Consider the following 144,179-nt stretch of genomic DNA (forward strand, 5'->3'; position numbering starts at 1 on the left):
GGGGCTGAGGGGCCTTCTCACCTAGGATCCCGTCGGATAACGGTACCAGCGCGAATTTTTATAAGCCATCATTATTTCTGTGGTTCCCCTGGTCATATGGACCGTGACAGAAATGTGTTACATAATCCTGGAAGTGTGGCTGAAGCTAGCGCTGGGCTGGGAAGTGAAGCCGAAGAGGCCGCCACCGCTGTTCCGATGTTGTTTGGACTTTGGCCCTGCCCACTGGGGCTGTGGGCTTCGGTGTTTGGCCTGAAGTAGTTGCATCTCTAACCCAGTCCGCTGTGCCCTTGAACGCGCTGCAGGGTGCCCTGCCCTGCCCTGGCCTTCCCTGGACCCTGCCCCAGGGCTCGTATGTTTTGGGGACTAAGTCTCCCCAAAGGGTTGTGGATGGTCACCTACCTGCCCTCGGGGTTGGGAGGGGGGAGGTTGGGCTAAATAGAGAAACGATGAAAGCAGCCCCCCTTCTTTAGGCTAGATGCTGCTTAGATTATTGGGGCGCCTGGGTGGCGCAGTCGTTAAGTATCTGCCTTGGGCTCAGGGCGTCATCCCAGCGTTCTGGGATCGAGCCCCACATCAGGCTCCTCCGCTAGGAGCCTGCTTCTTCCTCTCCCACTCCCCCTGCTTGTGTTCCTTCTCTCACTGGCTGTCTCTGTCAAATAAATTTAAAAAATCTTAAAAAAAAAAAAAAAGATTATTATGTCGTAGATTCTGGCCTGGAAGCAGCCACCCTGGGCAGTCATTGATTATCTCCTAAGGAAGAGGGACTAAATTGTGTCATCATTGTATCGCTGGCAGGTAGGGTGCGAAGCTTCATCAACACCCCTCAGGGGACACCCCCGGCATAAATCCACTGGGTCTTTCTGAAAGCAAGCAGACTGCTGGGCCTTCCTGAACCTTGGGTGAATCTGGTGTCTGAACAAGTCTCTGTCCTCGCTTCATGCTTTCTTATTTTAATGGCTATTCCTATTATTCTCACCTCCTGTGATTACTTAGCCACCAGATACACTCAAGAGTTGAGGCATTCAAAATAATATTTCTAAATATAAAAGTGGGGGTTCCTAGAAAATCCTTAGTCAATTTCCAAAGCCATCCGTTTCGGTTGTGACTTGTCTCTTTCTCCCCTGAGGGCTTCTTCTTCCTGATCATTTGTGTGAACTCCACTCTGAACCGTCTAGTTTAATACCTTCAAACTGTGTATGTACCAAGAAATAAATTCATAGTCTCTATTCTATATATATTCATCCTACATATATGTTCTATATATAATTGGCTATGTAAACAGAGGACTCAAATGTCCCAACCTTAAACCTAGAGCCTTTCCCCGTCTTTGTTTATGTATGTGTTCTAGCCCACCAGCCACCATGTCTATCATCAGATTCCTAGAGCCTTGCATAACAGGTGCACAACGGACATTTGTCAACTAAGCAAGTGAATAAAAGTAGAGACTCACACCTCTGTACCACTGGCTCCTCCTGCCAGGCTTAACCCACTGTCTTGCACATAACAGGTGCTCAAAAAATTTAATGATGGTGATGACAGGCCTCTTAACACACATTCACAGTCTGAAAGAGGCTCTATACATGACCATCAGATTTATCTTCTCTGGGTCTACTGAATTTCACAAAATGATAGGAAAGAAACAGATTAAAATGAGCTATTAGAATAGCTCTGGTGGGAAAGGAGTGTGAAGGGCAAGAGGAAATGCAGGGCAGTCACATTCAGAGACCCTAGGATGGTGTATTTTAGAATGAGTTCCCCTAGAACCCCATATATTTAAATTTTAAAATAAAATTATTGTATGTTCCCAAATAGTGAATATATCTGCATTATATAACATACATTATATAAAACATATCTAGGGGTGCCTGGTGGCTCAGTCGGTTAAGCGTCTGCCTTTGGCTCAGGTCATGATCCCAGGGTCCTGGGATCGAGTCCCACATGGGGCTCCCTGCTCAGTGAGGAGTCTGGTTCTCCTTCTCCTTCTCCCTCTGCCCTTCCCCCCCCAAATCCCTACCCTGTGCTCTCTCTCTCTCAAAGAAATAATATCTTCAAAAAATCTACATTATATAAATATATCTATAATATATAAAATGTAATGTATATAAAATACATTATATAAAAGTAATTTTGATCTATAATCTCACTACTGCGTTGGCCACTGTTAAGATTTTGCTTATCCTATGTCACCCATTCTAGGGCACAGCTTTTCATTTGCTAACATCGCTATGGTGACTCATAGTTGCTGCCCCCCCACCGAGGTTGAGTTCTCACAGAGGAGATTTGTGTTTGCTTTTGTCAGCCATCCGGAGGCACCACCAACCCGAGACTCCTTTGAGTTAAATTCTCTGCATGAGGTTCTTTGGACCACGCTAGTAGTGGGAATTCAAAATGCAAGCTAGCACAAACACTGGCTTATAGTTCAAATTCTTGGGCGAGATGTTTTCCTTCCCTCCAGCCAATGACGGAGTGGAGATGAACAAGTTTGCCTGCCCAGCGCTCTCTGTGTGGGGGGTTTATTTGCCACAGCTGCATATGGACTACCATGCCAGACTCCTCATCTGGGGCATTTTAAAATTCTTAGAGCATGTAAAAATAATGCTATATCTTAAAATAAATGATATAATTAAAAGTTTTCTCTGTTTATGCTGAAATCATACCATATATCAGTTTTGTATTCTTTTTTTCCATAGCATCACACTGTGAACGTTTACCCATCCTATTAGGAACTTCTTATATGCATCATTTTAATGGTTGTCATCGTATGTATGTTTGAAAATTTCTTAACCACTCTCTCCTTGTTGGACGATCAAGACCTTCCTCTTTTTGTTATGCCTAAAGTGTTGGCCAAATTTCACTCTGAACTAACACTACCTATTATATGCCAAACCCTACACACAGTACTGGGGCAGCTATGAAGAAGGCAGACATCCCTTCTTACCAGGCTTAGAGCCTAGCAGGGAAGGCAGCTATCAGGCAAGGAATGAAATCTAGAAGGAGGGGTGACAGACAGGGCAAGTGTAATCAGCTATTCGGGTTTTTGATTTATGACAGAGTGCCAGAGGGGGCAATACTGGGTTGAAATATATTCGGTTTTTAAGGTTTTTGATAATCTTGCCAAATTGTTGATTCACTGGTGTATAAGGGCATCAATTTCGTATCACTCTTGTCCCAGTTAGATATTGCTGTTTAAAATATTTTTTGCCAATTTGTCAGATGAACACGGCATTTTGTTTTTAAGTTAACATTTTGTGACTGAATCTAATCATGGTTTCAAAATCTATGTTGGTGATTTGTGGTTGGTCTGTCTGCCCATGATGCCTTCTGCTTGCTTATCTGCTGGGGTCTTCATGCTCTTGTTATCAGTTTACATGAGTTCTTTATACAGTAAGAATGTTAATCTTTTGTCTGGAATAATTTTTGTTAATCCTATTTCCGATTTATCGTATGGTTTCAATGCTGCTTAATTGCTTTATGAAATTTAGAAGTTCCAAATCTTATGTTGTCAAACTTATCAATTCTTTTTGTGATTTCTTACGCTGATTTGACATTTAGAAATTTGGTCCCCACCCAGAAGTTGGATCAACATTCATTTTTATTCTTTTAGTTATTTACACATTGGTTTTCCACATTTGTCTCTTAATCTAATCAATGTTTATATTGCTAATGTGATGATGAAGTGAGACTCTAAAATTTTTATTGAATTTGTTAACCAATAATTGCTATACCACTATTGAGTAAGTCTTTCAATTCCTATGATTTATAATTCCCCTTTAAATGACAATATTGAATTCCCGATCTTTACTAATTTATGTATTCTTCACCATTGATGCGTCCGTTCTTAGAAGTTTTGTAAGTTTTTATTTCTAGAAGAGGTAATCTCCTTTTACTCTTAAAAATCTTCAACTATTTCTTTGACAATAATTTTTCCATGTGAAAATTATTTAAAATTATTTTATCCAGTTTCAAAAAAAAAAAAAAAAAAAAACCTCTGAGCTTTTTCATTCAAACTGCATGAGAACTACATATTTACTGGAGAAGAACCAACATTTATATGTAACTAAGCCATTTTATTCTCTTTGAGGACTAGTCTTCCAACCAGCTAAGGAACAGATTACACTGCCTCCATGATTAAGCCACACAGTTGACCAAGGCAAATATGAGTGGTCCAGACATAAGACCAGACTGTCGAACAAGCTGAGGCACAGCAGGGGTGAAAGTAAGAATGTGAATAAAGGGGATAAAAAAATAATCTTCCTAATGGTCTAAGGAATATCTCTACCCTTAACTGTCTCGTGAACTGAAGTCCCACATATCCTGAGGACCGAAAGCTCCGGGCATCCAGAGACATTCTGGGAAATCTGATTTGTTTCCGACTCCTGCCTTCCTAACATCTATTGTATACATTAGACCATATTAGCTGTAACATGGGCCCACCTGTGCTATTTCCTTCCACTCCTCCCAGATCATCTGTGCTGCGGAACTTGTTAGTTTGACCCAAGCTGAAAGCAGGGTAAATCATGCACCATAGAGGCTGAGCTCAGTTTGAGGCAGAAATGCTTAGGGATTAATAAAATAAATACATAGTCAGAATTACTAAGTTATTTAAAATCAGGACACCTGAGTGGCTCAGTTGGTTGAGCCTCTGACTCTTGGTTTCGGCTGGGGTCATGATCTCAGGGTCATGAGATCAAGCCTCAGGCCCGACTCCATGCTGGGTATGGAACCTGCTCTCCTTCTGCCCCTCCTCCCACTCTCTCTCTCTTATAAATAAATAAATAAATAAATAAATAAATAAATAAATAAATAAATAAATCTTTAAAAAATTAAATTAGGGTGCCTGGGTGGCTCAGTTGGTTAAGTGTCTGCCTTTGGCTCAAGTGTCGGCCTTTGGCTCAGGTCATGATCCCAGGATCCTGGGATCAGCCCCACATCAGGCTCTCTGCTCAGCAGAAGGTCCGCTTCTCCCTCTCTTTGCCGCTCCCCCTGCTTGTGCTCTCTCTCACTGTCAAATAAATATATAAAATCTGTAAAATAAATAAATAAATAAATAAATAAATAAATAAATAAATAAAACTAACACATTCCTCCCTTTTAGGCCTCTGGAATGTATCGGAGTTGAAAACTTACAATTTGAAACCTATAAGGTATTGATTGCGTGGAGGCGCCCATCATGAGGGTACCCAGAATGCAGAGCGGGCGCCTTCACTCCCAGCACTTCCTGCGCGCCGCACCCTGTTCCTGGGAATGGAAATGGTGCAGCACGCCAGAGTTCAGCCCCTGTCCTCACGGAAGTTAGATTGTACTGAGGGTGGGATGGGGAGACACAATGTTTAAAATGAACCATTAAAAAAATATAAAAATAAAATGTGCCATGAAATGTGTACATGTGATGTGATGATAAGTGCTGTGAAGAGACGTCAAACAGGCTGAGAGGTCAGCGAAAGGGTGACGGGCCCTCTGGGGGTTGTCGAGGAAGCCTCTCTGATAAATGACATTGAGCAGGTGCCCGGAGGAAGCGAGAGGCTGAGTGAGACAGGTCAGGGAAGATTTTGGCGCCTGGACGAACAGTGAGGACACCGGAGCCAGCCAGGGTGTGGGGTGGGTCTTCTGGCCCCGTGGGCCTCGCAACAGGGGCTGGCTGCATATTCTGAGTGAAACGGGAGGCCCTGGACAAGGCGTGTGCAGGACCCTTTCAGAAGGCCCCCGTGGCTACTATGTGCAGAACGGACTGTGGGGAGGCCAGCAGGAAAGCCAGGGATGCCGTTAGGAGGAGGTCAGGGGAACTGAAAGGATTTCTCCTCGACTGCATACAGGGTGGCCGAGAGAGCAGTCAGTGATGACTTACAGATGTTTGGCATGTTTCCCTTTACAGAGAAAGGAGACAACTGTGGGAGGAGAAGCTTTGGTAGGAGCGGTCGGGAGCTTGGGTTGGGCCCTGTTAAGATCGAGATGACTGTTGAACATCCAGAGGGAGGCTGCATCAGGCAGCGGCAGACCTGAAGTTCAGGAGTGAGGTCTGGGATGCAGATGTCCACTCAGCGGTCCCCGGGTTACAGAGGGTTTCCAGCTGCAGGCTGCATGCTAGTCCAAGAAGTGAGTGTGCACAGGGAAAAGCTGGGGAGACTGAGCCCAGGGACCTCCAGACTTTAGAGATCGGGAGATGCAGAGGAGTGAGCAGACTGATTCAAGCAGTTTATGGGCCAGTTTAAAATAATAATAATTATTATTATACATAGATATAATTTTCATTTAAATTTTTAGATATTATTCTAGCATTTTAATAAGTAGATCTCCATGGCAAAGATTAAATAATCAAGTTACACACAGGACATACAGTGAGCAGCAATTTCCTTCTCCTCTAACCCTCTCCCCAGACCCTGCTCCCTCCTCAGGGACAGCTTCTTTTGACAGTTTCTGTCTTTAGAGTTTCTGGTGGTTACCCTCTCTGGAAGAGCTGTAATTCCTTCTTATCACACTTCTACCAAATCATTAGGTGTTTGCTTTGTTTTAGGAAGGTAAAACTTCAGCATGGGGATCTTATACTTGGATCGGAAGCATGAAGAAATGGCTGGCGATGTTTGACGAAGTTACCAGTGACTTCTTGAGCCCCAGCCCTGGGAGCAGAGAGGCAGCGAGTCAAGATTGAGGCACAACAGATCCAGCTCTTTGCAATTCCTACGAATCTCTTCCCATGAGGGCAATGAGTGTGTGTGTGTGTGTGTGTGTGTGTGAGAGAGAGAGAGAGAGAGAGAGAGAAACAGAGGGACACAGAGATCTCATCTCTGTGGCTGGGGATGGCCTTGGACCAGGTTGCACAGGCAACCCATTTGCTCTAATTTTGGAGAATTTGGGAATGGCCAAGTGCCACATAAATTTTCCCAACTGTGGGTAATAGGGAACAGATCAGCCGACTAATGAGTCTAGACCATAGTTTCAAACTATCCGCTCCTTAAAATATGGGCAGTACATCAATGGTCTCTAAATTATTGGGATGTCACATTAGCAGTCTGTTCTTGTGCTAAGAAGAATACCACATCTCGTGAGTGGACAAGCAGTGTGTCTCTATTGTAACAGCCATTTTGACAGACATCTTCTAGTCTTCCAAATGGGACATCTTGGCAAGAGCAGAAGCAGTTTGTTAGAATCTGATTTATTCATCAGGTAGACTTATAGATGAGAATAGATGACTCTGAGGATTTTTACTAATGACACTAAAGTCTTCATGAGTAAAAGGACATGCTATCAGTGATTTGCTTTAGAAAAAACCTCCAGTACCCATCCCCCGCAACAAAATTGCAGATATAAACAAGATTTTACAGCTGTCCATAATTTTTGAAGCTACATTACTGATACATGGAGACTCATTATACTGTATTTTCTCTACTTTTGGTATGTTTGAATATTTCCACAGGAAAAAGCAAAACAGGAAGAAAAGAATTAATGAGGCTTTAAAATGACCTGCAGGTTTTATCTTATGCAGCCCATAATCTTTCCTTGGAATTCCGTTCTTCTGTCAATGCTACTCAGTAGCTACAGCTGTGTAAGCGCTTGGGAAAGAGAAACGTGGTGGCCAAATACAAAGTCTTGTTAATGATTTATATGATTATCACTGGGTTCACAGCGAGCAACAGGTGTCTGCTTCTGTGCGCTCTGTCTTAGGGGTGGATGGAGGAGGTCAAGAGAAGGTCCCCTTCAAGGCTCCTGGGCTGTTAGGGAGTCAGGAGCACCTGAGACGCTGTGCTGCCAAGGGGGCCACACCTGTCCTGGCTGCTGGTGGATTTGTCCTGGGAGCTGGCAAATGTCTGTTGCTGATGAACACAGTCTGCTTTTCTCTAAGTTCCTGCAAACTTCCCTCTGCGGGGAGAAAGCAACACTTCCCATTGTGATGAGACACAGAGCGAGATAAGGACAAGGAAGAATATGGGGCTGGGGTGGGCAGGGACCCCAGAGATACTGTCTAGTCCTCTGGTTTCCTCAGTGAGCTGGAGAGGATTCCTCGCTGAGTCCGCAAGCCCCACAGGCACTAGTCTGAGAATGCTGACAGCTGCACTGTTGCCTCCCAAGGGCACATTCTGGTGACCAAGGCCAACGTTTCCTTCCACCACCCTGGAGTTCCCTCAGGGTTGTCTCTTGTCTTCAGAGTCCAGGCCCAACAGTCCGAGGCCCAGAATGTTGCTTGCAGCCTTAGCCCTCTTCAAGTCTTTGCTTCCTGTCCTGGAGCCTGTCAGCTTCCCAGAAAGCCTCAGAGGAAAAATGTCCCTTTTTTGCTTGGGAAACCAGACCTCCCAATGGGTCCCAGTGGGGCAGTCTCATCAAATATACCATAACCCAACACCAGTATTTTTCGGAGTCTGGAATGGCTCAGTCTTCACTCAGTCTTCAATAACTAATGTGCTAGAGCTTCGCTTTGGCTTGTTATTTTTTTTTTCTTTTACAATTCTCCTTCCTTCCCGAGGGAGCAATGAGGCCAGCGTGTCCTTACTTGGAGCCACAGACTCTCAAAAAAATAGCTCATTTTCCATGGCCTTAGCTTCACTTTTGCAAAGGAACAATCTACCCCAAAGGTGAATACAAGTTTCTACCTCTTCTAAACTGATTTGAATGGAAAGACTTTCTTGTTTCTGTTCTTCCCACTGGTGTTTCAAAGGCCTCAGCACCAAGGTTGGGTCAGAATGCGGCTCTGAGTCTAGCTTTCTCGTCACTCAGCAGTGGGCGAGAGCTTCCCCCAAGCACAGGGCTTAGGGATCTCAGCCCTGAGATGCAAAGCTGGCTTCCTCCTTCTACATCTTACTCCTTGGGAACATTGCTTTTCTCCAGTGCAGCAACCCCTGAAACAATAAGAAAAATAGTCAAACTTTTAAAAAGTCAAACACTGAGTATTTGAAACAAAACCTAGATATGTTAATTTTACTTTCCCAGGTCCATTCACAAATGACGTAGGGAACACTCACTACGTGTCAGGTACTAAGGGGAAAAAATCCCCCTTTTCCGTTCATTGTCACAAATTATCTGCATTCCCCTTTGACCCCTCATCTCATGATGTGACACTGTTTGTCTGGATGGATGCCTAGGGTATTAACACGCACTAAGCAAAGAGGGAATTCTTCAAAATGTGCAGAAAACCGAGAACAAAGAACAAGAGTGAGGCATGACACTCCAAATAGGGAGGCTGTGGGCCAGAGGCAAAAGGCATGCTTCCGGGGATCCCCTTAGGCCATCAATGTCAGCAACCACCCAATTCCCACCATTCTATTTTCCAAACTGGGAGTATCTTCTTTGTACTTGTTATTCTGCCTTTCTTATTCTGAAGCCTTAGTACTATCATCCTTTGAGTGACGATACGTGAAAGGTGCAAGTTTCTAACAGAATCACTGCTGGTGACTTGGGACCCAAACCATCACAACGGCACAGCTGCCTCCCTAGGTAAACAGTGTGGTCATAAATGAGGGTGATTGAGAATTCTAGCAAGGCCTTGAGAAGAAAGGGGAGAGTGGAGGGGGGGCAATAGTAAAAAACCACTTAGTCTTGGTTAACACCCATGAACCAGACCCTGTGCCCGGCCTGCAGGCTCATGATACCCTCAGAGTGTTTTGGGTGAGTCCCACCCTGCTTGAGAGCAGAGTCAGCCTTCAACAAGTTGGAGAGGCAAGACTGTCTAGCCACGCCCTGAGACGGGGACACTGGTCAACATCCAGGCTATAGCAAAGGAATATCACATGGCCTGCCGTGATAGTTGTGAACAAGGAACTCACTCCCAACTCCAGAATCTCAGTTCATAGCAATTTCTTTACTTGTAACCTGAGTCCTCCTTTCCCTGGTGATGACTGTCTTGTCTCTGGCCCCCATGGGATGGGGAGGCCCTGACAGAGGTGGGCAGAGAGCTTCTGCCTGCTATGGGCAACAGGATTTCCCCATGGAATGATTTGGGAAGGTCAGCATGGGAGGGATGGGTTAGGGAAGGCAAGGGAAGGATCTGGTGGTGTGCATACCTGTACAAAGCTGGACCGTGAAAAGCCTTTTAGGTGAAGAAATGCTTTCACATCCTCCCAGTTAGTTTTCATTTGGATCAGCGTCCTCATGAGTTCAGGTCAGAGATGGGAAAGATTGAGAGAGGAGAAAGGCATGGAGGGATTAATGAAGAGAGGAAATGGAAGACGGGTGATGGGCAACGAGTAACCAAAGACCTTAAGAGAAATTAACTTCGTTTCAGCCAAGATCAAAATATCCTCAGCACCTCTCTCTTCAGCCCACGTTCATCATGTAAATAATTCCATATGTCCAGTACCTCTGGTGTCTCTCCTGAAGGTACAGGAGGGCTCATGTATTTCATTATTGTTTTCTATGGACAGACTTTCACATGGTTTCTCCTATAAAGTGACATTGGTGGCTCTTTTTTTCTTCAAAGAGTTTTTTACTCTTCTCAAGGGGTCCACCAAGAAAGAAATTAAATAACGTATGTGGAACAGTAAAAAAAGAAAAAAAACTTTTTTTAACAAAATAAGGCATTTGGGGGCAAAGTAATTGCCGTTTTCAAGTGATACATCCCTACTTCTATGTGTCGTTGATCTTTCTAGGCTTTCTTTTGCCAGTTTAGGAATTTGTCCTAGTCCCTAAAAGTTTTAACTGCTGATACCTGGGGGTGGGTGGAGGGCATGAGATGCCTGAATTCGGGCAGGTGTGCCTGGCAGGAATCTGAGGTGTCTCTCAGCTAAGGAGACGAACTCCAGCCAAGATAAGTCAGTGGCTGTTTAAGGATGATTATGATGTCCTGGTGATGCTGAGTTCTAATTAACTGCTGTTAGCTGCCGGGTGGGTGAGGGAGACAGGAGAGTGTGATATTTCTAAATGGTAGGTGGAAAAGGGTGAAAATGATTTCTTTCCGATAATGAGCTTGTTCCCGAATTGGCTAATGGGTATTTTTAAAGCCATGCTAAATTAAAGGAATCCAAATATCTTACCAGTATCTTGTAACACATGGGTTCAGGGAGACTATGTAGGATATCTAGAAGAGTAAGATACATGAATTGGATTTAATTGCTCCAAGAGTCACTGGAGCTTTCTTTAATCAGACTGGAAATAAGGATAAGCTGCAGTCTCACAGATATGTGGTACTTAAGGGAGCAAACTAATGCCGTGCCTCTGTGTAGCTGTGAGTGGGCAGAGGGAAAGGAAACTGGGGGATTTGTCAACTCACAGTCTTTTCTCCTCCTTACTTCTGCAGCTCCTTAGTGTTCCCTTCTGATCATCCTTGCCTGTGCGGTAAAGCTCTCTGGCTGACATGGATGACAGCAGTATTAACAAAGAACTAAAGCAGAAGTTAAACTTTTCCTACTGTGAAGAAGAGAGTGAGAGTGAAGGGCAGGAGGCATGGGAGACCAGGGATGCCCACAGCCAAATCCCAGACAGGGCTGAAGGTCAGGAGTCAGAGGCAAAGTTCACACCTCCCGGGCCTCCCCTTAGTAGCGTCCATGAAGTCGGCACATTTCAGGAAAAAACCAAGAAGAGTCCAGAACAGGTTTTGATGACTCCAGTGTCAGGTTTTCGCAACTATCCAGAGACACCAGCCCAGCCAGACAGCAGGAGCAAGTTGCTGGATTGTGAGAGTCCCTTCACTCCCAAGGTAAGTAAGTTGTGGGGCAAGGGGACCCAGGTCGCCAAGATCTGTGTTCCTTCAGCTCAGCGGATGGAGAGCAGGACGCGGTTGTGTATGTGTATCTGACCGATTTGCCTCACAGGCTGTGGATCTCCTCAATTACATATTTTTTGGTGAAAATGAAGAAGAGTTTACAGTTACCAGAAAACAGAACTAAATGCCTTGCTAGCTGTCTTCTCAAAACCATTGATGTCAGCAACTATTCGGTGTAGGCCACAAATAAATCTTGGTGGGGAAAAGAAATTCCTAAAGAATAATAAAACTAGAAAGAATATTGAGATCTAGAGCCTTTTCATTCTGCATGTGGAAAAATCCAGGTTTCAAGAAGTAAACTGGCTTTCAGCTCAGCTGATGGAAGAGGCAAGGCTAGAACGCTGATCTTCTGGTCTTCGTCAACCCTGTTCTTTCCATTACATCAACTGGCTCTATGTTTATGTAATTAGTTACTAATATTTCCTCCTATAAAAATGTTCACATTCACTGCTTGAACATATTCACATATCTCTGCTGCTACTCTCCCCTGAAGGAAGTCCTCCCCATTCCTCAGTCTAGTGAGGGGAGGCTCTTCTATTATATGTGAGCAAAGAGTTGACTTGTTGAGATTTCTTTATAAGCTGGGGATGACAAATAGGCAAAGGTCCCAAGTAGTTCACTTAGTCCTTTATTCTTGCTGTATTATTCTCCTATTATATCTACACATGAGTAAAGCCAGGGAAGGGCAGGGTTACTTCTGAGAGCCTAGTGCCATGGGATGTGAGCCTCAGGACTGGTATGAGCTCCGCTTTCTGCTGGCTCAGCTTGAGGGACTTAAGGCCATCATAATGACATCTGTGCTTCTGACATCAGACACAGTCACTGTCAGCAGGCTTCTTTGGTTCCTGCCGAGTATGCACACCACGTCCACCAGGAAGTACTAAGTTTCTTGTCTGTATCGTAGACAAACTATGTTACTATGCTTATGTGTCCACCTGTGGGTTTTCCAATGGTCCCAACACCAACCAATCAATCATCCCTTTATTTTTTGAGCACCCAGTATGGGCAAGGAGCACAAGACACAGTCTCTACCCTCAAAGTGCTTACAATCTGCAGAGAGACAGAGAGGCGATGCACCTCCAGACACTGTGATAGATGCTTTGAGAGTGGTTTTGATGTATGTAAATTAGTGGGAGAGTGGGCTGAAGGACTGTGGCTCTGAGCAAGAGCAGGCTGGCAAAGAAGCATGAGGCGGTACGTCAATTTCATTCATTCATTTAAAACGGAGCACCTTGATATCAGGCCTTCCGCTGGCAAATCATTCACTGTGTCACAAGTGCTCATAAGATGAATCAAGATAAACAACAGAGACTATAGAGTTCAGATCAGGTATGCCGGGGGAGTGGTACTGCACAGTGAGAAAGAATTAGGAATTAAGTCTCAAGATCAGGGATGCCTTTCCAAAGAAAGTCCAGTCTGAGAGCGCTCTTTAAGGATGAGCTAGACTGAGCTAGGTAAAGAAGGGAATGAAAACTTGAGGCCAAGGGAAAAGCAGCTACCAGGCTAGGAGGGGAAAGATCACGTCACGCCTACACATTGCATGTTGCTGGTGACAGGGACCTGTAAGCGAGAGGATGCAGGCAGCGAGGTCAGAGTAGGTAGGCAGGAGCTAGATCAAGATTTTATTCTGAAAGCTTTGAGGCCTTCATTAAATGGTTTTGATCAGAGGGCTTTTGGAAAAATTGGCCTTCATGTGCAGGCTGCATGGAGCAGGAGAGACCCCGGAGTACTTACAGCAGATCTGTTGACAAAGGAGGCCCTACGTCAGTGGTGCATAGTGATAAACTGAGAGATGTTTGGGATTTGCTAAGTGACTTTGATGCAGGATCCTTGAGCCCAACGGTCAAGAAAGAATTCTGGAGACGTTTTACGGTGCAAAAAGGTATTTTTATTCTAGCACGGGACAGGACCCGTGGGCAGAAAGAGCTGCATTGTGATTGTGAGGAGTGACTGATTATATAAGGTTTTCTAGCCTGTGGAGGTGATGGTGACTTTAGGGCTGCAGGGAATTGAGTCTATATGTTCCTGGAGGTCTATTATTAAGATTGTGCTTTTCTTGTAAATCATTAAGACGGTTATGAAGTATAGCGGAGTTTCGTGTCCTACATGACTCTGATCTTTATCAATTGACCATTTGTTTTTCCCCCGCCTTTGTTCTTAGGCAGTTACTAGTGCCTGAGGAATGTTTTCTATATATATCCCACCTTAAGGGGAGGGGGCTTTGGCAGGGTGTCAGCTCATGTGTTGTGTTCATCTTGCTCTTTGTTCTCTCATCAACTTGACGGAGAGGTTGAGGGAAAAGGAGGGATTCTAGGGTCCTGCGAGGCTTCTGCCTTGACTGAGTAGATGGTCACTTGAATCAAGATAGGTGATGCTAGAAGCATTGACAGGTTTGGAGAAAGCAGAGGTGTTCTGTAAATCATTGGATAAATGGGTCTGGAATGCAGGAAAACAAACTAAATTGGAGATCTATATTTGGATATCATTAGCATTTTGGAAGTTGTTGAAGCCTTGGGTGCGGATGAGCTCAAGTAGCCTGAGTGCCAAAGTAAGAAGAGAAGTGGTCCAAATTAGGAATCCTGGAAGTGCCAAGATTGGAGGGGCAGGAAAAGAACAGAGCTTGGGAGGGAAACTGGAAATGCAACTGAAAAAGTGCACGCTTTATGAGGAATATAGTTTGGATTAGAAGAGAGAGAGCAGGCAATGATCAGTGGTGATGTTATGCTAAAGACAAGGATGCAGAGGAATGGAGGATTGACAGCTCAGCCTTGCCCAAGGGAAAGGACTAGAAATCCTGTGAAGTGACTTCAGGTCATCATAAAGACTTCCTAGCACGACCAGCTAGAATAGAAGAGCTTCCCGAGGTGGTAGTGGGTCCCTGTGCTAAAATGCATTGAGCACTAGTTGACGCTCACTTGGTAGGAATGTTGTAGAAAGGATTCAAGCATCATGGGACGAATTGTACCAACTGGGCCTTTAAAGTCTTTGCAAGTCCTGAGACACTGATGTTGTGTCTTGAAGGTGGGAGGTTGCCTTCTCCTCTTGTCATCTTCAGAAACAAAGGAGCTATTCCTGAATTTTCCCTTCCCTTGATCATCTGTAACAGAGCTGTTGCTTATGGAATTAGCTACACTCCCTGAAACATATATATACTCTCAACCTGGACATCTTTCCAGAAATTTTTAATCTGCTTTACTTTTAAGCTGAACTTCATTTTCATAAGCCTTGTTCCAAACTAAGTTCTTTTGGATTTCCAAAAGGATTACTCACAATTCTACGGTTCTGGCAATATAATGCAAATTAAATACAATTAATATATTTCCCTGTATCATAAGTGGAGCTCACAAAATCTATTGGGCTTTGTATTTCCAGAGTAGGAATTCTGATCTTGTCTGCCCTGAGGTGAATACTTTCCCTTCTTTTTACCTGAATAATTTTTAGGCCCTTTTTGTTGTCCTTGAAATGTGGCAACCAGAGTGTGTCTCATTGCAGGTGTGGATGCTCCACTGTTTCATATGTGATAAACACATTTTACTTTCCATATAATCAGCCTCAGCACAAAAAACTGCTTCTCAGGGAATGATTTATTATAATTCTAAGTTCACTTCCTGCATAGACAACTGAGAAATATTATATAGTATAGTTGTACTTTGAGCAAATACTCAGCAGTGTAATACACTTACAGGAAAATTGTGAGTTTATCATTGTTGGCTTTGTCTGACAATAGCCCCAGGATTGTTCATCCTGTCAGCTCGAAGACATGTAAAATCCTTGTAAAAACTTGGCTCCAGCAACGACCTTTTTCTTCACTTAAAAAAAGGTTAGAATACTGGGTGTATGCTATAGTTTCCTTCATTTCTGCTTTTATCATTTAGGGTTTATAATTTCAATATTCATTCTTTGTATCTTCACATTCTTGAATTACATTTTTATATAGTGAATCATGTTATAGTCTCGCTTCTGCTTCTACATTGAAAAGCCATGGACAGATACTCTCAACAGAGGCATTCTTTTAGAAAGAGCCTCACAGTACAATAATTATTCTATGAGGTTATATCACGGCCTCCGTGTCTACTGCTGGACACTTGGAGACCAATAACACAGCTCTCTGGCCCCCAACTTAGGTCATAATGGCATTCTGCTGTCTCATCAGAATTCTTTGTCTTGTATCTATCCCCTCTGTCCTTTGGTTTAGTTCTGGTTAGGTCGTAGGTGTATGTTCTCTTCCTGTACCCCACTTAGCGTGGTAAGTCCTGTACATTTTCCTGCTTACTGGTATGCTGGTTATGGCCACTACAAAGCCCTGAATCTTAAGGGCTCAGAGGATTATTTTTCAAATTCTTCCCCCCCCTTTATGGAACTCTTCTCATTTGGTGCTATATTTTAAGTGGAACTGGAAACTTCTCTTAATGTTTAGATAAATAGTCTTTCCTGTACAAAGTGATTATTTCTGAAAGATCAATGAACTGTTGACTAATGGATTATGCATCCCTTAAGAGTTGGAATTCACCTCTGTATGCCTTAGCATCTAGCCCAGCATCTGCTACTTAGTAGGAACCAAACCAACATCTGGATGAATAATTGAGGGGGAGTTAAAGTTTACACTGAGAACATAAGGACCAGGTCTTCTAGAGCTTTTTTTTTTTTTTTTTTTTTTTTTGGTCTAAGCTGGAGTATAGTTTTTAAAAAGCTAGAAGTGTAGTAAGAGTTGGTGTTTTTCATAGCTGGCCATCAGAATTGCCCAGGGGGAGGCGGTACAGCTTAACAAAAGTACAGATTCCTGTGTTGATCCTCTAATCAGAATATCCAGAGGAAGACTAGGAATCTGTATTTTTCGTAAGAGGGCCAGTTATAATGCAACTTGTTTGCACTGAACCAGATAACCTCTAATTCCTTTTCAGCAATAACATTCTTTGGTTCAAATATTAACTAGCTGATATGGCACTTTTTCTTTTTTCGTACTAACCCCATTCTGTTTTCTGTTTTTGTCATCCTTATTCAGGGTCTGCTAAGCCAGTCGGTGATTTCTTCAACAGAGAAGATCCCTTCCAGAGGCTCTAAACATTTGAGGTTCACGCCTGTTCCCTTCGTGGATGAGATGACCTCATCGGCTCTGGTCAATATTAATCCCTTTACCCCAGAGTCCTATAGAAAACAATTCCTCAAATCCAATGGCAAGAGGAAAACCCGAGGAGATTTGTAAGTGTTCTGTTGCCTCTAACTTTTGAGAACTGATCTTAGTATGGTCAAGTAGAAGGGAGAGTGTGAAATTAAGATTAGGAACAAGAACTCTATTTGAATGCAACTGATACCTGTTCACACATCCACTCCTTCCTAAATGTTAATGTTAGTCTGCTTTGTCATGGAAGTTCTAGTGCCTCCCCATTCTGAAATGTACTGTATGGAGTCTTCTCCCTAAAAGAATAGGGCAGAGTAAGCAATAGACACCTGACTGCCATTAGCAAGTTGAATGAGCTATGGAATTGCATTCAAGTCGTCTCCTCTGGATAACAGAAGGCTAGCCACTGGGGCAGGTGTAGCTCACACTTCAAGGAGTGTACTGCTGTTTCCAGTCTAGCTTGTGCGACCAAGAGCTATAGAGCAAGAATTTGAACCTCTCTGCAGGCGATGGCAGATTGGCTAAAGAGAAAAAGATAGTGTTGCTTTTGGAGGTGCTAAGAACAGAAAGCCAAACTGCACAACTTCACAAGGCCTCAATGGTAGAAACCGTCCAAATGAGGCCTGTGCATATTACTTAGGGACATTTATTTACTATGTCTCTTCAGTGCTGCTTTTTTTTTTTTTTACACAAAGGAAGTGCCTTTAAAATGGGCCAGTCATTTGTGCTCCTTTGTACTCAGCAAAATAAATGCACAGCTAACAATCTGAAGTATGCAGAGCATTTAATGTGTCAGGTTGAGTTGCTTGGTTTGGAATCAATGACTCTGTATTTATCAGCTTTGTGCCTGGAATAGGTTTTCTCAATACTATCTCCTGGATCTTAAGTAAACAAAACTTCAGTACAAGTATACAGGTCCACTTTTATTACCAAGAATTCTATTGGCTTTAGCTCTTGAGGATTCTTTGCAAACCATCAGAATTGATTCACCTCTCACTGAAGCTAGCCAGAAGAGACCGTTAATTTTAATTTCCTGCAATGGAAGTGATGACACTTGTACAGCTCTTGGTGCTTCTGAGTGAGCATTTTTCTCCCTTACTTACTGTGCTGTTATTTTTTTGGTGTTGTTATTTTATAAAGTATTAGAATGTCATATTAAACTTCAGTCACAAATGTCCAGCATCAGTTTGTCTCCATGACTGTAAAGTCGTCTTCTATTTGCACTTTCTATCCTGTGCTTCTCCAGAAGAAAAATCTGTAGGTAGCTGCTCTAGAGATTGAAATCTGGCTTAGAAATCCAGAATGCAGCATGTTTGTCAGAGCTTATTGGGAAGGAACTGAAAATACCTCAGCCAGTGTTATAGCTTATTCTGCTGTATTGATGGTCTGCCTGTGAACCTAGGGCAAAGTGGGGGAGGCGGGTGTTGGAGGGGAAGGTTGCAGCGAGGCTGGGAAGAGTGCTCAGTTTCCTGTGTTCTGTGCGCTCTCACCTCCACAGTTCAGCGTTGCTCTGTTTGGCCTAGAACCCCACTCCTGCCCCTTAGCTGATTCTTACTCGTTCTTTAAACTTAGCTTGCCTATCCTGTTTTGGGAAAAACTTTTACTCTTGACATCATGATTTGGGTGCTGCCTATGGTGTCCCTTGATATCTTGTTCTTATTCTTGTTTCTTACATTGAAATTTTCTATTTATCCTTGTCCCCAAATATAAACTGAAGGGGGGGGGGAAGGAATTGTCTTATTTACTCTTACAATCCCAGAACTTAATAGAGTATCAAGCTCAATGGTGCCAATCATACATTGATATCACGTCGTCGTCTTCTTTTTTTTTTTTTCCCCTAAGTGAGGAAGCTGGTCCAGGGGAAGGCAATGTGGAACAAGGGCTGCCTGCCAAGGTGAGCACAGTTCTTTGTTCCAGCTGCCATAACTTAGTCACTTCGTCCTATTGCCAATCTCTCTCTCTCTCCTTCTCCTCGTCTCTCTCCTTACCACCCCCCAACCTCACTTTGCAGATTTACAAACGTGCATTGTAGCTGAATTGGTCTGGACTCTCAACAGGGTCTATATTCTTAGCTAATTATTACTTTATCAGACAGTGCCTGATCAGTATATGGCTGAATGATTACCTTGCAGTGTTTTTAAATTAATGGCTACTGCATCTATCTTGGATTTATGGAAAAATTCTATATTCATGGGGTAGAGAAGTGAAAGGAAAATTCAAGATACTTAAGGTTCCTAAATGGAAAAGCTGAAGAGAGAAAAATGGCATAAAGCCAAAGTTTAAATGTAAAATTTTAGCTCTTAAATGTGTCAGTTATCCATTGATTTTTAAGTAATGTTCACAATCTTTGATGTAGCCTCCTTCATTTGATAACCTAGCCTAAGAAAATAATACTGTAAATATTATCACCAGATGTTTATTGCAGACCTAACTGTAATGGAAAAAAAAAAGTACTAAATGTCCAATAATAAAAGAACAGCCAAATAAATTATAATTTACAGTGGGATATTAATTGCCATTAAGTTGATAATACCATGAAAACATGCTTATGCTCAGTATTCAGTTTACAAAAGTGGAGGGGGAGGGCTTGAGGTTGGGGAATGATGTGAATGGTAAGCTGGCTTATTTGGTGTCCGAGATGAGGATGGGAAGGTAGTGGCTGAGCAACTGGTAGAAGGCCTTGAGGTCTCTGACCAGAAGTTTGGATTCCTTATGGGAGACAATTAGGTGTGTCTGATTCTATGGTATCATTTTGTAAAAACAATTTTCACTATTGGGAGAGATGGAGAGAGGGGTCGTAGCTATGGCAGCTCCAGACACGAGGGAAACAGAACTTGAGATTGGCGAAGGGCAATGAAAATTCTAGATCTTGCAAACGAAGACTGATTGGTATTAGATGTTGAAATGAAGAGCTAGTAAGAGTCAAGATTGTTTAAACTCGAAGTTAGATGAAAAATTCTTGCTAACAGGGACACTGGGAAAGGATGACTTCATGGAGATAAATTGGTTTGGATTGAGATTCATATAAATTTGTGGAGATTTTTATCATCTTAGCTACCATTTACTGAGAATTTCCTCTGTGCTTGGCACTGAGCTAAGTTACACACACACACACACACACACACACGTTTTCTCATGTAATATTTAAAAGAACCCCTAGGAGTAGTTGCTAGGATGCTCACTTTACTTTAGATGAGAAAACTAATAAAGGAGTTCAGTGATTTTTGCCTAGGGTTACCAGCTAGCTGAAAAATGAGAACTGTTGCTCATCAGCCAGTAGGTGGAAGGGTTGCTATACCTGAGTGCACGAGCTGAAATAATCAATTTGACAGTTTTATTCTCCAGACTAAGATTTTTGAGGAAGCAAATTGAACACAAATAAGTTTACTCAATTTGAGATGGAAACATTAGCAGCCAGAGTGTGAGGCAGGTAGACAAGAGTCAAAGGGAGGTGTCTTTTTTTTTTTTCTTAATATTCTACCTGGATCCCAGCCATTCCTTCAGCTGAGGACAGTAGCTGTTGCTGTGAGCAGGTGCATCCCCTCTAAAAACAGATTGAGAAGAACATCCTAGACAGAAGAAAGAACATAGAAAAAGACTATACGAAAAAATGTCAGTACAGAGTTGTACAGATGGCTATGAAGAGTACAAAGAAGGTAGTCAGCAATTGGGGAGGTTCTTGCGACCGTGAATACTGACACAGACAGAATCCAATAGATTTGCCTCAAAAATCTTTTGGAAAACTGTGAAAAATTTTGGAATATGCCTTAAATTTATTGCTCACAATATGTTAGAAAGAATTATTTTAATATTTTAATAAAATATTTCAGAGATGTGTTCTACAAGAAACCAACATGGCTTCCCGCTATGAAAAAGAATTCTTGGAGGTAGAAAAAATTGGAGTTGGGGAATTTGGGACAGTCTACAAGTGTATTAAGAGGCTGGATGGATGTGTTTATGCAATAAAACGTTCCACAAAACCTTTTGCAGGGTTATCAAATGAGTAAGTACCTTTGAAATGTACTAGAAGTACAAACTTGGATTTGGAAAGTTGTTTCTGGTCAAAACATTTTAAGTAATAGTACAGATATCATTAAAAACATACCCATTGCTATCCCCTGCATTGTATGTGGTCTCACATTCATAACCTTTCTGAATTTTCCAAATCAGAGATAAGTTATTTCCTAAAATATACCATGGTCATTTGGAAGCAATCATGTTGTGGTTTTTTTTTTTTTTTTCATGGTTCTTGAGGCTTTTCCTATTGGTCTTACTGCTTTTGTTTAAATCAATAAATTTATGGAATGATCTTCTGCCTGTTAGTTCATTAGAAATATTACCAAGTAGGAAGTTACTGTTAACTCGCTGGTTATCTCCGCTTTGTATTAATAATGAATTCAATAATGAATTCAATGTTTTGAAGACTATAAGCGAGGAAAAAGCAACAAAAATTTAACTTTCATTCCCAGAATTAATTGTTCAGACGTTCTTCCTTTCACAAAGAAAATGGTTATTTTTAGATTCAGCCAATGCTTTTTGTGAACTGTGGGGATGTAACACTTTGCTGAATCTGAAATTATTGATCTTAGAATTCTTCATTTTTATACTGAAATTCATTGAGTACTACATTTTACTTTCTTGTGTGTTGGATTTCTTGTTCCATAATGAATATCTCTCCCCAAGACCGTCCCTGTGACTATATAATATTGGCTGAGTGTAATATTGACTCAAGTGACTATCTAGCCTTCACAGAGAAGATAGAAGATCCATCACAATATCCAACCACCGAGTCCACGGTGGTCTTCTTACTAAGCCCATCAAAATTGTTGTTTTTAAAATTGTGATACGGTGAAATTAAAACTCAAACCATGTCTGCCATTGAGATAGTAACAACCTAACACTCCTTTTTACATATACCATGTTCCATTAAAAAAAAAAAAACACTTGGGATACCTGGGTGGCACAGCGGTTAAGCGTCTGCCTTCGGCTCAGGGCGTGATCCTGGCGTTATGGGATTGAGCCCCACATCAGGCTCTTCCGCTATGAGCCTGCTTCTTCCTCTCCCACTCCCCCTACTTGTGTTCCCTCTCTCCCTGGCTGTCTCTATCTCTGTTGAATAAATAAATAAAATCTTAAAAAAAAAACACACCAAACTACGGGTTTTGGTACCAGGATGACCAAGGTTCTGGTCTTAGGTCTACTATCACCCGCTTGACGTTGGGTCAGTCACAGCTTTTCTAAAGCCTTCATCCTTGCCACTCTATCTTTCTGAGTCATTATGAAAATTAAGTGTAATAAAATAGTAAGCAAGCAGTGAGTACCCAGTAAATGTTCTGCCGCTGTTAATAATGCTTCATATCTTGTCTTTTAAAAAACATTTGTATGTATATTATCTTGACTATTTTTCTTGCTGCTTTTCTGTGTTTTAGGAATTTGGCTTTGCATGAGGTTTATGCTCACGCAGTGCTTGGGCATCACCCCCATGTGGTACGTTACTACTCTGCGTGGGCAGAAGATGACCACATGATCATTCAGAATGAATACTGCAATGGTAAGTATGCGGACTAGTATCTACGGTGAGGGGTGAACGTTTAAGTCTCCAGGGGGAATAAGAACCGAAACTTTGCCTCCCCCTTGTAGTTTATGCCAGGCATAGCAGAGTCATACCTAAAAAGTCTGTACTACAGTTTTGCTTGGAAGCAGAGAGCTGGGGACACAGAGCTGTGTTGAAGAGGAATTTCCATTTTATGCTATGTCGTATTTCTTTCGGAGCTGATGTGTGGCTGACACACAGAAGCTATCAATCCCTTCACACTTTACTCAATACTTAGAAAACTTTTGCCCTAGTGGTTTGAATGGTAAATCCTCCTCTTATATTTGCTAGGTATGCTAAAAGATGCAACCCATAGTCCCTACCATGTTCAGAGAGGGAATGGTAAACTTATACAGCCAACTTTTGATTAATTTTCAAGTGGATTCCTGAATTGGGGGATAGTTCATGCATCTTGATGCTTCTTGCCTTTGAGCTTTAGTGTTCTCACGAGAGTACGGGCATGAGCTTTAGTGTTCTCACGAGAGTACGGGCATGAGCTTTAGTGTTCTCACGAGAGTACCCACGAGAGTGGGTGCTGGGAATGAAACACAATGGCTTCAGGTATATTCTTATAGGTCCTTCAGGAATACACATACACAAGAAACTGGCAGAACTTTTTTCTGGGCTACTTGAATCAAAAAAGTAATCTTTTGGTTTAAGATATTTTAATCTGTGATTAAGGGGTTGACATAACAGTACAGTTACACGTGGTTATTCTCCAAAATATTTTTCTTCGAAATGTTCACTGGTAAAATAGAGAAGTGTTACCAAATTATACAGAAGTTTGCTGGCATTTTAGGGGTAGCAATCCATATTCTGGTCATGGTAATATCGGATAATGGCATCCCTCCCAAACCTGCTTCCCCCCGCTCCAAACAACATGTACACCCACCCTCAAGTTTCTTTAATAGTACAGTCTATGAGTAATTTTAGCAACCGCTGGGTAGCCCTGAGTCTGTATGTGCAGCCTGACTTTTGAGGAGCGTGATCAGTGGTAAACTTCATCATTATATATACAAGTAGGGTAAGTAGATAACATTATGAAATGCTAGAAACATAGAAAATATTACACACATGCTGCAAAATAATGATTTTGTGTTTCATGAGGGCCTGATTTCCTTGTAGTCTTAACTGTGAACTTTGTTGATTTTTATTCTCTAGCAAGTTTACCTAAATTCCTTTTTCTAATAGTCTCTATAGGATAAACAATGGACCCTTTCCTTGTGATTGAGAGGTTGAGACTTTTAAAAAAGATTTTATTTATTTATTTATTTACTTGGGGGGTCATAAGCGGCGGAGGGGGCAGAGGGAGAGGGAGAAGCAGACTCCCCACTGAGCAGGGAGCCCCACATGGGGCTTGATCCCTCAGCCAAAGGCAGACATTTAACTGACTGAGCCACCCAGGTGCCCCATGAGAGGTTGAGACTTTTCTTAATCTTCTTTTCCTAATTTCTTCTTCTTATAACCTGAAATTTCCTATTCTTCTTCCCCCTCACCCCCAAGATTGGTTTTATTTTCATGACTTTCAGTTACTAACAAAGAACAAAAATTAACCAAGAAAGCCAAACAAAGAAAAACCAATTTAACCTGATTTGGGGCATTGTAAAGATTTCAAATTTTCAAAAAGAATAAGGTGGAGTGATTGTTCCCATTACGATCATCGTCTAATTCTCTTCCACATTTGAATACCTTCTACAGGTGTGACACTATATTAAGTTCTAGGGTGAAATATACCATAGAGTGAGCTAAGGTAAGTCCTTCAAGGAGCTTTACTCCTTTTGCTCTGTTAGAATGAATATACAAGAGACAATTTGCTGCAAAGCCAGGTGGTATAACTATGGATAAAAAAGCATTCATGGGGCACCTGGGTGGCACAGCGGTTAAGCGTCTGCCTTCGGCTCAGGGCGTGATCCCGGCGTTACGGGATTGAGCCCCACGTCAGGCTCCTCTGCTATGAGCCTGCTTCTTCCTCTCCCACTCCCCCTGCTTCTGTTCCCTCTCTCTCTGGCTGTCTCTATCTCTGTCGAATAAATTTAAAAAAAAAATTTAAAAAAGCATTCAGAGAAGGGGTGCCTGGGTGGCTCAGTCAGTTGGGCATCTGACTCTTGATTTCAGCTCAGGTCATGATCTCGGGATCCTGGGATCAAGCCCTGTGCTGGGCTCTGTGCTCAGGATGGAGTCGGCTTGAGATTCTCTCGCCCTTTCCCTCTGCCTGTCTCCCTGCTCCCATGTGCATGTGCATGTGCTCTCTCTCTCAATAAATAAATAACATCTTTAAAAAAAAACAGAGAAGATGGATGTGAGCAAGGGGCAGTGTGGTAGAATGGGCCTGGGCTTTTAACTCAGGTGGACCTGGGTGTGGCACACTAGTTGTATGATCTCAGGCATATCAATCCCACTGAGTAAAGAGATGGTAATATTTACTTAAGGGAGTAGTTTGAGAAATAGCAGCAATCTATTTCAAAGGCCAGCACAGTGTCAATACCTGATAGATATGAACTCAGTAATCGTTGTTATTAGATCAAACCAAGAAAATCTCATAAAGGAGGTAAGCCTTGAAAAAGACCCTGCAAAAAGATTACCAGAGTTTAAGGAAGTAGAGGGAAGACTTCCATTAGAGGAACAGCGTGCAGACAATACGCATGGTATTGGGAATGGGTCTGACCCAGCAGACAGTAAGAAGACTGACAGGACTGAGGTGATCTCTATAATAGGAAATAAGATCAGCCAGGTAAAGTGTGGGAAGACTAGAGAGGGCTTTCGGATGTTTCCAGGCAGTCAATTTTGGAGTAGATGGCATAGATTATGAGGAATCATTGTCTATTTACCATGGTGGTCCATTAACTTCACTGCATACTTGCCCATTAAAATGTAATTCTGATTTATCAAAATGTCATTCACATACATTGCTTTCAAATGTGAACTGATCATTGAAAATAAAGCATGCCCAGATACTTGTCTTGTTTGTAATTATGGATAATCCATGTTGAGACTTCGCCCTGTGACTCTAAATACAGGAGAGTTAAGTCCAAATATTTGTAACATAGAAGAGTAGCCAGTGCCTGATTCCTTCCAATCCTTCACCCCTCAATCCTTGCTCCCCTAGGATGGTGGTTCTTGCGTTTGTTCTAGTGATGTGACATCCAGAAGCCTGCGTTCTCGGTGGAACACCATGAGCACTGGTTATGTTTTTCCACCAAACAAGGAATAACTTTACCAGCAGAAAAATATGCTTGTGTTGTAGATAGATAGCAACCTAAAATCAAGATTTGGAGAATACCAGTGTATGAACAAATATCCTGTTGAATTGTTGTTCTGCTGTTAACATTTCATTGTTGGAAGGCATTTGCTATTTATTTTAGTATCTGTCAGGCCTCATAAGCAGATGGAAAAACATAGATATGTCTTTCTTAAGTTTCTTTATTTTTTCCCATGCCAAGTAGGGAAAGCAATTTATTTTATCTAAGGGAAAGAATTCAGCAGCCATCTCATAAAGATGGTTTGAGAAGAGTTGTTCTCGAGCTGGTTGTTTCCTCCTAGGGAAAAATGCTGGCAATTATGGTACCATCTCCAGGTGGTACGTTGGGGTATGGAGTTAAAGCTCCAGTGTAGCTGAGATTAGTAGGGATTAAGTTTATAGTTCATTCAGTATTGCTCTGTCTATGAACACCTACTTCCTTAATACTATTTAGCAAAGAACAGTTAATAACGCTTTCTGATAAGAGGAAGACAATCAGCTTTAGCTGTGGCAAAATAAAGATCTTCTAACACCTTTGCATAAATGCTTTTCAGTAACTTTTACTGTTGTTAATTATTACTTGGCTAACTTTAAAATTACCTACAGAGCTTCTAAGTAATAAAAGTGCTGCTAGCACTGGTCTAGATACCCTTAATAAATACCTGTAGCTCTTCAGGGAATTGGCAATATATCTCTGCTTATAATCTAAAAGACCATCTTAAAGGGTTCCTACATACCCCCAGGATGCTTCTCTCTTTCCATACCTTTTATAGGGTTCCTGTCCCAGTCTTTCCTTTCCCTCTGTTGCCAGAATGGACATTCAGTTCAGAATACATAGATTATGTGCAAGACCTTGAGAATGTGAAAGGAGTAAGACGGGGCTCTGTCTTGAAGGAGCACCTAGCCTAGTAGGGAGAGGAGTTACAGTGGACATGGGAGCCCTGGATGCAGGCTTTCTTCTCCTCGCCACACCTCATGGCTTCATCTGCAAACTTAGACTCAAGGAGACTTTGTTTCAACACACTCTTCCTTTCTATCTAATGTCCTCTCCCCTACAGAATTGTAAAGAAGATTCCCAGAAAAAGACACACCCTTTGCTTTAGGCCTCTTTGTGTTTCTGAAAAGGGCTGAAACTCTTCTCCTTTCTGAATTATTTTAACATGACAGGTCAATCTTTATACTGAATTTTACATAGGATACTCTAAAAAATGGATCTCCTAAAAAATACCATTACCATCTCAGATCCTGTTGTTCTGGACACATACTTGAAGGCTGGGGCCCTAACTGCCCCGGAGACCCAGGACTCTCTAATTTGACTGAAGAGGCTGCCAGTGAATGCAAATTAATGAAATAAAGGGTTCAGAAGCATTCTAATACCTTAGGACAGGGGCAAACAAGATCAGGTGGTCAGATGAATCCAGGCCTTATTTTTTTTTTACTGATAACAATGATAAATCAAGAGTCTATCTATAGTTGATGTGCAAATACTATGGCTCGAATAGGATTTATATTGAAGTTTTATCTTTACCTTGGGTCAGCAATCATTAAATATTCTTATTTTGTGATATATTTTTAATGGAATTAAGCTTAGAATCAATTATGTTGAAGTTACTAGCAGCCTGTAATTACTAGCTTGATACTGAATTAATCATCAATGCTAATAGTAGCTATTTATCTAGGCCTGATTGGGCTTCTGGTTAATAATTAGAAAACACTTTTAAAATGTGATTTGGGGCATACTCAAGGCAATAGAACCACATATTGGATACCTGGGGTATGGCATTTTATTTTCTTCTTTAAAAGTCCTGTAACTCTTCTCCAACGTGTCTGTGGTATAGACAGGGAGCAGATATTATGATTTACACTGAAACTGGATAATTTGGATAAGTTGGACTGAACTCATTCACAAGAAATTTCGTGACTGTTTACTATGCTTTTACGTATTAAGACACATACTTTTCTCCATTCTGCGGGGCTGCTCTGTTGTTCCTTCCTAGGTGGGAGCTTGCAGACTGCTATATCTGAAAACACAAAGTCTGGCAATCATTTCCAGGAGCCGAAACTCAAGGACATCCTTCTGCAGATTTCCCTTGGGCTTAAGTACATCCACAGCTCCGGCATGGTGCACCTGGACATCAAACCTAGTCAGTATGGCCCCCCTCTGCCCCTCCAGCCAGATCCTCACTGTGTTCGAGTTGGTGTCTGCATGTCTACTAAGTGTTGAAGATGCTGTTTGCTGGCAACATCTCTTTCTGTCATTTGTCTCCCTAAAAAATTTAAACTGCTTTATCCATTCCCCTCCGCCCCGGGACTAGGGGACAGAGAGAGAAAAGGCTCCTTCCAGATAGCGAAGCCAAAGCATGAAAATAGGTCTCTAACTTACTGCATAGCTAAGTGACAGCGTTTTGGCTACATCCTGAATGTATTGACAACTAGTGCTGTATATATTCATTCTAATTCAGCACTGACTAAAGTGAACAGAAATGGTTTTGGCACTCAATAATGTGAAACTCAAGGAAACACTGTTACCATTTTTGGGGGGGGGCTTATTTCTTTGTTTTAAGGCTATTAGCCTCTTCAGAGGATGAGGTGTGTCTGAGATCAGTTTGTTAAAATAGGTATTTTGAGCTGTTCAGTAATGTGAGAGATTCCACAGAAGAAAATAAACCTTGATGGTCTTGTTACGTGGACACAGAAGAGGAGGAGAGGAGGGTGGCTGAAATGTCAGACACAGAAAAGAATCTTTGGAGTGAAAAAGCTAAGGAATCATTACTTTGTCAATTCAGTATTTTTTTGTTTGTTTTAGGTAACATCTTCATTTGTCATAAGATGCAAAGTGACTCTCCTGTAGTCCCAGAAGAGATTGAAAATGAAGCTGATTGGTTTCTCTCTGCCAACGTGATGTATAAAATTGGTGAGTTTGCCTTAAGACCTGACCTGTATATTATCTTATAAAATTTATAGTGATGACCCCCTTCATCCCAGTTTTAAAGACATGCTTTTAAAGGGCTCTATTTTTTCCTCTTTCTTTTTTTAGGTGACTTGGGTCATGTGACATCAATAAGCAAACCAAAAGTGGAGGAGGGAGATAGTCGCTTCCTGGCTAATGAGATTTTACAAGAGGTAAAGATTAGGGAAACAGAAGTTATTTTATAATTCAATGAACCTTTTGACTCTCAAATGAAGGTTCACAGTGCAAGAGATGAAAAGTATATATCTATAATTTTTAAAAAAGATTTTATTTTAGAAAGCACTAGTGTGTGAGCAAGGGGAAAGGCAGAGGGTGAGGGAGAAAGAATGTCAAGCAGACTTTGTGCTGAGTGCAGAGCCCAATGCAGGGCTTGATCTCATGACCCTGAGATTATGACCTGAGCGGAAATCAAGAGTTGGATGCTTAACTAGCCACCCAGGTGCCCCGAAAAGTCTATATTTACAATTTAAATTGATACTATCTCTTTTCCTATTCAGAATTGAGACCAAAAATAAGAGAGAAACTTAAAAAAAAAAAAAAGCATGAGGAAAGCTGGCTCGATCATGGATTAATCAATATTTTTACTGTTCTTTATAAAGGTCCTTTACTGTTTCTAGTATTTCTTAGAATTCCTAAATTCACTGATTCCCTAGCAGAAAGGAAGCCTTTATTGGTTCAGTCCATCTTTATCATGCTATCATCCTTTTGATAGCACCACCAGCTCTGATGAAATGACCTTCAGTTATTGCCCACCTGTTAGGATGTCTGTCGAGTCAGGGCTAGGAAGGATTTAACTCCCTCTAGGAAGATAATATCTGCGACCAGCCGGTCTATGCTTGAAGCCTCTTTGAGCCTGATAGAACAAAATGGCACTAAGATTCTGCCTTAAAAGCTTCAGGACACAGCAGTGTGAATCATTGGATTTGTGCCGTAACCTCTATCTTCTCTAGAAGTAAATTACTAGCCATGGCAGATACGACCTTGCCCATTGTGTCTGTGTAAGCTCATATGCATTCAAATGAACCTCTCTTACCAGTTGCCTTTACGCTAGACTCACTTCACTTGGCAAACTAACTGGCCTTCATATCTTCTGTTTTGAAGGATTATCAGCACCTTCCCAAAGCAGACATATTTGCCTTGGGATTAACAATTGCAGTGGCTGCAGGAGCAGAGTCATTACCCACCAATGGTGCCGCATGGCATCATATTCGTGAGGGGAAACTTCCAGACATTCCTCAGAAGCTCTCAGAAGAATTTTACAATCTACTCAAGGTGGTATCTCTTATGAGATGAAGAGAAGATAGAAATGTCTATTTTTTTAAAAATATAATGGCAAGGAGGTGGGGAAAGGGAAAAGGAGATGTTGGTAGTGTCACTGACAGAGGAAAAAGGAATCATGCCCCCGAAGTCCAGAAAAGCCACAGAACAGATTGAAAGCTTCTCAAGGAAACTTAGAGGATATTATAAAACCTTTTATGTTCTAGTTTGAAATCCTGTTACATTTTGTTCTCTGTCCTTCCCAACAACCCTGTTAAGGGGGAAGTTCAGGAAACCAAGGCTCAGAGCAGTTCCTGGACTTGTATTCTCACCTTTGATAAATGATTAACTCTAAAATCAAACCTGGTCTTTTTGCTCTTGTTTCAAGGTTTTAACTATTGTCATTGGTAAGGGTGATACCATGAAAAAAAATTGAATTCTGAGTGTATAGAAGAAAGCGTAAGCTACTTTATTGACAAATAACTGGCAGTATCACCAATCATCTGCACTATTGGAAAAACGCATAACGTCAGTTCAGGAATCTACGTGTTACTTGTACTCAGTGATATCTGAGTATGTGTAGGGACACGGAAAGGAAGATCCTCTGTTGAAACAGAGGTACGAGAAAATGACATTGTTGAGAAGCTTAGAATCATACTAAGAATATAAAATGTGTACATAAGACTTAATGGTTTAAGGAACAGGATTTGTTAGGATCCCTACAATAGCCTTAGAAACATCTACTCTTGGGGATTAAATTTGAGTTTCATAGTTTACCTGAAAACTTCAAATTTAGTTACCAACTTTTCCTTCTTCTGTGCTTCTGCTTTCCTGAAAGAACAAGGTTAACCCTTGCTCACAGTGGACTTTCGTGCATAGCCTCATCACTTATTTCTATATGTAAATTTCTCTTAGATTTAGTTGATACATACTGAGTACTTCAGTGTGGCCAATGCACTAGTTATACATATATGTTAATTCATTTAATTCCCCCGATGCTCCAAAAGGTGAGTATTGTTACCCCAAGTATCCGGAAAAGGAAAGTGAGTTTCAGCATAGTTAAGTCACTTTCTCAAGCTACTTAGTGAATGGCGGAGCTGGCTCTGAACATTGGTCTCCAAATGGAAGGTTCAAGTGTTTTCTCCATTATACAACATTGCTAACTGCTGTAAATAATTAGCTATTTTCTCCTGTATTTAAGTTGTTTTATGTTAAGGCACTCTCTACCTGAAGAGGAGTGCTGTGGGAATATTGTCATGGTGGGTATCTTTAGTTTTCAGTGAAAAGAAGCATGTTGTAGTAGAACACAAACAGAACTAGGAGATGAATGATGTGGGTTTTAGTCTTGGTCCTGTTGATAACTTGGACAAGTCACTTTTGATCTCAGGACCTCAGTTTCTTCCCACTTGAAATTAAGGCATTAGACTAGTTATTCGCCCAACTAGCTCTAAAATATGATCAAGACAAGTCAAAGGTATGGATGACGGATGCCACTGTGTAGGGATGATGCTCCTGTCCCTGGTGGGGCTAAGTTTTCATATATTTCTTCTCCTACAAAGTTAAAAGCAGAGTCTCACAAAACTCACCAGTGGTAACTGGGTTGGAGTTGGTTTGGGTGGGGAGATCTTCCTAGCAGTGAAGTTTGTTTCCTTCGTTTTGGTCCAACATCAACAGAACATGATCCACCCTGACCCAAGGGAGAGACCTTCTGCAGCAGCTCTGGCCAGAAGTCGAGTTCTCCGGCCTTCCCTTGGGAAAGCAGAAGAGCTCCAGCAGCAGCTTAACTTGGAAAAGTTCAAGACAGCCACACTGGAAAGGTAGTTTTTTTGTTTTTTTTTCTTTTTGAGTAAGCCCTAGGCCCAATGTAGGGCTTGAACTCAAAACCCTAAGATCAAGAGTCACTTATTTAACCCATCCCCCCACCCACCTCCCTTCTGGCAACCATCAGGTTGTTCTTTATAGTTAAGAGTCTATTTCTTGATTTGTTTTGTTTTTTCTCTTTTCTTATTTGTTTTGGTTCTTAAATTCCACATATGAGTGAAATCATGTGGTATTTGTCTTTGTCTGACTATACCCTCTAGTTCCATCCATATCCTGGCAAATGGCAAGATTTCATTCTTTTTTATAGACGAATAATATTCCATTAAATATATATACCACATATTCTTTATCCATTCATGTATTAATGGACTCTTGGGCTGTTTCCATAATTTGGTTGTTGCAGATAATGCTGCTATAAACATTGGGGTGCATGTATTCCTTTGAATTAGTGTTCCTGTATTCTTTGGGTAAATACCCGGTAGTACAATTGCTGGATTATAAGGTAGTTCTATTTTTAACTTTTTGAGGAAACTCCATACTGTTTCCCACAGTGGCTGTACCAGTTTGCATTCCCACCAACAGTGCAAGAGGGTTCCTTTTTCTCCACATCCTCACCAACACCTGTTGGTTCTTGTGTTGTTGATTTTCACCATTCTGTTAGGTGTGAGATGATGTCTCATTGTAGTTTTAATTTCCCTGATAAGTGATGATGACCAAGTATTCATGTGTCTGTTGGCAATCTGGATGTTGTCTTTGGAAAAATGTTTGTTCATGTCTTCTGTCCATTTTTAATTGGATTATTTATTTTTTGGGTGTTGAGTTGTATTAATTCTTTATGAATTTTGGAAACAAACCCTTTATTAGAGATATCATTTGTCCAATATCTTCACCCATTCCACAGGCTGCCTTTTAGTTTTATTGATGGTTTCCTGCACTGTGCAGAGGCTTTTCATCTGGATGAAGTCCCAACAGTTTATTTTTGCTTTTGTTTCCCTCGCACCAGGAGATATATCTACTAAGAAGTTGCTATGGATAACGTCGAAGAAGTTACTACCTGTGTTCTCTTCTAGGATTTTTATGGTTACAGGTCTTACACTTAGGTCTTTAATCCATTTTGAGTTTATTTTTATCTATGGTGTAAGAAAGTGGTCCAGTTTCATTCTTTTAAATATTCTGTCCATTTTTCCAACACTATTTGTTGAAGAGACAGTCTTTTCTCCATGGATATTCTTCCCTGCTTTGTTGAAGATTAATTCACCATATAATTGTGGGTCTATTTCTAGATTTTTCTATTCTGCTCCATTGATCTATGTATCTATTTTTTGTGCCAGTACCATACTGTTTTGATTACTACAGCTTTACAATATAACTTGAAGTCTGGAATTGTGATGCCTCCAGCTTTGCTTTTGTTTTCCAAGATTGCTTTGGCTATTTGGGGTCTTTTGTGGTTCCCTATGTATCTTAGGATTCTTTGTACTAGTTCTGTGAAAAATGCTGTTGGTATTTTGATAGGGATTGCATTAAATGTAGATTTCTTTGGGTAGTACAGACACTTTAACAATATTTGTTCTTCCAATCCATGAGTGTAGAATGTCTTTCCATTTCTTTGTGTCGTCTTCAATTTCTGTCATCAGTGTTTTACAGTTTTCAGAGTACAGGTCTTTCACTTTTTTGGTTAGGTTTATTCCCAGGTATCTTATTGTTTTTGGTGCAATTGTAAATGGGACCGATTCCTTTATTTCTATTTCTGCTGCTTCATTATTGGTATATAGAAATGCAACAGACTTCTGTAGATTGATTTCGTATCCTGCAGCTTTACTGAATTCGTTTATCAGTTCTAGCAGTTTTTTGGTAGAGTGTTTAGGGTTTTCTAAATATAGTATCAAGTCATCTGCAAATAGTGAAAGTTTTACTTCCTCCTTACTGATTTAGATTCCTTTTATTTCTTTTTGTTGTCTGCTTGCTGTGGCTAGGACTTCCACCACTATGCTAAGTACAAGTGGTAAGAGTGGACATCCTTGTTTTGTTCCTGATCTTTGGGGAAAAGCTCTATTTTTCCCCATTAAGGATGATGATAGCTGTGGGTTTTCATAGATGGCCTTTATTATGTTGAGATATGTTTCCTTTAAACTTACTTTGTTGAGGGTTTTTTTTTTTATCATGAATGGATGATTTACTTTGCCAAAAGCTTTTTCTGCGTCTATTGAAATGATCATATGTTTTTTATCCTTTCTCTTTTTGATGTGATGTATCACATTGATTGATTTATGAATACTAAACCACCCTTGCAGCCCAGGAATAAATCCCACTTGTGGGAGTGATTGTGGTGAATGACTTTTAAATGTTTTGTTGAATTCAGTTTACTAGTATTTTATTGAGAATTTCTGCATCTATGTTCATCAGAGGTATTGGCCTGTAGTCCTTTTTTAGTGGTGTCTTTATCTGGTTTTTATTTAAAAAAATTTTAAACATCATTTATGCCCCAATCAGTAGGATTTAGGAAACCTCATCTGCCATGTGTTATGGCATGTGTATGCCAGCCAATTTTAAAGAAAATCACAGTAGTTAATTTTCTATTCTGTATGTAGCTCAGGGTTGTTTCTATAAATATTGAAATAAAAAGAAAAATCTATGTTAGTTTAGATCATAAATATCATCTTTAATTTAGGATCAAGTAATATATTTTTTTCCCTTTAACTGCCAGGGAACTGAGAGAAGCTCAGCAGGCTTGGTTCTCCCAGGAAGAGCGTGGTGATGCTGGGGTCTCTGGGACCCCCACAGGATCAAGAAGCACCAAACGCCTGGTGGGAGGAAAAAGTGCAAAGTCTTCAAGCTTCACCTGGGGGAAGTCTTCCCCATAAGAGTTCACTTCACACCAACTCCCCTTTTGCCTTATAGGTTCCAGAAATAGATATTGACGGTGTCAGCCTTCCTCTTGTAAAGGAGGGGATTAACCAACTGGAATGCCCAAAGAATTAAAAAAACCACTCCTAATCTAGCATTGACAGCCAAGATCATCAAGCTATTAAGGCCTTGTATTAGCAATGGTCCCAGGTATAATCATTGGCAGTCATTTCTCTTCTCTGTTGTTATATTCCTAAGGCTACCTATCAACGGGTTTTTTACTTCTCACACTCATTGATGCACAATGGGAAAGCACGCATCTCTGAACTGAAAGAAGAGAAAGCAGCAGCCCTAGGCATAGCCTATGGACTATGAGACTGCTGTAGCTGATTGCCTACCAAGGAATAGGGAGTCTCCCTGCACATAGAAAAGAATATAATTTTGTTTTGAGTTGATGTAACTGTGCATGTATTTCAATAATGCTTCTCGGGGTGAATGATGGTATTCCTAAAAGAATTCTCAGCCACTCCAAGCAAATGGCTTTCCTACTGTATTCTTTGAGTGAAGACAATCCCTTTCTCTGATACTGTATTTATTAAATGAGTTTAACATTATGTGAGGTGGGTAGAAATAGCCTATATATAACTTGTAATTTCTGAACTGGCTATTAACATATGGAACAAAACATTGGGTATGGGGTTCAAGGAAAATTTAAGGTCGTTCTTCAGTATATTTGCCCTGACCCTCTTGTAATTGTTATGACTGGTTTTGATTTTCTGGGTTTCACCAATTTCTCCTTGATTTTTATCAGAATTTGGCTTTGTTTTCTGTGATTTTATCATATTTTAATCCAAATTATTTTCTCTGTATATATTTTAAGGGAATAGAACATTTGTAAATAAAGGTTTTTATCTTGTTCAAAGCCAAATATGGGTAAAATACTCTTCTTTGTAATACATAATTAACAAAGAGTGAGAAATTTCTGTTGGAAACCATTTCATGAGTAGATAGGTAAGAAAATTTGGTAGGTAGGTAGTAACAGGTCTTCGCTGTAAGGCCCAGCTTTGTGGGCCTAAAATCTAATAATGGCCAGGCTCTAATATAGAAAATAATCTCAGTCATAAAGGCATTTGATAACTTCTAGTGTGTCATGTTAATGAAGGTAGCCTGTTAATGGTTTGTAGGCCTATTTGCTGCCTTATAGTCTTCTTTACCCTCCATTAAAAAAAGCAAATTAGTAAGTGTTTTTAAATTGAATAAACCATCATACCATTGTTTGTTCTGTCTTGGAGGAGCAATCCTTCCCATGCAGTTAAGTGGGGTAAAGTCCTCTGCATTGTCCATTGCCATTTTTAAAAATCTAGTCTTCACTCAAGGTTTTAAAATGGAGTCAATTTATCTCTTGCCTCCCCAACCCCAGCCATTTCCCTTGCAGTAGAGTGTGAAGTCAACCACAATTTGTGATTTAGAAGTAGGTATATTATTAAGCATATGCAATGTATAGCCCAGAATGCTTTGATTATACTTGTCTTCTCAGGCATTGACAACTAGTACTATTAAGGTCTACGACCTCTTCTCTACCTTGCTCTTCAGAGCCTGTGTCAGCATCTGAGTGCCAGACTACTGCCTTCTCTCCCTGTCTCTCTGGTGCGGGGCAGGGGACAGGGGAGGCTCCACAGTAGCACAAAGTTACTAAACCAGTAGGTAGCTGCATAGACACTGTTGAGTGTGAGAGGGACTGGGTCTTCACTGGGCTGGGGATTTAATCCCTTCCAGTTCAGTTGGAAGTTGAAGTTGACCCCTTGCTTCAGTAAGAAGCTCCACCCTCAGTCTGAAGTTCCATTTCTGCACAGAGATCACAAGATAACCAGGAACTAGTTATCAAATGCCAAACTATCAAATATTAACATCATTGGACTGACAATATTAAACAAGGTGAATTTAGATATTTTAAGATATAAATATGTTGCTTTTCTATAGATATATCTCAAACACACACAGACCTTAAGTTCCAAGAGACAATCTTGAGACTTAAAGGAATGCTATTGTACTTTACTAAGCTCCAACATATGTATCGGTTTATAGGTGCCATTATCTAAAGCTGTGTAAAGATGAACATCAAAAGATAAATGTCAACATTTCAGCCTGAACGGTTAAGCTTTTTTTTTTTTTTTTAAATCTCTGTATGGACCATAATTTCAATCCTGAATTACATAAAAATTGTCAGGTTGATTTTTTTAAAAAAATTAAACACAAAAAGTAGCCATAATAACTAATAACTATGAAGTGCTGCTAAAATTGCTTTTGAGCTACTTTAAAATAGATGCTGTAATCCATTTAGATAGTAAGTGCTATAATTTTCCAACTCTTATTATGAGGCTTGAGAAAAACTGATTTAGAAGCAAAGTGAGAATCTGACTGAGTTTTCCAAAAAGTGTTTTTCTACCGCAACAAAATTGTCCAAAGCCCCCTTTGATAAAGCATTGCCAGCCCTGGTCTCTATCACTTGATGCCTATAACTGAGACTTTTTCTAATTTAAAGGGGAAAAAAAGGCAAGGCCGAAGATAACTTCGTGGCCCCGGGCATCTATGATAGACACTTATCTTTCTCAGCCAGCTTTGCAAAGGATGAAAGCCCCTAATTATTCCACTACTGCCGGGAGTAATGGTAGCTGATTAAAGTCACACTGCTTTCTGTCACTACTTCTCAGCATCGAGAAGGCCCTTTCTGGGTCCATGGATGAACTACAGACAGTCTACATTTATGCAAATTGGAGATTCTTGAAAGAGAGAGACCTCTCTATTACAAAAATACATTTCAGCCACTCTTCCAGGTCCCTGATTCTTTTGTTGTTTGTTTTCAGACTTCTAATTTCAGGCATATTTGAGTATCCTTCTGGGTTCTTCCTATTTTTTCTTTCTATTTCTTTGTTCTAGCCTGTGACCTGAAGCCTTCTAAAGTCTCTCCTTGCTTTAAAGCATAATTTTTGATTGTATATTCACAAGGTCCCTGTCCTCTAAGAGTTCACAGTCAATGGAGAAGAGGAGGCAGCTTCATGGTCACCTAAATTAAAATACAAGATAAACTGAGTGCGTAAAGAAAGTGAGATGGGAGAACAAAGTAAGGACTTTGAGTAGAAAATTGTTAAAGTATGGAGAAGGGCATTTCAGATGCTGAGCAATGAAAGCAATGCCAGTGCTGGAGCATTTGTTGTGGGGAAGGAGGATCTAGGTGATAAGAAAATGCTTTAACTCAGTTCTTCCATGACATTATACATTTATATATTTTGTACTTTTTAATGTGGGTTTTTTTGTTTTTTTTTTTTTTTTTTGTCAAGAAGAAAAAGGAAAGCAGCGCTTGCAACTTGTTTCAACAGTCCAAGGAGCATGTGTATTGGTAATTCCTGTCTGAGAATTGAGATTAGCTTAAAGTGGTATTTATTTAGATTAAGATGTTATTCATAAAGTTAGGAGTTTGCCCAAGGCTGTCTGTTTTCAACTGGTGTGCTTTCTGCCTTTTTTATTTTAAACAACCCTTTCCACACTCCTCACTCAGAAGTATGTGCAAATAGAAAGAGGGAGAGGTCAGTGGCATAATGAAATAAATTTTAGGGCTGAATGGATATGGACAAATGGATGTAGGTGACTGGGGAGAAGTTTTAAAGATGATTCCAAAGTTCAAGTCCGGAATAATGTTGGTACCATTAACATAAACAAATAGCTTAAAAGGGGGAAATTGGTTTTCGAGGAAAGGATGAATTTTGCTTTTCATTTGACTCAACAGCTCAAGTAGAAGGAAGTTCTTTTTAAAAAAAAGAGAGGGGAGGGGAGCAGAGGGAGAACCAGGGGGGGAGAGAATCGCAGATTGCAGGCTGATCACGGAGCCGGAGGTGTGGCTGGATCTCAGGACCCTAAGATTATGTATGACCTGAGCCTAAATCAAAAGTTACGACGCCTAACTGCTTAACCGACTGAGCCGGTAGAAGTGAGACTTTTAAACAGGAAATCATTGGAGGGCGCTGACAGTAGTAACACAGCTGGCCAGGGTATGGGATAGTTAATACCTGTGCAAGGCCTGCAGGCAGTATGACATGCTGTTTCAGGAGCTAAATATTGAAGGTAGAGGTAAAATGGGAGATAAGTGTATCAACTAAGCCAGACTTTTAAGAGCACGTTAAGGTGTGCTTTGGAAACCATGTTAAGTAGTTCGTATTTTCTCCTTTAAGGGCAAAAATGGTCCAATGAAGGCCTTTAAGTAGGGTCCCAAGAAGGCGATTTGCTTGTTAGAATGATCTGGAGGGTACCCTCCTTTTCTAGAAGTTGGACAGCACAAGGACCAGCAGAAGAGAGGCCTGGGGAGGCCACCTCTGGCCTGTATCCTGCAATCTGCGGGACCCCAATACCCTCTTGCTAAGCAGGGTATTGCTAAGCAAGATTAGGGTGAATGAGGCAAAATTTAAGGGGTGCCAAGAAACACAGCAATGAAAGATCAAGGACACTTTAATGCAATATTTTAAAAATATTAAAATTAATGAAAAGATCCACAATGAACAAAATATCAGAATTTTAAATAAAACAAGATCAGTAAGCTGAAGTTAATTAAAACTATTTAAGATTGCAACTTGGTTAAGAAAAATTGTCAGACATGGTAATTCCCGCAATTGGAAATAAGATAAGCAAAGAAGTAGATTTTTGATTAATTTACTTCTATTAAAGCCTGGAAAGTAAAACTACAGTGACTTCTGTTTTTGGTGTAAATAAAATATTTAAACTTAACGTTGTGAGTTTTAAAACACCTTCTCTCCAGATTTTCGATATTCAAGTACTTTAATGTTCTGGATTTTTTTTTTGGTGTATGTAAAAACGTCCATGTTTTTCTTGTGCCTCAGGATTCAATATGGCTCAGAACTTAGTTAAAATTTTTGGTTTTTTGGTTCACAGATTTTTTGAATATATTCTTAAAATATTATCCTCATTCTTCTTAAACTATTATTTTGATCGCCAAAATTTTTGGCACTCCCTGAATTTTTCGCTCTCAGCCCTACTTCTTTTTCTGGTTTCCTTCCTGCTTTAGCACGCCTGGACCTTTCCAGCCTTTGCCTAAGGCCGAACTAGCCTTCGTTTCGTCCACCTCGCCCCCTCCTGGTCCAGGCTGGCAAGCTTCTCAAATAATTTCATTTCATTAGAAACTTAAAATGAGCTCGACTCACCACTCGGCGGCGTTGCCGTACCCGCTCCCGTCCGGCAAAAAGCTCCCGGAACTACCACATCAAGGGTGCTTGCTTCCCGGGTGCTGCGGGAGCATTTCTACGACGCACGCTGCACACTTTCCGTTTTCTTATTCCTCTCGCGAGGCTTGCGTCCGCTCTGTGTCCGGAAGTGCTCGTGCAGCTAAAAGCTGAACGCGCTAGAGCGCCGGTGAGGGACGGTGGGAGCCGCGAGTTCTTCGCTAGGTGTGCGTGCAGCTCTATGTGGCTCGGAAGGTGGTGCTGTGTCTATGTCTTGGCCGTTCTCTTCTCACCCGTGCGGAGGACTTCAGGGTTTTCTGCCACTTCCCAGTCCCTTTACGTTGCTGTTTAGGAGCTCCACTATTTGAGAAAGGGCGCCAGTCTATCCCGGCGCTGAGGCCGGGGGGTCCAGGGATCTCCACGGTCTTTGCTAACGGGTTGGAAGTAATTTTTGCAGCCATAAGTTTCAGATTTAAGTCCCTTGGTGATACTGTAATGCTTACTGAATCCTCACTATGTGTTAGGAATGACTTAGCCGTATTGGATGTGGCAGTGAATGAATCAAACGGAAACCCCAGCTCTAGGGGGGCTTGCATTTTAATGAAATTCGAGAAGACTGTGGAGTGCAAATGGGTATAAATCAGAAAGTATTTTTTGTATGTGTTAGAGGAAGAGGAAGCCAAAGGGGATAAAAAAGACAATAAAACTTTTTTTGAGGGCGGGAGTCCTCGTAAAATGTGCAGGGATGTTGATGTTTATGGTCGCAATGTGGACTGCATAAAAATTATGAATGCAGTTAGGAATTTAGGATTAGTGAATTTGGGCTCTTGCTCTAAGATATAATATTTATTTCTCTCTCTCGTGTTTTTTTTTTTTTTTTCAGGGGGAAGACCAAAGACTAGATTGTAAGAAAAGCAAATAGAAGCCATGTTTCGAAGACCTATTTTACAGGTAATCACTTTTCCATATTAGTGTTGAGATGCGTTATTATCAACCACAGTGATCAGATTTCTTCAGGCTTTTGACTGCAGAGGCAAAAGACCTTTGAGCCCACCTACTTTATATGTTCTCATTTGATAGAATTTGGGACAGATTTTACGTGTGTAAATGATGCTCAGTGAAACAAAAATTTTCTAGCTTACGTATATAATGGGAGTCATAATTTTTTAAAACATGTTACTTGCATTTAGATCAGTTAGCATTTAATGTCTTTAATGATCTCAAGACTTTGAGAATCATTTCTGTGGCGCACGTGGTTCCTTTTTTGACCATCTCCCTCCTCTGTTGTCAACCTTCCACCCCTCATCTCCCTGTACTAAAGAGTGCAGCTGAAGTCATCATGTCACCACAAATGTACTACGTCCTGAATTCCTTCTCACTCCCACCAGTCTGACTCCTTATTTCTCTAGACACTCTAGCCAGCCCATACCAGCATAGACTACCCATTTTCCTCACTTACATTTTGGTTTGTGGATTCTTCTTTATAACGCCTCTCTCATTCCCCATCCTGTTAAGACTGATGAAGAATCACTTCCTCTCTGAAACCTGTTCTCATCTCCCCCAGTCAGCTGTAGAATTGAGCCTGTATTCTTGGATCCCCACTTTAACCTGTACATAGTTTTAGCATTTTTTAGTGTATGTGTGTTGAAATGTGGAACACAGAGGAGTTACTGCTGTCTTAATACTACAGTGTTAGGATATATAAAAGAGTTAAAAGTTTAATTTTAAAAATTATCCCAGTTAAAATCTTTCCCTATTTCTGCTTTTCTAGTAGGTCTTAATTTTTGTGTTTCCCAAGTGAGACCTATTATTCTGAGACTTGCGAGCCCTGGCTCACCCGAGTACTTCCAATTAGCACATTTCTAGAAACATGATACTAGTACTAGTTTGTTTGAGTCTTTACTATGTTGTAACTCCATCTTTATTTCTTAAGCACCCCATATCCCAAAACATAGTGAAAAGATTCCGTAGTCAGCACTACCCCAGGAACCGGGTGTTCATTTGGTTGCTGGACATCTGCTTTTTATATTAACAGTGCTACCACTTGACACATGCTTTCTGATATAATGGGTAGCTTTCTCAACCCTGAAACCAGCGACGTGCCCAGGGTGTGTGCTCCTCTCATGGCAGGAGTCCTTGAACAGAATGTCTTCAAAGGAGGCAGCAAAGGGCAGTGGGAAAAGTGTCAGGCTTGGTGTCAGACGGCCCTGGGTTCTAGGCACAACTTGCCGGTTATTTTCTTTTCTTGTTTTTTTTAAAGAGTTTATTTATTTGTCAGAGAGAGAAACAGCAAATGCAAGCACAAGCAGGGGGAGCAGCAGGCTCCCTGCTGAGCAAGGAGCCTGATGCGGGACTCGATCCCAAAACCCCGGGATCGTGACCTGAGCCAAAGGCAGATGCTTAACTGACTGAGCCACCCAGGCATCTCACCATATATTTCTTGTAGGATTTTGGGCAGGTTACTTAATCTCTCTAAACTTTTTTTCTTTTCTTTTCTTTCTTTTTCCCCTTTTTTTGGTCTCTAAAGTAGGGATAATTTTACATAGTTGATCAGTTTGTTGCAAGGACTAATTTGTAAGAGGTAAAGCACATAGCTGGTATTTAGTAGTGATAGCTGTTGTGTCATTGCTGCTATTGTATGTCGGTTACTACCTTCCTCTGACACATTGACTTGAATAGTCCTGTTTTTGTACTTTATTAGAGAATCCAATTTGTCTTAGACTTTTGCCTTTGGTCTGTCAACAGCCTGAATTTTTCCAACATATATTTGACTTTACCACGGAAGCACCATAATCAGGAGGGTTGCCACGAGAAAGAAACAGGAGAGGATTCTAAATTAACTTTCCTGGGCTTGTCGTCTAGGATTTGGTACATTTGGGCTTCGGGAGTGGTCGGCCCTCAAGGCCCTCAAGCGTTTGTGTGGTCCTCCTGGTGCTGCGAGGGGGGAACACGTGACGTGCATTGCTTGTCCTCTGGGGATGTGTGCTGTAGGAGCTGCTGACTCGATAGTGGCTGAGTGTGAGCAGGTCTTCTGTTTGCATTTACCTTTCCTCCCAAATTAGAGCCATTTTACTCATTTTTTCCACTTTAGGTATTTCATCAGTTTGTAAGACGTGAGTCTGAAGTAGCTAGCAGCTTGGTTCTTGAAAGATGTAAGTAGAAGCTAATTTCCAAGTTTAAAGTATGTTATTTATAGCAACGTACAGATGTTCTTAAACATGTTGTAGAAGGGGTGCACGAGTTGGTTTATACTCTCTTAATGCTCAGGCCCTTGGCTCATGTTGGCCTCTCTGCTCCTGACCTTGCCCCATCAGGCTGAGGGGCCTCGTAGGATTCCTTTCAGTCCTGTTTGGTTATCTCCGTCTTCCAAGGTCATGTGCTATTTGGCTGAGGGAGTGAAAGTTTGTGCAAGCTGTTTTTTCACAGAAATATTCACTCATATTTATAAAGATTTTCAGATCTCAGATTTGTTCTTTTAACTATATGGTTTTTTCAAAAAAAGGTGTTTTAAAGAATTTAAGATAAAGATTTTAATGTTTGCTTTGTGGGGTACTAAGAACATTTTCTCCTTTCTTGCCAACCCTTCTTTTCACTCCCACCCTCCCTTTATTTGCTTCAACTTACGTCTGATCTTTTAGAACTTGGGTTTTGTTTAATGCTGAGATCAAAGTTGAGGTAGTATTTATAGCTGTTCTCATTCTGGACCTTTCTCTGAATCTCATTTTATTTACACGCTGCATTTCAGCTCTGAACCGTGTGCAGCTGCTTGGGCGAGTGGGTCAGGACCCCGTCATGAGACAGGTGGAAGGGAAAAACCCAGTCACGATATTTTCTCTAGCGACGAATGAGATGTGGCGGTCAGGGGAGAATGAAGCGTACCAAATGGGTGAGTATAAAAGACTGGGGTTTTCATTGTATCAGCAATAAAGAGACATTATTTATTCTCAGTTAGTTGATCAGTGATGAGCTACTTTTAGAAAGAAACTTTCTAATTCTGTTCCTTTCTCTTAGAAACTGTGACATTGGTTTTGGTGGGCATGTTGTCTTCTGGCGTTTGTGTGCTGGCATTCGTAACCACATTTCCTATTCTTGTGATTTAGGTGATGTCAGTCAGAAGACAACGTGGCACAGAATATCAGTATTCCGCCCTGGCCTCAGAGATGTGGCATATCAGTATGTGAAAAAGGGGTAAGTTGAGGAAGGACGCATCTTATAGATTGAATCTTATAGACTGAATCTTATAGTTTAAAAAACTGGTAGCAGGTGTTCTCAGGGACTCCTTTATCCTACTAATAATTCTGTTAACTGGAGATATTTATTCAGAGCTTAGTACTCTGTGCATGGCGTGTTGCCATGTGTGACTAATCAGAGGTGTATAAAACATGGTTTAGCTGTCTAAGAACTTATCGTTTAGGGCAAATGAGGGGTGTACATACATAGAAGCAGATGCAGCAAGAGAGAGGGCGGAGTGTACTGAGTGCCGTGTGAGTAAGTGCAACACGTGCTTTAGGAGTTCCCGTGTCACCTCTCGGCATCTCCATGGAGTCCTTAGTACAGGACCTGGAGTGTCTGAAGCCTGACACAGTGAGGCATTATGGCAGTGTTCGTAGCAGTTATGTTATATTTGATAATTTTGTATCAGCTTCGTAGCTCCCTTTTGGAATGCTTGGATTGATTGAATCCAATTGAATCCTTGAAATAAAAACTGTCTTTTCCAAAGCCGTAGAAGGACAAAGGGTGTGTTGAACAGCAGTTGTGTTCATAGGTAATATATTTAGAAATGTACTTGTTTTATAGAAATGAAGTGTATTTCCTTAAAAAATATTAGGAATAACTAGAATTTGTTTCTAATAACCGTGTGCCTTTTTTTGTATGTACTTTTCAGAGTTCCGTATGTATGTATGAATTTGTGCATACACACACACATATAAATACAGGAAATTTCAAGGAAAATGTCTGTATGCAATTTGACCCACTGATTGATGAATTTGTGTGTATTCCTTTTGGCACCCAGTATTTTACCAGCTTTGCCTACTTTCTATATTGTGGTTTTTTTGGTGATGGTAGACTCTGAAAATTGATGCCAGCGTGAATTTTCTACCCTTTAAAATCAGCTATGGTTGTCTTGTAGTTCAGCCTTCTAAACAGTGCAGAAATGGTCTTAGTAATTAACTTTAATTGAAATATTAAGCTGAAAACCTCCGTTTTGAATTTTAATAATCTAAGTCCCTTGAGAAAATAAGTTCCTGAATCTGGCTATGAAAAGGAATTGAACAATAAGTGAAAATCAGTGGATCTGTTAGGGAGTCCAAAATCAAAGGTGGGGGAAAAGGACACGTTGGAAATCAATCCTAGAGATTGAAGGGATGCCACTGTGTTGCTCTTCCATTTCATGGTATTAAAGTCTTTTTTTTTTTTTTTTTTAACTTTCATGAGGACTGCTGTCAGCTTAAAGCTGAGGACATTGTCCTTTTTACCTGGACGTGTCAAGTCTCTGTGGACATTCTGTTTCAGTACCTTTAATACTCCCAGTGTTGAATTTTGAGGTGCGGTAGCAAAAATGAAGTTATGTGTGATTCTGTGTTTCATCCTTAGTGGGTACTTGTTACTGCCTCTCACCTGATCTCTCTTGTAAAACAGATGAGAATCTCCAGACTGAAAACTGTAAATTTTGTTTTTATCAGGTCCCGAATTTATGTAGAAGGGAAAGTAGACTATGGTGAATACACAGATAAAAATAATGTGAGGCGACAAGCAACAACAATCATAGCTGGTAAGAAGCTTGTGATAGTAGCTATTCCCTTCTGCCTCTTCCCCTTTTTAAAAGCTTGGCTTGTTGTAAGTAACTTGAACAGGGGCTTTGAGAACTGATGCTCAGATTGTCAGGCAGCTCAATGTCAGAATTGTGAGTCTGCTTTGTGGGTTTGCTGTGAGTGTCTACATTCTCCTGATCCTTCAGGACATTGTCTCTGTACTGAGTTTCATTTCACAAGTAACTTTTGAGTAGAGCATCTGTGTCAATACTTAACTGTTTGAAGTGAGAAAAACTTTAATGCCTTTGAGGACATGGCCTATACAGGCAGAAGCCTGTGCCAAGATAGAGTTATACTACTGTGAGTGGCATTAGACATTTGTGCAGGTTTATTCACAGCCTGCTTGGTCCTTAACATGATAATTTTTTAAAAATTATTCTTGATGATTTTAAGTTCCTATTCTCGTTAGACAAAATGCAAAACAACGTAAAAAACGTGGACACAACAAAGCTTAAAGAAGGTCAGGAAGATACCTGCCAGAGCACAGTTTTCAAACTTTTTTGAAAATTCTTCAAGAATTTTGAAACAAATATAGCCCTTCGCACATGTTTAAGTTGACATGAGAATTTACTCTGCAGTGTATTAATGGATGTAAATACCATAGCAGTTTGATACCCATCATCCTTGGAAAAAAATGCATGAACAAACTCTTCAGCATTTGGAAATTTTATGTTGTTTCTTTTTCTCTGAACTTGTTTTTCCATTTTCTCCTAAGAATTGTATCTTAGTATATATTGTATAGTTAAGAATATTTTATTATTCATCCTATTATATTCATAACAAAAATATATACATAAATAGAAATTTAAAAATATTTTAAGAAATTCTGGGATGGGGCGCCTGGGTAGTGTAGTTGTTAAGCGTCTGCCTTCGGCTCAGGGTGTGATCCTGGCGTTCCGGAATCGAGTCCCACATCGGGCTTCTCCGCTGGGAGCTTGCTTCTTCCTCTCCCACTCCCCTGCTGTGTTCCCTCTCTCGCTGGCTGTCTCTCTGTCACATAAATAAATTAAAAAAAAAAAAATTCTGGGATCTTAAAGCTATAAATGTCACATTTCTTCTTGATTGGGTTATCATTATAGTTGTTTTTAGAACATAAGGTACCAAAGCAATTTTAATATATAAATATGAAAACTGAAATTTTATTGAAAATGCATCTTTTAATGAGAGAGATGGTGCTTTTTTACCTCTTCGATAAATTGTTAAAATAAGACAGTTGTTAAACATTAATTCTATTCTTTTATTAGTTTTTATGAATGTAAACATTGAGAAACCTTTTTTTATAAGTACATAGAAATGAAAGAAAGTAAGATCTCAGTGTTATGCACTTCTGAGATATGCCAAAATTGGGTATCTTTTGAAAATAAAATTTTTTTAGTTGTTGAAAATGTCAAACACACACAAATATAAAAAAGTAGGAAAAAATCTTATGTCATTTAGCTTCAACAGTTACCAACTGATGGCCAGTATTATTTCTTCTATTTCCCCAGCCCACTTTTCCTCACTTATTTTCTGGTGAATTCCAGACATACTATTTCATTCATAAATATTTCCAGTAAGTATTTCTGAAAGATAAGGATTCTTATTTAAAGCATAACTACAGTGCTATTATCACACCTAATATTAAGAAATTATTAAAATTTTTTTTGTACCAGACATCACAGTGTTTAAATTTCTTTGCTTGCTTCGTAAATACAAGTCCATAAGTTGTCTTACATGCTTTATATGTATCTTAAGTTTCTTTCTTATTTTCTTTTAAATAACACAAGTTTATTTTTTCACAGTTCTGGAGGCTAGACCCCTGAGAACTTAAGTCTCTTTTAATTGACAGATTTTCTTTTTACCTTTCTTTCTTACTTTGCTCCAGAGTTCATGTCTTAACCACTCTACCATATGGATAAATTATAATTTGTTATAAATAATAACAAGTACATTTTTTTACTGGTCTCTTTGAGGTATATTGACCTTGAGAACCGTCAGTTATCTTTCTGCCCTCATTATCAGACCTTAGAGATGAAGTATTATCTGACCATTTTGATTTCATAATTCTTGGGTGTCTTGACAGTATTTCATTTCTATGTGCTTTTTGTCCTTGGGCCAAATCTCCAGAGATAACTACCTGTTCAGAAACTTTTTTGTAGACCTGTATAGGGCATAGAACTACACCTGTGATTTCAGCAGTGGAAAGCCAAACTTTCTAATAAAATAGTTGACATTTCTAAATCTTTATCAATTACGTATTTATGAAGCATTTAACACTTTAATATTTCACCATTAACCAAAAGTGTGGGCAAATTTTGGATTGTATGAATTGTTCTGAACCAAGCCAACCACTAAATAGAAATAGTTCAGATTATCTGCCATTTTGCTTTCTTCTTGTCACTAGTATTCACAGTATGGGTGAGTTAATTGAGCAATTAACAGATTTATGGCCGGTAGTAAAAATGAATAGATCTTAACCAACATACAGTACGTCATTAGTTTTTGATGTAATGTTCAATGATTCATTAGTTGCATATAACACCCAGTGCTCAGAAATTTAAATTTAAATTTGATTGCTTCGTCCTTTTTTTTCTCCCAGGGATCCATGTCTTTAACGTAAAAGTAACCACCAGCGGATGGCACTCTTGCCTTTTTACAAAAGTGTGGTGTCAGTTGAGATAATCTCTTCTGCAATAACCATTCTGTATCAAAATATTCTGTTTTTAAAAGACTGTAGTAAATATTATAATAACCACTATTTGAATAATTCTAAGTTACAGGAATCTGGGTTTTTTCAGGCTGCACAGGAAGTACTACTTCTTTTCCTTTGCTCCTCCTAAACTAACTCCATCTGGACAGCATTTTAAGCGCAGTGTCTGATGTTCTTGCGTGAATATGCTCTCTCTGTAATATTGATTAGTAAAAATTTTCCCAAGAATGAGTGTATAAAAGTCAATCTGTTTTAAAATTTAAAAACCGAATGTCTTCTGAGCGTTACAGCCTACTTAAAGACATCCGACAGTTTGTCTTTGCTGACGGGGCCGTATGTTGGACCCCATCCTTTCTCCATACCTCCAGTGCGTGGAATGTAATGCCTGGACGCTCTTCTGTGTGCGGACGTGCTGCCTGGTTTCATGGCATCTATCTGAGCATTGCAGGCATTGAAATTTGTGACTAGTTCTTTTGTAGGAGTTATTGTGGAGCAGTTATAATTGTCTTCAGGGAAGACGAGAAACACCACACTTCTAGCAAGGTCTCAGTTGTTGTCATGTAGCCGAAGCCCCAACTTCTAGCTCCTTTGGTGCCTGTTGTATATACCTCTCATGACCATAGCAGAAGTTATTTCACGTTTTGGGAATTTTCCTAAAATCCTGTTAGATGACAGCACTTACGTATGTATTAGAGAGGAACAATTAAATGAGAAAGAGTTCTGGAAATAATATTTATGATTTGATTTCTTTACAGATAACATTATATTTCTGAGTGACCAGACCAAAGAGAAGGCATAGAATGGACGATTCTCCCTTGGCCATTGCTTGGTACAGTCTCATTTCCAAATCATGTATAGTCTTTATAGTTCCTAAGGACGAGAATTAAAATATTCTTTTATATAAAATGAGTGATAAGACTTCTCCTGATTCTTACTCCTCTTCCCCTTTTTGTCTCATAGACCTTTGTAGCTAATTGTTTATTCTTTAAGGGTGGTTTCTGTGTACAAGTGTACAAAATAGCTGTCAGGTTCATCTGTGTTAGGGCAAAGGGATAAGTGTCCTTTGGGATGCCCCCTTGTTTTTGTGCACACTATTACAGTATTGAATCAGCCACTGAGTATTTGTTGAGCTTCACTCTATGTCAGGCATTTATCCCATGGTTGTGAATAATGATTTTCTTACTGTTTGCCCTATAAACTAGATGGCAAGGACTGTATCTTCTCTGTTTACCTGCACCTTAACCAGTGCTTGGCACAGAATAGACACCCGATAAATGGTGACAGATGAATGATCCCAATGGGATATTAAGTTTTAGCCCAAACTGGAAGGGGTTGCTGAACAGTGGTTGGTATCTAACCTAAACAGCTTCAGGACTAAACTACCTTCTTCACTTCTTTTGTTTTTGGACAAATTTCACTAGTAGCATTTATGAAATAGATTTTATCAGCAGTAAAAACCTAAAATAATAAAGAGGGCTGAAATAGTTTGTCTCCAGGTGATGCCACAGGGGCTCTGGTTCCACTCTTTTCTCTCTTTCTAAGCCCCATTCGCTATCTTTTAGTCACATCCAGAATGTGGGGATGTCCTCTAAACAGCCTTCGATGTTGCCTCCCTAGGGTAGAGCCTCAGGTATGCCATTTTCCTTTTATTTTTCCACATGATTTCTTGATGCACATATACAGGTCATGTACAGAGTTACTTTCATGGTAAGAGTCTGGAAATTACAGAGTTCTAGTAATTTCCTAATAGATATTACATAAACTTGGGTTTTTTAGTGTGTCTTGTACTGTTGAAGTCTGCATCAGATCTGCATGGGTCTCCCTGCTAGTTGGTGGCAGCTGTTCAGAGTTGGCTGCTGCTGAGCCAGTGTCTGGATCCGATGATGGAAGTCCCTCATTCTGTCTAGCCACCTGGGCTCCAGCTTTGCCTTCAGCCCAGCCTGTTTCCATGTGCCACAGACCTCATGTCTCGTCCCTCCGCCTGCGAGCTGGACTGTCACGGGTTCGCAGTTCATATGCTGCACTGTGGACAAACACTGGAGCAGTGTTTCGTACTTACAGTGCACTTTGGTCAAGGAAGGATGGAGTTCCTTAGCTTCTGTCTCTTCCTGCCCAGGAATAGTAGAAAAGTGATTGCCATTCCCTCCTCTCAGCTGTCTTTTTTACCTGGTGCTGGGACCATTAATCAGTACGTTAACTCTGCTCCCTGAGCAGACATTCAAACTGTGTGGCGACGTAGTCCTCACTCCTTTGTGCCACATTCCATAAGCAGAATGTAATGGAGATAAAATTGACCTTTGGGCCACTCTTTCTTGGCAAAGCTACTCTTACACTCCTTAAAGGTTGTGAGAAGTGATGCACATTAGTATTCCTGTTCAAATAGTGTGCTTTGGGAAGCTGATGTGGTGAACAAAACAGTTTAACAACCAGCCCAGAGCAACTCTGAGTCTAGGGCACAGGGGCAGGAAGGTGTGCCCTGCAGGATCCCTTCGAGCTGGAGGCTTCTGCACACTCCCGCCTGAGCTCCTTGAAGGCTCTGAGGTTGGGCAGCAGAGCTTTCAGAGGCCATATTCGGTGCAGAGGCCTCTGTGCTCGTGATGCTGCAGACCCGAGGTCCACAGCCGGGCAGGCTGCCTGAGCCCAAACTCTGCCCTTCCCACCTGGGCTGCCCCCTGTGCTGTAAACTGTGTACCCCTCCCACGCTGATCTTGGAGGACACATGTGGAATTTGGTAGTGGGAACAGTTGGTAGGGGTCTCCTAGGCCAGGTTTTGTGTCTTGCATTCCCTTTTTCATGTTACGGTGTCAGGGAATATACCTGTGGAAAACTGTCCTTTGACTTTGATTTTGGAATTCTGTGTTAGGTGGAAAGATGAATATGATACATAGAAGCGTGGGAGGAAAAGTATCAAACAGAATGTGTGGTATTACCCCATTTTTGAAAAAGAAGTAATTGATAAAAGTAGAAAAGTCTGGGAGGAGAAACATCAGAAAGTTGTCATGATCTTTGGATGGGGGGATTATGTGTGATTTTCCTTGTTTTTTGCACTTTTATATATTCTAATTTTTTTTGCATTGAACGTATATTATTTTTATAATAAGAAAAAACAAAACTGTGTTCACTTGGGGAAAGAAAGACTTTCCATTATTTCCTTTCCAAGCCGGGCTTGCATTTCTGATCGACCTTCAGCTCGTACTATTCTTGTGTTAGAGATGAGAAGGACAATCTCCTGTATTTACTCCCTTCTTCTGCATCTTACTATTACATGCTTAGATACTTCATTCACCTTTTTTCCCTTCTTTTTCTTTTGTTTTTCTCTTAATACATGTATGTAACCCATAGTGACCGACTTTAAAGACCATCCCGTGTGAGATCCACTGTTTGCTGCCAACGCAGTTCTCAAAGAGTCATTCATTTCTTAAAAATTACTGGACAGTGAATCCACAGACATCCCTAACACCAAAGACATGTTTTTGTGGCTGTTTTGAAGATTACTTGTCATTGCCAGCTGGGTTACAGCCTGACCTCTGCAACTCAGGAGAAATTACTGGTAGTTTCTCTGTGTTCCCAAAAGAGCCCATGCAGTTTTTGAAGGCAGGGCTGTCCTTTACTCAAATGATGCGTTGGTCCCCATCCAGCTTAGCCTAGCACAGTGATGTTATAGGGCTTTCTAAATGTTGGTTTGTTAGATTGCACTGAAACACTGATGTGAAAATGAGAGCAGAATCACTTGACTTATTTTTCTGTCAGGGTTTGCATTATATGCTGTGAAGCTTGGTGGGTGTAACAGCAAGCAGATCATTGTAGAAAAGTTAATGAGTTATAGAGAAATCTCTTACAAGGTAATAATTACCGCATTAGCGCTTGACGTTTATCGTGTCCGTCTTAGGTGCCAGGCCCTGAGCTCAGTGCTTTTTATCGTCATCTCATTTAACTGTTTCCCTAAGAAGGTGGTATTATCCTGATTTTTCAGATGAGGAAACGTGAAACCGAGAGGTTAAGTAACATGTCAGAGTCATGCAGCTTATTAGAGGCACACCTGAAGCGTGAGTTTTGGTATGTGAAGTTCGCATTTTGCTTTCTGCTTACTTTCTGCTTCCCACTGCCTCCCATTTCCATTGGCCCTGCTATCCAGAACATTCAGAACCACCCGCGGCTAACTTTTGACCACTCGGGGTGCATCGAAGTCATACTGGGAGTTGCAGTACATAATAGGTTTTGGTTAGGATAGAGTTAGGGGGAGGGAGAAATACCTTTACTTTATTCTTTCTTATTCTCAGTCTGATGATCCTCTGGGAAAGTAAGTCGCAGTTAATTTCTTTACCAAGTTATCTTTACCTATTCTCTTGCTTCTTTGTTATCAAGCAGAGTTTCTTTACTGGTTAAAATAGGTCACAGTGTCTGCTCCTCTCATTGTTTCCTCCAATTGTTTCCTTCCTACTGAGGGTTGAAATTGTCAGCAAGATTGCTCAGGAATTTGACAGACAGACTTCTCAGAGAATGAGACTTTGGCAGGTGTCAACGGCACTGCAGTCCTTTCTCACAAACTATATTTGCCTCTGTGCTGTTCCCACAATCTGTGATAGGATGGTGTGTAGCTTTTTAGGCTGTCCAAATCATGCAGTCACAATAATGAAATTTTTGTCTCTATTCTTCATCCATTTGCCCTCTGCCATGCTTTGGGACCTTGGAGTGTTGTTTGTCCATACAGTTGTACACTGCAACATTTTGTAGCTTTCCTGCTACACCTGCTGTTTAGAAGAAAGGTGGCTTATCATGTCAATTCAGTTAAGGCCATATAGTCAGACAGCCTGAATCTGCTGCACTTAACCAGCCAAGGGGCCTCTTTTCAGTTTCTTAACTTTCCCTACCTTGGATTTTTTGTCGTTTTGTTTTTCTGTGAATAAAACAGGGAAAATAGTAGTCCTACTGTATAGGCCTGCTGTGAGGAATAAATAATACATGTAACTTACTTAGCACATATTAACTGAATCAAGTGCTTGATACATACTGGCCATTATTTCTCTTATTGTAGTTATTTTAAACAAGGCATATCTCTTTTGTTCCCATGCCCATCTCCCCAAGTCTCATAGGATACTTACTAACTTTAAGGTTATTGTACTTGGCCTTTGTTGTTGTTAATGTCTATGGATTACTGAGAACATAGTCCAAATTAGTGTTTTTTCATTTGCTTTTAATCTTCCATGGCTATTTAATCTGGGCATCTTTTTAAACTCAAAAGTCAGTTGGGCACCTGCTTTGTACCATGTATGCATACGGGGCTAGATACAGGGAGAAGTAAAAGAGGACTCCTGCACTGAAGGAGCTCACAGTCTAGGATAGTGGGGGCTGGGTGGGGAGGACAGAAGCAGGAGCCCATGGGCTGCGGTGTGAGGAGCACTGTAGTAATGGTAGAAAGAAAGTCCTGTGGGCACAGATGAGAATAGTTAGGTTAGTTTTCAGCAGAGGAAACAGCATGAACAAAGGTCCAGAAATGTAAAAGTATATGGATCAGTGAAAGATAAAACATGAAAAGGGGGTTGGGGCTGGATCATAAAATGCCTTGAAAGCTTACAGAGGACTTAGGCAGTGGGGAGCCGCATGTTTTAAAACGGATGTATCAGAACTGTGCTTTAGAAAGAACAGTGAAGACCTGTGAAGGGCTGAAGGGGGAAAGCCTGCAGGCAGTTAGGAAGCTACTGAAGGAGCCTAGAAAGGTTAGCAGAGTGGGGATTATAGGTGACATGAGGGGAAGGTGGTATTCACGATTCGTTCACTGTACAGCAGTTACGTGCCAGATCCTGTGCTGGGCTCCCGGTAAGGGATACTGAGTAGAAGAATAACACGTAGGTCCTGCCCAGGATGCGCTGGAGACTGAGGAGGTTCTGGTGGTCAGAGAAAAGGCCCTTAAGAGAGAATTCTGAAGCTGCTTGGGCAGCTGTGTGGATAGTGACGTTTTGTTGCTGAGACTAAGGAACGTGAATGTGGGAGCTGATTTGAGAAGAGGAAAGATCAGGAGTAGTTTTGAACATAGTTTTATCATAGATTTCCTAGCTTATGTTTGATATTAATGAGTGGAGCTCAGAAGAGAAGTCAAAACAAGAGTGACTTTTTTTTTCTTCTGCCAAACATTTTTGAAGCACGTTTTGTGAGACAACGTAACAAGTGTTGCCAAGATTCCAACTTTCTGTTCGGAAAACCATATTATGGGAAAGATTTCCAGTTGCTTACCTGTTTTACAGTGTAGCAGGGATTTGTGTTAATCAGGTGTGGTAAGATGACAGACACAAAGGCAACTGTCTTGAAAGAAGAGTTTGTTATAGTTCTTAAGAGGAGTTCTCATGCCACACTATTAGAACCATGTGGAGAAGCACCAGGGTAGGCCAGAAGGCAGAAGGAATGAGGAGAAATGTGCAACAGAGCTTTTATTGTGGTTTTTGTGGGACAGAATAATTTTCACCAGGCTTTGGGCAGTAGGGGTGGTCCCTAGTTGTCAGGTACCTGGTGATTTTGGGTAGAGGAATAGTGTTTTGGACTGCAGGAGCCTGATAGGAGGAGGCTAATGGCAGGTGTGGAATCAGGATTGGTTGGTTTGTGTATTAAAGACATGCTCATGGGCAAGTGTTTACTATTTCTAGGAATTAGCTAATGTTGGGAAGGGGCTAGTTCCTCCCAGGGTCAGCCAGGCCCCAAGATGTCAAGCATGATAAAATACAGAAAATAACAAACATGATTAATTCACTACTCAATATCCATTATCCTTTCTACTGAACCTGTTAATTTACAGAGCCCGTATTTTATTGGGGATGACGGTGTGTACAGCTGAAATACTGCATTTCTGTTTTCCTTTGCAGTTAACAGTTGCTAAGGGGGTATAAGCAGAAGTCATTTGGTGGTGCTTCCAGGAAAGCTCCTGAAATGATTAACTCTTTTGGGAGGCTCATCCTTTGTGCTTCTCCAGACCCTCACCTGGCTTTTTCTTGTCTGAAACGTGGACACAATGGCTGAATCTCCAGCAGCCGTCTTGGACTGTGAGACGATCTTCAGGATGGAAGACAGAAGAAGCTGGGATCTGCAATGACGATGGAAACACCAGACCAGTCCTGGACAGTCTATCTCTGGACTTCTTTGGGAGACACAAATAAATCTCTACCTTGTTTAAGCCACTTATTTGTGCTTTGCAGTTAAACCTCCTTCTTACTAATTCACACATTCTTTATCTCCATATACACAATGAATTCATTACTCTGATTCTTTCTCTTCTAAGACCTTCCACTGCTAGCAGAAGTAAAATCTTACCTCTACTACCACAGTCCTTCAGACTTTTAACTTATGTCTCATTCTCAATTTGGGGAGGGACTAGGACATACTTTGTACACAAAACCTTAGCAATTAGCCTTAAAAAGAGTAAATGTAAGCATAGTTTTTCAGCAAATAGATATTAATTTTGCTTGAAGCCTCTAATGAGGACCCTTAATTAACCGTCCCTTGTTAAATAAAGTAGTGCTAAAGTTAAGAACAGAAGTACCACCCTTCTTCTCCTGGCAGTATAGCAGACTACATAATCTGGAGGGCAGAGGTGTCCTACTGCAAAATAACCACATGCTAAGTATGATGTAGTTTTTATCGTTTCCTTGGGTATCTTAGTTTGGGCTTAACAAAATACCAGAGACTGGGTGACTTAAACAGCAGATATTTTCTTGCAATTCTGGAGGCTAGAAGTCCAAGATCAGGACACTAGCATGGTTGGTTTCTTGTGAGGCCTGTGTTCCTAGCTTGTAAGTGGCCACCATCTCGCTGTGTGCTCACATGACCTCCTGTTTTTGCTAGCAGAGAGTGAGCGCTCTGGTGTCTCTTATGAAGACACTAACCCTGTTGTGTCAGGGTCCCACCATTATGACCTCTTCTCACTTTATCATCTTAAAGGCCCTATCTCAAAATACAGTCACACTGGGGATTAGGGTTTTTATATGTGAATTTTGAGTGGACACAGTTCAGTCTGTAGCATTGGGCTTGTAGGAAGAAAGGGACTTTCCCAGTGACAAGTTCTAAACTAAGCTGAAATGAGAGCAGTAAGTAGGCAGCACATTGAAGAAAGGGAGTTGCCTGATGACATGCTAATCTTGACATTGTGGTTTGGACATAAAGGGTATGTGTCAAAGGTGTGGCTCAAACAACATTGGAATTAGAAGAGCGATTCTCTTGAACAGGAAAGGATGTCATCACTCCTTTGATAACTTACTTGTACTGAAGCTTTAGTAAGCATAGTTGGGAAGGAAAGAAAAACTATTAAGATGGAAAGGAAGAAAGTTACCCATGCTGTGATTACACAAAAACCAGAAAAGAATCTGTAGGTGAATAATTAAAAGTTGCTGGAAATCAGTATACAAAAGTCAAATGCAAACAACAGCAAGGATGCCGTTCTACAAGAGTATCAGAATGTGAAAGGAGTCTTCCAAGTGTGTGGTTTCACCAGAGAACAAAACCTTACTGAAATACATTAAAAGACTAAACATATTGGTAAACCATGTTTATTGTTAAACATCAATAATGTAAAGATATCAACCCTCCCCAAATTTATGTTACAGGTCAAATAAAAATTCCCTAAAGTTTTTTTGGGGAACTGGACAAGTTAATTCTAAAAATGCATTGATAAGCAAAGGTCCAAGATCAGACAACTTACTTCTGAAGAGGAAGAGTGAGACGGGATTTGCTTTGCCAGTTGGCAAGACTTTTTAAATTTATTTATTTATTTATTTATTTTTTTACTAAAGCTATACTGATAAAAGAACTGTACTATGAATGCAGGAATAAACAGAACAATGGTATAGAATAGAGAACCCAGAAGCAGACCATGTATAGGTGGACATGATAAATGATAAAAGTGGCATAAATAACTGGGTAAAATATTTTTTCAATAAAGTATTCCAGAGAGATTTGTTATTCATACAGAAAAAAATGAAATCACATCTCTACCTTACATCTTACGTGAAGATCAGTTCTTGGTTGTTTAAAGACTTGTGAAAGGCAAAACAAAAATTTTGGAAGAAAATAGAAGACAATGCCTTTATGATCTGGTGGAAGTTTCTTTTTTAAACAAGTGTAAATACAGAAAAGATGGATATATTTAACTTAGAAATAACACTTGTCGAAAGTCAGCATAAAGAAAGCAAAATGACAAGTCACAAACTGGGAGAGAAGATACTTGCAATAGTATAACTGAAATACAGTCTAGTATATATAAAGGATTACAGAGGAATAAAAATACAATCTAGAATATATGAAGGCCTGCAGAGCAAAAAAGGAAACAAGAGCTTAGTAGAAAAATGAACAAAGAGGGTGTGAAATACAAATGATCCATTGATCTATAAAAAGGGATTGACTTCATTAATAATCAAGGAAATGCAAACCAGAAACTGCAATGAGGTTTCATTTTAAGCCCTCCACTAGCAAATTCCAACACATTTGATAGAACAAAGTGTGAAGGAGCATGTTGTATACCAGTAGAAACTTATGCACTGGTGGGGCGAGTGTAAATTGGCCCCTCCTTTTGAGAAAACATTTTGGCATTAACTGGTGATGTTGAAATTTCATCTAGTTATCTTTAAGATAAACCCGATAGGAAGCTCTTGCCCACAGGGCCCAAGAAAAATGTCCGAGAATGTTAGCAATAATGTACATAATAGTACAACCAACAACCCAAAGGAAACTACCCAAATATTCATCAACAGAATGGATAAATAAATGTTCACACAGTGGCATACAGTTGTGTAAATGGATTACAACCATTCCAGAAACAATAATTTTTAGAAACATAATACTGAGTCAATATCAGTTAAAAAATGAATCTGAAACTTGGGCTAAAAACAAAAATCAAGCTTCCTTTAGAAAATTTGTTTCTTCGGGGCATTTGGGTAGCTCAGTCCACTAAGCATCTGACTCGATTTTGGCTCAGGTCTTGATCTCTGGGTCGTGAAATGGAGCCCCACCTTGCCTTGGGCTCCACGCTCAGCAGGAAATCTGCTTGAGATTCTCTCTCCCCATGCATGCACTCTCAAATAAATAAATCTTTAAAAAAATAAAATTATTCAGCATATATTTATTGAGGTTTTGCTATGTGCTAAGGTCTGAGCCTAGGACCTGGGAGTTTAGTGAGTAAAACACTGAAGTGGGGCATTAATAATTACTTGGCGTGACAGAGACATAACATGATTTAGAAATATGATCATTTTTTTAAAGATTTTATTTATTTGACAGAGACATAGAGCCAGAGAGAACAAGCAGGGGGAATGGTAGAGGGAGAGGGAAAAGCAGGCTCTCTGCTGAGCAGGAGCCCAAAGTGGAGCTCAATCACAGGACCCTGGGATCATCACCTGAGCCGAAGCCAGACGTTTAACCGACTGAGCCACCCAGGTGCCCCTCATCATTCTTTTTGTAGGAGATTTATATCGCAATGAGAAAAGTTGTCCAAAAATAACCCTAGTTCAAACTAGTTCGTCTGGAGAACAAGCTAGCTGGGAAAAGAGGGTTTCTTTCACTTCTCCCACCAGAAAGTGCTTCACATAAGCTCAGTTACCACAGAACTGTTGACTTTAATGCCAGTGGGAACTGTAATGTCCTGTGTGTTCCAAGGTCCCCAGGTGTTGGACATCTTCTCAGACAACTCCTGTAATAGCTGGCTTCCCAAATCCAGATTTTCTGGCACCAGAGACTGTTTTGCTACTGATGAAGTTGCTTTCACACTCTTATTACAAGAAGTGAGAACAATAGAGAGGGTGAGGCATTTCCACTGGCATACAAAAGTGCACTGCTAACCAGGCAGTGCTCTGGTCCCCCTGTGTGTATAATCATAGGAGGATGAAGAGGAGCCACGCTTTTATTTCTGTTATTGATATGAGTTTTCTCTTACTCCAATAAAACCTCTTCCTCAACTCGGACTATATGAGATAGTAAAATTTATCTTGAATCCTGATGCATGCAAGAGGACATGCAGAAAAGATTCTCAGTATATAGTATAAGGAGTTTACATTTTGTTGTAGTTGCACTGCAAGGCCATTGAGATATTTTATGTAGTGAAGTGAAATGATCTAATACACATTTTAAGATCATTCTTGTGGCTATATGGAGAATCTGTTACAGAAAAAAAGGAGAAGTGGAGAATGAGTTAGGCAGCCATTGAGTAGTTCAGAGGAGAGATCATGGTAACTTGGACCAGAATGGAGGCAGTGAAAACGGAAAGTTCAGGATACATTTTGTGATTAAGATGGAGAAGTCATCAATAAGTTGATGTGGGGTTATAGGAAAGAAAGAATCAAGTTAATTCTTAGGCGATGTTTGATTTGAGCAACTGGATGGATGATGTTGCCATTTGCTGAAATAGGGAAGATTGGGGGTAAGAGATAGTTCTTTTAAAATGAGAATACATTGAGAGATTTGTTTTGGACATGTTACATTTCAGATGTCTGTGATAGAGCCAAGTAAAGAATTTAGGTAGGTGGGTATGGGAGTATAGAGCTGAGAAAAGTGGTATGGAGTGAAGATATGCATTTTGAACTGATCAACGTAGGATGATTCAACATAATGAAAATAATATGTATTAAAAACTTACTGCCAGGAGTTGCAGTATGAAAATGGCATTATAGGTTGAATGAGTTTCTTTTTTCTCTTGAAAATAATCCCCAGAACCCCAAAGAGAATGCAAAACAGAGTTGTGTGTTATATCTTTTCTGAAATTAGGCGACAACTAAAACTTCAAGCCAAAAGTACATGGAAGGACTGTGTGTCATTCATAGTCCAGTCGGGAAAGTGGAATCCAGTATAGGTATTTCAGACAGAGAGAATTTAATGTAAGAGATTGTTTACAAAAGTGTGTGAAGAGGAAAAGGGAGAAGGAAGGGTACTGCCACAGCAGAAAAAGAAGGCGTTATGCCCAGAGAACAGAAACTGATGCCATCCCTTGGCTGAAGCCTTAAGAGCCTGCGGCTGTTGCTGCATTGCTGGGAAAGTGATTATAGTTGTTTCTGGTGTGCTGAAGAGGCTTTGCCTTGGCCACGCAGGCAACACTGTATAGACGGTTTTATCCAGGTTCCTGGAGTCTACAATCATCTTTCCCTAATCAAAGGAACTGCCACCAAGTGACACCCCGTTGGAGTGAGAAGCAGGATTTTTCTTTCTCCTTCCTTCTCCTCTGCTAGTTTTCATATTGGCAGATACCAACAGCAAGGCATCTGGAAAGGGCATCTGGGAAATGGTTTGTAGAGTCCCAGACCCCACAGTATAGAGGAAAGTATAGGCAGGGGTTATGGGTTTGAGGGAGAAAAATAAGAAAATAACTAGAATAGGCTGTTGAAAGCAGTGGTGATCAAATTGAGGTTGGCTGTGGATTTGGGATTTGATCTTACCCTGTCAAAAGCTAGTCAGTGAGCCTGTCAGTGTTCCGTGGAAGCTGGCAGAAGACATGAAACCTCTGGATCAGAGAAAAGTGATCATGTCATTGGCAGCACAGCAAGCAGCGCGAACACCAGCATGTTGTATGAGTTCCCTTTGTCCTGCGAGTCCCCAGGGGCAGTGCACAGGGCCCAGATGGATTTCATTTTGGAGACATACACTGAGCCTGGAGCACTCGCTGCTTTTATAGCAAACAGTAAACAAGCCTGCTCCTTGTCCTGGAAGGGCACATTACCTCCTCCTTTCTGGTTGCTCGTTGCACGCAATGGCTCTGGTCAATGGTGGTCAGGGCCTTGTATACTTAGCCCACTCAGCAAGGGTGTGTGTAGGAGCAGAGAAATTCTGGAGGAATGTCCCTATCCCCAGTGTCTGGTAGGAAAAGACTGGATGAACATTTTTGGGTAACATTATGACAGGATAGAGTCTGCAGCTGGTGTGTTAGGATGGTAGCTTGATATTGAGAGCATCTGGATAATAGACTCTTGTTCTGTTTTCATAAAACAAAGTTTTATCAGTTTGGGGGATAAAACTGAAGGTGATAAATGAGGCCTGCGTTCCTTTGGAGTGGGCCATATGCTACAGTATTCTGTAGTGGGGTTGTATGCAGTGTAAGACTAAGGTTGGCAAAATGCACTCATCCAGATTAGCCACATAGAGAATGTATACATGCATATATGGTTCGAGGGTGGGCCTTCTGATGAGACACTCACTTACTCAGACTTACAGGTTGCCATCGTTCACTCTCCAGGTGAGGATTTTAAGGGACCCAGAAGCCTGCACTCCACTTATCATTGTAGGTCGATCTCTTTGGGGTATACACCCGGGTGTGCTGATTTCCTTCGGTATTCTGCAGATAAGTGAACCTCAGCTGATAGAAAGTGATGTTATTTGTAACTTGTCTTGCTGTCAGAGTGTACCGCTGATGCTTGTCAACACAGTTGTCATGCTAGTATCAGAGCAGGAATGATGCAGAGACTGGAACCATGATGCCCAAGTCCCTGTGGAGAAAGTGCCAGAATAGTGAAGGGGAGGAAGATGATAGTGTAGTGTCTTGTTAGTCTGTGGCCTGTGTTTTGAGGTTGATTCTCTCAGCGCACTCTCTTTGGGGTCTCCCAAGTGAGAAATCTCAGTGACTATCAGCAGGTCCTTTCCACAGAGCCCTCTGTTTCTCAGAATGATGTGGCAATGTGGTGCCTACTGTTCCGAGCCCTGGGGCACTCCACTGGCTGTTTGTGGTTTCCCCATCCTCTGTCCACACTTTTTTTTTCCACATTATTTATTTATTTTATTTTTATTTTTTTAATGTTTTTTTATTATATTATGTTAGTCACCATACACTTTTGTAAATAATTCCGCTTTAACACCCTTCTGGAATCAGTCTGTGCCAGTTGCTTCCTGGGGATGCCCTGACTGATACACTTCCTTTGGTCTTTGACTCAGAAGAATGGTTGAGAGCAAGAGCGTGATCTCTCAGTAGTCTTTCTAGATGTCTGCAGCCTGGAATGAAAGATCCAAGGATCCAGTACCATGGCTCTGGCATTGATCCCTAACAAACCATGTTTAAAGATGCACATTTTGTAGAGTTGGACTTGAATATATGTGGCTATTTCAGTGGAGGATGGTGAACATACATTTTGGAAGCAGCCATTACTAATGCCATGATAATGAGTTATATAGTATGATAGTTGTAGTGTTTATGTTAAGAAGTGGGAATGGTATAACTGTGGGCTCAGAATTCATATCAATGGTACCTGATGGAACAGTAGCAATGATAATGCTGATATCCAACAATGTTGTCGTCGTCGTCTTCTTCTTCTCCTTCTCCTTCTCCTTCTCCTTCCCCTTCTCCTTCTCCTTCTTCTTCTTCTCCTTCTTCTTCTTCTCCTCCTCCTCCTCCCCCCCCCCAACAATGCCTTTTAAACTCTGAAATTGAACTCTGGTCACCAGCTAGTGTGGTGTGCATGGAAACACCGTCCTGGGAAAGAATCAAAATTGAGAAAGAAAAATTATAGTTAACCCCCAATTGCTCAATAATGACTTATAAAAAGGTAAACATTCTAATTTTTGAAGTGGTAAAAATAATAGGACTTGTAAAACAGTATGATTAGCCATAAGTAGTACATGAAATGAATTCTGATATGTTATATATTCTAAAGTTTCTTCTCCTTGGATAATCCTAATACCTGGGTAGAGGAATCTTACTAGCTATTTCTTCTTATGAGAGGATGTAAAATGTGTTACAAAACCAAAAATGTCCATCTATAGAACCAAGGCCATGAGAAAAAACTGAACAGCGTCAGTGATAGGTGGTGGGATCAGCCCTACAACTGGGCCAAGGTCCTGTTAAACGACTCCCAGAGACAGCTGGGAACTGCCTTATTCTCATTCTGTAGCACAGAGTTCAGGAGCGTTTGGCCAGGTTGTGAAGTTAGCCTGAGAAAGCTGAGGGTGGTTAAGGAGGACTGTGTTTATGCCCGAGTATTCTCGGTAGTGCTCTGTAATCATACCGTACACCACATAATGCCAAGACGGATGAGGTTCACCTGGCTCCTTGGCGTGTATCCAGAAGAGACTGTGTATTGTTTGCACAGCTTTGTCATCTGCTACTGTGTGAGGTCCTGAAAGTATATCCCTCCTTTATTTGGATAGTGTTGCTAAACTCTCTGCTGTGTATCTTGATGGTGTTGATTTCTCTCTCCATCTTTCAGATCAGTGTTTTCAAACTGTATTTATCACAACTCATTTGTAGGTTGTAAAATCAAGTTTGTGATACGCAAGCAGCATTGAAAGAAATAGAACAGGAAAAAAAATATCAGACTGCCACACATCCAGAAAGGGGAAATAATTGTTTTGTGACCCCTCTGTGTTCCCAGTATAATATGTATATAAGGTGATGTGTATAAAACCATATAAAAAGTATTATTGTTGGCCGTGGTCAAATTTGTAAGGCACTGTTTCTCATACATGAGGCTTCTTTGGTTGAAGAGATTGTCTGTGTGCGGTTTCTGTCAGCCTGAACTACTGTTGACATATTGATACAGTGGTCTTGCACTCTGAAAATCTACACTTTGAATAGCTTATAGGCTATAATTCATAATTGTTATCATTTAAATACTCAGGTAGTTAAGAATTTCTGATGATATGGCTCAGTAGGGAAGAACTTGGAGCCCTCTCATGTAAGGCATACTTTAAGAGGCACACCTTTTAATTCTAACCCAGGACCAGTGGCACTGAACTTTCTGTTTCATGCACTTAAACCTCCCTCCAGGGTGACTTTGATAGTGTCTCCTGGTGGAATTCTGATCTCCCCCTTTCTGTGTGTGTCCCTGAGTCCTCCTCCCAGGAAGAAGACTTCTCACTCTTCAGAGTGGTTCTCTATGACTCTTCTGGTGATGCATCTTTCTGTCCTGCGTGGCTCAAGCCTTCTTCCCTTTGGAATCGAGTGCAAATCCTCACCTTCTTTGTGAGTCAGATCTCTTCCTTCTTTGTGTGACATCGGATACTACTTCATTTGCATTTTGGCAAAGAGCTGCTGAGTTTCGATCACAGATGGAATGTGACAGTCCATCTCATCTGGGAAGAGGACAGACTAATCAGAAAGATCCAGGGAGGGTTCACTAAACTGTGCTCTACAACAGACTAAATTGGGCAGAGACAAGAGACAGGTACAGGGAAGCAGCAGGTAGAAGTGATCGATTCACAGAGAGGAATATCAAGTCAGCAAGGAGATTGTACATCAACAGAAAGAACAAGGTCAGGTCTACCTGGTAGCTGACATACTGGGGCTGGAGAAATGCATGTTCCTGGTTCTGTCTGCCACTGAGTTCATTCTGGGGATGCTGGGGAATGGTTTCATAGTGTTGGTCAATGGCAGCAGCTGGTTCAAGAACAAGACAGTCTCTTTGTCTGACTTCATCATCACTAACCTGGCTCTCTCCAGGATCGTTCTGCTGTGGATTCTCTTGGTTGATGGTGTTTTAATGGTGTTCTCGTCCAAAGTACACGATGAAGGGATAGTGATGCAAATTATTGATATTTTCTGGACATTTACAAACCACCTGAGCATTTGGCTCGCCACCTGTCTCAGTGTCTTCTACTGTCTGAAAATTGCCAGTTTCTCCCATCCTACATTCCTCTGGCTCAAGTGGAGAGTTTCCAGGGTGGTCGTACACATGATTTTGGGTGCCCTGTTCTTATCGTGTGTCAGTGCCATGTCTCTGATCCAGGAATTTAAGATCTATTCTGTTCTCAGTGGGATCGATGGCACAGGGAATATGACCGGGCACTTTAGAAAGAAAAGAAATGAATACAAAGTGATCCATGTTCTTGGGACTCTGTGGAACCTCCCTCCGCTAATTGTGTCTCTGGCCGCCTACTTTCTGCTCATCCTGTCCCTGGGGAGACACATGCAGCAGCTGCAGCAAAGCGGTATCAGCTCCAGAGATCCAAGCACTGAGGCCCACCAGAAAGCCATCAAAATCATCATATCTTTCTTCTTTCTCTTCCTGCTTTACTTTCTGGCCTTTTTGATCACAACATCCAGTTATTTCATCCCAGGAACCGAGATGGTTAATATAATCGGAGAAGTAGTTACAATGTTTTATCCTGCTAGCCACTCATTCATTCTCATTCTGGGAAACAACAAGCTGAAGCAGACGTTTGTGGAGATGCTGTGGTGTGAGCCTGGCCATCTGAAGCCTGGGTTCAAGGGACCTTTTGCCCCATAGAGTGACCAAGAGCACAGGTGGGAGCTTGGGAGCCCTTCGGTCTGGCTCAAGACTATGTTTCTTCCTGACCCTTCCGTGGCACCAGTTCTGTGACATGAGTAGGACAGAGCACAACTGCATTGCTTGGCCCACTGGGGGCACATCTCATGGCTTCTTTTTGTATGGTTGTTTTGGAGCGAGGGAAACAGTCTCTGGAAAATGTCAATATAGTAAGAACACTCTCACTGTATAGATGTGTTTTAGTAGCTATCCACGTAATGAGCTGGTTCCTAGCTTTAACTTCACGTTTACACTGATAGTGGTGAGCTGATGTAAATAAAACAGTGTAGTGGGGCCTAAGGGAAAGAGCAAAAGCTTTGCAGTTCCTCAGACTCAGGTTTGAATTCTAGTTCTGTCCATTTCCAAGACTTTTGGCCTTTGGTGAATTACTTTTGTTTAGTTTCTGATCCTGTCTTCCCTCATTTTAAAATGCGGACTGTGACACTGACTTCACAGGGTACCAGAGACTCAGGAGGCCTTGTGGCCCAGCATACTGTGTAAAGCCCTCGCTTGGCGAAGCTCATATCGTGACTAACAGTGAAGTGTGCAGCAGGAGCAGGTCCCCCAGGAGACAAGTTTCCGCACATCCACTGTGTGAGGACAGAAGCAGTGGAATGAGAATCAAGACCCTTGGCTGTTAGGCTCCTGTCCATTCTGGTGGTGGTCATTTTACTTCCGTAGTCCTGGCATTCCTTTATCATTTGGCTGAAGTGAATTGCCAGGTAATTTTTTTTATTTTTTACATGGGGCAAAGGTCTAAACAGTTTTTTTCTTTTTAAACTAACCAAGATGTATATTAGCTTTGGAAACTTGAGAGTTTTATAAGAAAATAAAATAAGCAGTTTTTATAAGTTCAGTACATTTTTTTAAATAAGTTACACAGGCATTTATTTATTTCCTATCACTGAACAGTGTCAAGAGGTCAATGAGAATGTTATTACTTACAATCATGAAGAATTCTGACTCATGAGTGTGTATAGTTAGGTCCTGTGGCAGATCTGAATCCAGCTTTCTGTCGCTAATGGGGCTGTCAGGTGTAGAGTGTGGTGGCTATGAATCGGCCCTGAAGGCAGACAACCTGGGTTCTAGCCCTGGCCCCAACCCCTGTGAGCTGGGTGACTTTGGGGAAGTTTCTTCACTTCTCTCTATTTCACCTTCTTCATTTGTAAAATGGGACTAGTCATAGTATGTTGCTGTTAGGGTTGCTGGAAGGAGTGAGTGAGTTACCAGAGGAGTACTGGGGATGTACTATATGGTGACTAATATAACAAAATAAAAATTATAAAAAAAAAAAAAGGAAAGTGCTTAGAGTCCCAGGTGGAGTAAACAATAACTATTGCTGTTATTGTTATTTTGTGGAATGAGTGAGATTTTGACATAGCATTAAGGATCACCATACTACTTGGCATTTGGTCATATGTAACCAGAAATGAATTTGGGGACTGTTCTGGGATTTATGTATTCATTATTTAAAGTTACAGGAATAAATGTCTTTTGGTCTGCACTGTTTTCAAATTGATACCTGCTTCTTGAAGCTGCTAGGAAAATTCCTAATTCTAACAAAGTTCTCTTTCAGAAAGGTATCTGTTGAAACTTAAAATAATTGTTTAATATTCATTCATAATTCACTAAAATATAGGGATTCTGAAATGGGTGCTTTTGTAAGTAATGAAAATCTGTGCTGCTTTCCAGCACAGGGACTTTGAACTATGGAAATCCATGCTGTCTTGATTGGCATCTGCTTTGTTTAACCCAGATCCCCACTCTTGAATTCATTGTCACCCACTCTTGAACACTTGCTGCTGCTTTCTGTCACTTTGACGACTTCTCTGTTTAGTTCTGACCTTCTGGTTCTTTAGTCCTTAATCTGAATTCTGGATTCTGCCTTCTAATTTAGGTGTGGGGCTTTTCTGTCTTTTAATTGAATGTAACATCTTACTGGAGATTTTGACTTAGCTGCTTTTTGGTTCTTGGTGCCTTTGGCTCACTTCTGAAGAATCACTCCCTTCTGTTCCCACTGTGGCTCCATTAAATCTTACCCTAACCTAACAGATTCAGATACGGTGCAGTGAACAGGCTGAAGTTACAACTATTAGTCGTTTCACTGGAGTGTGGGTGGAAACAGAATTCTGAGTGGAAGCGTGTTGTGGTTGTCCAATTGGCTGAGTGCAGATTACCTTCGCTGAGAGTAAGTGAAATCAGATTCATATGTGCGGCATCCCCAACTGCTCCTGGTCCTTCTTTGGAGAAATTTGGAGGTGGCTCCAGGAAAATATCGGACTCTGTTATATGACATCAGGTGTCTGTGGATTGCCATTAATCAAAGTGAGGGGTGAGAGCGGGGGCATGAGTCTGGGTGGTGGGTGAGTTGCTGAGGAAAGGAGTCTTATCTGTTGCTAGAGGCACAATGCTGGGAAGTTCTGGCTATTTTGGAGAGGACCTGGTTTTCTAATTAGAGGGGGAGTACCTAATCTTCCAGCTCTGTTTTTTTTTTTTTTCAAGATTTTATATATTTATTTGAGAGAGAGAGGGAGGGAGAGAGCACGAGTAGGGGGAGGGGCAGAGGGAGAGAGAAAAGCAACTTGGGGCTCAATCCCAGGACCCTGGAATCATGATCTGGGCTGAAGGCAGATGCTTGACTGAGTGAGCCACCCAGGCGCCCCCAGCAGCTCTTCAGTGAGTCCCAGTAACTGGGGAAGAATTACCTAATACCTCAGGCCCTGTTTTGAGGAACCCTGAAAGGCCATCTTGTTTGTTTTATTTCAATGAATTAGTTTTAGTTACTAAAATCCCTTAAGACTCTCAAATCCAGTTGTTTCATGAACAAGGGACCAGGGCATGGCTTTCCCCCACTGTGATCAGGTTCCTTGGGTCAAAGTATGGGGATGAGAATTGTCTGTGCATTTGGAGTGCAATTCCAAGCTTGTTGTGTTCCCAACGCCGCCTCTCTCAAATACATGGGTTTTTCAGTGCATCACTTGTAAATTGCTTTTGGTATATTAACACATGAATCAACAGCAACTTATGGCAGTAGCTCATGAGACCGTCCAGTTTTCCATCAGAGGCCCCTACTTCTCATTTTTAGTGTTCTCTGAACTCTTGGGCCGAGTTCACAGATCCTGATCGTTGATGCGATTGAGCTGCAGTTTGGGTGTAGAAGGATCATAAATGACAATAAATAAACAACAAAACTGAAAAAAAAAAACAACCCAAAGCCATTCCAACTTTTCTCAAACAGTTTCAGTGTCTGCCAATGCCCTTTGCCTTAAATAATGTCCCTCATATTTCCCAGCAGTTGATGAACAGAGCTGTCTAGATCTTGAAGTTGTGTTGTGATTTTCTTGCCTTGGGATATGTGGAAGACAAAGTCTGATATTCTATCGATATCCTGCAAGAAGTTCTGTTTTAAGAAAACAAAAATAACCTCAAAAACTCCAACAACTGCTGATGACAATTGTGTTATTTTCTGGTGTTTCTACATTTTGCTGGACTGGAAAAATGTATAGTATAGGGGCTAAGAGTGTTATTTCTGTAGCCTAACACATTGGATTCAGATCCAGACCTCATCACTTATTAGATGCATGATCTTTGGCAAATTACTAAACCTCCTTGGTTTCACTATAAAATAGGTAATTCTATAAAATATCTCATAGGATCGGTGTGAGGATTAAGTAAGACAATGCATGTAAATTATTTTAGCAACTAAAGCTTAGTAACTACACAACAAAAATCAGCTACTAGCATTTTAGCTTATCAGGGGTTGAGCCCGAAGAATGTGCCTCATGGAGTTCTAGTCTTATGACAGCGTATCCGTGGAGTTGCTGCTGGTGGTATAAGAGGACATGATCTAAGTGAAAGCCTGCTTCTTCTGGTCCCCCGGGGAAGGTTGGAGGAAGAAGAGGGAGACAGAAAAGGGAGGGCAGGTGAGAGTCCAGATTCCCCCTCTCTTTGAGAACTTCTTCAAAACTCCTAGGTGTGGTCAGTGGGAGCAAAACACAGGCACCGACTCAGCCCTGAATCGGGGGGGCAGGCAGCACCCAAGGTACAAGGACCTTTCCTTGGAAGCCTGAGGAGACAAGGACACCGAGGGAGAGAGAGGACATGACATTTCTGTGACACCACGAGTTAGCATTAATCTCCACCCCTCTCCCTGTACACCCGGACCCTAATTAAAGGGGAGAAGCATAGCATGGGGACGATGTCTCAGATTTAAATTTTTAAATCTAAAGAGACTGAAAGTTTTTCTGAAGACATTCATTATCTCATTGGATTAAACACTTACCCCCAACCAGCAGATAGGGGCTCAGGAGAAAAACTATATTACCTTTAGACAAAATTAAGAACTTCATTTTTTTCCTGCACATATGAGTTTGCCAAGTGAATACATTTTGTTGATCTCCCTATAATGAAATTGTCAGTGCAACTTGGTGGAGCTGGCCAGATGACCAGAGCAGTATTTCCAGGTTAACTCTGAAAAATATGTTTTCAGAAGCTCATGAGTAGAGTTTCTCTGTGTGTTCTGGCTAGCCTCGATACCCATGTGTTGCTAAGTAGGGTACTCACAGCCAGAGAGGGAGATTTCTGAACTTTTTTTCGTTGCTCAGGTTTGTACCTTTACTGCCTATCTAGCAGATCTCTTTGAAAAAGGGATGGGTTCCTGTTGGCTGCCAGATGCTGGTGGGTATTCTAGGCATAAATAAATGTCTCACATCATTTTGATTCCGGTTCATTTGTTTATACTGCAGACATTTATCTGACAGCCACTTTGCACCAAACACTACATTACATGTCAGTTGCTGTTCCCCAAAATAACACACCTAGTGGGCAATAAAGACACTCAAGTATTTCATCTCCGCATCACTGAAACAGAGGCTTCAGATACGATGAAGGGTTCTGGCCCTGGTGATCTTTGTCTCTAGATTCCTTTTGTGACAGCCACAAACAGACACTGCTCTGTTCTGCTGCTGAGATCCACCACTGCAGGGCCGTACTTCCTGGAGGCTGCTCTCAGCCAGGGCTGGAGCCCCGTGGAGTGCCAAAACAGGTCTAGTCCTCTGAGACAGGAGGCTCGAGGGCCCCTCCCGAACACTCCCCTTACACCCTTTGTTTTCCCTTCACATAGCACCGGAAACACTTAGCTCTGTTTTTTTTGTCTGTCTGTCCACTATTCTGTGTGTGTGTTTGTGTGTGTGTTTAAACTTATTTATTTGAGAGAAAGAGAGCGAGCATGAGCAGGAGGGGCAGAAGGAAGGGGAGAGAGAATCCCAAGCAGACTCTGTGATGAGCGCAGAGCGAGATGCAGGGTTTGACCTCACAACCCTGAGATCTCGATCTGAGCCAAAAGCAAGAGTTGGACCCTTAACCGATTGCGCCACCCAGGTGGCCCATTTCTGTGTGTTTTTTGAAGGTAGGATGTGCTGTGGGTGGTTCTCTATTTTCCTGGCACCTAATACAGTGTCTGACTGATGACAACAGTTTATTGAGTGAATGAACCAATGAGGGCAATGGTGGAAAGAGCTCAGTCTCAGAGAGACATTACACCTTAGCCACTGATTTTCTTTTTCTTTTTTTTTTTTTAATTTATTTTTATTTTTTTTTATTATCTTATGTTAATCACCATACAGTACATCCCCGGATTCCGATGTAAATTTTGATGCTTCATTAGTTGCGTATAACACCCAGTGCACCATGCAATACGTGCCCTCCTTACTACCCATCACCAGTCTATCCCATTCCCCCACCCCCTCCCCTCTGAAGTCTTCAGTTTGTTTCTCAGAGTCCATAGTCTCTCATGTTTCATTCCCCCTTCTGATTACCCCCCTTTTCTTTATCCCTTTCTTCCCCTACTGATCATCCTAGTTCTTATGCTCCATAGATGAGAGAAATCATATGATAATTGTCTTTCTCTGCTTGACTTATTTCACTTAGCATTATCTCCTCCAGTGCTGTCCATGTTGCAGCAAATGTTGAGAATTCGTTCTTTCTGATAGCTGAGTAATATTCCATTGTATATATGGACCACAGCTTCTTAATCCAGTCATCTGTTGAAGGGCATCTCGGCTCCTTCCATGATTTGGCTATTGTGGACAATGCAGCTATGAACATTGGGGTGCATATGGCCCTTCTCTTTACTACGTCTGTATCTTTGGGGTAGCCACTGATTTTCTATGCTGTCTCCCAGTCATTTACTTTCTCTCATCTTCATTCTCCTCACCTCTAAATAGGGATAACTGTATCTTCCTTCTAGAACTGTTTTAAGGATTAACTGAGTTTTAAGATACCTGGTGCACTGTCGGGAACAGAGTAAGCACTAAAAACAGCCCAAGAAGTGGAAATTTCCTTCCTTCTTCCTCCTGAGCAACATTAGTACTCTGTTGAAAACAGCTCACAGTTTGTAATTCCCATTTATTCATGACTGATCTCATTCTTCAAAGCCTTCATCAAATAAGCTAAATCATCCTTTTGCTTTGGCTGTTTGCCCTAAAATTTTCCTGACAGATCTGCCAGATGAATCTAGAGTTTGGACTCATGACTACTGTGCACCCACCACCAGTGGGGCTTCTTGGGCTCCAGTAAATAGTAAGACTTACAAGGCTGTCTCAGGCTTCTGGCACCAGTCTACTCAGGTGGATATGGTTCAGGGATCTGGCTTATGAGCAGGGCAGCGTCAGCCCTTCCTCTTTTGCAGAGTCCTTGCTGCGGCCATAGAGCCAGGGTGCTAGTAGAAGAGTTCCACAGTGGTGTAGGGGTGGGACTGTCCTAAAAAGATTGATGTCCCAAAGGTGCCAATTTCTCTTGTAATAATTTCATAGACATAGCTGCCAAGGTTGAGTCAAAGGACACATACATCGGGGTGCTTGGGTGGCTCAGTTGGTTAAGCATCTGCCTTCAGCTCAGGTCATGATCTCAGGGTCCTGGGATCGAGCCCCACATCAGGCTCTCTGCTCAGCAGGGAGCCTGCTGCTCCCTCTCCCTCTGTCCCTCCCCCTGCTTATGCTCTTTCTTTCTCAAATAAATAAATAAAAATCTTTAAAAATAAAAAATAGAATAAAAAAAATAACACACACATCAGAAGAGTCACCACACTCAAGGAAGCCCTAAGCAGGGAGTATCCGTAAGATATTTATATTTAACTTAGGGTAAAATGCTCATGCAGAGGAAGAAAGGGTTTTGTTAATGGGTTTCCCATATTGACCTTTACAGAAATAACATCTGACAGAAGCAGTGTGCTCACTGGGGACCCTAGCCAACACGATCACATCTTAATTATAGTGCCTCCTGCTGCTGACCCCAACAACATTGTATGTCACATTTTGAATAGGGTCTCTTGCTGCCCAGTACTGGGTTCCCCCACCCCTTTTGGAACATTTAATTCTTATATCTTTCTCCAGATTATTTATTCTATTTAAATGTGATGTTCATAGTATTTTAACTTAATTACTTTAATGCAGTAATCTATTTTATAAATAATTAAGTGGAAATATGTGCTATGATATAATCTTCCCTTCCATTGCTTTGCTTGTTCACTCTGTGTTTGCCTGGTTAACTGACCTGGGCACGCGTCTGTCATGTGTCTCTTAGCTTTATACAAATGCTTTTGTCAGCCCCTGGGCTCCAGCTCCGGGAATCCCTCCAGGCTTGCCTTCCTGTCACCTGTCTTAAAGGGCCCCATGAATGTACTCCCTCTTCTGGACCTAGTGGTCTTCATATCTTAGCTGCTTCTCTTTGTCTGTTCTATTCTTCTATTCGTCTATTTGGATTTCTGTTCCCATACAAAGTAACAGGACTTTGTATGCTTTATTTTGATGCTAGTTTGGTAACCTGTATGTGGCTGCATCGAAGTTTGCACCTTGAGTGCCCCCAACTGCTAGAGATGCCATACTCTTGAGCTCACTCATAGTCTTCGATAATATAATTTGCCTCTTACTGTGCCCTTTCCTGTCTGAGAAATTACAGAGGAATCAGGCAATGAGATGCAAAACTATAGCTAAAGCATTACTGTGTATTTGGGATCAGGGTACTTTGATTTGCAGCTAAATACCTAAGAAGAAATAGCCATATGTGATCTAAGCATAAACCCACGTCTATAAAGGAAACACATGAAATGACTGACATTTTTTCCAAGCAAAGCATAGCACAGCAAATGATTATGGCACAAACGTATGTGACCGGTGAGGGAATGCAAAGTAAAGGAATCATCCTGATAGATGGAATTAATTGTGAAAAGGTTCTCTTGAGGAAGAGTGAAGTCCTTGAACTTGGGTCTTTTTGTAACTGAATCACCAGAGATGCTCAGGGATGGACAAGTAACATTGGCACCGCCAGAATGACAGATGGAGAAAATAGGGCTGCAGCGTCAGCAGGTTACAGGGGAGAAGAGAAGCTGAACTTCAGTAATCCACCGATGTGTGGATGAGGGTGGGTGGGTAAGAGTGAAGACTGGGAATTCCCATCTTCTGGGGTTGCTATGAAGCTATGAAGCTTCATTCCCTGTGAAGCAGGGACAGAGACATTGCGGGACAGGAGTTCTGTCATTTGGATTTGAAGTCCTTGGAGCCTTCCATAACTCCTCCCTCCAGCTGTCCTTTCTTGGCAGAGTGGACTCCCAGGTTCACTGGGGCTGTTTTAATTAGGCATTTCTAAGAAAAACAGGTTATGAATGAAGAAATAGTAATGCAATCCTGGGAAGATTTGCATCTCAGGAAAAGCAGCTGGCTTTAGACCATTAATGGCTCATTTGCCACACTGGAGACAATTAGAAAAGGAATGTCTTTTCTGGCTGGGTCCTGGCGCCTCCTTGCACTTCTCAGTATTCCTCCTGTTCCCAGCGTCCAAACCACAGCTGCTGAGTTCTCAATGAGGAAAGATGCTTCAGATACTCTTTTTCTCTGCCATTATTGTCTCAGCAATTTTGAATTTTGCAGGACTCATTGTAAATCTGTTTATCGCAGTGGTCAATTATCAGACTTGGCTCAAAAGCCCCAGAATCTCCTCTTCTAATAGGATCCTCTTCAGCTTGGGCATCACCAGGTTTCTTATGCTGGGACTGTTTCTACTCAACATCATCTACTTCTTCATCTCCCCAAACGTGGAAAGGTCAGTGCACTTATCCACTTTTTTCCTGTTGTGTTGGATGTTTTTGGACTCTAATAGTCTCTGGCTTGTCACCTTGCTCAATGCCTTGTACTGCGTGAAGATTACGGACTTCCATCACGCAGTATTTCTCCTGCTGAAACGAAGTCTCTCCTTAAAGATCCCCAGGCTGCTGCTAGCCTGTGTGCTGATTTCTGCCTTCACCACTCTCCTGTATGTTGTGCTCAGACAGACATCATGCTTTCCTGAATTTGTGCCGGGGAGAAACGGTACAGGATGTGACATCAATGAGAGCGTCTTGTCTTTGGTGATCTCTTTGGTCTTGCGCTCATTTCTCCAGTTCATCATTAATGTGACTTCTGCTTCCTTGTTAATACATTCCTTGAGGACACATATACAGAAGATGCAGAAAAACGCCACTATTTTTTGGAATCCCCAGACTGAAGCTCATGTGGGGGCTATGAAGCTCATGACCTGTTTCCTCATCCTGTACATTCCTTATTCTGTTGCTACTCTGCTACATTATTTCCCTTTTGTTGGGATGGATTTGGGAGCCAAATCCATCTGCATGGTTATTTCCACCATTTACCCTCCAGGACATTCTGTTCTCATTATTCTCACACATCCTAAACTGAAAACAAAAGCAAAGGAGATTCTTTGTTTCAACAAGTAGTAGAATTTCAATAGCAAATAGTGGCTGGAGTCACGTCATGGTTTGGGAGGGATATTTTCTCTGTTAGCAGTTTTCCTAGCCGTCTGTGGAATTCGTTTTTGTAATTGCTGATCTGACCTCCTCGGCCTTTGAGTGCCTGTATTTCAGTGTATTCTGCAATTAAAAAAATTTAAAATATTAGGCATTTTTTTCCTAAAGAACTTGTTTAAGACATTACTGATCATGTGGTTTGCATGGGTGTTGCATGCCTGGCTAGTGGAAGTCACTACATTGTTCCATGGGCTGCTGGAGTATAAGGGGGAGTTCCCCCAAATTAAGCAATACATTATAGTTCACATCGTTAGTTAAATCTTTGAGGTTTAGCTGAGGAGCCCTGCGTAAGGGCTTAGCAATGGGTGCATCGTCATCAGCAGGCACTAGACTGGCTTAAAACATAGCAAGAGGATGCAAAGAGCAACAGGAAAAAATAAAGTTTTAGAAAAGAGAAGAAAGAGAAAGACGAAAAGGAACAGTATATATACTTGTGGTAGGTGTACAGAAAAAGAACCCTCACCTTGCTGGGTCACAGTCACTGAGCTATTATTATCAAGAAACTCTAGGACTAAATTTCTAGGTTTGTTCTGGAAAGAAGGGAAGGGCCAGAGTTAATGGGTGGAAGGAAGTAATTAGTATGAAAGAAACCCAATCCAGGATAGTTCCAAGGATCTCAAAATCCAGGGAGCCAGCCTGAGGTCAAAAGCAAGTGCTAGGGGCACTTGGGTGGCTCAGTCGGTTAAGCATCTGCCTTCAGCTCAGGACATGATCTCTGGGTCCTGGGATCGAGCCCGGCATCGGGCTGCCTGTTCAGCAGGCAGTCTGCTTCTCCCTCTGTGTGTGCTCTTTCTCTTGCTGTCTCTCAAATAAGTAAATAAAATCTTAAAAAAAAAAAAGCAAGTGCCAAATAGTGAAATTAACACAATCTGAGTATAACTTTACAAAAGATTGTACCGTGTCATGTAATATGAAATTCCGGGGAAAGCCAAGAGTTTACCAGTCCAATGGCTTGGTACTGGGAGCTTCAGACTTTTGGTGAATATATGTCATCTGCTTATGAATTTATGTACTAAGTTGTATGGCCACTGCACAATTCTTCAGGAGAATAATCTTATTTTCTGGAGGGGAGGGAGTTGAGACAGCAGGACTGGCTACAGAAGAACAGAAATTTGAAGATGGTATATTGATCAGTTTTGGAATGGGAATTGGGGATAATAATTTATATTTATACAGTTTTTTGTATTTATAAAATATGTATGTAACATTTACAGATCTCAAAGTAAATAATCTTATTAAAATAACATTCTCCTTATTAAAAAAGAAAAAATGAGAAATCTCCAAATATTACAAATTACCTGATTTTTGGGCAGAGTTTTTAGCAATGTTGTAGGTTTGGAGTTTTGCTGCTTCCAAATGCTCTGCCGCTAAATACTTATTAACCAGGAATTTAAACGTTTTCGAGTTTTTCTTTAAGATGTGAGAACTTATAGGCTCTCTAATAAGCAATATCCTGTACCTCCCTATATTCTCTGCCTATTCAGGGAAGGGAGGGATGTTTTAAACTCTCTGTTAAGAAGAGGCACCTCTGAACTGAAGGGTGGGTGCCAGGGCTGTGTCTGTATGACATCATGAAACAACACTGTAAGCAGCTGTAGCTCGGGCACTTTGCCATTTAACTTTGGACTGCTAAAGCCCAATACTGTCGGAGCTACATTTTCACATGCGATTTTATTGGTTCCTCACAACTTCGTAGAGAATGTTGGTATTACCCATCATACAGATGACAAAATTGAGACACAAACAGGTATTATAAATGACTCATAAACTAAGAAGGGGTAGATCCAAGGTTCCAATTTATCTTCTGATTCTAAAATCCAATTCTTTTTTAACTATGTCACAAGGTGGATGGAAAGACTGGGACAGTGTAGGATCATGCCCAGTTATAAAGCTTTATCTTCTAGGACAAGAATAAAATATTCAAGGGGTGCTGCGTGGCTCAGTCAGTTATGCTTCTGCCTTTGGCTCAGGTCATGATCCCTGGGTCCTGGGACCAAGTCCTGCATCGGGCTCCCTGCTCAGCAGGAAATCTGCCTCTCCTTCTGCACCCTCCCCTGCTCGTGCTCTCTCTCTCTCTCAAATAAAAAAAGTATATATACATGCACATATGTACATGTATATATAATTAATATAATATTAATGTTGTATAATATAATAATATTATTTAGGGAGGAGATATAAAAATCTTAGGTGCTCAGTTTCCTTAGGTGAAATAAATGTCATGATATCATGTAGATAGATAGTAGGCTTTTAAGCCTGAAATTTAGATGAGATGTATGTATATATATGTATGTGTGTGTATCAATTTTAAATTTTTTATTTTATGTTTTCATCATGGTAAGTGTTCTCTTTAATTGCTGTCACCTATTTCACCCATCCCCCCACCCACTTCCCCTCTGGTAACCATCAGTTTGTTCTCTATAGTTAAGAGTCTATTGGTTTGTCTTGTCTCTCTCTCTTTTTTCCCCTTTGCTCATCTGTTTTGTTTCTTTAATTGCACATATGAGTGAAATCATATGGTATTTGTCTTTCTGTGATTTATTTCACTTAGCATTATACTTTCTAGATTCATCCATGTTGGTAGCAAATGGCAAGATTTCATTTTTTATGGCTGAATAATATTCCATTGTATATAATATGTACTATATCTTCTTTATCCATTCATATATCGATGGACCCTTGTGCTGCTTCCATAGTTTGGCTATTGTAAATAAATAATGCTGCAATAAAAGTGGGGGTGCATGTATACCCTTGAATTAGTGTTTTTGTATTTTTTTGGATTAATACCTTGTAGTGGAATTGCTGGGTTATATGGTAATTAAATCTTTAATTTTTTGAGGACCCTCCATACTGTTTGCACAGCAGCTGTACCAGTTTGCATTCCCACCAATAGTGCACGAGGGTTGGTTCCATTTTCTCCACATCCATGCCAACACCTGCTGTTTGTGTTGCTGATTTTAGCCATTCTGTCAGGTGTGAGGTGGTATCTCATTGTAGTTGTGATTTGTATTCCCTGATGATGAGTGATGTTGAGCATCTTTTCATGTGTCTGTTTGCCATCAGGATGTCTTTGGGGAAATGTCTGTTCATGTCTTCTGCCCATTTTTTAATTGGATTATTCGTTTTTTGGATGTTGAGTTTCATCAGTTCTTTATATATTTTGGCTACTAACCCTTTATCAGGTAAGTCATTTGCAAATATCTTCTCCCATTCTGTAGGTTGCCTTTTAGTTTTGTTGACTGTTTCCTTCCCTGTGCAGAAGTTTTTTGTTTTAGGTGAGATATATTTTTAAACTAAAAATATAGCAACATTAAAGAAGAAACTGTTTTTCAATATATTTTGAATGTTGCAATGTGGAAAGGAATAGGCCAATAGAAAGCTGACGGGAAAGTGGATACAATTCACATCTGAACGAAATGAAATTCTTATGCATTCCAAGGATTTTTACCTTTTCATTTCAAAACCACTTTAAAAAATTTTGAGTATAGTTGACACACAATGCTACATTAGCTTCAGGTGTACAACATAGTGATTTGACAAATTTATACATTATGCTGGAAGCCTGTACCTCCCACTCCCCTTCACCCATTTTTCCCATCCCCCCCAACCATCAGGTTGTTCTCAGTGTTCATGGGTCTTCCAAATCAAGGATTTTAGAAGTTCCTTTATATTGCCTGAATTTTGCTTAAACAGAGGGGACTTTGGGCTCCCACTGTTACTAGGATTCTTTGATGAGCCATTTTCAGTTGTTTTAATTGTTTAAAAAACAAAAGAAGGGTTTAGAGGAAGGAGGCATTCGTCTTTTAAAGAACGAATTTTTAATGTAACTTTTAAGATAACCTTAAATGCCAGAGTCTTCAGGTGAAACTGAAGCTTACTGAAGGCATTTAAAATAAATTTTTGTCTTCTTTTTTTGTTAAGTTAGAGCTGGAGCTGGAGCCTCTAGTCTCACCCATTGCTTCTCAAGGAAGGCTGGAGAAGGGAGAAGCAGTTAGGGTCTGTTGGGAGCTCTTTTTGAATTTTGTGTGCCCTTCCTCCCATTTCTCTGGGGTGTGGGAATAGAGGGGGAAGTGGTAGTTTGACAAAAGTCCCTAGGGCTTTGGGTAATTGGCCCATGGCCAGTTTTATTCCCTGAGAAGTAAAGTGTGAAAGGGAACTCCTGTGGGCATTTGCCTGGCAAGGAAATTAACAAGGAAGTGATATATGTTAATGGAGGTTGGGTGGGGAGAGGGAGGGAGAGAGGGTCCAGGGTAAGGATAACAGCAGGGAAGGGGCAGAGACTGCACACCATCCTCCCTTAGCTAAGTGGGGTGGGTGTGGGGTCAGGCTTCTGGGGAAACACCAATATTATTAACCTGTCAGGACTACTGGGTCGTTCTCTGGGGGATGGCTGTGGGCTATATAGGGCCTGAGAGGAGGCTTGACTGTGACTGTCTCTGTAGGAAGGAGCGAGAGGCCCTGGGTAGATGACCTGATGCGTGTGTACCTTGCTTGCAAATGAGGTGTCTACACACAGGTCCACATGTGATTTGCTTGATAATATTTCTGACCTATTTTAAATACAGGAAAATTATTTGTCTCAGTTTTGCTGCTTTCATAGTTGGGATGATGACTTTATAATGATGATCTGAATCCAGATATCTCAATAGGGGAAATAGAGATATTGCTATTGATATTACTCTCTAACTCCTACTTACCTCTCTATACTTCTGACTTCTATCAAAGGCCTAATCAGTCTCTCATCTTTATTCTTGCATTCCAGAAATTCTGATCATCTCCCTTAGAAGAAGCAGCTCAGTTCATCCTGTATTTGCATACTGGGAATAATAGCAGACTTAAGGCACTCTCCTACTTTATTGAAGGGCGTGGTTATGGAGAGAAATCAGATCCAGGGAAGGAACGAAAAGTAACGTTAATTAGGTAACACTATTTTTTAGGCACCAGGCTAGGTAATTTCAGATGTCCTTTTATCATTACAATAGCCCTGTGAGGCAAATCATACAATATCAGAATTTTTATGAAGAGGAATCTGAAACTCTGAGAAATTAATTAACTGACTGGTTAAGGCCACGGCTGCTAACTGTTTGAGTTGGGAGACAACCTCAAACCTGTCTGACTTTGAAGCACATTGCCTTTCTATGAATGGCCACAAGTACTCCATTTGTCAGTTCTCCCCACAGGGAGCTACTCCTGTGGTTTGTGCCCCAGCTGAGGGCTGGTGCTGATGTGCACCTGCAAAGCCCTTGGCTGTGGATGAGCAGATATCCAGAAGGCCGTGTCTGCCCTCTTTTTTGCCATGTTTCTTAGCATGATCTTACAATGTCATGGAAAAACTTTAGTCTCCTCTAGAAAAGCACAATTTTCAAACTGTTAAAAACATAATTTTTATACAAACAGCTTCATGTAACGGAGTTGTCTATAGCTTGTCAAAAATGAAGTTGTGATTTTTTATTTTGTTTTACAGAAAAGTTGCAAAAGGAGTGCAAGAGAGTTCCCAGATTCCCCTCACTTAGTTTTTCTGATCTTGACATCTTACATATCCTGGTGCACTGGCTCTCTACTTCTCCAAAGCCAAGTGCTCCCAGGTTCATGTTAGCACCAGCCCTCAGTGGGACGCAAAGTAGCACTAATGCATTAATTGTGAACTAAATAGAGACTTCATTCAGATTTTACCAGTTGTCATACTCACGTTCTTTTTCTCTTCCAGGATCCAATCTAGGATCTGATGTTACATTTCATTGTCAGGTGTTCTTAATTTCTGCTGGTCTGTGGTGTTTCTCAATCATGCATTGTTTTCATGACCATAACAGTATTGAAGATTACAGTTCAGGCATTTTGTAAAATATCCCTCCATCTGGGTTTGTCTCATGTTTTTCTCATAGTTAGACTGGGGCTGTGGGCCTTTGGGAAGAGTCTCAACAGGGATGAGGTGTCCTCCTCCTCATGTCACACTGGAGGATACCTGATATCATCATGACTTCTCATTGGTCATGTTACCCTTGATTGCTTGGATAAGGTGGTGTCTGCTGGGTTTCTCCACTGCCCGGTTACTCTGTTACTCTGTTTCCCTTTCCAGAGTCTCTTGTTTAGAAGTCTTAAAGTACAGCTCACTCTCAAGAGAAGGGGAATTAAGCCTTGCCTTCTGGACTGTCTTACAACTTTTGTCTCCTGTACTTATCTCTCTTCCCAAATATTCATGCTTATGGAAAAATAGCTACTGTCCTTTCATCTTCCAAGACACCCCCCCCCCGCCCTGGGTTTTTTGGTCCATTCACTTTCACAGCCCCCCCACCACATGCTGCTGATTCTTATCATCTTCCTCAAAGATTGTGATCCTTGCTGCATTTGGGTCATGACTGCACCCCTCTTCTTCCCTCTAAACACCTCCCACCAAGAGGTGGTGCTGACCCACAGAGCAAGAACCTCACTTATTCATAAGGTGGTGGGGAGGGAAACTTTAAAGACTATGAATATACACAAATTTATGATTTCTGTTCCTGTTACATATGCTTATTAACGGTGTGCTTAATCTGCTCTATTTCTGCATTTCTGGATTTATGCAGCTCATTAAGAGAATGACTTTGCTCAGGTTAACAGCTGCTACTGAAGAGTTGCCTCAGCACCGCCTAGTGGCAAAGCAGGTGCAATTCTGGGAAGCACTGAAAATGGGTGCCTGTGAATAGGAGTACAAAATGTTTGCGTCCCGGAGATGTGTCAGATGGAGAATGGGGGAAGGAGGAATACTTAGTCTGGTAGCCTGGTGGAGGAGGGGCATTTTTTGGGTGAAGGTGTCAGATCTGAGTTCTTGAAAGCAATGCTTGCTCTTTGTTTCTTTTCTGTCTATATCCATGTAAAACCATTTTATTTTTTGGAATAAAAATTGTGTATATTTAAGGTCTACAGTAGGACTAATTGTTATACATATGCATAGTAAAATGATGACTATAGTCAGACTAATTAGCATATCATCTCCTCACATCAATACCATTTTTTTGTGTGTGATGAGAGCACCTGAAATCTACTCTCTAGGCACATGTCCAGTATTCAGTACAGTATTACTAACTATAGTCATTATGCTGTCTGTTAGATCAGTTTCCCCCACCTCCCCACCCCTGATACCCACAATTCTATTCTCTGCTTCTCTCTATTCAACTTGTTTAGAGTCCACATATATGTGAGACCATGCATTCCTTTTTGTGTGTGTGTCTGGTTTATTTCACTTAGCATAATGCCTTTTAGGTTCATCCATGTTGTTGCAAATGTCAGGATCTCTTTTTTTTTAAGGCTGAATAACACACACACACACAGATCTTCCTCAACTTACAATAGGGTTATGTCTAATAAACCCATCACTTAAATGGTAAATTGAAAATATTGTACTTTGAAAATGCATTTAATATTTAGCTAGTGAACATCATAGCTGAGCCTAGCCTACCTTAGATATGGTCAGAACACTTACATTAGCCTACAGTTGGGCAAAATCATCTAACACAAAGCCCATTTTACAACACTGTGTTGAATATCTCATGTAATGTATTAAATGCTTTACTGAAAATGAAAAACCAGATTGTTCTCAGTTTATTGGTTTACCTTCGTGATCGCGTGGTTGGCTGCGAGCTGTGGCTCACTGCTGCTGCCTGCCATCACAAGAGGGTATCATATTGCATAGCTCAGGAAAAGATCAAAATTCAAAATTTAAAGTACAGTTTTTTCTGAATGTGTATCACTTTTGTGTTATCATAGAACGAGAAATTGTAAGTTGATCCATTGTAAATTGGGGACTGTCTCTCTTTCTCTCTCTCTCTATCACAGCTTCTTTATTCATCTGTTAATGGATACTTAGGTTGCTTCCATATTTTGACTATTGTGCTTAATGCCACAATGAATATGGGAGCACAGATACTTTTTGAGATCCTGCGAAGGGATTGATGGATCATATAATAGTTCTATTTTTATTTTTTTAAGGAACCTTCATACTGATGTCTATAATAGCTGTACCAATTTACATTCTCCCCAAAAGTGTATAAAGTTTCTCTTTTCTCCACATTCTTACTAGCACTTTTTATCTTTTATTTATTTTTGCTAATAGCCATTTTTTTTAATTTTTAAATTTTTTTAATGATTTTTTTATTGTATTATGTTAGTCACGATACGGTACATCCCCGGATTCCAATGTAAAGTTCGATGCTTCATTAGTTGCGTATAACACCCAGTACACCATGCAATACGTGCCCTCCTTACTACCCATCACCGGTCTATCCCATTCCCCCACCCCCTCCCCTCTGAGGCCCTCAGTTTGTTTCTCATAGTCATTCTAATAGGTGTGAAGTGATATCTCATTCTGATGATCAGTGATGTTGAGCACCTTCTCATGTACCTGTTGGCCATTTATATGTCTTTTTGGAAAAATGACCATTTTAGGTCCTTCACTCATTTTTTAATTGGGTTGATTGCTTTTTTGCTATTGTATGAGTTCCTCGCATATTTTGGATAGTAACCCGTTATCAGATATATGGTTTTCAAGTATTTTCTCCCATTATGTAGGTTGCCTTTCATTTTGTTGATTGTTTTCTTGGTTGAGCAGAAGCTTATCAATATTGTTACTCTGTATAGGATAGACTGCTGTGTTGATGCTGAGTAGAAAGCCATAATTTGCCCCCCTGAGGGTCTCTTCTGATACTTGTATTCCCATTGGCTTCCTTTCCTTGATTCAGGTACTGTGAGAATGGCTGAGGGCTCAGAGCAGAGGAATAGTGGGCATATAAATGGAAAGGACTTTGGTAGAAAGAGGTATGGTAGTGTTATGGCCAGCATGGTTAGGTTGCATCAAAAGTAGACCCAGGTGGTTGCTCTGGTAAACTAGAGAACAATGAGACTGTCACTCTTCAGATACACTCCTTCGTTACAGCCCTTGGTTGGAGGCTGATACAGTACTGTATGGAAACGAACTGGCACTATGCTTCCCAGACTTCTCTCCACCGTGACCTCCTCTAGCACATTTATTCAGCAGTAAATATTTATCCTGTCTCATAGTTGTTTTTACTCATTTTCTTACCCTGTTTTTTTCTTTGTTTCTCTTCCATTGAAACAAGCTGTGTGTGTGTATAAATAAAACTCTAGGTTTATATATTCAGGTTACAAACATGTTAAAACAGTGCTAGTTATTTGCCTCACCCTCCAGAATGTCAGCTCTGTGACAGTAGGGACTTTGTTTTTGTGGTGATTGTATCCCCAGAGCCTGGACTGGGGGCCTGGCACATGCTAGGCATTTGATAAATATTTGCCAAGTTATTCATAAATGTTGTACTTGACCTGTTTATAATATGAGGTGCTTTGCTTTTGCCACTCTTGAGATGCCCAGAATGTCTTATTTTGGTTTTGCAGAGTTAGGGTGGGTGGGAGCAGGGTTCAAGGGTACTGTGGATTTTACTTGCTTCCTTTGGAAGGACAGTCTGTAGCTGTGGCTTGTTCCTCATCTCAGATTCTAGGCCAGCTTCACGCAGATGCAGGTGGAAGTGAGGCTCTTACCTTCGAGAACATTACTTGGGTTCACAGCTGTGTCTTCTTGGTCAGAGAATGGATTTCAAAAGGACAGTGACAGAATCCGAACTCTGAGAAGTGAAATGTTCTACCCCAATCCTGTATCACCCTTGAGATCTGAAGCTTAGCCAGGAGCCACACACATTCATGGCTGAAGCAAGGCACCGTCTGGGACAGCAGCGAGACCCCTTTCTGTAGCTGTGTTGACTGCTGTCCTGATGGTTGTGGCTGTGGCTGAATTTCTCATTGGCCTGGTTGGAAATAGAGTCCTTCTGGTCTGGGGTTTTGGAGAATGGATCCGAAAATGTGAAGGGATCCCCAAACTCATTGTCCTGGGTGTGCTGGCCCCTCAGGGTCTTCTACTGCAGGAAGGTCATGACCCCTGAACACACTCTGCTTGTTGCTGAAGCAGAGGGCCTGGGGCTGGGTTTTTGGTTTCTTCTAGGATCTTTCAAGATCACTTTGCTCCTTCCTCCACACCCATGTTGCCTTCCTCCTTCTTTCTAATTCAATTCCTCTTTCTCCTTGTTTCCCCATAGTTTCTGATCTGGTCTGACTACTGTATTGGTTTTCTGCGTGCGGTGTAACAGCACATACTCAGCAATTTAAAACAACACACACATTTACATCACAGTTTCTGTGGCTAAAGTGTCCAGGCACAGCCCTAAGTGGGCCCTCTGCACAGAGTCTTTTTTTTTTTTAAGATTTTATTTGTTTATTTGACAGAGAGAGAGAGACAGCCAGCGAGAGAGGGAACACAAGCAGGGGGAGTGGGAGAGGAAGAAGCAGGCTCATAGCGGAGGAGCCTGATGTGGGGCTTGATCCCAGAACGCCGGGATCACGCCCTGAGCCGAAGGCAGACGCTTTAACCGCTGTGCCACCCAGGCGCCCCTTTGCACAGAGTCTTAAAAGCTGTAGTCAAGATGTTGACTGGAATGTGGTTTTTTTGGAGCTCAGGGAGCTTTTCCAAGCTCACTGGTCGTTTGCAGAATTCATTTCCTTGTAGTTGTTCCACAAAGGTCCCCGTTTTCCTGCTGCTGTCTTCTGGGGACCAATCTCAACACCCCACAGTTCTTGCCATGTGTCTCTCTCACAGCCTGGTAGCCGGATTCTTCAAGGTCAGCAGGAGGGCCCAGTTTCTCTTCCAAGACTTTAACTGATTAAGTTAGGCCCACCCAGGGTAATTTTTTTGAGTAGCTCAAATGCAACTGATTTAATTACATTTGCAAATCCCTTTATCTTTGCCATATAATGTAAGCTAGTTACAGAAGTGACAGCCTGTCTTACTTACAGTCCCACCCTACTCAAGGTTTATTCAGGGTATGTACATGAGGGGTGGAAATCTTAGAAGCTGTCTTAGAGTTCAGCCTTCCGTAAACATTTGTGTTAGGCTGGCCCTAGGGAAGTTGGAGTCTGGACAATAAATGAAACACTTTCCTATATTTGTTAATAACTGTACTAGTCTTTTTTCACTTATTTGAGCTCATTTCCTTCCCCTGAGACCTTGGTGTGAGATATGTGCTGAGTCATGTGTGTGTGGGTAATTGATCATAAAGGACAGATGACCTCAAAGACTCAGATTAGCGGTAATGGCTCCTCTCCCTGACTTCCAGTTTTTTATTGTTTGGCACTTAAATATACTGTTTTTGTTCTGATTGTTTTCTTGCCTAAAATTTCCCCTGCTTCTCTCTTTGATAGTGAAATATATTTTACTTTATTATTATTTTTTTGATAATGAAATATGTTTTAAATTTGAGTTTATTCAGCTTTCATGTTTTTATGTTCAGAATACTTTTTATAAAGGGGCACCTGGGCGGCACAGCGGTTAAGCGTCTGCCTTCGGCTCAGGGCGTGATCCCGGCATTATGGGATCGAGCCCCACGTCAGGCTCCTCTGCTGTGAGCCTGCTTCTTCCTCTCCCTCTCCCCCTGCTTGTGTTCCCTCTCTCGCTGGCTGTCTTTATCTCTATCGAATAAATAATAAAAAATCTTTAAAAAAAAAAAGAATACTTTTTATAAAAATAAAAAAATTTATAATATGAGCTCACATTTGGCACTGTATAAAACCTGAGAATGTTTTGATTTGATCTTCTTCTTGAGAGGTCTTGATATATTATCTGCTAGTGTCTAGATGCTAGCTTATGACCCTTGAAAAGGGGATTTGGTGTCTGTGGTATTATTTTAAATCTCTGAGTGTAGGCTCAGAGTGCATTCATGCGGATGCAAATACAGAGGGGATCATAACTTCTAAACTCTCCGTGCCTGGTCACAGCTGTTCAGTCTTGAAGGACAGGTTCCAGAAGGGCAAGTCCAGATTTTGTGGTGTGAAAACTTTCCTTGAGGGTGGTATCACGCTCCGGGGATCTGAGGCTCAGCCACAGCCACACACGTTTGTCTGTGGAAGCAGGACATCTTCTGTGACAGAAGTGAGAGACTCCTTCCTGTCCCCAGCTATGCTGACTGCTGCCCTAACACTGCTGATGGTGGTGGCAGTGGCCGAATTTTTCATTGGCCTGGTTGGAAATGGAGTCCTTATGGTCTGGAGTTTTGGAGAATGGGTCAGAAAATTCAACGGGTCCTCATACAACCTCATTGTTTTGGGCCTAGCTGTCTGCCGATTTCTCCTGCAGTGGCTGATTATGATGGACTTAAGCCTGTTTCTGCTTTTCTAGAGCAGTCATTGGCTTCGCTATCTCAGTGTCTTCTGGATCCTGGTAAGCCAGGCCAGCCTCTGGTTTGCCACTTTCCTCAGTGTCTTCTACTGCAGGAAGATCACGACCCTTGAACACCCTGTCTGCTTGTGGCTGAAGCAGAGGGCCTATTGCCTGAGTCTCTGGTGCCTTCTGGGGTACCTCATGATCAGTTTGGTACTTGTAGCCCTATCATCTTTCCCAAGGCAACAGCAGCATTCTGTACCCCCTCAAAAGCTGTCACTACCTGTATATATTAAAGCTCAATGCAGGAAGTGGGTTGCCTCTGATGGTATTTCTTGTTTCTTCCGGGATGCTGATTTTCTCTTTGTATAGACACCACAAGAAGATGAAGGTGCATACAGCTGGTAGGAGAGATGCTTGGGCCAAGGCTCACATCACTGTCCTGAAGTCCTTGGGCTGCTTCCTTATCCTTCATGTGGTTTACATCCTGGCCAGCCCCTTTTCCATCATCTCCAAGTCTTCTGCTGATCTCATTGTCTTCATCTCCGAGACAGTCATGGCTGCCTACCCTTCTCTTCATTCTGTCATATTGATCATGGGGAATCCCAGGGTGAAGCATACTTGTCAGAGAATTCTGTGGAAGACAGTGTGTGCTTGGAGAGCCTAGAGAAACGTGTGCTCAGAATACTCTTTCAAGACACTTTCTGGTAGCTCTCTATATGGGAGCTGACTTTCTTATCTTTTAAATTTTTTCTTCTCTGACACCAAATCAACAAATGAGCTACAGAAATACAGAATAAAAACTAATACTGTTTCTTTTTTGGCAATGTAAAGTATAACTGTTTTATTGTATTATAGAAATCAAGGCTGGGGCTTTACTTTTGGTAAAGTAGGTGTTATATTCTGTTTATATATATACTAAATAATTCATTTCTTTTTAAATTACATATATAAGTTGTGTTTTCCCTATTATAAGGAACAGAGATTAGGAATAATTAATATAGAGATCATTAATTTTTATTAAATTTCACCTATCCATTAATGCTGGTCATTTTAGATAAGCTTTTTTAAAAAAAGAAGTATCAAATAATTTTCCCATTTCTCTACTGTAGTAGTTCTAGTTATCTAACTGAAAAACAAAACAACACATCTTTGTATTTCTAGAAGGTCCTTTGAGGCCTAGACTTGCTTTTTTTGATAAAAGTCAGTTGATCTTCTAGCCCAGGACCTAGATAGGAACAAGATGGGAATGAGGGGAACTTGCTTCTGCTCTCAGAAAGACCACTGCTTCCTGAAGAGGTGAAGCCTCATCCTCTTTGTTCCACTCTGGTCTCTCCACAGACTGAAGTCAGTTTGAGCATACAACATCTTTGAGTTGGACGGAGATCGTCTATGTCAAATCCATGGCAGCAGGAACTGTGTCTGTTTCTGTCTTCTCCTAGGTTCCTGATGCCCAGAATACTCCCTAGCTTATAATAAGCAGTAAATATTTTCTAAATGATCAATTAGCTGTGTTAACTAGTCTTTCGATTCCTCTTTTGTGTTATAAAGAAACTGAGACCCAGAGAGGGCAATGGCCTGCCCAGGGTTTTGTAGAGATTCCAGTGTAGTGCTGGGACCAGAACTCAGTTTCCTGACTCTGGGGCCCGGGCTCTTTCCTTGGACAACATGCTACCTTCCTAAACAGCTAGCTTTGCCTTTGGCGTCTCTGAATCCCATCCCTCTTCCTATGTGCTTTCTCAGTCATCTTTTTAGCTTTGTTTGAGCATGTTTCTTTTGGTACAGTTCCAGGGGATCTGGAATTCGAAGGACAATACTTGATATACTTAAAATTTTTTTCACTTCTTAGGAACCATGCTTATCTACTTTCATTAATTTATTCTCCCCAACATGTGTCTTTTCTTTACCTAAAGCTGTCAACTGAAGTACATGCTAGACACATGTGGATGTTAGTCATCATGAAGGGGAGAACTGGCTCCTCTGATTTCACTGTGCATTGTGTGAGGTCAAGCACTGTGTTTTGTCTTCTGGGAATGATAATATCCATCCATTTCAAGTGGAGAGATGCTGCTCCTTGGTTATATTTTTAGTAGTAGGATGAATTTTCCATTATGCTATGCCTATCTTTATACAAATGTCCTTTGTGACCAGTTGTAAGAATGATAACAGTACCTCCCATTTGTATTGGGCTTTACATTTTATCAGGTATTCTTATATATTGCCCATTATCTTATTTGATTTTAATAACAACTCTATGTAGTTAATATTTCCATCCTCATTTTATAGATCACAATACTCAGGCTGGAGCAGTGATTTGCTCAAGGTCATCAGCTGGTAAATGGTGCAGGTAAAATAGTCCCAGAGTTTTGGACTGCAGGTCTTATGCATTTTCCAGTAAACCTTAAGTTCCTCTTGTTCATACTTATAAGACTTCATGCTGGGATGAGCCTGTGGAATGCTCAAGTTTATGAGTATTTTTCGGCAGATGAAATAAACAACTCATCTTTCAAGTTTGTTGCAACTTGAAAGGTATTGGTGAGTTGCCTGGAAGCCAAGATCCCAATCATGACTGAAGTTTCTATGACTGGCTCTTCTTAGGGACAAAACACTTGCATTTTCCCACTTTTTGGGATTAGATTTCCTTCCTTTTCTAAACATGATTTAGCTCACGATGGGTGTGAGGCTGCTTTGTGTTTTATCCAAGAAAACAAATCTGGAGGCAAATCTGTGCTCTTGAATTGATTCCTATGTAAATCTTTTCTAGTTTGCATTCCCAGAGCTGCAGCTGGATCCATGTGCACGTGCATATGTGCCTGTGTGCGTGTGTGGATGTGTACAGATATCACTAGCCTTTCTTTCTGTTATGTGGTATGATGCAGCCTGGGGGAGGACTAAAAAGTTTCAAACAGGAACATGTTTCTATTCCACTCCCCATTGTTAGTCTCACTGCCCAGATATAGTCATATTTTGCCATTTGCCTTAGTTTTTGTAGTGATTACTTTCACAACTCTAAGATTTTGCCTCTCTTAACTTGGTGTATCAACTTTGAACTGTAACTTTTGAATCCCATCCATCAGAGTTTGGGGATTATCTCACTTAACCCCAAACCCATTCTCCTCTCCTAAATTTGATTAGTTTTATTTATCATTAATTGTATAACTTTAAGTAATATATTTTTAACTTTACTGTTTTGAAACATAACTTATGATAGTATCTGCAGAATCTGAATTATGTAGAAGGAAGAAATTAGTGCTTCATCTGTCCTGTACTTTTCCCATATCCCATCTCATGTTCAACTTCAAATGACTTAAAGAGAAAATACATTTGTTGGAAGGAAATTGCCTATCTCACATAATCAATGAGAAGACTGGAAAGTCAAGATCAGAATGGGAACAAAGAGAGTTTAAACAGCTGAGAACACGACCAAGTCACTCTCTGGGGACCGATGCTGGCACCACCACACACGTTTCGACTGTCAGCATTATGCCTCTGATATGGCCAGTGCCTCTGTGAATGTGCCCCTGAGTCCTAGCTCCAAGGTCCAAAGTCTTGCCTGTGAGCCTCTGGTTGGCTGATTCTAGGTCACACACCTGCTGTCTGATTTCTTCTTGACTTCTGAAATATGTATTTTTAAATGAAATAAAATAACTCAATAATTAGATTAAGCATCAGAATTGATATAGATTATGGTAAATTAATGAAGACTTAATAAACTGTAATTAATGAACTGGAAGTTTAGCTCAAAGAACTCTTAGAAGGAAAAAGGACGCTGTAAAAAGATGGAAAATGTAAAAGAAAAGAACAGCTATATGGCACTGGAAATAACAGAGTAGTTATTGTGTAACTGGAGTCCCAAAGGAGATGGGAAAAATGAATGGAAGGAATGAAACAATTGAAGAATTAATGACCAAGAGTTGCACCAAGTTAAAGAAAGGTAAAAAACCAGGTTGGAAAGGTGCAAAGACAGAAAAGATGGAGAACCCTTCACACTTAAGAACATTACAGAAGAATTTAGGACTATCAAAGAGGGGGTTGCCTGAGTGTGCAGTTGGTTAAGTGCTCAAGTCTTGGTTTTGGCTCAGGTCATGATCTCGGGTCCTGTTATTGAGCTCTGTGTCGGGCTCCGCACTTAACATGGAGTCTGCTTGAGATTCTCTCTCTCCCTGTGCCTCTGCCCCTCCCTCTCATGTTCTCAAATAAATAAATAAATAAAATCTTTTTTTTTAATGATTTTTTATTATATTATGTTAGTCACCATACAGTACATCCCCGGTTTCCGAGGTAAAGTTCGATGATTCATTAGTTGCGTATAACACCCAGTGCACCATGCAATACGTGCCCTCCTTAATACCCATCACCGGTCTATCCCATTCCCCCACCCTCTCCCCTCTGAGGCCCTCAGTTTGTTTATCATAGTCCATAGTCTCTCATGTTTCATTCCCCCTTCTGATTATCCCCCCTTTCTTTATCCCTTTCTTCCCCTACCGATCATCCTAGTTCTTATGTTCCATAGATGAGAGAAATCATATGATAATTGTCTTTCTCTGCTTGATTTATTTCACTTAGCATTATCTCCTCCAGTGCCATCCATGTTGCAGCAAATGTTGAGAATTCATTCTTTTTGATAGCTGAGTAATATTCCATTGTATATATGGACCACAGCTTCTTAATCCAGTCATCTGTTGAAGGGCATCCCGGCTCCTTCCACGATTTAGCTATTGTGGACAATGCTGCTATGAACACTGGGGAGCATATGGCCCTTCTCTTCACTATGTCTGTATCTTTGGGATAAACACCCAGTGGTGCAATGGCTGGATCATAGGGTAGCTCAATTTTTAACTTTTTAAGGGACCTCCACACTGTTTTCCAGAGTGGCTGTACCAACTTGCATTTCCACCAACAATGTAGGGGAGGGATCCCCTTTCTCCACATCCTCTCCAACAAAAGTATATCAAAGAGGAATATTTATAAGGATGTCATAAGAATATCAAAGGAAAGTTTATAAAACTTCAAGAAAGAAAGAGCAGATCACGAATATGAGTGATACTTCTCAGTAGAATGTAGAAGAAAAAAATTTTGCATTATGTTTTATTTTAGTAAATACTTCATTCCTATTTTCAAATAACACTAAGAAGAAAAGTTGAAAAGTATTTTTCTGGCTAGCAGCATATTTTGGTATTGATTATATACAGGGAGTCAGTTATGAAAATATCAGCAAAGACTTACTGCATTGATGATCATGAGGTTAGTGAGCAGATTCTGAAATGTTTTAACAATCAAGGAAGATCTTGAAATTCTAAAGGATTTTGAAAGAATGTGAAATCACATTCACAAGTGAACTAAAGGAGTCAATGTTGAATATAATTGGAGATGATTCTAAGTTTCTAGCACAAATAATTGCCAGTGCTCTACAATTTGATAGAGTGAAGTAATGGAAATCGGAGAAATAGACAAAAAAAAATTAAACATAAAGGTTGAAGACAAAAGAAACTATCAGGGGCAGCTTACTCTCAAGGAGAAAGCCTTAACAGTATATGGCATTTTAAGAAAAAAGCTGAAAACAGCTGAAGTGCTTTCCCTTAGTGGGACACTAAGTAGAGTGGCTTCAAGACCTCTACATTCTATACTTAAGTTACTGGCAAAATTATGAGTAAAGATTAGGTAGCTGTGAAAACATTTATCCTGTATTTTAAAAAAGTGTATTGTTAAATGAGGCTATTTTCTGGTTCAGATTTTTAGACTGTAATGAAACTCATCCATACAAATTACTGTGCTCAAAGATTTGAAAGAACAAGTCCCAGCTTAAGAGTTGTGAATGGTTGACTGATGCTGAGTGCAAAGGCTTGCAGAGGCATATTTTTCTAGGATTTTTGGGGGCATTTTTTTGTGTGTCATCCTTGCACAAGGGTCATGCTAATCTTCTGTATTGTTTCAGTTTTAGTATATGTGCTGCCAAAGTGAGCACTCTTTCTAGGATTTTTATTAAGATTGCTTTTATTTCAGTTAGTGCTCTGGTTACAAAGATGCATAGGTTTTCAATAGTCTGATTCCACATTATTTTCCTCATAAGGCCTTTTATTTTTTGTGTATGATTTTACAGAGTTTGAAATTTTATAAGAACACCTATATAACTTGATAGCAGAAAGGTTAATTTGTCATAGGTTTGTCATGAGGATTAAATGAATTAATACATGTAAAGTGCTTAGGAGAGTGCCTGGTGCACAGTAATAGCTGTAACTATTTATCCTTAATATTGTTATCATACTAGTCTTTGGGAAAAATAACTTTAAATATTTGCACTGGCAAGGAATAATTAAAGACACAGAAAACAGAATAGAAATGCCAGATAAATATGGTTTGGCATGGCTTCCTAAGTTTGTGGGTACTTCACCAACCCTTGTTATTTTCTTCAACCCTGCCCACACCTTTATAAATCTTTTATCAAATTATCTTAAAGTATCTCTTTGTGTGTATTGCTTCTTCTGATATATATATTAAAAAGTTAAGTTTGTTCTTTGAAAAGACTTACAAGATAGAAAATCCACTGTCAAGATAGATTAATAAAAGAGAAAAGCTGATGACATTATCTTGTATATAGAAAATCCTAAGGAATCCATGATAAAAAATTAATAGAAGTGATAAACAACAAGTTTACAGATACAAGATCAATATACTAAAGTCAGTTGAATATCTATACACTAGCAATGAATATTTCAAAATGAAATTAAGAAAACTCATTTGTAGTTTATTAGAAAGAATAAGATATGTAGGAATATTTTGACAGAAGACATATAAGACTACAGACTGAAAACTGTTAAAAAAATTGTGAAAGAAATTAAAGAGACCTTAATAAATTGATAGACATACCATGTTCATGGATAGGAATACTTAATATTGTTAAGATATCAGTACTCCCCAAATTGATCTACAGATCAGCACATCTCTATCTGAATCCCAGTTGGCTTTTTTTTTCTTAGAAATTGACATTTATATGGCTTTGCAGGAGACCCATAATAACCAAAGAACAAATTTGGGGGATTCACACTTCTCAATTTCAAAATTTAGTGCAAGGCTATAGTAATTAGGACAGTGTAGTACTGGTGTAAGGATAGACTTATGAATGAATGGAATAGAATTGAGAGTCCAGAAATAAACCCTCACACTATGGTGAAATGATTTTAGTCAAGGGTGCCAAGATAATTTAACAATGAAAGAAGTCTTTTCGACAAATGGTCCTGGGGCAACTGGATACCCACATGGAAAAGAATTAAATTGATCTTTACCTCACACTTTATACAAAAATTGACTAAAAATATATCACAGACCTAAATGTAATGCCTACACAACTCTTAGACAAAAACTTATGGGAATAAGACTTCAACAATTTAAAAAACATTTGTGCCTCAAAGGACCCCATCAAGATAGTAAAAAGTCCAGTTATAGAATAGGAAAAAATATTGCAAATACTATATCTGATAAGAGACTTATATCTGAGATTTATAAATAGTTCTTATAGCTCTATAGTAAAAAGATCTTCTCATAAAAAGCTGGATTAAGGATTTGAATATTTTTTTCATAGAATGTATACCAGTGGTTAACAAGCACATGAAGGTGGGTCGACATCCTTAGCCATTAGGGGAATGCAAATCAAAACCACAATGAGATAACCACTTTATACCCACCAGGTGGCTAGAATAAAAAAAGACAATATTACATGTTAGTGAAGATGTGGAGAAATTGGAATTCTCATTTGTTACTGTTGGGAAATTGACCTCTTTTTATTTGAGTGAGTTGACACACAATGTTAAATTAGTTTCAGGTGTATAACTTAGTGATTTGATAGGTTTATACATCATGCTATTAAAAACCATCATTATTTTAAGATATGACTGTGTACCTGGAAACCCCCAATAATCTAAAAAAATCAGGACATAAATTAATTTAGAAAGGTAACTGGCTGTATATAAGGTTAATACACAAAACTTACTGTGTTTCTATATGGCAGTATGAAACAATTAGTGAACATGAGTTTTTAAAAGATGGTTTTTCACAGACTTTAGTATTCTATAAAATTTGAAGACAGTTTTAGATAGTACAGGCTTTATGGTGAAAGTTTCAGATTTTCAATTTTGGTTGCATATGAGATCAGTCTGGTAGATTAAAAATATCCCAATGCCCGGGTCATGCCCATGGCCAATAAATTAGAATCTCTGAGATAGGACCCAATCATTATGTCTTTTAAAGCTTCCCTAGTATGCTGCCCAGAGCAATCTACACTTTCCGTGCAATCCCTATCAAAATACCATTGACATTTTTCACAGAGCTGGAACAAACAATCCTAAAATTTGTATGGAACCAGAAAAGACCCCGAGTCACGAGGGGAAGGTTGAAAAAGAAAACCAAAGCTGGGGCATCATGATGCCTGACTTCAAGCTATATTACAAAGCTGTGATCATCAAGACAGCATGGTATTGGCACAAAAACAGACACATAGATCAATGGAACAGAATAGAGACCCCAGAAATGGACCCTCAATTAATCTTTGACAAAGCAGGAAAAAAATATCCAATGTAAAAAAGACAGTCTTTTCAGTAAATGGTGCTGGGAAAATTGGACTGCCGGCAACCTGCAGAAGAATGAAACTGGACCATTCTCTTACACCATACACAAAGATAAACTCAAAATGGATGAAACACCTCAATGTGAGACAGGAATCCGTCAAAATGATAAGTAGGCAGTAACCTCTTTGACATCAGCCACAACAACTTCTTTCAAGACACGTCTCTAAAGGCAAGGGAAACAAAAGGACTTCATCAAGATAAAAAGTTTCTGCCCACCAAAGGAAACAGTCATCAAAACAAAGAGGCAACGCACAGAATGGGAGAAGATATTTGCAAATGAAAGTACAGATAAAAGGCTGGTATCCAAGATCTATAAAGAACTTCTCAAACTCAATACACGAGAAACAAAATCAAATCAAAAAATGGGCAGAAGATATGAGCAGACACTTTTCCAATGAAGACATATAAATGGTTAACAGACACATGAAAAAATGTTCAAAATCATTAGCCATCAGGGAAATTCAAATCAAAACCACATTGAGATACCATCTTATGCCAGTTAGAATGGCAAAAATTGACAAGGCAAGAAGCAACAAGTTGGAGAGGATGTGGAGAAAGGGGAACCCTCTTACAATGTTGGTGAGAATGCAATTTGGTACAGCCACTTTGGAAAACAGTGTGGAGGTCCCTCAGAAAGTTAAAAATTGAGCTACCCTGTGACCCAGCAATTGCACTACTGGGTGTTTACCCCAAAGATACAGTCGTAGTGAGGAGAAGGGCCGTATGCACCCCAATGTTCATAGCAGCATTGTCCACAAAAAACTGTGAAAGGAGCAGAGATGCCCTTCAACAGATGAATGGATAAAGAAGATGTGGTCCATATATACAATGGAATATTACTCAGCTATCAGAAAGAATGATTACCCAACATTTGCAGCAATATGAACGGGACTGGAGGAGATTATGCTAAGTGAAATAAGTCAAGCAGAGAAAGACACTTATCGTATTGTTTCATTCATTTATGGAACGTAAGAAATAGCAGGGAGATCGGTAGGAGAAGGAAGGGAAGAATGAAGGGGGGATAAACAGTAGGGGGAATGAACCACGAGAGACTATGACTCTGGGAAACAAACTGAGGGTTTCAGAGGGGAGGGAGGTGGGGGACTGGGATAGGCTGATGATGGGTATTAAGGAGGGCACGTATGGCATGGAGCACTGGGTGTTATACGCAAACAATGAATCATGGAACACTACATCAAAAACTAATGATGTACTGTATGGTGACTAACATAACATTAAAAAATTTAAAAAAATGAACTTTTGGGTCTTCAATATAAAATCCTCTGCACAGCAAAGGAAACAGTCAACAAAACTAAGAGGCAACCCACAGAATGAGAGAAGATATTTGCAAATGACATAACGGATAAAGGGCTGGTATCCAAGATCTATAAAGAACTTTTCAAACTCAACACCCAAAATACAAATAATCCAGTCAAGAAAAGGGCAGAAGACATCAACAGACACTTCTCCGAAGAAGACATACAAATGGCTAACAGACACGTGAAAAAATGTTCAACATCACTAGCCATTAGGGAAATTCAAATCAAAACCACAATGACATACCACCTTACACTGGTTAGATGGCAAAAATTAACAAGGCAGGAAACAACAAATGTTGTCGAGGATGTGGAGAAAGGGGAACCCTCTTACACTGTTGGTGGGAATGCAAACTGGTACAGCCACTCTGGAAAACAGTATGGAGGTTCCTCAAGACGTTAAAAATAAAGCTATCCTATGACCCAGCAATTGCACTACTAGGTATTTACCCTAAAGATACAGAGGTAGTGAAAAGAAGGGGCACATACACCCCAATGTTCACAGCAGCATTGTCCACAATAGCTAAACTGTGGAAGGAGCCGAGATGCCCTTCAACAGATGAACGAATAAAGAAGGTGTGGCTCACATATACAATGGAATATCACTCAGTCATCAGAAAGGATGAATACCTACCATTTGCATCCACACGGATGGAACTGGAGGGAATTATGCTAAGTCAAGCAGAGAAAGATAATTATCATATGGTTTCACTTATATGTGGAATGTAAGGAATAGTGAGGAGGAACATAGGGGAAGGGAGGGAAAACTGAAGGGGAAGAAATCAGAGAGGGAGACAACCATGAGAGACTCTGGACTCCAGGAAACAAAGTGAGGGTTACAGAAGGGAGGGGGTGGGGGGTTGGGGTAACCTGGTGGTGGGTATTAAGGAGGGTACGTGTTGTGATGAGCACTGGGTGTTATATGCAACTAATGAATCGTTGAACACTACATCAAAAACTAATGATGTGCTATATGTTGGCTAACTGAACATAATAATAATAAAAAAATAATAAAGCTCCCCTGGTGATTCCGATGTGCAACAGGGGTTAAAAAGAGTAGAGCATTAAAATCACTGAAGTTTTCCTAATGTGTAATCAATCTAATTAACACAGTATCGTGTTGAGATGAACTTATTTTGAATATAGGGTAAAAGATGACTATAAAACAAGAAACAGACTCTTAACTATAGAGAACAAACTGATGGTTACCAGAGGGGAGGTGGGTAGGGGGATGGGTTAAATAGGTGATGGGGATTAAGGAGTGCATTTGTTGTGATGAGTACCAGTGATGTATGGAGGTGTCGAATCTCTCTACTGTACGTGTGAAACTAGTATAACACTGTATGTTAACTAACTGGAATTTAAATAAAAACTTTAAGACAGGTATGAACAATTCAGGCTTTCTCTCCTTTAGTCAGGTTTTGTAATTCAGCACTCTGGATATTTCTGAGGAACTAGAGAAAGGGTTGGAGGAACATCTGATGTTGCATTTGATAATCTCCAAGGCCCCTAGCTTTGTATTAGCTGGCTTTGGGTTTCAGTCCAAATCATTGCTTCTGAGATTCATGTTCTAGATGTCCCTGGAGAGCACTCATGCCCTTTTCCTTTCTTTTGCTTTTTTTGTCCTCAGCATCATATGGGTACACTCAGACACAGGAGCCACTTTTTGTCACACTTTATTATTACACCTTGCCAAAAACATTCCCTATGCTCACCCCCACCCTGATGACGGCATTCTCACCGCCATGTTAATCATGACATCTCTAGGAACACAGATGCCAACTCCCACAACCACCATCCAACTCCATTTACTGCTTTCCTGGCGTTCTCAAGGATTCTCAGAACCTGCTCAGGTTATCCCAGCACTTCCAATTCCATTTTACTTTTTTCCCCATAGTACTTAATGCGATATAATACATTTTTAAATTTGTTTGACTGCCTGTATCCTTAAGCTAGAAGGTATACTCCATGAGGACAGGGATCTTTTTGTTTGCTTTCCTCTTGTTCTTCAGTGTTTTGATTATTAGGTATTGTGTGAATAGCCATGGGCACAAAAACCATGGATCCATAACACATATACTGTTGTATAAACTGAGTTTTATACTTAGAGTTTTGATGCCATTATACATTCTTCTATACATCATTTTAATTTTTTATTTTTATTAATATTTTGTATGAGTATAGTTGACACACATTGTTACATTGGTTTCAGATGTATGATATACTAATTCAGCTTCTCTACATGTTATGCTATGCTCACCAGAAGTGTAGTGTTGGGGGCGCCTGGGTGGCACAGTGGTTAAGCGTCTGCCTTCGGCTCAGGGCGTGATCCTGGCGTTATGGGATCGAGCCCCACGTCAGGCTCCTCTGCTGTGAGCCTGTTTCTTCCTCTCCCACTCCCCCTGCTTGTGTTCCCTCTCTCGCTGGCTGTCTCTATCTCTGTCAAATAAATAAATAAAATCTTAAAAAACAAACAAACAAACAAAAAGTGTAGTGTTGGAGGGAAAGGGGGCGGGGAATACTGGAGTGATTTTCTTGACTAGCAGAGAAAGGATGAGATCTTGTGAATAAGTGGAAGCTTGGCTTTAGATAAGAGCTATTAAAATCCACACAAAAATCATCGGAAAGTCTATGTCAAAATCCAGGTCATTTATACACACAGACACACAGACACACAGACACACACACACACACACACACACACACACACACTGGAATGTTACTTAGCCATCAAAAAGAATGAAACCTTGCCATTTGCAATGATGTGTATGGAACTAGAGGTTATTATTCTAAACAAAATAAGTCAGACAAACAAAAATACCATATGATTTCACTCATATGTGGAATTTAAGAAACAAAACAGATGAACATTGGGGAAGGGAAGGAAAAATAAAATAAGATGAAAACAGAGGGATGCAAACCATAAGAGACTCTTAACTCTAGGAAACAGCATTGCTGGAGGGGAGGTCAATTGGGGGTTGGGATAATTGGGTGATGGGCATTAAGGAAGGCACTTGATGTGGTGAACACTGGGTGTTTTATGCAACTGATGAATCGCTAAATTCTACCCCTGAAACTAATTATACAGTATATGTTACCTGAACTGAATTTAAATCAATTAAAAAAAATCTTTACAGCAAGGGAACACTTTATTAAGAACAAAACATCAGCAATGTCCACAGAAGGGAAGTTATAGAAGGTTTTTTAAGGGCTAACTCTTAGGTTTACAAATTGGGTGATCTTTTGAAAATGGGCCATGAATAGGCACTGGGTTATTGAGCAGGTGGCAGTCACTTTTAATTGGCTTGGGACCACAGAGTGGGGCAATCAGTGTTTCTTTTCTCTCTTTAGATCTGAATTCTGAAACTTTTGTGGTCTTTTCTTTTCAGAGTAGATTATAGTTTGCTTTTGCTTATTTTGCAGACTGCTAATTTTCTGGTAGGTAGAATTGTGAACTTGATTTTTTATTCTCAGGCTTAGTTTTGGTCATCCTCTGGTTGAGGCTAAGGGCCAATGATTTTGATGGTGATCAGTCCAGATCTACACTGCTGTTTGAGTCATTTTTTTATAGTATCGATCATAATTTCTGTTTAAACAAGTGCTATTTTTCTTGTTGCTTCTACTGAATAGTTGTGTTAGATCATTTGATGAGATGGCAGCTGCATGTCAGCATTTAAGATGGATCGCACACATTTGAACACAGCACAGTTTGTAAGGCACTTCTAAGCCTGGAGCAATGCAAGCCTAAATTAAAGCTAGAGAGCAGATCCCATTCCTAATCTGAATGGCCCACAGAATGAGATATGGCTATATTAACCAAATCACCTCACCTTATGACTTATTTATTTATTTATTTTTAAGATTTTATTTGTCTGAGAGAGAGAAAGAGGACAAGCAGGGGGAGGGGCAGAGGGAGAGGGAGAAGCAGACTCCCCACTGAGCAGGGAGCCCACTGCTGGGCTTGATCCCTGGACCCTGGGACCATGACCCAAGCCGAAGGCAGATGCTCAACTGACTGAGCCACCTAGGTGCCCCAGATTTCTTTGCATTTCTTATAATAATATTAAAGATACCAAAATAGTTTGTAGAGGTACAAGTTCAAATTCTTTCCTTAAAATTCCACATGTTCTGCCTTGAGAGGCATATTTATGCAATGTTGTTTTAATTATGAAGCTGTAAAATACATTTTATTATTTGGTAGGACAGGGCAAGCCATCCCACTATTCATTTTTCTTTATTACTAAGTTTTTGGTAATGTTATGGTATTAAACTTTCCTATTTAATAACATGGCATTTCTTTCCAATGGGTTATAAAAGGAACTGATTTACATCTTATTTTATGCCTCCCAAGAAAATTTTGTGATTTTCTTCGGAGAGCCAGAGCATAATTTGTATGTGTTTATAGTTTTGGTTAATGTTATCATTAAAATAATTTTCCTTATATTTTCTTATTTTTAAACAGCTTTATTGAAGTCTAGTGTGTCTTAGTTCAAGCTGCTGTAACAAATTACCATTGACTGGTTGGCTTACAAAAACAAACCTTTCTCATGGTTTTGGAGGCTGGGATGGTGTCTGGAGATAGAGCGCGTTTCCTGGTTTGCAGATAGCCATTTTCTCCTTGTCTCCTCACAGGTCAGGAAGAGGGCTGGAGAGCTCTCAAGCCTCTTTTATAAGGGCACTAATCTCATTCATGAAAGCTCCACCCTCATGACCTAATGACCTCCCAAACGCTTCACCTCCTAATACTGATATATTGGTGTCTTGTGCTGGTCTCAGCCCTATAGATAGTGACGCTATGAAACCACGGGGGCACTCACCTGGGCCCAGACTACTTGTGGCAGCTCTTAACACATATTTCCCCCTTAGAAATGATGTTGTGGCTAGACTGGCCCTTGTCGCTCTTACTATGCATGCAAAATATGCCTCAGCAAAAACCATCGGAGAACTTTGAAAAACAAGGTTTATGACTCACGAGTTCTACAGGGTATGCCCAAGGGCCACGCAGTGAGGTCTTTGCTAGAGACAAGATCCTTTATTAGGATGAAGGGTAGGGTGCCTAGGGGTTGAGGGATCACTCTTTAGTGGTGAATTTAAAACATGACAGCTGGAATTACAGCTCAGGGAGAGAAAAGCAAGGTCACTCAAGTGGTCAGTCATCTAGGTTTCTAAAAGGGAAACTTTTAGAAACTTTCTAAAAGGGAAACTTCATGGGTAGGGTGGCCTGGCTCTTTATCTAGTTGCATAGCCTGCAGTGTGTTTATTTGAGATGGATGGCTCAGCAATCATAAGTTTGATATCAGTCATTTACATTTTAATCCAAAAAAGCTAATTATCAGGCACTCACACAACAATTGGAAGTTAGGGTTTCAACATATGAATTTTGGGAGAGCACAAACATTCAGCCCATAACAAATTAATATAGAAACTGTGCATATTTAATGGGTACAATCTGATGAGATTGGATGTATGCAAACACCTGTGATAGCACCACAGTCAAGGTAACAGACATATTAACAGCTCCCAGAGTTTTCTTGCAACCTTTTGTTTTTGTTTCTTTTTTCTTTTGTGCTAAGAACAGTTCACATTGGATCTACCCTCATAACAAATTTTCACGTTCATAATACTGTATGGTTAGCTTTAGGCGCTTTGTCATACAGCAGACCTCTAGAATTCACTCATCTGGCATAGTTGAAACTTGATACCCATTGAACAATCATTCCCCATCCCCCCCACTCTTAGCCTCAAGCAATCACTGTCATATTCTGTGTTTCTATGAGCTTGACTATTTTAGATACTTCATATAAGTCTATTGTGCAGTATTTTTTTTTTCTGTGGTTGGCTTATTTCCCTTAGTATAACGTCCTTCAGTTCCAACCATGTTGTTGCTAATGGCAGGATCTCCTTCTTTCTAAAGGTTGAATAATATTCCGCTGTATGTGTATACCATATTTAATCAGTAAAATCTGTTGGGATTTCTAATCAAGAGAGTTGACAGTTCTGTCTTCTGCATAATGATCGTTTCAATGTAACATGATGTTTTATGTTTTCAAGCTTTTTCTCCATCTTTATTTTTTCTTGTCAGTTCTATTGTATTGGCTAAAATTTTCACGGCATGTTGTTGATCAAGATGATAAAAGTCATCCTTACATCTTATGTTTAATGTTTCACAGTTGGGATGAATACAACTAGAAAGTGGTGTAACTGGGCATCAGCCTCCCGCATGAATCTAAAACCTGTACTCTCTCCTTTTTTCTATAATAACTTGCTGTTAGGGAGCAGAGATGGTGGAACTATTTCATTCATTCATTCATTCATTTACTTATTTATTAAAGATTTTATTTATTTTAGAGAGAGAGAGAGCGTGCATGAGCATGGGGAGGGGCAGAGGGAGAGGGAGAGAGAGAATCTCAAGCAGACTCTGTGCTGAGCATGGACCCCGACATGGGCCTTGATCTCACGACCCTGAGACCATGACTGGAGCCAAAACCAAAAGTTGGAGGCTTAACCAATTGAACCATCCAGACACCCCTCATTTATTTATTTTTTTATTAAAATGATCCAACCCCACCAGCTTGCACACATGCTCACTCTCTCAAAATAAAATAAAATAAAATAATAAAATGATCCCAACCCTTTTAGAGACAGGCATTAATAAAACTTCACCTTTCAATTCAAGTATACCTATTTTCTTTTTTAAATTACAAAATAAATACTTAATGGCCAGTGAATTTTATGACCTGTGTTGTGGTTATAAGATAAACATTACTGACTTTTCTCTCTACAGCTTCTTTAATTAACGCTGTTGTAATATTATAAATAACATATGGAATATATACAATATTATAATCTGATGTTCTTCTTATTCCTTCCTATTTCAGTGCTGCATAATTACCCCAAAATTTAGTGATTTAAAAGAATAATCTATTATTATCTGTCATGTGTATGTGGGTCGACAGGCTCAGCTGTGTGGCTTGTGCTCAGACGCTCTCAGGCAGTTGGAGTCAGATGGACCAGGTGGCTCACGCATCCTGCTGACCAGTGATGCTGGCTGTTGTCTGGGAGCTCAGTTGGAGAGCCTCCATCGACTTCTGTGTGGCTTGGGCTTCTCGTAGCATGTTAACTGGGTCCAAAGTGGCCAGGCCAGTTAAGTGCTATGCATGGAATTGGCATGATATCCCTTTTGCAGTATTTTATTGATTAGAAGAGTCACAGGACCCATCCAATTTCGAAGCACGAGAGGTTCTCAACCAGAGGCAATTTTGCTCCCCAGGGAGAATGTGTAGAAACATTTCGATTGCATTACTGAGGGAGGAGGATGTGCTACTGGCATGCCAGAGTAGAGGCTGACGGTGCTGCTAAACAGCCTGCCATGCACAGCACAGCGCCCCCAACAAGAATTATCTTTTTTTTTTTTTAAGATTTTATTTATTTATGTGACAGAGAGACAGCCAGCGAGAGAGGGAACACAGCAGGGGAGTGGGAGAGGAAGAAGCAGGCTCCCAGCGGAGGAGCCCAATGTGGGACTCGATCCCGGAACACCGGGATCACACCCTGAGCCGAAGGCAGACGCTTAATGACTGCGCTACCCAGGCGCCCCCCACAACAAGAATTATCTTACCCAAAATGTTAATAATACCAAGGCTGGGAAACCCTGACTATAGAGATCCCGCCTCTTGTTGAGGGAGTAGCAGGATCACATTGCAGGAGAGCTTGTGGGATGGGAGATCTTGTGGCTGTCGTTGGAAAATACAATTTACCACACTCTCCTTCCTCTCTTTTATGTTTTCTATCCTCTTTATGTTTTACTGCTTTGCCTTGGTTTCCCTAAGTGTTCATTTAAGATTCTAGGTTTTACAGTGAGTTTCTACTGCTTGATATTGACTGATGTTGGGAAATTCTTATTTGGTCCAGAAGTCTCCTGTATACTCCACAGCCCTGGGCTGATGCAGACACTCTAATAAAAGCCATTACATTAGTCTTGTGGTTCAGGAACGATTTCTGCAGAAAATCACTCCAGAAATACATGTTTATATTCAGTTAGGTTTTTGGCCTTCCCAGGTTTCTGCTTGGTTCATACCAGCTATCTCTGGAGCTAAAAATGTGTCCTGGCTTTTTCCTTATTACTTGAGAACTTTTATTATCTCTTTTTGAGTCTTGTCTTGCTTGCACCAGTCCTACAGACCAGAATCTGTTCCTGGATCTCTGACTTTATGAATAGATCTTCCCTCTTGTCACCAAATCCTGATGAGTATTAGTTGGATAGAGCCAGTAGTCCTTTCCACCAAATTTCCTTGTTATTATAATCCCTTTGTTTCATGGGAATTCCTTTTTTCATGGTCTGTTGCTGTCTTTCCTTACGCCTTACTTTTGGAACCTTTCATGATTGTCTGTGATGTCCCACAGGTCTGACTAGTTTCCAGGCTGATGGTCTAATCTCACTCTTCATTTGACTCTCTGGATTACTTTCATAGGCAATTTTATCTACCCAGTACTTCCCAATTTTGCTTGATAATATAAAAAAGTTAAGTGATCTCTTACTTGAAATTATATTTTGATACTCCAGTATTACTCAGATTTATTGCCGTATTTTCTTTTACTAAATAATATTTTTAATTATATTATGTTAGTCACCATGCAGTACATCCCTAGTTTTTGATGTAAAGTTCCATGATTCATTACTTGCGTATAACACCCAGTGCACCATGCAATACGTGCCCTCCTTAATACCCATCACCAGCCTATCCCATTCCCCCACCCCCCTCTCCTCTGAAGCCCTCAGTTNCCTCAGTTTGTTTCCCAGAGTCCATAGTCTCTCATGGTTCATTCCCCCTTCAGTTTACCCCCCCTTTCTTCTTCCCTTTCTTCTCCTACTGAACTTCCTACTTCTTATGTTCATAAATGAGTGAAACCATATGATAATTGTCTTTCTCTGCTTGACTTACTTCGCTTAGCATTATCTCCTCCAGTGCCGTCCATATTGCAGCAGATGTTGAGAAATCGTTCTTTTTTTTTTTTTTTAAAGATTTTATTTTATTTTATTTTATTTTTTTTTTGGTGTGATTTTATTTTATTTTATTTTTTTTTTTAAATTTTATTTTATTATATTGTGTTAATCACCATACAGTACATCCCCAGATTCCGATGTAAAGTTTGATGCTTCATTAGTTGCGTATAACACCCAGTGCACCATGCAATACGTGCCCTCCTTACTACCCATCACCAGTCTATCCCATTCCCCCACCCCCTCCCCTCTGAAGTCTTCAGTTTGTTTCTCATAGTCCATAGTCTCTCATGTTTCATTCCCCCTTCTGATTACCCCCCTTTTCTTTATCCCTTTCTTCCCCTACCGATCATCCTAGTTCTTATGTTCCATAGATGAGAGAAATCATATGATAATTGTCTTTCTCTGCTTGACTTATTTCACTTAGCATTATCTCCTCCAGTGCCGTCCATGTTGCAGCAAATGTTGAGAATTCGTTCTTTCTGATAGCTGAGTAATATTCCATTGTATATATGGACCACAGCTTCTTAATCCAGTCATCTGTTGAAGGGCATCTCGGCTCCTTCCATGATTTGGCTATTGTGGACAATGCAGCTATGAACATTGGGGTGCATATGGCCCTTCTCTTTACTACGTCTGTATCTTTGGGGTAAACACCCAGTAGTGCAATGGCTGGGTCATAGGGTAGTTCAATTTTTAACTTTTTAAGGGACCTCCACACTGTTTTCCAGAGTGGCTGTACCAACTTGCATTCCCACCAACAATGTAGGAGGGATCCCCTTTCTCCACATCCTCTCCAACAATTGTTGTTTCTTGCCTTGTCTATCTTTGCCATTCTAACTGGCGTAAGGTGGTATCTCAGTGTGGTTTTGATTTGAATTTCCCTGATGGCTAATGATTTTGAACATTTTTTCATGTGTCTGTTAGCCATTTGTATGTCTTCATTGGAAAAGTGTCTGTTCATATCTTCTGCCCATTTTATGATTTGTTTATTTGTTTCTCGTGTATTGAGTTTGAGAAGTTCTTTGTAGATCTTGGATACCAGTCCTTTATCTGTGGTGTCCTTTGCAAATATATTCTCCCATTCCGTGGGCTGTCTCTTAGTTTTTTTGACTGTTTCCTTGGCTGTGCAGAAGCTCTTTATCCTGATAAAGTCCCATAAGTTCATTTTATCTTTTATTTCTCTTGCCTTTGGCGATGTGTCGTGAAAAAGGTTGCTCTGGCCGATGTCATAGAAGTTGTTGCCTATGTTCTCCTCTAGAATTTTGATGGATTCCTGTCTCACATTGAGGTCTTTCATCCATTTGGAGTTTATTTTTGTGTATGGTGTGAGAGAGTGGTCAAGTTTCATTCTTTTGCATGTAGCTGTCCAATTTTCCCAGCACCATTTATTGAAGAGACTGTCTTTTTTCCACCGGATGTTTTTTCCTGCTTTATCAAAGATTAGTTGCCCAAAGAGCCGAGGGTCCATTTCTGGGTTCTCTATTCTGTTCCATTGGTCGATGTGTCTGTTTTTGTGCCAGTACCATGCTGTCTTTGTGATCACAGCTTTGTAGTACAGCTCGAAATCCGGCATTGTGATGCCCCCAGCTTTGTTTTTCCTTTTCAACAGTTCCTTGGAGATTCGGGGCCTTTTCTGGTTCCATACAAATTTAAGGACTATTTGTTCCAGTTCTTTGAAAAATGTCCTCGGTATTTTGATCGGGATAGCATTGAAAGTGTAGATTGCTCTGGGTAGTATGGACATTTTAACTATGTTAATTCTTCCAATCCATGAGCATGGAATATTTTTCCATCTTTTTATGTCTTCCTCAATATCTTTCAAAAGTGATCTATAGTTTCTAGGATATAGGTCCTTTACGTCTCTGGTTAAGTTAATTCCAAGGTAACGTATGGTTTTTGGTGTTATTGTAAATGGGATGGATTCCCTAATTTCTCTTTCTTCAGTCTCGTTATTCGTGTATAGAAATGCAACTGATTTCTGGGCATTGATTTTGTATCCTGCCACCTTACTGAATTGTTCTATAACTTCTAATAGTTTGGGAGTGGATTCCTTTGGGTTTTCCATATAGAGTATCATGTCATCTGCAAAGAGAGACAGTTTGACTTCTTCTTTGCCGATTTGGATACCTTTGATCCCTTTTTGTCTTCTGATTGCTGTTGCAAGGACTTCTAGTACTATGTTGAATAATAGTGGCGAGAGTGGGCATCCTTGTCGTGTTCCTGATCTTAAGGGAAAGGCTTCCAGCTTTTCCCCATTGAGAATAATGCTTGCAGTAGGCTTTTCATAGATGGCTTTTATGAGATTGAGAAATGTACCCTCTATTCCTACACTCTGAAGGGTTTTAATCAGGAAAGGATGCTGTATTTTGTCAAATGCTTTTTCTGCATCAATTGAGAGGATCATATGGTTCTTGAGTCTTTTCTTGTTGATATGATGTATCACATTGATTGATTTGCGAGTGTTGAACCATGCTTGCATCCCAGGTATGAATCCCACTTGGTCATGATGGATAATCCTTTTAATGTACTGTTGGATTCTATTAGCAAGGATCTTGTTGAGGATTTTGGCATCCATATTCATTAGAGAAATCGGTCTGTAATTCTCCTTTTTGAGGGGGTCTTTGCCTGGTTTGGGGATCAAGGTAATATTAGCCTCATAGAATGAGTTTGGTAGCTTTCCTTCTGTTTCTATTTTTTGAAATAGCTTTAGGAGAATAGGTATTATTTCTTCTTTGAATGTTTGGTAGAATTCCCCAGGAAAACCGTCTGGGCCTGGAGTTTTATTATTTGGAAGGTTGTTTATCACTGACTCAATTTCTTCATAGTTAATTGGCCTATTTAAGAAATCTATTTCTTCCTGTTTCAGTCTTGGTAGTTTATAGGTTTCCAGGAAGGCCTCCATCTCTTCCAGATTGTTTAGTTTTTTGGCATATAGCTGTTGATAAAAGTTTCTAATAATCCTTGCAATTTCAATGGTGCTGGTCGTGACCTCTCCCTTTTCAGTCATAATTTTAATAATCTCAGTCCTTTCTCTTTGTTTTTGGACAAGTTTTGCCAGTGGTCTGTCAATTTTATGGATTCTCTCAAAGAACCAGCTTCTAGTCCTGTTGATCTGCTGTACTGTGCTCCTGGTTTCTAATTCATTGATTTCTGCTCTAATCTTGGTCAACTCCTTCCTTGTCAGTGGGTTAGGCCTGTCCCTCTGTTGCTGTTCCAGTTTCTTGAGGTGAGAATATAGAAACTGCATTTTAGATTTTTCTATTCTTTTGAGTGAGGCTTGGATGGCTATGTATTTCCCCCTTAGGACTGCCTTTGCAGTATCCCATAGGTTTTGGACCGTTGTGTATTCATTCTCGTTGGTCTCCATAAATTGTTTAATTTGTTTTTTGATTTCCTGGTTTATCGAGTCATTCTTGAGCAGGATGGTTCTTAGCCTCCAAGTGTTTGAGTTTCTTCCAGGTTTTTCCTTGTGGTTGAGTTCCAATTTCAGAGCGTTGTGGTCTGAGAATATGCAGGGGATAATTTCAATCTTTTGGTATTGGCTGAGACCTGTTTTGTGTCCCAGAGCATGATCTATTCTTGAGAATGTTCCATGGGCATTTGAATAGAATGAGTATTCTTTGGTTCTGGGGTGTAGTGTTCTATATATATCTATGAGGTCCAACTCGTCGAGTATGGCATTCAAAGCCTTTGATTCTTTGCTTAGTTTTTGCCAGGGTGTTCTGTCTATTTCTGATAGTGGGGTGTTGAGGTCCCCTACTATTACTGTGTTCTTATCTATATGTCTCTTTATTTTGGTTAAGAGTTGGCTTGTGTATCTTGCTGCTCCCCTGTTGGGGGCATATATATTAATAATTGTCATATCCACTTGTTGAATACTTCCTTTAAGAATAATATAGTGCCCTTCTGTATCTCTCTCTATGGCCTCTAGTTTAAAATCCAGTCTATCTGATATGAGAATTGCTACTCCAGCTTTCTTTTGAGGTCCATTTGCGTGGAAGATGGTACTCCATCCCCTTACTCTAAGTCTGAATGCATCTTTGGGTTCAAAATGAGTCTCTTGTAGACAGCAAATGGATGGGTCATGTCTTTTTATCCAATCTGCAACCCTGTGGCGTTTTATGGGAGAGTTTAAGCCATTTAGATTGATAGAGATTATTGACAGATATGATTTTAATGATGCCATTTCTCTTTAAAGTCTTTGTATCGGTTGTGACTTGCTGCTCTGTATCACTCTTGGGGCCTTTTTACCTTTATAGAGCCCCCCTTAATATCTCCTGTAGGGCTGGTTTCGTGGTTACGAAATTGGTTAATGATTGGCGATTTTGGAACGTCTTTATTTCTCCATCAATTCTGAATGACAGCTTTGCTGGATAAAGGATCCTTGGCTGCATGTTTTTCTCTGAAAGAGCTTTAAAAATGCCCCCCCAAGCCTTTCTCTCATTCCAGGTCTCTGTAGACAGGTCTGACGTAATCCTGATACCTTTGCCTTGGTACGTGAGAAATTTCTTTGCCCTGGCCGCTTTCAATACTGTATCCTTGGATCTAATATTTGCGAATTGCACTATGACATGCCGTGGCGTAGGTTTGTCCTGGTTGAGCTTGGATGGGGTCCTCTCTGCCTCTTGGACACGAATGCTTGTTTCCCTTGCTAGATTAGGGAAGTTTTCAGCTACAATTTGTTCAAATATCTCTTCTAGACCTCTGTTTTTCTCCACCCCTTCAGGGATGCCGATGATTCTGACATTGGATCGTTTCATAGAGTCAGTAATCTCCCGTAATCTACATTCGTGGGCGTGGATTTTTTTAAGACCAGCTTCTATTTTCGTTTTTTCTTCTACTAACCCATCCTCCAATTCGCTAACGCGTTCCTCTGCCTCGGTGACCCTGGCCGTCAGAGCCTCTAGTTTTGACTGCATTTGGCTCATAGAATTTTTAATTTCTGTCAGATTCGCTCTCATTTCTGCCCTTAGGGATTCTATATTCTCAGCAACGCTTTCTCTGATGCTTTTTTCAAGTTTACTCATCATCTTGACCATTGTTGCTCTGAATTCCATTTCTGATAATTGGGATACATCCATATGTATTAATTCTGTGGCCGAGGCCAATTCTGTGGCAGAGGCCACAGACTCATTATCTTTTCTTTGCTGGGGGGGACTTCTCCTTCTCGTCATTCTGATGAAGAGAGATTGCAGGGTTGTCCAGAGCCCAAGTGTTGACTGGGACCCAGGCCGTGCGCCCTTGTTTTATAGAGATCTTAGGGATGTGGGCTTCTTCCTTAAAGAGTTTATTTATTTATTTGAGAGAGAGAGAGACAGTCAGCAAGAAAGGGAACCCAAGCAGAGGAGTGGGAGAGGAAGAAGCAGGTTCCCGGTGGAGAAGCCCGATGAAGGACTCCTTACGGAGCGTTGTGATCACACCCTAATCCGAAGACAGGTGCTTGGTGACTGCGCCACTCAGGCGCTCCGGGTTGTGGGCTTCTTGATTTTTCAGCCTGCCTTCTGGGGGAGGGGCCTGCCTGCAGGTACTCAGAAAACCCTGTTTGGGTAGAGTCTCTGTGTCCCTTGCGAGGGGGGATGGGGATGGGCACCCTGTGAGCCGGTATTTCCGGGCTTTTGTTCTCTGGCGGCTTTCCCTGGCGGTTTGCTATGCCTCTTCTGAGAGAGCAGCAGCGGCTGAAATTCAGCCTCTGTCTCAGAACAGAGGGATCGCGGATCGTTCTCCACTGATGTTCTGGCCACTTTAACTCTGTTTCTGTTGGTGCTGCTCAACCCTGCAGCATCCCGGGCTGTGCGCCCCACACCCGGCGTCCCAGCCCTCACTTCCAGGGCCGGCACGTCTCTGTCCTTTGTGTTTCCAACCCCGCCCGCCGCCAGCCGCCCCGCGCGGGCTCCCGGAGCTCCCCGTCTCAGTCTGGTGTCTCACGGGTGCTGACCGCGAGTCCGCCTGCTCCCCCGTGCAGGTGGCCCTCCAGCCGCCAGCCGCCCCGCGGACGCTCCCGGAGCTCCCGGTCTCAGCCTCGATCCAGTGAGCACACCGGAGCTCCGGAGCTCCGTGAGATGCTTGGTGGTGCACGCTCCCGGCTCACGGACTCAGTCTGCCGTTTCCAGAGTGCGGGTCCGCGGTCCGCCCGCTCCCCGGTGCAGGTGGCCCGCCAGCCGCCCTGCGCGCGCGCTCCTGGAGCTCGCGTTCTAAGTCTGTTGTCTCGCGGGTGCCGTCCGCGAGTCCGCCTGCTCCCCCGTGCAGGTGGCCCGCCAACCGCCAGCCGTCCCGCGTGCGCTCCCGGAGCTCCCTTCTCAGCCTGCTGTCTCAAGCGTGCGGGTCCGCGGTCTGTCCGCTCCCCCTTGTAGGTGGCTACCGCTTCCCGGCGCCCTGACACGGCGGCTCCCTCCCCCTTCTGTTTAGCTTCCGATATCTGTGCGCGGTTTCACGGCTCCCCGCTTCGTACCTCGATACTCAGCGCTGGAGATGTTCATTTGTAGAGATCCAGATGTATCTTCCTGCGTCTCAGGCTGATTCCGTGGATATTCCCTGGTCTGGTACCTATCCAGCTCAACTCAGGGGACCGGCTGAAAAAGGGGTCCCCTACTCCTCCGCCATCTTAACCCCCCTCCAGATTGTATTTTAAACTTAAGGAATAGAAAATATTATCCAAGAATAGTGCGTGGTTCTTTTCTCAGTCTACATCTGCTAGATTACTTTACCCATCCTTGTCCTGTATTCCCTAATGTCTTGGATATCCAGAATTTCTCTATCATTTCCAGATTTGAGATACCTGGAGTTCTCAGTTCTCAAGTTCTTTACCGAGTTCTCAATCAGAAGACTGGTACCCACTTTCTTGACTTTGTTAAACCCATGGTCTGTGGCCAAGCCCAATTTTTTGCCCTTCCTTCACCTCCTCTTGGCCATATCTGCCTCTGGAATCTTCTACTGCCCTGAGGTTATACTCTTTTTGGCTCTAGATGAGTTTTTCACCTTGTTCTGGAGCTGTCAGGCTTCTTGTTGGACTTGATTTATGGCAGTTGACCCTGTCCTGAAGTTCTGTTTTTTACTTCTTACCCATTACTAGCTCTCTCCCTGCAGTATGCTGCAGTCAGCACAGCAGTGAGAGAAAGCATGGGCATTCTTAGGAGAGATTATTTCAGCACCCACGATCTTAGCACAAGTGAAAGCTTCAAAGGAAGTAGCAGGAAAATAGAAGCCAAAATCTGTTGTGATGCTATGGACCCCCCTATAATTTTGGGGCTAAGAGCACAGGATCGAGAATCTGAATTTGGGGGTTCCATTCCAGGCTGTGATGTCTATGAGCTTTAGATAATGTTAAGTACTCTTTTTATTCTCAACTTTCTCATTTGTAAGGTGGGGATGAAAGATAACCCCAAGGGTTTGTTATGAGCATTAAATGAGATAATGGATATAACCCTAGTACAGTGTGATAAGTGCTCATTTCATGTTTTGTTCTTGGTTCTTCACATCCTGGTGGGATATGAGCAGAGACACAACCAAGGAAACACAGGCTACTGGTATGATGTATTTCCATTTGGAAAGTTTATTTTGAGTTTGGGGAAAGTAGTGGCTTGTAGAGTCGATGACAAAGCCAGTGGGATGCAGAAGAAGTAGTAGGGTGTCATTTTTCTTTAGTGATGCTCTCGATCCAGGGTATATATTTGTGAACATTGGTGTAGATTCCGACATCTCCTCCCATGAAGTGTCCCACCTCGATCCCCTGGAGCTTGTTTTTGCAGATCACGGTAGCGACGGCCACCTCCTACCAGATGTTGTGCAGAGAAAGGGAGACAGAGAGAGATATGATCGGATCTTTTTACAGGAGCCCTCTTGTCCCCAACATGAATGAGCTCTGCCCAGTGGTAGCATCCTGGGTCATGAAAACAGCACTGGACCAGGAGATAGGAAGCTGGAGTCATTTATCTAGCTTTGCTGTAACTAGCCGTGTTTCATCTTGAGAAAGTCAGAGAAAAAACCTCTTTTGAACTCACATGTAAAATGAGTGAAACCCCATTTTTATTTGGACTGATGAAGCCAGTTTTCATTGTGAAGTTTGAATTTTTTTTTTCTAAAGATTTTATTTATTTATTTGACAGAGACAGCCAGCGAGAGAGGGAACACAAGCAGGGGGAGTGGGAGAGGAAGAAGCAGGCTCCCAGCGGAGGAGCCTGATGTGGGGCTCGATCCCAGAATGCTGGGATCATGCCCTGAGCCAAAGGCAGACGCTTAACAACTGTGCCACCCAGGCACCCCTTGAAGTTTGAATTTTTTTAAGCCCATTTGACCTGAAGCTATGAGAATAAATAATAAATCTAGCAAAGTGGAGGTGCTGCATGACACGCTTTAATGAATAAGGACACCTGTAAGGAGGGCCCATTACTGAAGGAACAATGGAGGCTTTGCTACAGCCTTATCAAATTCTCAAAACATTGTGAGAGAATGAGAGTGTTCTATTTTTTTTTTTTTAACTGTCATGTTTGGTTAACTAGACACATACAAACAAATGAAAACTGAATATAGAGAAAATGATTACCCCAAAAATTCGGCTGAAGACTTTCACAAATTTCACACATAAGGAGTTCCTGTGACGTTTTCCTTGTTCAGTTTTCTGGCACTCTTTATCAGGCATCACAGGGGCCTCCAGGTTCTGCCTTAAATCAGGATGTCTGCCTGAGGGAAGACAGGACAGAAGAAGCCTTCCAGTTCACCATTGTTATGTAGCCTGTTCAACCACTACCCTCTATTTCCACTGGTGTTTTGTGTGTATGGCTGAAGAAAAAAGGAATGAGAAAAGGGAATGATCTCGTGCATGGTTCTGAGAGTTAATCCAGAAGATTTAAAAATAGCCTTTATGTCTCTTTAGGAAACAGAGTTTCCTTTCTACTCTGTGTTCAGTCTTGGAGGAGTAAGAGGTGACCTGACTCAGATTCTCTGAGGTGTCCTCTACATGCAAAATGAGCCATATGCCAGGCTTGAGCACAGTCTCTTCAATGGGACTCGTGCCTCTTACGGGAATGGTGTGGCCTCTGTGCAGTCAGATGGCCTGGTGGCTCCAGCACCTGAAGCGTCAAGGAGGTAGTGTTGTGTCAACATCCTGGGAAGGGAGAAGATTTGGACTTCTGGATGGGTCTCTTTGCTAGACCACTCATGGTCTCTGCCCCTTCTCCTCTCCTCTCTTCTCAGCTATGTGGACATGGTGCTCCTCTTCTGGGGTGACTGATGACTCTGATTTGCTGTGGGGGGTACACTCACCGTTGTTGTTTTGGCTCCAGTCCAAACCTGCGAGCAGACAGACGGTGCCTGGCTGGACATCGCTGGTGGCGAGGGGAAGGGTCTGGACTTTGTTGTTGAGTCTGGCAGGTTTCGCCAGCTTAATGAGCATGAGGTCATCCTGGGGGTTGCTATGGCTGAAGTTCCAGTAGCGGATAATCTGGATGGGGTTAATTGCCTGCTCTGTGCCATCTCTGACTCTGATCCTGAAATTTCCCAGCATCACTTTCAGGTTTCTGGAGGGAGAAGGGGTTGGAAGTAATCACTGTCACCGTCACCATCATGATCATCGTCATCATTACCATTGTTGTCATCAAAGATGATATTGAATGTTACGGTGTGTCAGGTACTGTGTCATTTGCTTTATCTGGAGTCTGGATTACCTCCAGACACATGGAGGCATAGAAATATTACCTTCCCTCCACTCCAGCTCCAGCCTATCCAGCTGGGCATTTGCATTCTGGTGGGCGTAAGAGAATGGGATGACCTGAGTGTTGGAGCTCTGTTTGCTTCATCAGAGCCACTCAAAACCCTACTTCATCCTGCTCTCTACTTTTGGAAGATGATATATGTGGATTAAATCGATGGATTCTCCTGTTCTCTGGTCTCTCATTAGGTTTTGGTTGATAGCAAGCAGCAGGCAGTAATTGGAGGGAGAAGAATGAGGTTGGAGTATTTATCCTCCCAGCTACCTTCGCACAGTTGCCACACTGTGCTTCTTATCAGGCCGTCCGTTCACACAGTGCTTCCTCCCTTCCTCTCTCTCTCGCCCCCCCCCACCCTTCCCCACTGCCCTTCTTGTAACCATTCTTTCCTCTTGCCCCCTTAGTCCTAGGGGTAGTAACTGTACCTTTCCAATACTAATCCTGGGGGCACTGAACTATTCTCAATTTGTCCAATTCGAGTGTACCCTCAGTTACCTGCTAGTAACTCCCTTAAGTGTTAAGTAAGACACATTTGTATTGTCAGTAAAAAACTTGAAAACACTGAGGAGGCATGCTCTGTGGGGCGGGTTTCCTCACTATGGACATTTGGAGCTGGGTGATTGTTTGAGGGCTGGCCTGTGCACTGTAGGATGTTCAGTGGCCTCCTTGCCGTGGCCTCTCTTTGCTAGATAGATGCCAAGAGCACAGCACCCTCTCAGTGCATTGTGACAAACTGAAAAGATCTTCAGACTTTGCCACGTGTACCCTGGAAGGGAAAGTTGCCTCCATTTGAGAACCACTGATGTAGAATGAGTCACAGCTGCTTTGGGGCGGGGCGGGGGGGGGGGTTTCCCAGCACTCACGGTAAGTAGCAGTGAGCTGGGGCTAGCACCCAGTTGTTTTTGATGAGGACACCCACGCAGGGGTTGAAGTGAGACTTGAGATATACCAGATAGGGAGCATGGTCTTCTTTCTGCACAGATGAGTGAGCAGAGAAAACTGTCCCTGGAAAATAATCAGTAGTCTAAATATATAGAACATTCTTAATAGGTAAGACATGTCCTAAGACAAATAAGATAATCAGCAGGTTCCTAGTTGAAAAGGAATATGAGCAATTTTAAAGAAGTAATTCATTCGCCAGGAAATGTGAAAATGTTTGACCCTCTTTTTCTAATAAAAATGACATACCATTTTATCTAATATTTACAATAATAATTTTTGGTTTAATGTTGTTACTGTTAAAATCTGAGAAAGTACAATGGAAGAGACTTTTTCACTGCATGTAGGGACATGAATTGATTCTGTTTAAATGTTTGAAAAAGTTTAAATAGTGCATCAAGAGTGTATCAAGAGTATAAATAGTGCATCAAGAGTATAAATAGTGCATCACCTATGACCTAATAATTTCAACCCCAAGAATCCATTCTAAAGAAATATTCAAGTGTAGACAAATATTATGAATGTGTGCTCATTTTAGCACTATTTATAATAGCTAAACATTGGAAATATAAATGTCCAATATAGTAACGTAGGGCACTGATATATAAAAGTACATCAACATATGGAACATCATATATATTAAAATTATATTTATAAAGAATATTAAACAACAAAGCAAATATTGATAAACTTTCATTAAGTTAATAATAACAAACATGTACATTAATCCAGTAATCCAATTGTCTAAAAACAAGCAAAGGAAAAAAATAAACCATTTAAATGCAAAAGGAAATAAAATAAAGCCTGGGGGTAAATTTAAAGTGTTAGCATGTGCTGACTGAGAGGTGGGATTATGAACAATGTTTCTTTTTTTTCTACTTTTTAATATTTCCAAATTTTTAGTATGAACATGTAATATTTTTTTTAAATGAATGATCAAAAAAAAAAACACTTCAGAAGATAGGGAGGAAGGCTGCTTGTAGTGTCAGAAATAAAGTACTGTTCTTGTCTCAGCTGTCCTTGATTCTTCCATAAATCCTTCCCAAGCCTTGGCTTACACCTCCCCACACCCTTTTATGATCACATAGAAAACCCAAAGGAAAAAAAAGTGGCATATTAATAAGGACAAGAGGCATTGAGCTTTTGTTCTAAGTGCTTTACATGGATTTATTTAACATTTTCATAATATCTGTATAATATAGGTAGTAATATCCCCCTTTTGACAAGAGAAACTGAAGCACAGGTGGGTTGATTAATTTGTCCAAGCCCACACAGCTAATGGTGATGCAACATAGACCGTCAGCAAGTGCTGGGAAATGCCTCACCAGCCAATTCTGCCATCAGAAGGACTTTGGAAGTCAGGGAGTGCAGGAGGTAGGGCCCTTGCATTTGATCTTGTTTCTACCTTCTTCATTCCCTGCATTCGGAGTCTTTTCGCTTTTGAAGCAGGGGGGATATCAGACTTCAAAATGAGCTCTCTGTCCCTGTGACTACACTGGGACCTGCTCTGTGGGTGATGAGGCCCACATTTTGGAATCACCGCGAGGAACACGCAATGCTGAGGCTTCTCTAAGGCGAGTGAGCACCACCGCCAGCTCTGTAGCTTAGCACCTAGCACTGGCTCGGCCTCCTGAGAGTCTTAGGGTGGGGTCTAGGAGGGGAGAGGCCTAGTTCTGTCCATGACTGGTTTTCTTAGATTCTTTTTTTGTACCCTCCACACAGCCCAGTCTGCCTTACTCCATCCTACGTTAATCTGTGCCTTATAGGACAGAATTGAAGGTCATGGATACATACCAGCAAGGACACCCAAATAGAAGATGAATTTCATAGCAGTCCAGATCTTTCCCTGCGAGATGCGGAAGATCAGCAGAGTATGAAACTCTCAGGACAGTGTTCTCCTCAGGAACGCCTAGTAGAATCAGTGGACATGGTTAGGTATGGGGACGTAAAATGGGATTGGGAAACAGCTCTGGGCATAAACGGGGGTGGAAGAGGGCTCCAGGTAGACAGATGAAGGCCCTTCTGCTCCAGGGGAGATGGACTGTGCCTCTCTCGGGTCTTTCAGGGAAGGAAAAAAAAGCCTAGCTCCTTAGACTTCCAGATCCAGGTCCCTCTACCTGCTGTCCCTAAAAGCCCATCAGCTGTCTGTGGGAAAGGGAGCTCTAGGCTCAGGACTTACCTTCCACATGGAGTTTCTGAGGCCAGGGCTGTGGGGGACAGGATTCGCCACCTTAGCGCAGGCGGTATCCCCAGGTTTACTCTGAACCCCCTACTACTTATCCTTTCCCTCAGCCCCTCCCGTCTTTATTACACTTCCTTCATCTTTCCCTGTGATCACTGTTTGTTTCATCACTCAGCTGTCATCACCAGCTTGGTCTGCTATCCTGATCACCAGCTTTGAGCTAAGGACATGTGGAAATGAAAAGCACTCAGAACAGTTATTTTGACAGTTGGGGAATGGCCTATATTCTACGTTATATTAAATTTAGGACCTACTGTGTATTGGTGACAATCCAGAAGGCAGGACTTGTCGGTGCTTTTTACCTAATAAAGAGATTTCTCAGCCAAGAGTAAACTGTTAGGGTCATCTTTGGATAACTCAGAGCACACTCTAACAAGAACACTTTCACTAATAGCACTTAACCAAATCCCAGGCACTTGGCTCAATTCTTTATAGACACTGTCAGTGGTGATTTCATATCAGGTCAGTCTGAGATATAAAATTAATTATACTTTGTATCACTCTAGCCCTTCAAAGTCTCTTAAGCCCATAATCTCCTTCCAGTGGCACAACAAGCCTACAAAGAGGAGACGAGGCTGGTATCATTTTTTTCTTGATCTGTAGATAACAGAACTGAAAGAGAATTTACATCAGTGTCTCAAAATCACACATGATTGGAAAGACTAGAAATAGAATCTAGGTCTTATTATTGGAGACACATCGCTTTTCAACTACGTCCTCCAGTCTTCGGCTAATCAGCTGGCATTCCTAGATCTTGAAAAGATACATTTCCTCACACAAATTGCCTGAAGTGTGAAATGAAAAGGAGACATGGTGCATACTTTCCGGTCCCTCACAGTGAACACAGAGGTCCACTGGGGAGTAGGGCTGGCTTACGGAATGTCTTTGAGGTTCAAAGACAGGATGGAGCTGTGGAAGGTTTTCCGTGGTGAGGGTAGGATTAGTTAACAGAGTTGGAACTTGAGAGAGAGATTCTTTACTCTGAGGTTGTTGGGCCTAGATTTTTTTTGGAAAGCTTATGGACCAGGAGGGGGGTGTGAGGCCTTTCCAAAGACAGCAGATTTACTGGAGGAGGCTGGTACGGGGGACTACTACTTGTCTGTGAGTTTCAAATTAGTATCTCCAGCCCAGACCTCCTGTCCCACATATACAACTGCCTCCTAGAAACCATTTTTAAAAAAGATTTTATTTATTTATTTGACAGAGAGAGGGAACACAAGCAGGGGAAGCGGGAGAGGGAGAAGCAGGCTTCTCACTGAGCAGGGAGCTTGATGCGGGACTCAATCCCAGAACCCTGGGATCATGAACTGAGCCAAAGGCAGACGCTTAACGACTGAGCCATCCAGGCGCCCCCTCCTAGAAACCATATTTTTTGCATCTGCTTTAGGTTCCTGAAATTTAGCATGTCAGAATTTTACCCTTTCTTCCTCCAGTTTTTCAAATGCATTCTTTTTCCTGTTTTGCTTATTTTAGGAGATAACTCTACCTACCACTTGTTTGATTTCTCTCTTTCTTACCACTCAACCTCAAACCATCCTACTTCCAGAAGTCTCTTAAATCCATCCTTATTTTTCCATTCTCACTGCTGTCATCCTAATGCAGGCCATAATCTTGTCACGCTTGAACTAATATATGTGCCCATCTGGTGTTGGCTCAGCTTGACATTCTCCTTTTTATTTAGAATTGTTTTTTTTTCCTTCTAAAGTAAATATGAAATCATGTCAGTCTCCTTTTAGAAACTCTTCAGTAGTTCCCCATTGTCTGTAGAGTAAACCCCTAGCATGCTTTAGGGGACTCCCTCGAGCCTCATCCCATCTTGTCCTCATAACCCTCTCTGCTCAGCTTCCCCCGCCCCCCGCAACCCCACACACTTTTTTCAGGCCTAGCAAACTATTTTCAGGTGTGGGCTTTCTTGTTTCAATGTGAATACCTTTTTATATTACCTTAGCTTTTGAGTGCTTCCTGTAGTTTGCCAATCCCATTTATTTTTTCCTTTTTTTCTTAAAGATTTATTTATTTATTTGAGAGAAAGAGAGAGAGAGAGAGCAGGGGGAGGGGCAGAGGGAGAGAAAGAATCCTTAAGCAGACTTCCTGGTGAGCACGGAGTGCATCTCAGGGCTTGATCCCATGACCCTGAGATCATGACCCGAGCCAAAATCAAGAGTCAGCCACTCAACAACTGAGCCACCCAGGTGCCCCATTTTTTTCTTTTTTGTTTTAGGGTACTGATTTCTGATATGGACATCATTCTTAAAGCTTCTGTTTGAAAAAAAGTAACTTTAGAATTCTATGGCTGGATATGTGTGTGTGTACATGTGTGCATATGATACTCAACATTTCCTCATATGTTTGTAATTTTCTTGTCATTAAGTTCTCTATTAGCATTATTACAGATTCCTCGTACACATGGAGACACATCTGCTTCTAGCCTCATTCCACAAACTGTCAGGTTTATAGAGACTCTAATTCTATTATTGTTTCATTCTGCCATCTAACTGATTTTCTATTTAAGTAATATTCTTGTTATATTCCACCACCAAAAATCAATTTGAAAAAGGCAGCTACCAAGAAAGGATAGAATGAGAGAGAGAGAGAGAGCACTGCATACAGGAGGGCAGTGTAGTAAGAACAGATTTGGAGCTCTGACAAGAGCCGCTCATGTTGGTATAGGTTGGGAACTTTTATTCGAATGGTATCTACGGTTGTGAGACATGACCTGTACAAGTGAAGCAGTTCTGAGGAGGGGTGGGGTATGCACTGCCTGCATAAAAGGGAGGGGACCAGTGTCACACAGGAGGGTGGGACACAGCTCTGCTTCATCAGAGTAGCCCAGAAAGGAAAGGGGTCAATGGGACATGTAGAGTGAGGGGTGCTAGTCACACATAGGGGGGAAGGGACTGGTGAAAAGAACTGAGAGGCTACGGGAGGAACTGGGGATGACTTTTAACTCCACAGAAGGTTTACTTGACTCCTGCTTGGAAATTCTTTTCCCTAGATGAGGTAGATAAAGCTCAGACCCGTGGACCTTATCTGCCCATAGGGCAGGTTTCAGTTGGACTGGAAGATCTCCGTGCCTACTGACAGGTGGGCTGCTGTGGCTGGTGGATCTTCTTTCACACTGAGGATCAAGAGTGGAAGGAGACACCTCTAGATGACAGACTTTTATAGAATCCCGATCCTCAGTTCTCCCACCTGCACCTTCTGCTGCCCAGAATCCCCAGGCAGGATAGAAGTTCTGTGCCTTCTTTGTGCCTGTTCATTTCTACTACATTCTTATCCTCAGCACAGGATTCAGGCATCAGCATGAATTGTGTCCTATTAACCTTGCTGATGGTGACTGGTGAGTGACTGAAGGTAACTCTTTGTCAAGTTTATTAGGACTCTGGTGGGGGTGGGGCTGTAGTGCTGTGTTGGGGAGGGAGAGCCAGTGGATCAGGGTGATACATGACTCATTTTCTGTACAGGTTCAGTCATTGGTAGGACCTAACTAAAACTTTCTATTATGGGCTCAGACCTCCTCGCAATGTCTTATAAAGTTGTTGAGCTAAAACATGGAGGTATGCCAGAAGGAAGGACAGAGATAGGAGCCTGGAAGGGGGCATAGGAATGTATAAAAGACATAGAAAACAAAAAAGCAAGCGTTCTGCCTGTAAGGGTCAAAAGGAAAATGTTGATTTTGCTCTTGGGCTTTAAAATGTAATGTGCAGGCAGAGGAACGCATTAGCGAATTGGAGGATGGGTTAGTAGAAGAAAAAACGAAAATAGAAGCTGGTCTTAAAAAAATCCACGCCCACGAATGTAGATTACGGGAGATTACTGACTCTATGAAACGATCCAATGTCAGAATCATCGGCATCCCTGAAGGGGTGGAGAAAAACAGAGGTCTAGAAGAGATATTTGAACAAATTGTAGCTGAAAACTTCCCTAATCTAGCAAGGGAAACAAGCATTCGTGTCCAAGAGGCAGAGAGGACCCCATCCAAGCTCAACCAGGACAAACCTACGCCACGGCATGTCATAGTGCAATTCGCAAATATTAGATCCAAGGATACAGTATTGAAAGCGGCCAGGGCAAAGAAATTTCTCACGTACCAAGGCAAAGGTATCAGGATTACGTCAGACCTGTCTACAGAGACCTGGAATGAGAGAAAGGCTTGGGGGGGCATTTTTAAAGCTCTTTCAGAGAAAAACATGCAGCCAAGGATCCTTTATCCAGCAAAGCTGTCATTCAGAATTGATGGAGAAATAAAGACGTTCCAAAATCGCCAATCATTAACCAATTTCGTAACCACGAAACCAGCCCTACAGGAGATATTAAGGGGGGCTCTATAAAGGTAAAAAGGCCCCAAGAGTGATACAGAGCAGCAAGTCACAACCGATACAAAGACTTTAAAGAGAAATGGCATCATTAAAATCATATCTGTCAATAATCTCTATCAATCTAAATGGCTTAAACTCTCCCATAAAACGCCACAGGGTTGCAGATTGGATAAAAAGACATGACCCATCCATTTGCTGTCTACAAGAGACTCATTTTGAACCCAAAGATGCATTCAGACTTAGAGTAAGGGGATGGAGTACCATCTTCCACGCAAATGGACCTCAAAAGAAAGCTGGAGTAGCAATTCTCATATCAGATAGACTGGATTTTAAACTAGAGGCCATAGAGAGAGATACAGAAGGGCACTATATTATTCTTAAAGGAAGTATTCAACAAGTGGATATGACAATTATTAATATATATGCCCCCAACAGGGGAGCAGCAAGATACACAAGCCAACTCTTAACCAAAATAAAGAGACATATAGATAAGAACACAGTAATAGTAGGGGACCTCAACACCCCACTATCAGAAATAGACAGAACACCCTGGCAAAAACTAAGCAAAGAATCAAAGGCTTTGAATGCCATACTCGACGAGTTGGACCTCATAGATATATATAGAACACTACACCCCAGAACCAAAGAATACTCATTCTATTCAAATGCCCATGGAACATTCTCAAGAATAGATCATGCTCTGGGACACAAAACAGGTCTCAGCCAATACCAAAAGATTGAAATTATCCCCTGCATATTCTCAGACCACAACGCTCTGAAATTGGAACTCAACCACAAGGAAAAACCTGGAAGAAACTCAAACACTTGGAGGCTAAGAACCATCCTGCTCAAGAATGACTCGATAAACCAGGAAATCAAAAAACAAATTAAACAATTTATGGAGACCAACGAGAATGAATACACAACGGTCCAAAACCTATGGGATACTGCAAAGGCAGTCCTAAGGGGGAAATACATAGCCATCCAAGCCTCACTCAAAAGAATAGAAAAATCTAAAATGCAGTTTCTATATTCTCACCTCAAGAAACTGGAACAGCAACAGAGGGACAGGCCTAACCCACTGACAAGGAAGGAGTTGACCAAGATTAGAGCAGAAATCAATGAATTAGAGACCAGAACCACAGTAGAGCAGATCAACAGGACTAGAAGCTGGTTCTTTGAGAGAATCCATAAAATTGATAGACCACTGGCAAAACTTGTCCAAAAACAAAGAGAAAGGACTGAGATTATTAAAATTATGACTGAAAAGGGAGAGGTCACGACCAGCACCATTGAAATTGCAAGGATTATTAGAAACTTTTATCAACAGCTATATGCCAAAAAACTAAACAATCTGGAAGAGATGGAGGCCTTCCTGGAAACCTATAAACTACCAAGACTGAAACAGGAAGAAATAGATTTCTTAAATAGGCCAATTAACTATGAAGAAATTGAGTCAGTGATAAACAACCTTCCAAATAATAAAACTCCAGGCCCAGACGGTTTTCCTGGGGAATTCTACCAAACATTCAAAGAAGAAATAATACCTATTCTCCTAAAGCTATTTCAAAAAATAGAAACAGAAGGAAAGCTACCAAACTCATTCTATGAGGCTAATATTACCTTGATCCCCAAACCAGGCAAAGACCCCCTCAAAAAGGAGAATTACAGACCGATTTCTCTAATGAATATGGATGCCAAAATCCTCAACAAGATCCTTGCTAATAGAATCCAACAGTACATTAAAAGGATTATCCATCATGACCAAGTGGGATTCATACCTGGGATGCAAGCATGGTTCAACACTCGCAAATCAATCAATGTGATACATCATATCAACAAGAAAAGACTCAAGAACCATATGATCCTCTCAATTGATGCAGAAAAAGCATTTGACAAAATACAGCATCCTTTCCTGATTAAAACCCTTCAGAGTGTAGGAATAGAGGGTACATTTCTCAATCTCATAAAAGCCATCTATGAAAAGCCTACTGCAAGCATTATTCTCAATGGGGAAAAGCTGGAAGCCTTTCCCTTAAGATCAGGAACACGACAAGGATGCCCACTCTCGCCACTATTATTCAACATAGTACTAGAAGTCCTTGCAACAGCAATCAGAAGACAAAAAGGGATCAAAGGTATCCAAATCGGCAAAGAAGAAGTCAAACTGTCTCTCTTTGCAGATGACATGATACTCTATATGGAAAACCCAAAGGAATCCACTCCCAAACTATTAGAAGTTATAGAACAATTCAGTAAGGTGGCAGGATACAAAATCAATGCCCAGAAATCAGTTGCATTTCTATACACGAATAACGAGACTGAAGAAAGAGAAATTAGGGAATCCATCCCATTTACAATAACACCAAAAACCATGCGTTACCTTGGAATTAACTTAACCAGAGACGTAAAGGACCTATATGCTAGAAACTATAGATCACTTTTGAAAGATATTGAGGAAGACATAAAAAGATGGAAAAATATTCCATGCTCATGGATTGGAAGAATTAACATAGTTAAAATGTCCATACTACCCAGAGCAATCTACACTTTCAATGCTATCCCGATCAAAATACCGAGGACATTTTTCAAAGAACTGGAACAAATAGTCCTTAAATTTGTATGGAACCAGAAAAGGCCCCGAATCTCCAAGGAACTGTTGAAAAGGAAAAACAAAGCTGGGGGCATCACAATGCCGGATTTCGAGCTGTACTACAAAGCTGTGATCACAAAGACAGCATGGTACTGGCACAAAAACAGACACATCGACCAATGGAACAGAATAGAGAACCCAGAAATGGACCCTCGGCTCTTTGGGCAACTAATCTTTGATAAAGCAGGAAAAAACATCCGGTGGAAAAAAGACAGTCTCTTCAATAAATGGTGCTGGGAAAATTGGACAGCTACATGCAAAAGAATGAAACTTGACCACTCTCTCACACCATACACAAAAATAAACTCCAAATGGATGAAAGACCTCAATGTGAGACAGGAATCCATCAAAATTCTAGAGGAGAACATAGGCAACAACTTCTATGACATCGGCCAGAGCAACCTTTTTCACGACACATCTCCAAAGGCAAGAGAAATAAAAGATAAAATGAACTTATGGGACTTTATCAGGATAAAGAGCTTCTGCACAGCCAAGGAAACAGTCAAAAAAACTAAGAGACAGCCCACGGAATGGGAGAATATATTTGCAAAGGACACCACAGATAAAGGACTGGTATCCAAGATCTACAAAGAACTTCTCAAACTCAATACACGAGAAACAAATAAACAAATCATAAAATGGGCAGAAGATATGAACAGACACTTTTCCAATGAAGACATACAAATGGCTAACAGACACATGAAAAAATGTTCAAAATCATTAGCCATCAGGGAAATTCAAATCAAAACCACACTGAGATACCACCTTACGCCAGTTAGAATGGCAAAGATAGACAAGGCAAGAAACAACAATTGTTGGAGAGGATGTGGAGAAAGGGGATCCCTCCTACATTGTTGGTGGGAATGCAAGTTGGTACAGCCACTCTGGAAAACAGTGTGGAGGTCCCTTAAAAAGTTAAAAATTGAACTACCCTATGACCCAGCCATTGCACTACTGGGTGTTTACCCCAAAGATACAGACGTAGTAAAGAGAAGGGCCATATGCACCCCAATGTTCATAGCTGCATTGTCCACAATAGCCAAATCATGGAAGGAGCCGAGATGCCCTTCAACAGATGACTGGATTAAGAAGCTGTGGTCCATATATACAATGGAATATTACTCAGCTATCAGAAAGAACGAATTCTCAACATTTGCTGCAACATGGACGGCACTGGAGGAGATAATGCTAAGTGAAATAAGTCAAGCAGAGAAAGACAATTATCATATGATTTCTCTCATCTATGGAACATAAGAACTAGGAGGATCGGTAGGGGAAGAAAGGGATAAGGAAAGGGGGGTAATCAGAAGGGGGAATGAAACATGAGAGACTATGGACTATGAGAAACAAACTGAAGACTTCAGAGGGGAGGGGGTGGGGGAATGGGATAGACTGGTGATGGGTAGTAAGGAGGGCACGTATTGCATGGTGCACTGGGTGTTATACGCAACTAATGAAGCATCAAACTTTACATCGGAATCCGGGGATGTACTGTATGGTGATTAACATAAGATAATAAAAAATAAAAAATAAAAAAAATAAAAAAAAATAAAATGTAATGTGCAATATTAAGAATAATCACCATCATCACCGCCACCATAAAAGCACATAACTACATAGTGCTTTTATGACAGACACTGCTCTCTTCATATTAACTCATTTGATTCTTATAACAACTTTGTGAGGTAAGTATTATTATTCTCATTTTTTTTGATGAGGAAACTAAGGCACAAAGTAATTAAGTAACTTGCCCATAATGAAGTTGGTATGGCTGTGTAATTAGGCAATTAATGCTCTCCTACCCAGTTATATGGCCTGGGACAAATACCCTAACCTCTCTGAGCCTCAGTTTCCATATGTGCAACATGAGAAAAATATCTGTCTCTTAAGGGCATCAGTGCTTCCTAAACCTATATTAGACTGAGTGGAGTTAACCAAGTTAAGTGTGGTGGGGGTGGGTAGGTTGTTTCAGACAGAGGTGAAGGTTGTTTCAGTAAGTGTGAGGGTCATGAGGTGTGGCATGTTAACTAAAAGACCATCTCTGTGGCTGGAGCACAGAGGAAGGAAGTAGATTAAGAGTAAAATAGTAGAGGGTCTTCTAGCCTTAGTTTTTGAAATGATCCTGGATATAATAGGAATCCTTTAAAGAGTTTAAATATCCTAGTTATATTACCACACTTAGGATTTAGAAGCATTCACATGACTTTAGTATGGAGAATGGTTTTGGGTAGAGATATGGGTTATGGGTGAGAAAGATCTGGAGAGAAATTTAAGACTGTTGCAACTCTCTGCGCAGCAGAGTAGCCTAGGGTGGTGGCAGTGAGTCTGAAATAAAGGAAAAGGATGCCATAGGTAAGAGTGAGGTAGTAGTCATGATCAGTTGAACGTGAGGAATGAAGGGTAGGAAGAAGTAAAGGCTGTCGTCCAGAAGTCTGGTTGCGCGAATGGTAGTACAATATATGGAAATTAGGAACACTGGAAAAGGAGGTATTTGGGGAAGGAGATGGGTTACTTTTTTGACTTACTGAGTTCGAAGTACTTTTGAGACCTCAAATGGAGATGTCCACCTGAATAGAAAGGTCAGAAAGTCATGACAGGGGTCTGAGCTGGGATGCAGATTTTGGAATTTGGGAATTTTGACAGGATTTGAATTTGTAGGAATGAGTGGAAAAGATTACTTGAAAAGAGTTTATGGAAATATGTAAAAGACAAAACTATGAAGAATTCTAACTGCCTTTTTTGGTTTAAAATTCTTATTTTGAAATATTTATACATTTATAGGACGTTTCAAGAAATGTATAGAGTACCACATACCCTTCATCTGCTTTCCACCGTGGTAACATCTTGTATAACTATGGCACAAAAAGATAGCAAACCATGAAATTGACATTGGTACAATTTGGTTTATTCAGCTTTACCCTTTTTTTTACATGTGTGTGTATTTAAATCTATACAACTTCACACATGTAGGTGTGTGCATCCACTACCACTTTGAAGACACAGAACAGTCCATCACCGCAGAGTCCCTCCTGTTGCCCTTCTATGGACACACCATTACATTCTCCCTCCTCCACACCACCCCCCTTCCCTAATCCATGGTAACTACTAACGTGTTCTCCATTCCCGTAATGTGGTTGTTGCAAGAATGTTACAGAAATGGAATCATACACTATGTTATATTTTAGGATTGGATCTTTTCACTCAGCATAACTCCCTCGGGATTTGTCCAAGTTGTGTGTATATCAATAGTTTATTCTTTTTGTTACTATTATTCTGGGGTATGGATGCAGGCTGGTTTGTTTAACCATTCACCCACTGAAGCACATCTGTGTGGTTTTAAGGTTTTGGCTTTTATGAATAAAGCTATGTTTTTTTGTGATAGTAAGTTTTTGTTTGTCTGGCATACATGTCCAAGAATGCAATTTCTGGCGGTATGGTAATTGTATGTTTAGTTTTATACCATACTGCCAGATTGTTTTCCAGATTGGCTGCACCATTTTAGATTCCCACTAACAATGTATGAATGAGCCATTTCCTCTACTTATCTGCCACATTTGGTGTCATCACCAAAGTTCACTACGTTTCATATTAGCCATTCTACCAGGTGTATAGAAATGCCTCATTGAAATTTTAATGTTCATTTTCCTAGTAAGTAATGATGTCGAATATCCTTTCATGTGCCTGTTTACCATATGGATATTCTTTTTAGTGAAGGGTTTGTTCTTGTCTTTTGCCTATTTTCTAATTAGATTGTTTGTTTTATTGACTGTTGAGTCTGAGAGTATGTATCCAGTCTAGATATAAGTCCTACATGAGCTAGGAGGCTTGCCATGTTTTTCCCAGTCTATAACTTGTCTTTAAACTCTCTTCAGAGGGTCTTTTATAAAGCAATTGTTTCCAATCTTGATGAGGCCCAATTTTTCATTTGATCCATTGGTTATTCAGAAGTATGTTTAATCTCCATGTATTTTGGGATTTTCCAGTTATCTTTCTGTTATTGATTTCTAGTTTAATTCCACTGTGGCTTAAGATCAGAAATTGTATGATTCCCTATTCTTTTAAGTTTGTTAAGGTGTGTCGTGTGGTCCAGAATGTGATCTGTCTTGGTGAATGTTCCATGTGAGCCTGAGAAAACTGTGTATTCTGTTGTTTTTACAAAAGCAGTCTATAATTGTCAGTTACATCCAGTTGATTGAAGGTGCTGTGGACTTAAATGATATCCAGATTGGTTTTCTGCATTCTGAAACTGTCCATTCCTGATAGAGGGGTGTCGAAGTCTCCAAGTAGGAGAATGGATTTATCTGTTTCTCTTTCTAGTTCTGTCAGCTTTTATCTCACATAGTTTGATGCGCTGTGATTATGCACATGCACACTAAGGATTGTTATGTCTTCTTGGATCATTGATCCCTTTATTATAATGTAATAATGCCTGTCTTTGTCCCTAATAACTTTCCTTGAAGTCTGTTCTGTTTGAAATTAATATAGCTACTCCTGCTTTCCTTTGATTAGTGTTAGTGTGGTATATCTTTCTCCATCCATTTACTTTTGGTCTGTATGTCTTTATATTTAAAGTATGTTTGGGGCACCTGGCTGGCTCAGTTGGAGGAGCATGTGACTCTTGATCTCAGGGAAGCCCCATGTTGGGTGGAGAGATTACTTAAATAAATAAAAATTTAAAGTGGGTTTATTGTAGACAACATACCCTTGGATCTTATATTTTGATTCATTCTGACAATCTCTGTGTTTTAACTGGCGCATTTATACTACTGACATTCATAGTGATTATTGATATAGTTGGATTAATATCCACCATATTTGCTATTGTTTTCTATTTGTTGTTTTATGCTCCTATTTTTGTCTTTCACTCTTTCTTGTCTGCCACTTGTGGTTTTAATGGAGTATTTTATATTATTTCATTCTCTCTCCTTTCTTAGCATATCCATTATACTTCTTTTTTTTAATGTTTTTTATATGGTTGCCCTAGAGTTTGCAGTATAAATTTACAATTAGTCCTTGTCCACTTTCAAAAACACTGTGTCAGTTCATGGATAGTGTGGGTACCTTATGATAACAAAATAATTCTGATATCTCTCTCCTTTCCCTTACATGATTGCTGTCATTCATTTCACTTGTGTATGAGCATATATGCATGTAAGCATATGTCGTTGAATACATTGCTGCTATTACTATTTTGGGCAAACTCTTGTCTGTTATAGCAATTAAAGAATAAAAAATAAGTTTATTTACTTTCACTTATTCCTTCTTTGAGGCTCTTCCTTTCCTTATGAAGATCCAAATTTGTAACCTATATTATTTTCCTTCTCTTAAAGATTTTATTTTATTATTTTTTACAAAGCAGGTCTGCTGGCAACAGAGTCCCTCAATTTTTGTTCATCTGAGAAGGTTTTTATTTCTCCTTCCCCTTTGAAGGATAATTTCACAGGGTACAGAATTCTAGATTGGTGTTTTTTGTGTCTCTATACTTCAAATATTTTCTGTACTTTCTTCTTGTTTGTATGGTTTCTGAGGAGAAGTTGGATGTAATTCTTATCTTTGTTCCTCCACAGGTAAGGTGTTCTTTCCTTGAGCTTCTTTCAGGACTTTTTTCTTTATCTTTGATTTTCTCTCTTTGAAAATGATATGCCTTGGTGCAGTTTCCCCCCCCCTTTTCCCCCCTAAATTTATCCTACTTAGTGCTCTCTGAGCTTCCTGGATCTGTGTTTTGATATATGTCATTTATTTGGAGGAAATTTTCAGTCTTACTGTTTCAAATATTTTTCCATTTCTTTCTCTCTTTCTTCTCCTTCTGGCATTTCCATTATGCATATGTTACACATTTTTTAAAAAGTTATTCCACAGTCCTTAGATATTCTATTCTGTCTTTTTAAGTCTTTGTTCTTGCCCTCTCTCTCTCTCTCTTTCTTTTTAGTTTTGGAGGTTTCTGTTGATATATTTGCAAGCTCAAAGATTCTTTTCTCAGCCATGTCCAATCTACTAGTAAGCCCATCAAAGGCGTTCTTCATTCTATGGGCAGTCGTATGCAGAAGAATGAAACTGGACTACTTTCTTACACCATACACAAAAATAAACTCAAAATGGGTGAAACACCTAAATGTGAGACAGGAATCCATCAAAATCTTGGAGGAGAACACAGGCAGCAACTTCTTTGACCTCGGCTGCAGCAACTTCTTGTTAGACACATCTCTGGAGGCAAGGGAAACAAAAGAAAAAATGAACTATTGGGACTTCATCAGGATATAAAGCTTTTGCATAGCAAAGGGAGTAGTTAACAAAACTAAAAAGCATAGCAAAGGGAATAGTTAACAAAACTAAAAAGCAACCTATGGAATGGGAGAAGATATTTGCAAATGACTTATCTGATAAAGGGTTAGCATCCAAAATCTGTAAAGAACTTATCAAACAAAAAATCCAGTCAAAAAATGGGCAGAAGACATGAACAGACATTTCTTCAAGGATATGCAAATGGCCAACAGATCCATTAGTTCTTTTTGTATTGTTTTGGAAGTATTCTTATGATTAGTGCTTTGAAATCACTGTCAGCAATTCTGTCATCTTAGTCCTATAGTATTCACATTTTTTTTCTCATTCAAGTTGTGATTTTCTTGGTATGATGGATGATCCTCGATACTGCTATTTTGGGTATTACACTATAAAACTCTGGGTCCTATTGAATCTTCTTTCTTAGCAGGCAGTTACCCCCATTTAGGTGTAGTGTGCAGGTCTTGGTGAAGGTCAGTGTTTAGCTTCTCTCTGAACCTGCTTATACCATCCCAGCAGAAGAGGAGTGCTGCCTCAGTACCTCACTGAATATGAGTGGGATGGAAGTTAACCTTTCCCCTCAACTACTTGACATCTTTTGGGTGAAAGTGGAGCTCTGTCACATACCACTTATTGCCACTAAATAGGGGTAGAAGCTTAGCTTCCTGTTGGGCTCTGCTCACACCAAGAAGGGGTAAAGTGAATTGAAGTTTTGCATTTACTAAGCATTTCCATGTTGAAGGGTAGAAATTGGAACTCATCTCCCCACTGTGCTCCAATTATCAGGGGATGGAGGAAGCAATGTTCTGAGTAGCTCTGCCTTACATAGTCTTGTTCAGTCTAGTTGTCAAATGATGATGAAGGCTTGACAACCTGCTGAGTCCTGGGGATACAGGGCCATGTGTGGTGGAGGGAGGGAAGCAGAGTACTGTTAGCTTTGCCTCAGACTGCCTCCATTAGCCTCCTGGTCACTGTGCAGAGGCTCAGCTTTCTCCTGGGCCCCATTCATACTACCCTGGTTGAAGAATTAGAGTATTGCCTGCTTCCACTGGGAGTGACAGTGGAATGTTACCCCCCTACTCAGCCTTGGTGAACCATGGCAGGTGGGCATTTTTCCACTGTTGTTTGGTTAGAGTAGGGTGGGTGTTGTCAAAAAGAGTTCCTTTGTGTTAGGCCATTCTTTTCCCTTCCCTTTGGCTAGGGGTAGCAGGTTTTTCTTGGAGTTTTTTTTATTTGTTTGTTTGTTTTTTGGTTTTTGTCTTTGCTTTTTGGTGGTTCTGGATTATAGGCTACTCTGCTCCAGTGCCCTATCTTGGATCTATGAAATGTAAGAAGAATATACAGGGAAGTTAGTGTTATGTTGTTCCTTAAGTCCCCAGTTCCTTATGCAGTCCACTTTCTTCTTTCCATTATTCAGAGTCTCTCTATGTTTGTTTTCTTTGTTACATGGCGTTTTTAGTTGTAAAAGTGAAGAGCTGGGGTGGGGGAGGATGGGGCTACTCCTTCTTGGATCAAATGGAAAGTTGAGCTCTAATGCTTTAGGGGCTGCTAGAAGATGAGAGCCTGGTAAATTTACACCAGTCAGAGGAGTCTGTTTCTAGGAGGGAACATTTCTCAACATCATAAAGCCCATATATGAAAAACCCACAGCTAATATTAACCTCAATGGGGAAAAACTGAGAGCTTTTCCTCTATAGTCAGGAGCAAGACAGCGATATCCACTCTCATCACTGTTATTTAACATACTATTGGAAGTCCTAACCACAGCAATCAGACAATGAAAAGAAATAAAAGGCATCCAAATTGGCAAGGAAGAAGTCAAACTTTCACTATTTACAGATAACATGATACTCTGTGTAGAAAACCTGAAAGACTCCACCAAAATATTACTAGAACTGATAAATGAATTCAGCAAAGTCACAGGCTATAAAATCACCATACAGAAATCTGTTGCATTTCTTTTTTTTTTAAAATTATTTATTTATTTATTTGACAGAGATAGAGACAGCCAGCAAGAGAGGGAACACAAGCAGGGGGAGTGGGAGAGGAAGAAGCAGGCTCATAGCGGAGGAGCCTGATGTGGGGCTCGATCCCATAACGCCGGGATCACGCCCTGAGCCGAAGGCAGACGCTTAACCGCTGTGCCACCCAGGCGCCCCAGAAATCTGTTGCATTTCTATACACCAATAATAAAGCAGCAGAAAGAGAAATCAAGGATTAGATCCAATTTACAATTGCACCAAAAACCAGAAGATACCTAGGATAGAACTAACCAAAAATGTAAAAGACCTGTACTCTGAAAACTAGAGAACACTTATGAAAGAAATTGAAGAGACCACAAAGAAATGGAAAGATATTCCATGCTCAAGGTTTGGAAGAACAAATATTTTTAAACTGTCTGTAGTACCCAAAGCAGTCAACACATTTAATGCAAACCCTATCAAAATACCAACAGCATTTTTCACAGAACTAGATTGAAGAATCCTAAAATTTGTATGGAAGCACAAAAAGACCTTAAATAGCCAAAGCAGCCTTGGGGGGGGGGAGAAAAAGCACAAGCTGGAGGCATCACAACTCCAGACTTTGGGTTTACAAAGCTGTAGTAATCAAAACAGTATGGTACCAGCACGAAAGTAGACATAGATCAATGGAACAGAATAGTAACCCAGAAATGAACTTACAACTATATAGTAAATTAATCTTTGACAAAGCAGGAAAGAATAATGGGAAAAAGACAGTCTCTTTAACAAATGGTGTTGGGAAAATTGGACATCCACATGCAGAAGAATGAAACTGGACTACTTTCTTTCTTTCTTTCTTTCTTTTTTAAAGATTTTATTTATTTATTTGACAGAGAGAGAGACAGCCAGTGAGAGAGGGAACACAAGCAGGGCGAGTGAGAGAGGAAGACGCAGGCTCCCAGCATAGGAGCCTGATGTGGGGCTCGATCCCAGAATGCCGGGATCACGCCCTGAATGGAAGGCAGACACTTAACGACTGAGCCACCCAGGGGCCCCTGGACCACTTTCTTACATCATGCGCAAGAATAAATTCAAAATGGATTAAAGATATAAGTGTGAGACCTGAAACCATAAAAATCCTATAGGAGAACACAGGCAGTAACTTCTTCGGCATCAGCTGTAGCAACTTTATAGATACGTCTCCTAAGGCAAGGGAAACAAAAAGGAAACAACTATTGGGACTCCATCAAAATAAAAAGCTTCTGCACAGCAGAGGAAACAATCAACAAAACTAAAAGGCAACCTATGGAATGGGAGAAGGTATTTGCAAATGACATATATGATAATGGGTTAGTATCCAAAATATAGAAAGAACTTATAAAACTCAACACCTCCAAAATGAATAATCCAATTAAAAAATGGGCAGAATACATGAATAGACATTTTTCCAAAGAAGACATACAGATGGCCAACAGACACACGAAAACATGCTCATCATCACTTATCAGGGAAACGCAATCAAAACTACAAAGTAACGTCACCTCATACCTGTAAGAATGGCCAAAATCAAAAACAAGAAACAACAAGTGTTGATAAGGATGTGGAGAAAAAGAAGCCCTCTTGCACTGTTGGTGGAAATGCAAACTTGTGCAGCCACTGTGGAAAACACTATGGAGGTTCCTCAAGAAGTTAAAAACAGAACTACCCAGCAATTGTACTACTAGGTATTTACCCAAAGAATACAAATATACTAATTCAAAGGGCTACATGCACCCCAATGTTTATAGTAGCATTATCTGCAATAGCCAAACTATGGAAACAGCCCAAGTGTCCATTGACTGATGAATGGGTAAAGAAGAGGTGGTGTATTTATACACAATGGAATATTACTCAGCTATCAAAAAGAATGAAGTCTTGCCATTTGCAACGACATGGATGGAGCTAGATAGTATTATTCCAGATGAAATAGGTCAGTCAGAAATAGACAAATACCATATTTCACTTATATGTGGAATTTAAGAAACAAACAAATAAAGGAAAAAAAAAAGAGTGGCAAACCAAGAAACAGACTCCTAACTAGAGAGAGAAACTGATGGTTACCAGAGGGTCGATGGGTTGGGATGATGCTTGAAGTAGGTCATGGGGATTAAGGAGAGCAGCTCTTGTGATGAGCACCAGGTGATGTATGAAAGTGTTGAATCACTATATTGTACACCTGAAACTAATAGAACACTGTATGTTAACTAACTGGAATTAAAATAAAAACTTAAAAAATAGTTTTATATTTTCCTGCCTCCTTTCCTAAACTGGAGAAAGTAAGATTTATATATATATATAAATGGTAGGTGGCAGGCTTATTTTTTTATTTTTATTTTTTTTTGTGAATCCTAATTTTTATTTATTTTTATCATTTTATTTTTTTAAGATTTTCTTTTTTTTCTTTCTTTCTTTTTTTTTTTCCTTATTATGTTCAGTTAGCCACCACATAGTACATCATTGGTTTTTGATGTAGTGTTCAGTGATTCATTAGTTGCATATAACACTCAGTGCTCATCACAACATGTGCCCTCCTTAATACCCATCACCCGGTCACCCTACCCCCCGACCCCCTCCCTTCTGTAACCCTCAGTTTGTTTCCCGGAGTCCATAGTCTCTCATGGTTGTCTCCCTCTCTGATTTCTTCTCCTTCAATTTTCCCTCCCTTCCCCTGTGGTCGTCTGTACTATTCCTTATGTTCCACATATGAGTGAAACCATATGATAATTGTCTTTCTCTGCTTGTCTTATTCCACTTAGCATAATCCCCTCCAGTTCCATCCATGTCGATGCAAATGGTGTGTATTCATCCTTTCTGATGGCTGAATAATATTCCATTGTATGTATGGACCACATCTTCTTTATCCATTCATCTGTTGAAGGGTATCTCAGCTCCTTCCACAGTTTGGCAATTGTGGACATTGCTGCTATGAACATTGGGGTGTATGTGCCCCTTCTTTTCACTACCTCTGTATCTTTAGGGTAAATACCTAGTAGTGCAATCAGTGGGTCATAGGGTAGCTCTATTTTTAATGTCTTGAGGAACCTCCATACTGTTTTCCAGAGTGGCTATACCAGCTTGCAGTCCCACAAACAGTGTAAGAGAGTTCCCCTTTCTCCACATGCTCAACAACATTTGTTGTTTCCTGCCTTGTTAATTTTTGCCATTCTAACTGGTGTAAGGTGGTATTCATTGTGGTTTTCATTTGAATTTCCCTGATGGCTAGTGATGTTGAACATTTTTTCATGTGTCTGTTAGCCATTTATATATCTTCCGTGGAGAAGTGTCTGTTCATGTCTTTTGCCCATTTCTTGACTGGATTATTTGTATTTTGGGTGTTGGGTTTGAGAAGTTCTTTATATATCTTGGATACTAGCCCTTTATCTGTAATATCATTTGCAAATGTCTTCTTCCATTCTGTGGGCTGCCTCTTAGTTTTGTTGACTGTTTCCTTTGCTGTGCAGAAGCTTTTTATCTTGATGAAGTCCCAATAGTTCATTTTTGCTATTTATATTTTTCAAAAGATTTTATTTATTTATTTGAGAGAGACCGAGAGAGAGAGTGAGGGGAGAGGGGCAGTGGAGAGGGAGAAGCAGACTCCCTGCTGAGCAGGAAGTCTGACTTGGGGGTTGATCCCAGCACCCTGGGATCATGACCTGAGCCAAAGGCAGGTGCTTAATTGATAGCCACCCAGGCGCCCCAGAAAGCAGGATTTAGTCTGCTTTGTGGAACCCACCATCCAAATGCCACCAAGAACACAGCAATAATTAAAATAGTGAAGGTTTTATGCTTTATGCAGTGGGGAGAACATACTCCAGAGAACCTCAGAAGTGCCCCAGTAAGGGGGAGTTGGGAGGGGTGTCTTACAGGATTTGAGCTTGTGCTGGATAATTCTGAAGATGGAGTTAGAGAAATGGGATCGGTTCAGAATAGGGTATCTCAGAGGCTCAGTCAGTAAGTGTCTGCCTTCGGCTCAGGGTGTAATCCCAGGGTCCTGGGATCGAGCCCGCCATTGGCTCCTTGCTCAGCGGGAAGGCTGCTTCTTCCTCTCCCACTCCCTCTGCTTGTGTTCTCTCTCTCGCTGGCTGTCTCTCTCTCTCTGTGTCAAATAAATAAATAAAATCTTAAACAAAAAAAGAAGAGGGTATCTCAAAAGTTTTATTTAGGAGGTGGAGGATTAAAATAGAGATCTCATGGGTAAAGAAATAGCAATAATGTAAAGAAAGGAGATATCAGTTAATATCTGATATTGATCCTTTTGGGGGTCATGAAAAGGCTTTGTCTGTGTCTCTTTCCGAGCATTGTTTTGCACTTTCTCAAAATAAAAATGTACTTCAAACTGCATTAGTAAGAAATAGCATTTACTGAACTCCCATTGTATACCAAACTTTCTTCCAAGCCATTTACATATATTAACACATGTAATTCTCACAACAACCCTAGGAAAAAAGTTGTTAATGATCTTAGTGTACAAGTAAGGAAATTACGATATAGAGATTTACATAATTTGTTCAAGTTCATACTACTAGTAAGGATACAGCCAGAATTCAAATTGAGGCACCTTTTCACAGAGGATAAGTGGTGTACTATATTTAAGTGTCTGTGTAAAGTATCTTTCCCTATATTCTTAGGCCAGAATTAAAGTTGCAATTTTAATTAATTAATTTTTTTTCCTGCTGGAGTCATAATGACTAGTTTCAGAGCATACCTGCATTCGACTAGGAGGAAAAGTCAGGGTGTTGTAAGGAAGGCTGCATTGCTTAACTGTGGATAGAGCCAAGAATCCTTAAGCCTTTGGAAGATTAGAAATGAGCTAAGCCACTCTGGAAAGCAGCAAAGAGGGTGAGGAGAAGCAGGGAGGTACTATATGAGAAGTGCGTAAATGGAATTTGGAATCAGGTGGACTGAAGTCTGAATCCTTGAACCAACCATCATTCACTAGTTGAATGGCCTCAAGTGTCCTAACGTTAAATTATTTAAAATTAAAAAAATTTGAATATAGTTGACAGAAAATGTTACATTAATATTAGGTGTATAATGTAGTGATTCGTTAAGTTTATATATTATACTATGTTCACTGTAAGTGTAGCTACCATCTGTCACCATACAGCACTATTAGAGTATTACTGACTGTATTCCCTGTGCTGTGCCTCTTATTCCCATGACTTATTCATTCCATGACTGGAGGCCTGTACCTCCCATTCCCCTTCATCCATTTTTCCCATCTCCTCATCCCCCTGCCCTCTGGTAACCATCAGGTTGTTCTCTGTATTTTTAGGTCTGTTTCTGATTTTTGTTTGTTTATTCATTTGGGTTTTTTTAGATTTTACATATGATTGAAATCATACAGTATTTCTTTCTCAGTTTGACTTATTTCACTTAGTATAATATCCTCTAGGTCCATCCATATTGTTGCAAATGGCACTATCACATCCTTTATTATGGCTGCATAATATTCCATTGTATCGTCTGTCTTGAGAAAGGAAAACAAAGCTGGACGCATCACAATTCTGGGTTTCAAGATATACCCCAAACTGTAGTAATCAAAACAGTACAATACTGGCCAAAAATAAACACATAGATCAATGGAACAGAATAGAGAACCCACAAATAAACCCACAATTATATGGTCAATCAATCTATAACAAGGGAGACAAGAATATACAATGTGGAAAAGACATTTTCTCCAATAAATTCTTAATCTGTAAAATAATATAAAATTTATCCACCCCATAGTTTTTATTTTTCTTTTAAGAATAAAAAAATTTAAGAAGTACATCAAGTGTTTAGTACAGTGTTTGTACATTATGGTTCTCTCGTACCATAGAGTTAGGGGCTAAGTGATTAATGAGTGGTAAATACTGATATTATCTGATACGGGCATCCTGAAATCTTCATAAGCACCCTGAGTTCTCTTTAGTCAGATAGGTTATATCCTTTGATTCTCTTCTCTCTTTGTCCCAGGTGTTGTTTCATATGTTAGTGAAGACATGGAAGGGTTAAATCATCATCTTTACTTATTTTACCTGGATTCCAGTTATCAGTCCTGTGTGGGGACTTTGATCGCGCCTCAGTGGGTCTTGACGGCAGCACACTGCTTCTTACCGTAAGTGATGGGGCCCTGTCCACTCTGTTCCAAGGCTCCAAGTCTTCCTAAATACATATATATGTGTTGGTGTATATACATATTGGTGTGTACCTGCAATTATACCTCTTGGGAGATAACTCAAGAGTATGTAATTAGGAGTGGAATTGCTGGATAATAGAGGATACAAATGTTCACTTTTGCACATCTTCCAGCAATTTATAAGCATTTTCCTACATTGGCTATTGTCAAACATTCTTACTATTTTGCTGATTGTGTCAAATTTCTTATTACGCTCTTAATTTTTTAATCTTTATTAGTAGTGATGATTGGCATAATTTTTTCTCTTTCTTTTCCTTCTCCACCCTCCTCTTTATGCTAATAGTTTTTCTCCTGCGAAATTCTCTTTCATGTTTTTTGAACATTTCATGACTTTTTAAAAAATTGCTTTTATGGGGCGCCTGGGTGGCTCAGTCGTTAAGTGTCTGCCTTTGGCTCAGGGCTCTGGGATCAAGCCCCACATCAGGCTCCTCCCTGGGAGCCTGCTTCTTCCTCTCCCACTCCCCCTGCTTGTGTTCCCTCTCTCGCTGGCTGTCTCTCTCTGTGTTAAATAAATAAATAAATAAATAAATAAATAAATAAATAAATAAAATCTTTAAAAAATTGCTTTGTAGGACTTCTATATATGCTCTAGTTATTACTCTTTTGTCAATTACATGTGTTGGAAACACCTTCTTCCAGTTTGTGGCTCGATCTTCTCTTTATGGTGTATTTTGATAAGAGTTCTTAACTTGAGTATAATTCAATTCGACAATTAAATTATCAATCTTTATTTCTGGTTATTGGGTATTGTGCCTAGTTGAAAATACCCTTTATGACATCAAGATCAGAAAGATATTTCTTCATTTCTAGAGTCTTTAAAGTTTTGATTTCATATTTAAATATTTATATCATTTAGAATTGATTTTTGTGAATGATGTGAAGTAGGGATTCAGTTTCATTTTTTTAACATAGTAAGCTGAACATCCAAATATAATTTATCTAATGGTTCATTCTTTCTCCAATGATCTGCAACACCACTTCTGTCATCTATCAAAGTTCTTCTATCTGTGCGTGTTTCTGGGCTCTCTGTACTGTTCCACTGGTTTATTTATTATAGACCAATACCACAATGTCTTCATAATTATGACTTTATTATAATTTGTTATGTCTGATAGGGTAGGCAAGTCATGTTTTCTTTTTAATCAGGAACACTTATGTATTTTTTAAAATAAATTTTAAAATCAACTTGTCAAGTTCTATGAAAAAGTCTTGTTGGAATTTATTTGGAATTGAATTGCTTTGACTCTTGTATCAGTTGGGGAAGAATTAATATTTTTCTGATAATGATTATTCCTAGCCATGGATCTAGCAAAGCTCTCTACTTATTTCAGTTTCCCTTTGATGCATTTCAAGCGTTTTTTATTATCTGCATACACATCTTGTATATATCTTATTAAATTTATTCTTAAAGCATTTTATGTTTTTCTATTTTATTTTTAATTGATGTACTTTCCGAAAATTATATTTTCCGTCTATTAGCGATGATGGAAATGTAGCTGGTATTCATTAAATTTATCTAATAGCATGTTGTTTTGTTATGTTCTCTTACTATATCTAGTAATTTATGTATGTGTTCCTGTGGATTTTCTATTAACCATCTTTGAAAAGGGCCATTTTCATTGTTATTTTAATTCTAAATAATTTTTAAAAATTTCCACATGATTTAATCTTTCCTTACTAAGTTTAGAATTTGGATGGGTAAATTTTGGGGGTTAACTTTCCAAATCAAAGGAAAATCTTTGAGTTCTAGTTTAATTGTTTTGTGGTCAGAGAGTGTGATCTATGTGATATTGATTCTTTGAAAAGAATTGAGACTTGCTTTTGGACCGGTATAAAGTCAATTTTTATAACTCCTTGTATGTTTGAAAGAATGTACATTCTCTAATTTTGGGATAGATGTTTCTATATATATCAAACTTTAATTGTGTAGTTCAAGTCTTTGGTATCCTTACTATTTTTTTTCTTAACATCAATAATTGAGAGATTTGCACTGAAATATTCTTCTGTATTTAGATTGATCAAAATAGTCCTATGACATTACTTTTTGTTTTTTAAAAATACTTTTTAGGGTATTTTATTAAGTATATGTAAGTTCAGGTACATTTATAAATGTAGGTGCTTTGTGCATTCCCAATAAATCAAAGCTATTACTATATGTCATTACTTTCTCTCATATAGATAATATTTTCTGTCTTAAAGCCTATTTTTCAGATATTAATATGCCAATCCTGCTTTTTTTTGGGTTGGTTAGTATTGTCCTGGTGTATCATTTTACATCTTTTCTTTTCTTTTTTTTTATAATAATTTTTTATTATGTTATGTTAGTCACCATACAGTATATCCTTAGTTTCTAATGTAGTGTTCCATGATTCATTATTTGCATATAACAGCCAGTGCACCATGCAATATGCACCCTCCTTAATACCCATCACTGGTTTTACATCTTTTCTGCCTTTCTGTATCTTTTTGATTTAAATATGTCTATTAATTTACATGTAGTAGGATTTAAAAAAAGACAGTTTACAATTTCTGTCTTTTAACTGGTGAGTTTAGACCATTGTGTTTATATTGATTATTGTTATACTCAGACTCGTTTCTACTTATTTTGAATTTCTACTCTTTTTATATTTGTCTAAAAATGCTTTTACTCTATTATTTGATTAATATTTTAGATACCTTTTAATTCTTCTTTCATTTTTGTTGTGGAATATACACACTTTCTATTCTTTTAGCCATTGCTTTATAAATTTTAATATGGAGATTTAATGTAACAGAGTCTAAAGTTAAACAATATTTGAATGCCCCCCCCTTTTTTAAAAGATTATTTATTTATTTATTTGATGGAGAGAGAGACAGCCAGTGAGAGAGGCAACACAAGCAGGGGGAGTGGGAGAGGAAGAAGCAGGCTCCCAGCAGATGAGCCTGATGCGGGGCTCGATCCCAGAACGCCGGGATCACGCCCTGAGCCGAAGGCAGACGCTTAATGACTGAGCCACCCAGTAGCCCCCGAATGCCCCCTTTTTTTAAATTTCAAGTTTTTATTAAATTTCTGGTTAGTTAACATATATGGTAAAATTGGTTTCAGGTGTAGAATTTAGTGATTCATCACTTAAATATAGCACTCAGTGCTCATCACAACAAGTGCCCTCCTTAATACCCATCATCCATTTAGCCCATCCCCTGCCCACCTCCCTCCATCAACCCTCAGTTTGTTCTCTATAGTTAAGAGTCTCTTATGGTTTGCTTCCCTCTCTTTTTCCCCCCTTCCCCTTTGGTCATCTGTTTTGTTTCTTAAATTCCATATATGAGTGAAATCACATGGTATTTGTCTTTCCCTGACTGACTTGTTTCGCTTAGCATAATACTGTCTAGCTCCATCTATGTTGTTGCAAATGGCAAG

General features: G+C 40.6%; 7 protein-coding genes and 1 non-coding gene across 16 annotated transcripts in view; 6 read left to right on the plus strand and 2 right to left on the minus strand.

Annotated features, from left to right (window-relative positions):
• Positions 1-9,336: 9,336 nt before the first annotated feature.
• WEE2 (WEE2 oocyte meiosis inhibiting kinase) lies at positions 9,337-35,446 on the plus strand. Its single transcript, XM_002921689.4, has 12 exons — positions 9,337-9,423; positions 11,222-11,620; positions 16,689-16,885; positions 18,648-18,699; positions 20,636-20,808; positions 22,235-22,356; positions 27,634-27,780; positions 28,443-28,550; positions 28,674-28,759; positions 29,709-29,879; positions 31,539-31,681; positions 34,390-35,446. The coding sequence occupies exons 2-12, from the start codon at positions 11,279-11,281 to the stop codon at positions 34,544-34,546; spliced, it is 1,698 nt and encodes a 565-aa protein (XP_002921735.1). The 5' UTR covers positions 9,337-9,423; positions 11,222-11,278; the 3' UTR covers positions 34,547-35,446.
• A 4,451-nt stretch (positions 35,447-39,897) lies between these two features.
• On the plus strand, positions 39,898-55,425 carry SSBP1 (single stranded DNA binding protein 1). 9 transcript variants are annotated; one of them, XR_002143199.2, is made up of 9 exons: positions 39,898-40,012; positions 40,641-40,708; positions 42,849-42,909; positions 43,503-43,643; positions 43,858-43,945; positions 45,442-45,530; positions 49,015-49,088; positions 52,233-52,315; positions 55,114-55,425. XR_002143199.2 is itself a non-coding variant. In XM_019802232.2 (8 exons), exons 2-7 carry the CDS (start codon positions 40,685-40,687, stop codon positions 49,056-49,058), a joined length of 447 nt encoding a protein of 148 aa, XP_019657791.1. In that variant the 5' UTR covers positions 39,898-40,012; positions 40,641-40,684; the 3' UTR covers positions 49,059-49,088; positions 55,114-55,425. The 9 variants fall into 9 exon arrangements, 6 of the variants coding, with proteins under 6 accessions (XP_019657791.1, XP_019657794.1, XP_019657795.1 ...); XR_002143200.2 differs by having other exon boundaries at positions 55,276-55,425; XR_002143201.2 differs by having other exon boundaries at positions 55,279-55,425.
• Positions 55,426-64,401: 8,976 nt separating this feature from the next.
• Positions 64,402-65,433, plus strand: TAS2R3 (taste 2 receptor member 3; the record flags this gene model as incomplete). The annotated part of the gene is made up of 1 exon (XM_034647216.1): positions 64,402-65,433. A coding segment is annotated over one exon (1,032 nt), but the record flags the coding sequence as incomplete, so codon positions are not given.
• An 8,905-nt stretch (positions 65,434-74,338) lies between these two features.
• On the plus strand, positions 74,339-75,238 carry TAS2R4 (taste 2 receptor member 4). Its single transcript, XM_002921673.3, has one exon. It carries the CDS (start codon positions 74,339-74,341, stop codon positions 75,236-75,238), a length of 900 nt encoding a protein of 299 aa, XP_002921719.1.
• Positions 75,239-87,320: 12,082 nt separating this feature from the next.
• On the plus strand, positions 87,321-88,188 carry TAS2R5 (taste 2 receptor member 5). Its single transcript, XM_011228041.1, is given in 2 exon segments — positions 87,321-87,742; positions 87,744-88,188. Coding segments are annotated over 2 exon segments (867 nt in total).
• Positions 88,189-93,384: 5,196 nt separating this feature from the next.
• LOC117795478 lies at positions 93,385-93,486 on the minus strand. Its single transcript, XR_004619520.1, has one exon. It is a non-coding gene; the product is annotated as a U6 spliceosomal RNA (small nuclear RNA).
• Positions 93,487-114,064: 20,578 nt separating this feature from the next.
• On the minus strand, positions 114,065-119,330 carry PRSS37 (serine protease 37). The gene is made up of 6 exons (XM_002921672.4): positions 119,282-119,330; positions 118,897-119,011; positions 117,027-117,168; positions 115,721-115,974; positions 115,002-115,138; positions 114,065-114,230 (listed from the first exon to the last, which is right to left on the minus strand). Exons 2-6 carry the CDS (start codon positions 118,928-118,930, stop codon positions 114,090-114,092), a joined length of 708 nt encoding a protein of 235 aa, XP_002921718.1. The 5' UTR covers positions 118,931-119,011; positions 119,282-119,330; the 3' UTR covers positions 114,065-114,089.
• Positions 119,331-120,154: 824 nt separating this feature from the next.
• Positions 120,155-144,179, plus strand: part of LOC117796994 (probable inactive serine protease 58) — a 37,439-nt gene continuing 13,414 nt past the window's right edge. The window contains exons 1-2 of the mRNA XM_034647285.1: positions 120,155-120,272; positions 140,557-140,698. Coding sequence (XP_034503176.1) covers positions 120,155-120,272; positions 140,557-140,698 — 260 coding nt within the window. The remainder of the gene's footprint in view (positions 120,273-140,556; positions 140,699-144,179) is intronic.

The sequence above is a fragment of the Ailuropoda melanoleuca genome, chromosome 1 (genome assembly GCF_002007445.2).
Source record: "Ailuropoda melanoleuca isolate Jingjing chromosome 1, ASM200744v2, whole genome shotgun sequence".
Classification (NCBI taxonomy): Eukaryota; Metazoa; Chordata; class Mammalia; order Carnivora; family Ursidae; genus Ailuropoda; species Ailuropoda melanoleuca.

Coding starts and splice junctions, on each gene's coding strand:
- TAS2R4 (XM_002921673.3), top strand. CDS start 74,339: ATGCTTCAGATACTCTTTTTCTCTGCCATTATTGTCTCAGCAATTTTG.
- WEE2 (XM_002921689.4), top strand. CDS start 11,279: ATGGATGACAGCAGTATTAACAAAGAACTAAAGCAGAAGTTAAACTTT. Junction 22,357..27,633: donor TCAGAATGAATACTGCAATG/GTAAGTATGCGG, acceptor GTTCCTTCCTAG/GTGGGAGCTTGCAGACTGCT. Junction 31,682..34,389: donor AAGACAGCCACACTGGAAAG/GTAGTTTTTTTG, acceptor TTTAACTGCCAG/GGAACTGAGAGAAGCTCAGC.
- PRSS37 (XM_002921672.4), bottom strand. CDS start 118,930: ATGAAATTCATCTTCTATTTGGGTGTCCTTGCTG. Junction 117,169..118,896: donor CTATTTGGGTGTCCTTGCTG/GTATGTATCCAT, acceptor ATTATTTTCCAG/GGACAGTTTTCTCTGCTCAC. Junction 115,975..117,026: donor CCAGCTCACTGCTACTTACC/GTGAGTGCTGGG, acceptor TTCTCCCTCCAG/AAACCTGAAAGTGATGCTGG.
- SSBP1 (XM_019802232.2), top strand. CDS start 40,685: ATGTTTCGAAGACCTATTTTACAG. Junction 43,644..43,857: donor GAATGAAGCGTACCAAATGG/GTGAGTATAAAA, acceptor CTTGTGATTTAG/GTGATGTCAGTCAGAAGACA. Junction 45,531..49,014: donor AGCAACAACAATCATAGCTG/GTAAGAAGCTTG, acceptor ATTTCTTTACAG/ATAACATTATATTTCTGAGT.